This window comes from Dermochelys coriacea, chromosome 2 (assembly GCF_009764565.3).
Source record: "Dermochelys coriacea isolate rDerCor1 chromosome 2, rDerCor1.pri.v4, whole genome shotgun sequence".
Taxonomy (NCBI): domain Eukaryota; kingdom Metazoa; phylum Chordata; order Testudines; family Dermochelyidae; genus Dermochelys; species Dermochelys coriacea.
The window spans coordinates 39,467,069-39,601,158 of NC_050069.1; the positions used below are offsets into that span (position 1 = coordinate 39,467,069).

Below are 134,090 nucleotides of genomic sequence, written 5' to 3' on the forward strand. Positions count from 1 at the left end.
CACCTGTAATATTCAATGACAAGACATGATTTCTGAAAACAGATTAGCATCTGTTTTCACAACATTTTCTAGACAGCATCTAGGACTGAAATACTCAGCCTGCATAACTGGATAGTTGAATTCAGCTGCTAGCAGAAAATACAGAGTGATTGTTCAGAATCCAAAAATATTAGCCTCAAAATGGAACACTTGGTGTAGTCCAAAAAGTCATTAACATGCAGCACAACTATCATAGAGTAGAAAGGAAAACATAATAGAAACATGAGAGAAGAAGAGAGCCTGGGAAGGAAAAATGCTTCTTATCCAAGATGGAGAGAAAAGAGGAGGGAGATGACATTCATAACCTTCTGCTCTTAATTTAGAATATCTTTCAAATAATCTATATTTGCATAGGGTGCTGACTTAGTGTAGCATTAATATTCTACTTATGAAACAGTACAATAAAATTCACAGATTACAGTATAAAGCCAGAAGGGACCATTGTGATCATCTAGTCTGGCTTCCTGTATAACACTGGCCATAAGATTTCCCTGAATTAATTCCTGTTTGAACTAGAGCAAACATCTAATCTTGACTGAAAAATTGTCAGTGATGGAGAATCCACCACAACTGTTCGTAAATTGTTCCAATAATTAATTATCCTCACTGTTAAAAATGTACACATTATTTCCAGTCTGAATTTGTCTAGCTTCAACTTCCAGCCACTGGATTGTGTTGTTCCCTTGATGGCTAGATGTAAGAGTTTATTGTCAATTTTTTGTTCCCCATGTGAGTACTTATAAATTGTGATCAAGTCGTCCCTTAACCTTCATTCAATTAACTAAACTGATTGAGCTCCTTCAGCATGAGTGGAGTATGAACCCCAGCCCCATCCCTGCTGCCTGAAGCCCCGGCCTGCCCCCACCCTGGGTGCTGGGCCCCCCTGGCCAGCCCACCAGAGTGCCCCCAGCCCTGGAGTGCTGGGCAGGCAGCCCCAGCACCCCCAGTCCTGGAGCACCAGTCAGCGCAGCCCCAGCCCCCCAAATCCCAGAGCGTTGGGTGGGTGGCCCCAGTGCCTCAGCCCTGGAGTAGCTGGTGTTGGGGACCCAGCACCCCCAGCCTGGAGTACCAGGCAGGCAGCCCCAGCTCCCCCAGCCCCGAGCAGAGCTCAGCACCCCCAACCCCGGGCAGCACAGCGCCGCATCCAGCACCAGTGCCCCCAGCTCAGAGCATCAGGCTGGAGGCCCCAGCAACCCCAGTCATTGAGCACTAGGCGAGCAGCCCCAGCACCCCCAGTCCCTGAGCACTGGGCGGCCCCTTCGCCAGGCAGCCCAGGCACCAGACTGAGTTGCCCCGAGACTCTTGCCCCAGCTCGCTTCAGGGAAGAGGAGCAGCCTGGGCTGGGGCCATAAGGGAAGAGCGAGAAGCAGGAGGGGGCCTCAGGGCAGAGGATGGGCAGGGTCATGTCTGGATGTTTGGGGAGGCTTAGGCTCCCCTGGCCTGCAATAGCCGCTGCCCATGTCGTTGAGTCTCACTATGATGCGTATTTTGCAATCTTTGAATCGTTCTTGCAGCTTTTTTGTGAACCTTCTGCAGTTTATTAACACCCTTCTTGAATTGTGGGCACCAGAAATGGACGCAATATTCCAGTAGTGGTTGCACCAGTCCCAAATGCAGAGGTAATATAACCACTACTCCTATTCAATATGACTTCCTAGTCTTTTCCAGAGTTAGTGCTTCCCAGGGTAGCGTAGCTCGTCCTGCAAGTATAGCCTGCATTCTTTGTTCCTAGATGTATATCTTTACACTTGGCTATATTAAAATGCATATTGTCTGCTTCTGCCCATTTTACCAGGTGATCCAGAATATTCTGTATCAATGACCTGTTCTCTTCATTGTTTACTAGCCTCCCAACCCCCCACCAATTTTTGTGTCATCTGCAAACTTTGTCAGTGATGATTTTATATTTTCTTCCAGGTCATTTAAAAAACAACAACATTAAATAGCAAAAGGCCAAGAAATAGTCCCTACGGGATCCCATTAAAAACACATTCACTTAATGATGATTCCCTGTTTACAATGACATTTTGAGAACTATCAGTTAGCCATTTTTAAATCTATTTAATGTGTTCTATGTGGATTTTGTATTGTTATAGCTTTTCAATCAAAATGTTTTGTGGTACCAAGTCAAATGCCTTATAGAAGTGTAAGTATATTACATCAACACCTTTATCAACCATGCTTGTAATCTCATAAAAAAAGATATCAAGTTAGTTTGACAGAATCTATTTTCCATAAACCCATGTTGATTGGTGTCACCAGATGTTTGTCTGCGTGTGTGTGTGTTTTTTTCTGTGTGCGGCACTGGTTCTGGTTAGATAGCCCGTATAGCAGACCTCAATCGAACTGTCCAGTAAGACCACGAGACCTGTTTTAGTAGCAAAGAAACTTGGTCAGGTTTATTGCCAACGAAGCATGGTCCTAGCTCCCCGGCTCAATATCTACAGTTACACTAGCACATGTATGCTTGTGACAATGACACAGCTCAGTCTGTGGCGGGACTTGCCATTGTTCCCTAGGCTGGATGAAGGGTTAAGGTGAGGTAGCCCAACATTTATAGACTGAGACAAACAATCTGGGATAAACAACTTACGTGTCACCTTACGTGTTTCATGACATGTTTGTTACCTCCCCTTGTACTTTTCTCATGATGTTTCAGACAAAATATCCCTATTTACCACCTGGCTTTGTACTTTTACTCCTGATATTTTAGACAAAATACCTCTATTCATCACTTTTGTCAAACCATTTTATTGTGTGCCCGGTTGGGGTGTTCTTGTGCTGTCCTGCTGGAATGTGTTTACATATTCAGTGTGTTTTAGCAATGCTAGAAATACTGGTGCTGAGTTCGTGTATCGGACACTGACTTGCAGGCAAGCATCTGATTTTGACAGGGTGTGACTGTTGCTCAGAGCATAACTTTTGCTACCTTTGGTTCAGGCCTCAGGCCTTGCACCAGGCCTATGCTTCAAGCTCACTCTCGCTACTACAACAGGCATTAGTTATACTACCCTCCTTTAATTCTAATTGAATCATTCAGTTATTTTGCCTACGATTGCTGTCAGGCCTATAATTACCCTGGTTTACTCTTTTAAAATATTGGCTCAACAGTAGCTTTCTTCCAGTCTTCTAGAACTTCCCCAGTGTTCGAAGAGTTATTAAAAAATCAACATTAATGATAGAGCAACCTCCTTGGCAAGCTCTTTTAAAACTCTTGGATGCAAATGATCAAGATCTGTTGATTTAAAGATGTCTAACTTTAGTAGCTTCTGTTTAACATCCTCCTGAGTTACTACTGGAATTGTAAGTGGGATAGATATGATTTCATTATATAAAAGTGGAAATGTCAAGTATAGTTGTCCAAGCCAAAAGTTGGTTTTATTTTACATTTTTTTTGCCACCATCATCCTTGTTACTCAGCCCATAATAGAGTCCTCTTCAATCTATTCTCTCTTGGCAAACATACCCAGGCTGCTCCAAATCTTTCCCTTCCTTCCACCATAACATTTCTAAGATTTGTCCTTGCTGCTAAGACAGCCAAAACTCTTGTCAAAAAGTCTCTTGTCTTGACCATCATAACCTCCTTCTCAAGCTGGTCTCCCTAACACTCACACAGAGAGCTTGGAGGAAGGAGGACCCTCCAAACCATTTACATAGTCATGATTAGGAGTGGTCTTGTCCTCATAGCAAAAAAACCACAAACAGAATCAACAACAGCAAAAAACCCAAATCCAAAACACCACTAACAAACAAAACATGCGGAACCATTTATATGTACACAATTTATATTCACCACATTTGACCTTACCATTACTACTGAGATGGCCCAGTGACTGAATGAGATCAGCTCATGGATGAAGAACAGCTGGCTGCACTCCGCCATTCTCTACAGTAGAGTCTACACTGACTTCCCAGATAATTTTGAATCAAGTTCAAGGTCTTGGTCCTTATCTTGAAGTCCTCAATGACCCGGGCCAATATATCTAAAAGACATCCTAAAGCTCAGCAATGAAGACTTTGGTTTACAACTAAGCTCCTCGGATACAATGGAACTCTCAACTATAAGTATAAAGCTCATATGTGCAGGAGACAGAGTTTTCTCAGGGGCCAGTCCAAAACTAAAGAACTCCCCCAGGAACTAAGGGCCATTATAAACCTCACCACTTTCTGTTCCAAGTGCAAGGTGCATTTCTTTGACCTTGCCTTCCCTAACATAAACACATAGCAACATGTATTTTTAAAACAAACAAACAAACCAAACCCCAAAACTATCCCATTCCCCCAACCCAAAACAAATAAACACTAAACCCAATACCCTACAAAAACAAGACAGTCCACTGCATATGCTTCTCTCCCTGGGGAGAAGATGAGAGAACAAACAACATGTGACAGATGTGTAGTCATATTGCTTATGCACTACTGGAAGGTACTCAGATACTATAGGGATGAGTACAGTATAAAAATCTATGCAGAACTGAATATTTCTAACTGCAATATTTAAGGACAGTCATGGAGGAAAGGTCCAATTAAAGAACAATTCTGGAAAGGATGAATATACAGAATAAAGAAGGGCTAGAGAAAGGCAGGATGAGGGTTAAAGCAAAGATAATGTGAATTGTTTCGAAAGTGATTCTTATATCTCTGAATAAGGTAAGAGAAAAGTAGAGGGATATGATAGAATAGGAGTAGAGATCAGTGGTGGCAAACAAAGCAAAATAAGTGGGTTTTGAGGCCAGGTTTGCAGGAACGTGGGCACATTTGATGGAGGTTATAATTCCAGATATAGGGAGTAGCATGAAAGAAGACATGAAGGCAGTGATGAGCTGCCAAAATCTTAACAACTGGTTCCCTCCTCACCCCATGAGGGGGTCGTTGCCCACCCCCGCCCCCGGGACTCCTCCCCCACTCAACCCCCCGTGTTCCTTGATGCGCCCCCCCAGGACCCCTGCCCCATCCACCCCGTCCCCTGACTGCCGCCAGAACTGGGCAGGAGGGTTTCGTGGGCCACCGTAGTGGTGCCACGCCATCCCTAAGAGCCAGAGGGACCTGCTGGGGGGTAAGGTGGGGAGTCCCAGTGGTGCTTATCTGGGGCAGCTCCCCGGAAGCATCCCGCAGGTCCCTCTGGCTCCTAGGGGCGGGGGAGTATAGCTGGGGGGGAGCGGGTGTAGCGGCCATTCCCCCCACTGATCACATCAAAAGTGGCACCTTAGGTGTGGACTCCTTGGGTGCTCCGGGGCTGGAGCACCCACGGGGAAAATTTGGTGGGTGCAGCGCACCCACTGGCAGCTCCCCAACCCACGCCTGGCCCCAGATCACCTCCGCTCCGCCTCTGCCTCCTCCCCTGAATGCACCACCCCGCTCTGCTTCTCCGCCCCCTCCCCGGGCTTCCCGCGAATTAGCTTTTTGGCGGGAAGCCTGGGAGGGCTGAGAAGCAGGCAGCAGCGGCTTCACACTCAGGCCGAGGGTGGCGGAGGCGAGCTGGGGCGTGGAGAGGTTCCCCTGCGTGCCCCCCCCCGGGGTTACCTGCTGCGGCACGGGTGGCCCTCCTCGCGCCCTCTGCCCCAGCTCACCTCCGCCTCCCTGGGCCTGAGTGCGAAGCCGCTGCCTGCTTCTCAGCCCGCCCTGGCTTCCCGTGCGAACAGCTGATTTGCGGGAAGCCGGGGGGTGGGGGGCGGAGAAGCAGAGCTGGGCGACGTGTTCAGGGGAGGAGGCGGAGGTGGAGCGGAGGTGAGCTGGGGCCGGGGGTGGGGTGGGGAGCTGCTGATGGGTGCTCTGCACCCACCAAATTTTCCCCTTGGGTGCTCCAGCCCTGGAGCACCCAAGGAGTCCACGCCTAAGGTGCCACTTTTGGCTGGTTAAATTTGAAAGCCCTTTTAGAACCGGTTCTCCCTCGCGGAACAACAGGTTCTAAAAGGCTTCTAAATTTAACAACCGGTTCTAGCGAACTGGTGGGAACTGGCTCCAACTCACCACTGCAGGAAGGTCAGTATGAGAAGAAGAGATAAATGGAGCAATAAGACAAGGGGAAGGGGCAACATGCAGAATGTAATAGGTGGGCAGGAGATGAGATGTAGGCAGCTGAAGTGCTAACCAGCGTCTTGAAAGTGAGGTAGAAGTGTTTGAACTTTGTCTGAAAAAGGTCTTGCGTTTTGGTTAAGGAACTTGAGTGGTGTGATGTGGTAGGAGAGGCAGATGATGACTTGTGTTACCAAATGTTGGAATCTGGGAGGCCAGAGGAGATTACGGTAAACCAAACAAGAGAGAACAGTGGTTTGAATCAGAGTTTTGGCAACAAATACAGAGAAGTGACAGATTTTAAATTCTGCAGGGATTGATAGGAACATGAAACAAGTGCTGACAGAAAGTTCCACTGATTGTGGAATTGTGTAAGAAGAAACAAGACTTTTTTAGAATTATTTTGAAAGTTTATTTTTGAAGCAACAATATGAAGGACAGAAATGAAGGAAAAATGCTGTATTTTTCAGCATGTAGTTGGTGCTAATCAGCACTCAATAATGTTGCCCTACAGAAACGCTCCAATAGTTCATTCTTCTCACTGCACTTTTACGTTTTAATGGGTATGAAGTCCACAGAATAGTAAATAATTACTTTGTGTTGGTGGTGCTGCTGCCAGCAAAACTGTGAAGTCCCTGCACACTAGTTCAGTAAATCAGTTTCATGCTTGGATAAATTAACATTAATATTGCCCTAAATCCTCTTGCAAATAAATTAAACTGCTCCCTTTCGTCCTTTGTTTTCAGTTACAGCAGGGGTGGCCAAAATGCAGCCTATGGAGTTCTACAAAGCAGCTCCAGGCTGCTTGGCTGGAGATGGAGCATCACATGCTGGGAGCTGTAATCTCCTAAATGGGTTAGCACTTTCTTGTATGGAGTTTGTCTAGTGGGACCAACTGATGTGGTATGGTCTTGGGAAGTAATGCTGTGTCACCCAGGCTGCCTCAAAACAGCAACAAGCTACTACTTGGTGACAAGTCATGACAAGACAGTCTTCTGGTTTCAAAAGCTAGGTGGAGCGCTAAGTGGGGGCGGCCTGGGAGTGATGATGGATGGATGCATGCACAGGCTTTTCCTTCTTTAAGACAGGGAGCACTGCTAACTCTTGTGAGTTTTATCATGGATCTCAGGATATTTGGTGTTTTCCTTTAAAGCCCCAGCTCTTGGAGTCGTGAGCGTTTGTTTTTAAACAAATCCGGGTGGTTTTAGCCCTCTTCATGAGGGGGGGGGGGAGAGACTTAAGAAGATAAAGTAGGGTCCCATGACGCAGCAGGCAAATACAAGGAATCCCAAACTGCTTATTTTCTAGCACCTCCTGATTTGAACCCAACGGTAAGTGTGCTGGGGGGGGAGGGGGGCTCCTGGCTTTTGAATGCCTGGGGTTGGCAAGAGGCCTGCGCCGCGAGGGGTGACAGGCAACAGGTCACCAAGATGGGAAGTCAGGGGAGCTGTTCAGTGGGGGGGGGGCTGGCTCGGCACGAAAAGAGCCAGCCCCAGCAGCTCGTTACCCCGCCCGCAGCCCGGCGGCAGGACGAGGGCCGCGGGGCACAGGGCGCCGCCGCGTGGGAGGTGAGCCCCGCGCGGGGGTGGGGGCTCGGAAACTACGGGGCCCGGCCCGGCCCGGCGCAGCCCAGCTCAGCTCGGCCCGCCCCGGTCCCGGCAGCGCCGCCTCTTGCCCCTCCCGCCTCACACACAGACGCTTCCTGCGCTGGGCCGGGCGCAGCGGGGTCGCGGCGGCGGCGGCGGCGGCCGAGTGGAAGGTCCGGGGGCCGGCCTGGCGCGGCTGCCGGGGCCCCTGCGGGACGCGGCCTCCGCGGCGTGCTCGGCAGGGAGCCGCCCGAAGCGCCGGGGAGGCGCGGGCGGAAGCGCCTCTGGGCAGGGCCCCTCGGGCCGGGGTCGGTAAGTGAGAGGCTGGGCAGCTAGCGCGTCCCCAGGCCCCGGCCGGGATCCCCGCTGCCCCCGGGCGCTGGCAGCGGAGCAGCGTCCCGGCAGCCGGAGGCGGCGGCGGCGGCTCCTCACATTACTGGCGGGTGAAGTCATCGTGTCCATTGTCTCCCGTCAGCTCCCGGCCGGGCCGCCAGCGGGGGGAGCCCGGGCTGCGGCGCCAAGGGGGGCGCGTCCCCCTCCCTCGCCGCACACCGCCGGGAGCTCCGCCAGGGCCGAGCTGGGGGGCGCCGCCGCGCTGTGGCCCCGCACGGGCTGGGTGAGGCTCTGCTAGCGGGGGACGAGGCTCCCCATAGGGCGAGGGGGTCCTGGGAATGGCCACCGGGTGGGGAGACGTTACTAGCCCCTTGTCCAGCTTTGCCATTAATCCCCAGGCGGAGAGAGACTGTGAGGACCCCTCCCCCCCAAGAATCCTTGTGGGGCGCCTGTAGCACCCACACCTGGAAATGGGTCTGGAGCAGCGGCTAACACACGCCTCTTGAATTGAGCCTTAAAAGTAACCTCGGAGGGAGAGAGACTAATGCCCCCACCACAAGAGATTGGATTACAGCTACTTAAGACCCATCATCTATGTAATGGGGCCAGTGCTAGTGTAGACAAGCCTTCAGGGGCTGCTGCTGACACGTTTAATATGTGGACCTGATTGGAGGGTAGTTAAGTGGTTAATGCCCCTTGGTGCCTTGTCTACGCTAGCATTTTTACCAGTGGGTTTGCACTGGTGGTAATGTAGGCGCGGGAGCTTTTCCCCAAAAAAGTCTGGTGTGGACACAGCCATAGAGCCTTAAAATTAGTGGGCGAGGGTGTGGTTGGGGTAGAAAAATAGAGCTGGAAACACAAACAACCTTAAAATGAAATATCCAGGGAGGACCCCCACCCCATCAAACAAATGACTGAGGGACCTGAACTGGTGCAGGTCTGCAGGCAGCATCCTCTGGGGCTCCATCCATAAATAAGGACATAAGGGGCAGCTCTGCTTGAGGGAGTCTCCTATGTCTTTTGGTTATGTTTTAAGAAGCAAGATGTAGAACGCTACTATCTGCATGGAGCAAACAAGCAGGAGAGGAGATTGGCATTGGTATTCTTGAGGATTCTTAATACAATATGACTATTTCCACGTAGGCACAACAGCTTTCATTTCTGTTAATAAAAAGAAAAGGAGTACTTGTGGCACCTTAGAGACTAACAAATTTATTTGAGCATAAGCTTTCGTGAGCTACAGCTCACTTCATTGGATGCGGTAGCTCACAAAAGCTTATGCTCAAATAAATTTGTTAGTCTCTAAGGTGCCACAAGTACTCCTTTTCTTTTTGCGAATACAGACTAACATGGCTGCTACTCTGAAACCTGTCATTTCTGTTAATGTTTTAGCAGGCATTGGTTTTGATTGGTGTTTTACATCAGCTATTAATCAAAATGTGATGCTAATCATCACCAAGGTCAAAACTGTGAAAAGGGCAAAGTGTATTTGAGGAGTGGGGAATTGCAGGGCTGAATGCTGCAGAAAGGTCTAATCAGAACCTTAGATTTTCTTCTTTTATTTCTCTGGATATTTTTCTTTTGTCCCACTCACCTCCAGATAAAACTTCTAAAACGGTATTGCCAGTGGAAAGGCTGGACTTCAGCATATGGTGAGCTACTTTTCACTGTGTCCACTGCAAAGGAAGGTTTTCAGTTTAGTAGTATGATTGAGAATGAAATGTTCTAATTCACTTTTTTCAAGAGATCTGTCAATTGACTTGTGGATCAAATCTGAAATGGGAGTAAAATATAAAATGGAAATTGCACAAACTGGCAAAATTCATTTGCATCTACAAAAATGGTGATGGCCTTATGTGACTGAACTGTTTTGCTAAATTTTACTCATGTTGAACTGTGAAACTGTGTTTGAAGCAGTTTATGTAGCTCAGTGCATGGGTAAATGTACTTAAAAATCAGGAAAACATGTAGGCATTTTGTTTTCTGTATTCCCAGAAAATTAGTGCTGTTTTGCATTTTATTCAGATTGGAAAATGAAAATAAACCAGTTTCACTTCCTCTTGCACAGGCAGTAATGCTGCTACTCTTTGGGTCTACAGTTCTACAGAAAAAGGCTTATGTTTTAAAAAAAAATACATTAGTTTTTTAAATTAGAAAAATCTGGCAAACATTTCTGTTTTATCAACAGCCCCCCTCCCCTTTTTTTTTGTACAAAAGATAAATATTAAGGTTAAAAGTAGTTGTCGCTTTTAAATGATCTGAAGTCCAGGGTCTGGCTCAAGCTCTGTGCATTTCCAGCCATTTTTAGCTTTGCTGAAATGAGGATAGGTTTGATCATTAATTCTAAAATTGGAAACTGAAAAATAACCTTCTTATATATGCAAAATGGCAGAACTTGTATGCAAGAGTCATCAGAATTCTTAAATTTCTGTTTAGTTATGACAGCAGTGGAGCAGGAAGAGGGAAGGTATTTGACAGATGTAAATGTGTATCTTTATAAAGTATGTCTGTCTTATCCCCTGAGTTAACAAAATGTTATGACTGTTTCCTTTCTTATTTGTCCAGTAAATAGGTTGCTCTTCCATACATCTTATGATCTCCTCCCCCCCCTCCCCCCCGGTCATTTACCCTGTTGTGGTACCCTCCACAATGCTTTTGTGGGCAGGACATCTGAATCCTTCCTTAGTACTAAAAATCCTGCGTTGAGGCTAGTGACAAAGGGCTGTGAGCTTTCAAGTGCAGCAACTACTTTTTGCACCCATGTCCTTTTATGCCCAAGTGCATTGTCTTTGGTATGTTGTTAATTTACTCTGGCCCTTGGCCTTGGAGAAATCATTCTCTAACTTGCATCCTGAATTATAATGCAGTATGCTGTTAAATCATCAGATTTTGGAGAAGAATTTTTAATAATTAAAACAGGAGCATAGACACACAAGCACTTAAATTCCAGAGTGTTTGGTCTGACTCCTAATCTGTAAGAGGAGCCAAGACTCAAACTGATTCTTGCTTATGGTTAATAAAAGTTCTTCAAAGGACCAGTTCTAATATTCTATGGTTGTTTACTCATAAAGGAGCTAATTTCTATTTTCCTTTCCCTCTGAATTTATTCCAGCTGTAAATTTCCAGTGTCACTTCTGCATTAGCTGATGGAAGATGCGTAACTATGGATGAACCAATGGACGTACACAACTTCAAGATAAAAATGGTGTTGTATGTTGTATTGCTAAGTACAACTCGCTTGCACATGGAGATAAACTTCCACCAAGAAGGTAACAAGATGCTTTAAGCTTTGTTTTTCAGTGACTTGTGATATTTTTATTTTCTGTAATAAAAGGCTACATAAATACCTAGTAGAATACACATTTTTTAGTACATTTGATTAGTGGCAGAAGGTGACTTTTTTTTTTCTTTGACTCAGACTTGCATGCAGTTTGCCTTCTTGATACTCATTCTTCCATGTTTTGTGTGTGTGGTTTTTTGTTTTAATCTTGAGTGAGGACATTTTCAAGGAAAACACAAGAGATATGGTTATCTCTTGTTTCATTTGTAGATTTCCATTAGTCTCTGCTATACAATAAACTAAAACTACAAAAATGGGGAAAAAAATTTAATAGCCATATAAGTATTAATCACTTATCAAATAAAGATAAATGACCCAAGCTAGGATCTTCCAAACTAAGGACCATTGCTAAAAATAATACAGTTATGATCCCATATAGTACTCTCAGTACTTTCCTTATCAGAAGGGAAGGATTGGCAACATTATTAAAATGTAACTAATTTCTGGTGTTCTTTAAAAGTTTTCAGTGAAAACCAGCTAACTTCTGAACATTTTTTTGAGTAGACTGGGCCATCCTTACCCAGTTTCTAGGGCTCAGGGCATAATATTCTGTGGGCTTGTGGGGCCTTTTACCAGTGAAAGAGCCTTACACAGTAATATCCTTAGCCTCTATTAACAGTTACCAAAACAGAATGCACATGCTAAGCATATAATGATCACCACTCCCAATAAGGCAGATGAACTTTTCCTAGTGGCCAGTCAGGATCAGGTCATCTGGGGACTCCAGCTTCTGTATGATATAGTTGGCAGGGTATTGAGGACTGGCAGCTCTGATCTTGGGTTGTGTCCTGGAGTTGGTTCCAAAGAACTTCCTTTTGGACCCCAGTTTACGTAGTTAAACTTGAGTCCTGCTTAGCTAAACCTTAACCAATCATTTTAAACTAAAATACTACAAAACGGTATTTTTAACCAATCCGAGCCCCTTACGAAACAATATTTTATCCAATCATACCCCACCACCTTAGTTGATTTAAATCTTGCAAAATTAGGCAACAGACAGAAACCATACAGTTAAACAATAGAGAAATAGGGACCATAAAAACAAAACAAAGAACTATAGATTACACATTCACAACTTTGAGAAAAGAAAAGGAGTACTTGTGGCACCTTAGAGACTAACAAATTTATTAGAGCATAAGCTTTCGTGAGCTACAGCTCACTTCATCGGATGCATCCGATGAAGTGAGCTGTAGCTCACGAAAGCTTATGCTCTTATAAATTTGTTAGTCTCTAAGGTGCCACAAGTACTCCTTTTCTTTTTGCGAATACAGACTAACACGGCTGCTACTCTGAAAACTTTGAGAAGTGGTTCCTTGCCAGACAGAATGCTATCAAACAAAGTTTTCTTTAAACATCTTAAGATTTTGTTTCTTTATCTGGTGATGGTGGGTACTATTGGGACAGAGCACCTTCTTAACAGCCCGATATTTCATTATTTTGATGTAATTTAGATGGAATGTGAGGATGGGACTTTCTGCTCTTTGGCTCATGGCTGCCGCTGTCCTAATGCGGATGCAAAAAAAGGCTTCAGACCTCACAAAACATGTCTTCAAAAAGACAATTGAAAGGTGCCCATCAGGAATTATGAGTTTGCTGCAGCTCTGCTCATCATAGCCTAACTGTTCCTTTATGTTTTCTAAGCAGTTCTTCCTGACATACACATCATTTTATCCAAATAATCTAGAAAACACTCTAAAACACCTACTGGCTTATAATGTGGTAATTGTCATAGCTATGGACTTTCTAAAGCTGCCAAACAATGTTATGGCCATCTCATTTGAAGTCCACTGGATTTTCTGGCACATAGGGGATTGAGCTTTTCTTTTAAACTAAAGCTCATTGCCCTTCCTTTCAATAGAACCACATATTTTATGGAGGAACTAGACTATGCCCTCAAAGCTGTTTCTATGGAATTCTCTCATTTTGTCCTTTTCACAAGTTATCAGTGTCACCTCAAATTTTGGGAATTTTTTTTTTAAATGAGTATCAATTTTAGCAGTCTACTACTATAATCAGATGATTTCATTGAGAATAGATTGGCTGTTTTGATGGAATCTGGGCAAAAATTATTTCAAGTCAGTGATGCCTTCTAGTTTTGAAGAAAAGGTACTTTACAGAATGACACTTTTTTCCAAAACAGGAAAAACTTCCTTAACTGCCAAAGTTCCAAGACATCAACACAGCCATGTTCCTGTTTCCATATGAGTAGTTCCTAGGAGCCAGCTTTATCCTATTTAATTTTTAGAGAAACAGCTTTCCAGGTGAATTATAATGGTTGTGAACCTCAGAGATCATTTTATTAAACACTGGAGGTTTGGGCTGGAAACTGTGCCACATGAACATGGGTTACCGAACATGGGGATTTTACAGTGCCTATCAACTTAAGGGAAGCTTACTGTCATGTTTCTATCATTATAGCACCAGTGTTACCTAAAGTGTAATATACCAGTAGTAGTTTTTTTTTTTTATTCCCTCTCTCCCCTTTAAACACTCAGTTTGCAGAACCTTAACCACAATCATGATGATGACGGTTGCAGCCCTTCAAAAAGGGGAGATGTTGATGGGGCCCTACCTAGACACTTTACTCATCCAGTTCCCTTTCTGTGAAGGAACAGAACTTTCAGTATATTCTAGTTAATTAGCTTAGTGGTAAACAGGAATGGGAGTGAGGGAGAATGTTCACTTATACTTCTGCAATAAATCTTTTTCTGGAGTCTCTGATAAGACATCAAAGTAGAAAAATGTTTTTCCCTTGATGAAGAGGGTGGAATACACTGATCCATTCAAACCAGATAGTCTTCAACTACACCTGTCCCCCAGAGCTTCAAGTCACCTTTTCAGGCTTGAGGATTTGGTGCTGTACGCTGTCCAGACTTCAAATGCTGCAACTCTTCCTGTCAGTAAGATCTCTTCTTAAAGTATCACGGAATGACAGGGACTGTATCAGTGAACAGCCAGACATGGTAGAAGTGTCTTTTCGGTTATAATTGGACCGACCGCATGTTATAACAGAAACCAGCAGGCTGTTTGGAAATCCACTTAGGCACCAGGATGACCTAGGCCCTTCGCTTCATCAGCATCGTCTAGGTAAGCATACTAATGCTGGTTGTCCTGTCTTCCAAACATATAGCACCACAGGGACATCTGACTTTGAATGGATGGTATGTCTGTAGTGGCTTTGCCCAATTGGCAAGGGGATTGACGAGTAAAGCCCAACAGGAAACTGATTCTTTTGGTCAGTTGTGCAGAAGTATCCTCGCTTTCCCCCATCTGCTCTTCATGTTTCCAGAGCCAACAATTTTACAATAGACTTGCCGATTTGCAAACAAGTTCAGCTGTGAGATCTGAGTCTGGAAGCTAAATTCTTTTATCTTGACTAATTAACAACACATCTTCAAGGAAGATTTCTTTTCCACAAAGGAATCAATGTCCTGCATCAAATACCTCCTTTAAATCAGTACTCATTCTTTATTCTGTTGCTGTTCAACCTAGGAATATGCTGCTTATTTATTACTTTTCTCCAGGGAGTATTTTGCACTTGTCTCAGCTTCCTACCAAAAGTGGTCTTTTTTTTTTCCCTGCTTCCGCATAAGGGTATAGCTGTTTACTTTTGTTGCCTTTATAAATCAAATAGTAAGATACTTGTATTCTGTTTTAATATTAAAAGAGAGGCCTAAATCATGTCTCCAGAGGAAGTCAGAAGCCCTGTTCATTCAATTTGAAGGTCATAAATGGAGCTGCTACATTTTCAGATTGTCTAACAAATATACCCTGAATGGTATCCACAACCTACAAAGCCAACGTGCTGGTATGCCTGGGAGTGTGTAAGATTCCCCATTCAACCATCCTAGGCTAGGAGAATTGAGAGAGGAACGGTGCAAAGCTACCTCCCTGGTGATTCTTCCCCATTTTCCAAAACTCTGTGGACTTAACTATCTGTACCTGAACTGAGACTGCATTTGGTCACTGGATGCCAAGAATATTTCTGAGAGTTCCTACCTGACTGGTTGTTCTTCTTGCCACCTTTGCTTGTTCTCCCTTTTGTTGCCCAGGTTTACATTTTCTTGTGTGGTGAACTTCTAGTCACAACTCTTATCTGCATTGGTGGCAGCGAGTCACAGAAAAATGAACCTTTCTACCTCTTCTGTGATCTGACACCATTGCAGACACCCAACCAGAATAAGAGTTCAAGAAAGCCTCCTAGTCTTAATGGAGGAATACAGAGTTTTTTCACTATTAACAATTAAGTGACAATTCCAGGATAAAGTAGATCATTAACTAATTTGTTTTCAGCTGTGGAAAACTCAAGAGGAATAAAGAGAAGGATGCACCCTTCCTTGCAAGAATGCAAAATATCTTCACTGGGACAGTCTGCACCTTGCTTGACTAAGGAAAGAAGAACAAAAACTCTTGTTTTCAGCACTTGTTTAGACAGATCATAGAAAACAGCTACACAGATAAGTTTCTCCTATATTGCCGATTCAAGGTATTAGACATTTGATTAAAAAAAATAGTTCAAATAATGGTTTCCTCAATTCTTGTTTTTTGTTTTCACTACCTGCAGTATAACTAGTGTTTTTAAAGCTATATCTTTGTTTTCTAAAAACTTGCAAGGAAGGTCATGTAATAATACTGCAGACCTGATTAGGTTTTTTTTAGTTAGGTGATTAACATTGCCGGGGGCTTACTAGGCTTGAAAGTAGTGCCATTATGATAGAGAAGATGTATGGATAACTAAGCAGTAAACTGCAGCAAGGTATATTCTGAAGGCCATATTTTCTTTTGGCAAAGCTTCTTTGACTGGAGCAGGTACAGAGAAGGGCTACTAGGATGATCCGAGGAATGGAAAACTTGTCTTATGAAAGGAGAGTTAAGGAGCTTGGCTTGTTTAGCCTAACTAAAAGAAGGTTGAGGGGAGATATGATTGCTCTCTGTAAATATATCAGAGGGATAAATACAGGAGAGGGAGAGGAATTATTTCAGCTCAGTACCAATGTGGACACAAGAACAAATGGGTATAAACTGGCCACCAGGAAGTTTAGACTTGAAATTAGACGAAGGTTTCTAACCATCAGAGGAGTGAAGTTTTGGAATAACCTTCCAAGGGAAGCAGTGGGGGCAAAAGATCTATCTGGTTTTAAGATTCTACTCAATAAGTTTATGGAGGAGATGATATGATGGGATAATGGGATTTTGGTAAGTAATTGATCTTTAAATATTCAGGGTAAATAGGCCAAATCCCCTGAGATGGGATATTAGACAGCTGGGATCTGAGTTACTATAGAAAATTCTTTCCTGGGTATCTGGCTGGTGAATCTTGCCCATATGCTCAGGGTTTAGCTGATCGCCATATTTGGGGTTGGGAAGGAATTTTCCTCCAGGGCAGATTGGAGAGGCCCTGGATGTTTTTCGCCTTCCTCTGTAGGATGGGGCATGCGTGACTGGAGGGAGGCTTCTCTGCTCCTTGAAGTCTTTAAGGATTTAAGGACTTCAATAGCTCAGACATAGGTGAGGTTTTTTGTAGGAGTCGGTGGGTGAGATTCTGTGGCTTGCGCTGTGCAGGAGGTCGGACTAGATGATCAGAATGGTCCCTTCTGACCTTAGTATCTATGAATCTATGACTTCATTGCAGTTATGCTTTATTTAGCTCTATTTGGCTATTGATTCATGCCTTTGGTTTGTGCTGCCAACCACCAGAGCAGTGCATCAGTAGTAAAGAAATGCATATCTTTCACATGTTAGTGCTACTGAAGTACATCAAAAATATAGCAGACAGTTTCGATCATTTAATGGTAGTGTGTTTGGGGATTGAAAGGAAAACGATTTCACTATGCTTAAAAAAAATTTCAGAAAAAAAGTTAGAACTCTAAAGGGAGCAGGGCTGGGGGCCTCCAGTTTTCAATACAGTAGATAATATGGCAGTGGAAGTTAAAGGAAGCTTAAGTAGATTGATAGAGAGATTCAATCCTGAAAAGATTGAGACACATGCTGAACTTCACTCATGCGAATAGTCTGTTTCAGGTCAGTGGGATGACTCAGATATGTGAGGTTAAACTTGTTCCTAGGTGTATACTTTTTTCTTTATCAAAATTGTCTTAGACAAGGAAGCTCCGAGAGATGAGTGACTGGAAGATGAACCATGTTTGAGTGACTTCCAGTTATGTGCATTTAATTCATTTATCAGTGATGCAACCAGTGTTGCATTCATTAGTAGTTGGTACATTACTCTCAAATCACCAGAAAGGCCACACTAGCTAATCAGAGTATGGCTTTGAACAATAATTCTTCTTAGAGTAATTTTACATGTCTATGCCATAGTAGGTGTGTGCGTGCCTTTGGTACAATTGTCAGAGAACCTTTTCGCCTCAGCAGTGCCCTCCACCACTGTGCACCACTGCCTGCTGGTATAAGAGGGCAGAGCTACTCCTGAGTCCATTCAGTTCCTACTGACTGCCAGTGATGGTTGTTGAAGTGCTTCCAGACTTGCTAGTGCAAGTTCATTTCCTTCACTCTTTGTCTGTGGTATGTTTCTCACTTAGTAGTTAGAGGGAGGTTTTACCCAATTTTATTTTTGATATTAGAGCTATGTCTCACTCTCTGGGGACCAAGTCCTGCTGGTTATATGCCAGACTGATGCCAGTCAGTGACCTGCACCCCAGTTGCCTGAATTTTCTGTCTGGGGGTGTCCCACATCAGGGACAAGTATCCCCTTTGCAGAGGGTTTAAGGCTCACTCAAAGACAGAGCAGCAAAACTTAAGTGTCTCCTTATGGAGTTGGCACTTCGCCCTCTATCGAAACTGTCATTTTCAGCGCATACTCAGAGTATGGCAATATTGGAGCAGAGTTGCCTCCTGAGATGTCTTCAGCACTAAGCAACAAATAAGTTCTACATCTCCAGTACCAAAGAAGAGACTCAGATCTGACAAGAACCCGGTACCTCGTCCAGCTAAAAGCAAGATCTCTGGGAGGGACTCTGAGGGGAAGCTTTCCCTGGAGTGTTTCTCTGCTACAAAGACGGGTTAGTCAACTCCAGAACCTGTGCCAGGTCCATTGAGGCCAACCCCTGAAGTTTCTATTTGTTAGACCCAAGACCAAGTCCTGGTATTGATGCCAGCACAAGCATATGCTTCTACAAAAGAATTACTGAACCTTTCGGTACCAGTGTTCCCATCTATGCAGGAGGGGTTTTAGATGATATCAGTGACTATAATCCGTACTCTAGCCCCACAAAAGCATTCAATATCAATGCTACTTCTGGTACCTAGGAGGCCAGTATATTCGAAGGGCAAGCCGCAGTTAATATACCCAGTAATGCCACCTCTGGGTTTGGCTTACCTGTCCCCTGTCCACACTGGTTCTGCTCCACCGTGATTGCAGGATTCAGTCATCTTTGTCAGATTCAGAAATGGTGCTCACCACCATGTCTGTGGCCGTTCTGGACACTATGGGGTGTCCCTCCCCTTGCTAGAACCTCTCCTCACCTGTCTGACTTGACTTCCTTGAGGGTGCACCAGGTTCATCAGTACCACAGACCAGGTTCTTAGATAACTGGTACCATGCAACTGGCAGTTGCTTAGACAGCTTCTCCACTGAAAGAGGCAGATCAACCGTTGCCTCAGTGTCCTGGTGTGTGTCCTTCCTCATCGCCAGATGAGTTTGTAGAAACGGTGAGCAATTTCCCCCCCCCCCCCACCAGAGGATTACAGGACTCCCAAAGAACTGCTTAAAAAGGACTCGGGTATTCAAGCAGAAGAGGTTCACCAGAAATCCCCCAAGCCAGTAGACATTTTAGCTTCTGCGGGACCCTTCCAAGTGGTGTTTCTGATTAAGTAATTCTGGAACCAGTTAAAATGCTTTGGTAGACCCCTTCTATTGCCTTCGTTGAAATAGAGAGGAGCTACTATGTCCTTCTAAGGGCTTCAAAGACCTCTTTTCTCACCTGCCCCTTGTCTCTTGGGTGATGGCAGCAGCTGAGTAGCTAGAGAGGCAGGGCCTCCCTGCATTGACTCCAAAGAGTAAAGAATCAGAGGCTGGACCTGTTTGGTCATAAACTTTGACAGAAGGGCAGCAGCAAAGAATTGCTAATCAGCAAGCTCTCCTAAGCTGTAACAACTTCACCCTATGGGAACACATAATGAAGTTTAAAGAGAGGCTACAAGAGAACTCCGGGCAAGAGTTCACTCTTATGGTAGAGAAGAGTAAGTTGGTGTAAAGGACAGCTCATCAAAACAGTTTGGGTGCAGCAGACTCAGCAGCTTGTTCCATGGCATCTTATTTATATGAGGTGGTGTTCATGGCTGTAATTCTCTGGTCTCCCTCCTGTAGTACAGTAGACCATCCAGGATTTGCCATTTGAGGGTCCATCCCACTTTTTGGAAAAGACGGACGATAAGCTGCGTAGCCTAAAAGATTCAAGGGTAGCACTGAAATCCTGTGGAATTTACACATCAGCAACGAAGAGGAAAGGATTCCACTCTTAGTAGGCTCATAAATATAAGAGCTTTATACCTTGGCCCCAAGACCTGCTGAGAAAAAGGTGCAGGAATTACCGAAGGTGACCACTACCCCCATCGTGCAACAGCAGGTTCTTCTCGATCAACAGCACAGCCTAAACATACATTTTGACAGGCTTGTCAAGGGCAGCATACTGGTACTTGCAGACCGATCTGTTCCTGCCAGTTATCTATCCCACTTCCTCCATACTTGGACTCATGTCATATTGGATCATGCAACCTAAGCATAGTGGATCTGGGGTAATCCCTTGAATTTGTATTTGTCCCCAGTCTCTCTTCAGGGATCAGTCTCATGAGACTGTTCTTCAACAGAGGGTCCAATCTCTCCTTCTAGCAGGAGTAATAGAGGAAGTTCCTCTATTCCTCAGGGGGAAGGGTTTTTATTCCTCTACTTCCTTATTCCTAAAGCAAAAGGCAGTCTGACCTCCTTTAGGTCCAAGAAAGTAAAGTTTTTGCATCGTTACAGCTAGCTCCCATCATTCCTTCTGTGGAACAGGGCAACTGGTATGCTGCCCTTGATTTAAAGGGCACTTACTTCCATACAGTGAGCTGTCCAGACTGCTCCAAGTTCCTCAGGTTTGTAGGCCCAATGGAAGCACTGTGAATTGGTAATGTGTTCTATTAGCTATCAGCAGCCCCTCTTGTTTTCACACGCTGTGTGGAGTCAGTAGCTGAATATCTAAGAAGGCTGGGAATCTGTGTATTCCCTTACTTGGGTGACTGGTTGGCGAGGGGCCAGTCTCACTTTCAAGTGCTGTCCAGCATGGCAATCATTCTGGCCACCTTCAGTGCATTGGTCTTACTCAGTTAAGACATATCAATTCTAAAACCCGTGCAAAGAATAAAGTTTATTGGAACACTCCCAGGTGCTATACAAACCAGAGTGTTTCTGCCCCATTCAAGATTCCAAGTGCTCCAAACCCTTTTTATTGAATCTAAAAGTATATCCCATTACTACAGCACACATATGCCTCAGACTTCTGGGGCACATGGCAGCATGTACCTCTCTAACACAACACACCAGACTGCACCTCAGGAGGCTTCAGGGTTGGCTAGCTTCAGTCTATGTCCCCCATTGTCATTGTCGAGACAGATTATTTCTTGTTCTAGAACTAATTTTGTCCTCTCTGAACTGGTGGACAGGTCCTCAGAACATTTTTACAGGAGTCCTTTTCATTTCTGTGCAGCCATCACTCACGTTGATCACAGATGTCTTGTCTCTGGATTGGGGGGAAAAGCACATCAGAACCCTACAAGCACAAGGGATGTGGCCCTCACAGGATCTGAGGACTCGTACAAACATCTAGAAACTACAGTAGAACCTCAGAGTTAAAAGTATCAGAGGGGTAGCCGTGTTAGGCTGTATCCACAAAAACAACGAGGAGTTCGGTGGCACCTTAAAGTCTAGCATTTATTTGGGCATAAGCTTTTTGTTTTTGACCCACAAAAGCTTATGCCCAAATAAATCTGTTAAGTCTTAGAGTTACAAACAGTTCAGAAATGGAGGTTGTTGGTAACTCTGAACAAAAAGTTATGGTTCTTTCAAAAGTTTACAATTGAATATTGACTTAATACAGATTTGAAACTTTACTATGCAGAAGAAAAATGCTGCTTTTAACCATCTTTTTTAAAATAAAACAAGCACAAACCATTTCCTTGCCATGTCAAATTTTCTTAAATTTTCCCTTTTTTTTTTGCCGTTAACACAGTGCTGTACAGTATTTGCTCTCTTTTGTCTCTGCTGCTGGCTGACTGTGCATTTCCATTTCCAAATGAGGTCTGTGGTTGGCCAGTCAGTTTGTAACTCTGAGGTTCTACTGTATGTGCTACCCATCTAGCCTGCTCAGCCTTCTGTCCCCGTGTTCTTGGGGGGAAAATCTGTTAGTGTTTACATAAACATAGTTTCTATATTCTCTGTTAACAAACGGGGAGGGGCGCATTCTTCCCAACTATGCCAGAAGGCAATTCTGCCTTGGGAGTAGTTGGCGGATCGCTTAAGAAGGTCTTCAGTGGTCATTTCATCTGGCTTTGGCCAGGTCCATCTTCCAGTTGTGGGGAGTTCCCCACGTGGACCTGTTTTCAACAAGGGTCGATGGAAAATGCCATTAGTTCTGCTCCCAAGGGGGTGGGGGGTCACAGCACTAGGGCTTTGATAGATGCTTTCCCGCTATCATGGATGAATTCCCTATTGTATGTGGCCTTTCCTCTGATACCGTTACTATCCGGAGTCCTGTTCAAGGGCAAGCAGGATCATGCTTGCTGCATGCATATAGCAGCAGCATGACCTTGACACTGGTTCTTAACTCTGTTAGCATTATTAGTGAAGCTTCCTCTACCTCTCCCATTAGATTCAGATGAGATTTCTCAGGACCATGGCTGTCTGTCCCATCCCAGTTTACCGGCCCTCCACTTGACAATGTGGCTGGTTCCTGGCTAGCACCATTGGGAATGGCTGGTTTGAAGAACATTTCAGAAGGTGCTGCTTTATAGCAGACAGCCTTCAATTAGGCATACTTATCTGGCCAAAGGGAAACATTTTTCTAGCTGGTTTCAGCGGAGAAGTGTGTCTCTCCAGAACATGCTTCCATTAACCACATTTTGGATTATCTATTGCACCTAAAACAGCAAGGCCTAACAGTTCCATTAAAGTATATTTGGGAGCGATTTTGGTATTGCACCCTCCAGTGGGTAAGTAGTAAATAACTTTTTTCCCCAACCCCATAACTATTAGATTTCTAAAAGGGTTGTACAGACTATACCCTCCAATACAAGAACCTGTTTCCCCATGGAATCCTTGTGGCACCTTAGAGACTAACAAATTTATTTGGGGATAAGCTTCCATGGGCTCTAGCCCCTTTGAAACCTGTTTTCCCCATGGGATCTCAACCTTGTGCTAACAAAATAATAGGGCCTCTCTTTGAACCTCTTGTGGCTTGCTCCCTATTCCACCCCTCTAAGAAAGTGGTGTTTTTGGTAGCGATAACCTCAGCAAGGAGAGTGGGTGAACTGGGAGCCTTGCTTTCCAGACCCTCCTTATACAATTTTCCATAAGGCTAAAGTTTACATTTGCCCTTCCCCAGAATTCTTGACAAAGGTGGCTTCCAATTTCCACATTAATCAGGCAATGTATTTACCAGTGTCTTTCCTGGTGAACAGAAACTTCATTCATTGGATGTGAGGAGAGCAGTTATTTTCTACTTGGGCCACACCAGACCCTTTAGGTGTTCAGTGTGGTTATTTGCTGCAGTTGCAGACAGGATGAAAGGCAAACTGGTTTCAACTTGGGATTTCCTCTTGTTGGTGCTACCAATTAGCTAATGACATACCATCCCTTAGAGCATTAGCTCATTTGACTAGAGTGCAAGCAGTTTCAGCAGTGTTCCTAGTGCAAATACCTGTTCAAATCATTTGTAGAGCAACAACCTGGTAGTCAGTACATTCTTGCTACCCATTATGCCGTTTTCTGTCAGTCCAGAACAATGCCAATTTTAGACAAGTTCTACAGTTGCTGTTCAGGTAGAGTCTGAGACTCACATTAATTTGCTTGCGAGTCACAGTGGAATGGATGTGCAATCACTCAAATTAAAATGATTACCTGCCTTTCTGTACTGTTGGACTTCGAGATGACGCGCATGTCCGTTCCACAAACCCGCTGTCCTTCCTCACTCTGTTGGATTCTATCTGGTAAGAAGGAACTGAGGAGGATCAGGGGAGACACTTCCCTCTTATACTGGCATGCAGTGGTGCACATCGGTGGAGAGCACTCAACCGCCCTCATTTGTACTGCTGAGGGAAAAAAATTCTCTTGACAACTGTGCATGAGGTGCACACGTCCAATCCACTGCAGGCATACACGTGCAGCACATCTCAAACAACAAGAGTTACATTAAAGTACATAACCATTTTTGTCTAAAGCCATACTTTAATATGTATTTTGAAAGAACTTTAATTTCTGTAAAATGTATGAACTTTGTTTTTCTTTGGTGTATGACTGTTTTGTTCTCTCTAAAAAAGACTGTTTTTAGTTGAACTATGGATTAGCTGTTCGTAATGCACTGCAATGTGAGAATGCACTCTTGCAGTGTGTGTTAGGACAAGGGCTGGCTTTCAGGCCAATGGTTGGCTTTATCTAGTTGTGTTGTTACCCAAATACCATGATTGAGTGCATTGGAAATATCTAGATGAGTGGATATAGTTTCTGGGGAAATTATCTGTCAGTGCATGTATATGGCAGACTTTTTTGAACATCATCTACTACATGGTTACACAAATAAAATGAGATTAAATATAAAATTATACACAAACTGTATTTGAAAGGATGTTGTTAAGGATGTAAATTGAAGGAGTCAAAAGTTAAATGCTAGAATTAAGGAAGGTTGTGCATCCTTAGTTTATTCACCAGTATGTATCCAGTCTTTAATTACACTTACTGTGTGTTTGTCCCCTCCCCCCCCCCGGTCCCTTGAATCATTCAGTGCACACTTAATGAGCAGCTACACAATATTTTGTTTTCTTCTTGTTCAATGTGTGGCTCCATGCCTTACTCACTGCATACTGTTCAAACACTGCTCTACACAGAATTTTTAATTTCCTCTGTCTTTCTGTGGCTCATCACTATAGTATCTAAGTGCTTTACAAACGTTAATTTATCTTCTTAAAACTTTTTTGATGGAGTGTTTAACATTTTACAGATGAGGAACTGAGGACAGAGATAAAAGTAAAAAGTATCTAATAATTTTGGGTTCCCAGTTTGGGACACCTAGGACCTGATTTTATCCCCCCCCCCAGAGTACTTACATTATATAGCCCTTCATATTCAAGCACAGCTCCCACTGATGTCAGCTTCAGTTGTGAGTGCTCAGCATTTCTGCAAATCAACCCCACAGTATCAAGTTGGGCACCTAAAAATTGAGGAACACACAATTAGTGACCACCTGTGACCCAATTTCCCCCCCTCCCCCCCCAAGCCTGATCTATTCTGACCAGTTCCCTGTCAGAGTCCTGCCTCTTTCAAATCCATGGCACATCATCCCAGTTCCATTCTCTTGCTCAGTGCAGTTTTGCTCCACAGGTTTTTCATTCCAGGCCCACTTTCCTTTCCTTTCCCTATCCAGGCTCCCGGTCCCAATCTTGTTGCCCAATAGTCCCACTTCAACCAGCCCTGTTCCTTGTCTAATCTACCTCTCTCCTTTCCCTCTGGCCCACAGTTGTGGCCTGCCCATGTTCCCCAGTCTCATTGGTTCCCAGTCTCTCTCCCCAGAGTCCTCTTACAATCTGTGCGTTTTCCCTCCCCCCCACACCTCAGCTCTTAGTCCCAGTCTGTGTGCCTAGATAGTCCCCCTCCCCTTGGGTCCTTGTAAGATTTGTCTCCCCTTCACCTCAGCCTCCCCACCCAACTTGTTCCCAGTCTCTCATTCTCTGTTCCTCATCTGATCTCAGCCTTCCCCCCGTCTTCCACTTGAATTTTCAGTCCCAGTTGCCCCCCTCCTCCCGCTTTCCAGTCCTCGTCTGCCCCCCACCAAGCTCCTTATCCCAATCTACTCCCCCAGGCCCTGCAGATCCATCTTGTGACCCCTCTGCATTTGAATCAGGAAGCTTCACACTTCTTGGGCCCGGTAGGGTGGTCACTGAGAGCACAGGAGAGAATCTGCTTTCACTTCCAGGGCCAAGACTGGCCCCCACATGGACCCAAAGAAACAATTTCGGGGAAAGTTCTGCTTATCCCTGGGCTGGAGCATGCTCAGTGCAGATAGAATCTTTGGAGATTTTAGTTGTTTAAACGCTAAGTCTCTGCTAAGCATTTGTGAATTGTGACCCCCCCCCTCCCTCCGATTCTTATGACATGACCAAATTTGATTGGATTTTCAAAGGGATGGCCAAAGGCACATCCTAATTTCAAGTCCCTGCTCCAGAGTATGGGGATACTAGAGCCTTTCAAAGAAAAGAGAGCAAACATTTTTTAACGTAGGCAAAATGTATTTTTCCCCCAGCCTTGTTCTTGGGAATGGCTGACCTTAGTGGCAATTTAAAAAAAAAAAAAAATTGCCTGAGGCAGTTATAATGGGAGGTGTCAGACAACCCTAATAGGCAGCACTTCTAGACCAGCATAGAAGTAAGAAATAGGCTGTTGGTAAGATGTAGAAGTTGGGTGAGTCATAACACATTTGACTGCTTGTTACACTGGCTTCCAGCTTGAACAGTGTAAGGTGTTTTTGTTTTGTTTTGTTTTTTTCCAGCTTAGCGTATAATTATTTGTTTAGCCTCCCCTGAGCCTTAGAGGGAGCTGCTGCTTGACTACAGTACATTACATCCACCCTTCCTGCAATCCTGCTGTTGCCTTTTGGAGTCAGCCCGCTTCTTAAGTGCTGCTTCACTCCATCATGTGTTGCATGTTACAGCCAATTAAATGTACAAAGTAGTGTGCTGTTTTTACACTGCAGCCCTGGATGATACACCATAAAAGGATAGAGTGAAGCATGCCATCTTATGAGCTCAGAAGCTTACTCTTATGTGAGCCATGAACTGCAAAGTGAAACTTACCAAAGACTTTATGAAATCTTAGAATGGACAGGCTAACTGCAGACAGCACAATAAATTGAAACAGAGCAGGACAGGGAATAATCTATTAAAAATAGTTTTAGAACTCAAAAAAATGCTTGTCAAACACCCTTTCCTCTCCTCCACTCCCTATATTTTTGAAAGGTAATATTCTTTCTTTATCTTTAAATACATTTGAACCCCATTTATCCACCATTCAATTATCTGGCTCCCCATATTAACCGAACAACCATCGCACAGGTCCAGAAGCGGGTGACCTCTCATGTGGCCACGAGATGGCGCTGCAGCCTTGCACGTTCCTATTCTTGGGATTATCCGAAGTTTTGAATATCCTGTCTGACCCCAATCCCAGTTATTTTAGATAAATGGGGTTCTGTTGTACTTTTTTTTTTCCCTCCATCATCTATTTTCATCTACTTCTAGCAGGCTTTTGTTACCTTTCTATTTGCATTTTTTTGTTATTCAGTGCCTTACTAAAGAATAAGGTATTATATCAGTACTAATAATAGTTTTCTGTAGACCACCTAATTGTAAAAATTCCTAAAATATTTTAAACGTTCTATTTTTACTTGCAAATATGCTATTATGAAAGGTAAAACAAACATAGCCTAAGCCCTAAAGTGTAGTTGTGTCTAGGGTGTTTATACATCACAAAAATGGCTACACGGGGTCAGACCAATGGTCCGTCTAGGCCAGTATTCTGGCAGTGGCTGGTGCTAGATGCTTCAGAGGGAGTGAACAGAACAGGTCAATTATCAAGTGATCCATCCACTGTCTTCCAATCCTAGCTTCTGGCAGCCAGAGGTTTAGGGACACCCAAAGCATGGGGTTGTGTTCCTGATCATCTTGGCTAATAATCACTGATGGACTTATCTTTCCTGGATTTATCTAATTCTCCTTTGAACCCAATTATATTTTGGCCTTCCCAACATCCCTTGGCAACAAATTTCACAGGTTGACTGTGCATTGTGTGAAGAGGTACTTCCTTATGTTTGTTTTAAATCTGCTGCCTGTTCATTTCATTGGGTAACCCAGGTTCTTCATCTAGCACAACAGGGCTTCTAGTTGCTATTATGGTTCAAATAATAAATTGAAGTGATTTAACTTGAAGGCATTTCCTATTTATAAGACAAATATATCCAGACTAACACGCATTCCTTTGCGCTCAGTTAATGGTTGTGGGTTAGTAACTGTAAAGCACTCCTGTGTTCTGGTTGGCACATTTGACTGATTAAGTTAATTGCAGTGATATTAGGAACTTTCCTTGTATAATGTGACAGTTTCTCCTCTACCTTGGTGGGTCCCACACTTATTGGCGGATTTGCCTGCCTCAGAGATTCATGGCAGCCCTCAGTTTGGCCACTTTCATGGCTCAAATCTGCCATTCACTCAGATAACCTCATCACTGGCCAGCATGGGGAAAAAGAGAAGAACAACCCCCAGTCTCTGCTGATCCACCATGTAGATCAGGGAACAGCCCAGGGAACAGGTCAACTTCTCCTGTGTCTGATCAGGAGTTGGGAGGTTTGGGGGTAACCCAGGCCTGCCCTCTACTCCAAGTTCCAGCCCAAGGACCTGGGGATTTCAGCTGTCTAGAGTGCCTCCTGTAATAGCTGCGTAACCACTACAACTCCCTGGGCTACTTTCCCATGGCCTTCTCCCAACACCTTCTTTATCCTCACCACAGGACCTTCCTCCTAGTGTCTGATAACACTTGTACTCCTCAGTCCTCCAGCAGCATATCCTCTCACTCCAAGCTCCTTACACACCCACCTGATTAACTGGGAGGTTTTTAACTAGTTTCAGTCAGCCCCCGATTGGCTTCAGGTGTCCCAATCAACCTAGCTGCTTTCTGGAAGGAACTTAATTGGCCTTTCCACTGTTTTCTGGAAGGATCTTAATTGGGCCCCAGGTGTCTTGATTAACCTGGAGCAACTGCCATTTGGTTACCATGATAACAAGGATTTTTTTAGCCTGGGGCTAACATACCTGTTTCTCACTACTTTCCTATAGCCATCTGGCCTTGCCTCATCACAATAACTAGAACTTCATATAGTGATCTGTTTAAAGTGCTAAAGAAAACTGATTGTAACACTTCTACTGTTGGTTGTGTAGGAATGGCATAGCTTGTGCTACGTTGTTTTTATGTTTAACTAAAATGGTAAGATACATATTTAAAATACATATACCATAGCAAACTGCTTTAAAAAAAACTTAATTGTGTTTTGAAAGATCCCCTTTCATAGCATAAAATGTCCCTTTTAATAATATGTTAATAATATGTCTTTGAAGTGGAATTGTATAAGTGCTTTCTCTAGTGTATTTGTGTAATTATTTTCTTTGGAACTGTAGGAGGAAATAAATGACTTCAAGTAAACAGTGAGGTTTCTGGCTTCCAGGAGAACTTCCTTCAAAAGCAAAGTAACTATTTTGGTTTTTTAACAAGTAAAACTGAACTTTTTTTTAAATCTTGCTGCGAGCTGTCTAAGTCTTAGATTGTAAACTGAGACACTTTCCTTCTAGGTCCTTTAGGAAAGGAATTACTACAGGAAGAGCCCCACTAGATTTATTCCCATCTATTGCATTATGAGGTTTAAAAGGCCAAACTTGCCGTTGGAGATGAGTTCCCATGCAAGAAAGAGCCATTCACCAAAGTTTTTCTGTAGTGATGTTCATAGAATCATAGAATATCAGGGTTGGAAGGGACCTCAAGGGGTCATCTAGTCCAACCCCCTGCTCAAAGCAGGACCAATCCCCATCTAAATCATCCCAGCCAGGGCTTTGTCAAGCCTGACCTTAAAAACCTCAAAGGAAGGAGATTCCACCATCTCCCTAGGTAACGCATTCCAGTGCTTCACCACCCTCCTAGTGAAATTTTTTTTCCTAATATCCAACCTAAACCTCCCTCATTGGAACTTGAGACCATTACTCATTGTTCTGTCATCTGCTACCACTGAGAACAGTCTAGATCCATCCTCTTTGGAACCCCCTTTCAGGTAGCTGAAAGCTGCTATCAAATCCCCCCTCATTCTTCTCTTCTGCAGGCTAAACAATCCCAGTTCCCTCAGCCTCTGCTCATAAGTCATGTATTCCAGGCCCCTAATCATTTTTGTTGCCCTCCACTAGACGCTTTCCAATTTTTCCACATCCTTCTTGTACTGGACACAGTACTCCAGATGAGGCCTCACCAATGTCAAATAGAGGGGAAAGATCATCTCCCTCAATCTGCTGGTAATGTCCCTACTTATACAGCCCAAAATGCCGTTAGCCTTCTTGGCAACAAGGGCACACTGTAGACTCATATCCAGCTTCTCATCGACTGTAACCCGTAGGTCCTTTTCTGCAGAACTTCTGCCTAGCCATTTGGTCCCTAGTCTGTAGCAGTGCATGGGATTCTTCCGTCCTAAGTGCAGGACTCTGCACTTGTCTTTGTTGAACCTCATCAGATTTGTTTTGGCCCAATCCTCTAATTTGTCGAGGTCCCTCTGTATCCTATCCCTACCCTCCAGCATATCTACCACTCCTCCCAGTTTAGTGTCATCTGCAAACTTGCTGAGGGTGCAGTCCATGCCATCCTCCATATCATTAATGAAGATATTGAACAAAACCGGCCCCAGGACTGAGCCTTGGGGCACTCCGCTTGATACCGACTGCCAACTGGACATGGAGCCATTGATCACTACTCGTTGAGCCCGACGATCTAGCCAGCTTTCTATCAACCTAGAGTCCACTCATCCAGCCCATAATTCTTTAACTTGCTGGCAAGAATACTATGGGAGACTGTATCAAAAGCTTTGCTAAAGTCAAGGAATAACAACTGCTTTCCCCTCATCCACAGAGCCAGTTATCTCGTCATAGAAGGCCATTAGATTAGTCAGGCATGACTTGCCCTTGGTGAATCCATGCTGACTGTTCCTGATAACTCCTCTCCTCTAAGTGCTTCAGAATTGATTCCTTGAGGACCTGTTCCATGATTTTTCCAGGGACTGAGGTGAGGCTGACTGGCCTGTAGTTCCCAGGATCCTCCTTCCCTTTTTTAAAGATGGGCACTACATTAGCCTTTTTTCCAATCATCCAGGACCTCCCCCGATCGCCATGAGTTTTCAAAGATAATGGCCAATGGCTCTGCAATCAATCCGCCAACTCCTTTAGCGCCCTCGGATGCAACGCATCCAGCGGCATGGACTTGTGCTCGTCCAGCTTTTCTAAATAGTCCCGAACCACTTCTTTCTCCACAGAGGGTTGGTCATCTCCTCCCAATGCTGTGCTGCCTAGTGCAGTAGTCTGGTAGCTGATCTTGTTCGTGAAGACAGAGGCAAAAAAAGCATTGAGTACATTAGCTTTTTCCACATCCTCTGTTACTAGGTTGCCTCTCTCATTCAGTAAGGGGCCCACACTTTCCTTGACTTTCTTCTTGTTGCTAACATACCTGGAGAAACCCTTCTTGTTACTCTTAATATCTCTTGCTAGCTGCAACTCCAGTTGTGATTTGGCCTTCCTGATTTCACTCCTGCATGCCTGAGCAATATTTTTATACTCCCCCTGGTCATTTGTCCAATCTTCCGCTTGTAAGCTTCTTTTTTGTTTAAGATCAGCAAGGATTTCACTGTTAAGCCAAGCTGGTTGCCTGCCATATTTCCTATTCTTTTTACACATCGGGATGGTTTGTTCCTGTAACCTCAATAAGGATTCTTTAAAATACAGCCAGCTCTCTTGGACTACTTTCCCCCTCATGTTGTTCTCCCAGGGGATTCTGCCCATCAGTTCCCTGAGGGAATCAGAGTCTGCTTTTCTGAAGTCCAGGCTCCTTATTCTGCTGCTCTCCTTTCTTCCTTGTGTCAGGATCCTGAACTCTACCATCTCATGGTCACTGCCTCCCAGGTTCCCATCCACTTTTACTTCCCCTACTAATCCTTCCCGGTTTGTGAGCAGCAGGTCAAGAAGAGCTCTGCCCCTAGTTGGTTCCTCCATCACTTGCACCAGAAAATTGTCCCCTAGACTTTCCAAAAACTTCCTGGATTGTCTGTGCACCGCTGTATTGCTCTCCCAGGAGGTATCAGGATGACTGAAGTCTCCTATGAGAACCAGGGCCTGCGATTTAGTAACTTCCATTAGTTGCCGGAAGAAAGCTTCGTCCACCTCATCCCCCTGGTCCGGTGGTCTATAGCAGACTCTCACCACAACATCACCCTTGTTGCTCACATTTCTAAACTTAATCCAGAGACTCTCAGGTTTTTCTGTAGTTTCATACCGGAGCTCTGAGCAGTCGTATTGCTCTCTTACATACAATGCAACTCCCACACCTTTATATTCATCCATGACAGTACTCCAGTCATGTGAGTTACCCCACCAAGTCTCTGTTATTCCAGTCACATCATAATTCCTTGACTGTGCCAGGACTTCCAGTTCTCCCTGCTTGTTTCCCAGGCTTCTTGCATTTGTGTATAGGCACTTAAGATAACTCGCTGATAGTCACACTTTCTCAGTATGAGGCAGGAGCTTCCCCTCTTGCGCTCTCCTTCTCGTGATTCCTCCTGTTATCCCTCTTTCCTCAGGGCTTTGGTCTCCTTACCCCGGTGAACCTAGTTTAAAGCCCTCCTCACTAGGTTAGCCAGCCTGCTTGCGAAGAAGCTATTCCCTCTCTTCGTTAGGTGGAGCCATCTCGGCCTAGCACTCCTTCTTGGAACACCATCCCATGGTCAAAGAATCCAAAGCCTTCTCTCCGACACCACCTACATAGCCATTCGTTGACTTCCATGATTCGATGGTCTCTACCTGGACCTTTTCCTTCCACAGGGAGGATGGACAAGAGCACCACTTGTGCCTCAAACTCCTTTATCCTTCTTCCCAGAGCCACGTGGTCTGCAGTGATCTGCTCGAGGTCATTCTTGATAGTATCATTGGTGCCCACATGGAGAAGTAGGAAGGGGTAGCGAGCCGAGGGCTTGATGAGTCTCAGCAGTCTCTCTGTCACATTGTAAATCCTAGCTCCTGGCAAGCAGCAAAATTCTCGGTTTTCCCAGTCAGGGCGGCAGATAGATGACTCAGTCCCCCTCAGGAGGGAATCCCCGACCACCACCACCCACCTCCTTCTCTTGGAAGTGGTGGTCGTGGAACTCCCTTCCCTAAGACAATGCATCTCATGCCTTCCAATCGGCGGAGTCTCCTTCTGATCCCTTCCCTCTAGATGTATCATCATTAGTACCTGTGGAGAGAACATGAAAATGGTTGCTTACGTGTATCTGCATTGGTAGTACACGGACACTCCCCTTTCTTCTTCTGGAGGTCACATGCTGCCAAATTTCCTCACCATCCTTCTGTTCCCGCTGCGCACCCTGCTCTGAATCTTCAGAATGTTGTGCCCGTAGAAGCATATCCTGACATCTGTCCAGGAAATCTTCAGTTTCTCTTATGCAACGCAAGGTTGGTACTTGTTTCTCCAGACCTTGAACCTTCTCTTCCAATATGGAGACCAGCTTGCACTTTGTACAGACAAAGTCGCTTCTGTCCTGTGGAAAAAAGACAAACAATGCACATCCTGTGCAGGTAACGACAGCTGAACGCTCACCATCCATATTACCTTCCTTCTACGAGCTTCCTGAGGTGTTGTAGTAACTACTCAGAGAAGCCTGCAAAATGAAAGCCTCAGTGGGCTCTCCCCAGGCAAACTCCCAGGCTTATTCCCTCTGTTATCCTCTCCGCTGTTTGCATGTTGCACAGTGGGTATGTCTGCATTAGAGAGACTGTACCAGAATAGCTATGCCAGCATAAACCCATAGCGTAAATGCCGCATAACCTGATAGAAGGGACTTTTCTGTCGATTTAGGATCGCTACTTCCCTGAACAATAAAAACAACGAGAAGTCCGTGTGGCACCTTAGAGATTAACAAAGTTATTTAGGCATAAGCTTTCATGGGCTAAAACCCACTTCATCAGATGCATGGAGTGGAAAATAAAGTAGAGAGGTATAAATACACAGCATATGAAAAGATGGGAGTTGTCTTACCAAGTGGGGGGTCAGTGCTAATGAGCCAATTCAATTAAGATGGAAGTGGGCTATTCTCAACAGTTGACAAGAAGGCGTGGAAATCACTTTTGTAGTGCTAATGAGGCCAATGTAATCAAGGTGGCCCATTTCAAACAGTTAACAAGAAGGTGTGAGTATCAGCATGGGGAAACTAGTTTTTGTAGTGACCCATCCACTCCCAGTCTTTATTCAGGCCTAATTTGATGGTATCCAGTTTGCAAATTAATTCCAGTTCTGCAATTTCTTGTTGGAGTCTGTTTTTGAAGATTTGAGCAGGGGGTTGGACTAGATGACCTCCTGAGGTTCCTTCCAACCCTGATATTCTATGATTCTAAGTTTTTGTTCGTTTGTTAAAGAATTACCACTTTTAAGTCTGTTATTGAGTGTCCAGGGAGATTGAAGTGTTCTCCTATTGGTTTAATTCTTGATGTCAGATTTGTGTCCATTTATTCTTCTGCATGGAGACTGTCCAGTTTGGCCAATGTACATGGCAGAGGGGCATTGCTGGCACACGATGGCATATATCACATTGGTAGACGTGCAGGTGAACAAGCCCCTGATGGTGTGGCTGATTTAGTTAGGTCCTATGATGTCCCTTGAATAGATATGTGGACAGAGTTGGCACCGGGGCTTGTGGCAGGGTTTGGTTCCTGGTTAGTGCTTTTGTTTGCTGGTGAGTATTTGCTTCAGGTTGGGGGTTAAAAAACAGTAGGAGATTGGTAGGGACTGTCACTTTGTGTTTTGTAGAATGCTAGCACAGTGGGACCCTGATCTGTGATTGGGTCCTTGAGCATTACTACAGTATAAACAAATAGTGACATTAGGATATGAAGTAAATATTAGCTGTTGTATCATCTTCACGCATTCATGAACTAAACAAAAGTTACTCAAACATTGGAATTTCACAAAGCTTGTTGGCTCTAATCAATTTATAATTACACTAGGCTCTTCTTAGTGTACAGCACTTTTAAAGATTAAAGTATTTAAACATAAAATCCCTTACACTTCAAAAGTACCTTTCAGTTCTTTTTAAAGAAATAAGCCAGTTTCTAGAGAAGAGCACTCTGTCCATGTTAAAAGAAAAGGAGTACTTGTGGCACCTTAGAGACTAACAAATTTATTTGAGCATAAGCTTTCGTGAGCTAAGGTCACTTCATCGGATGCATTCAGTGGAAAATACAGTGGGGAGATTTATATATACACACACACACACACACACAGAACATGAAACAATGGGTTTTATCATACACACTGTAAGGAGAGCAATCACTTAAGATGAGCTATTACCAGCAGGAAGCGGGGGGAGGAAGAAAATCTTTTGTAGAGATAATCAAGGTGGGCCATTTCCAGCAGTTGACAAGAACATCTGAGGAACAGTGGGGGGGGTAGGATTGGGGTGGAATAACATGGGGAAATAGTTTTACTTTGTGTAATGACCCATCCACTCCCAGTGTCTATTCAAGCCTAAGTTAATCGTATCCAGTTTGCAAATTAATTCCAATTCAGCAGTCTCTCGTTGGTGTCTGTTTTTGAAGTTTTTTTGTTGAAGAATAGCCACTCTCAGGTCTGTGATCGAGTGACCAGAGAGATTGAAGTGTTCTCCAACTGGTTTTTGAATGTTATAATTCTTGACGTCTGATTTGTGTCTATTTATTCTTTTGTGTAGAGACTGTCCAGTTTGATCAATGTACATGGCAGAGGGGCATTGCTGGCACATGATGGCATATATCACATTGGTAGATGCGCAGGTGAACGAGTCTCTGATAGTGTGGCTGATGTGGTTAGACCCTATAATGGTGTCCCCTGAATAGATATGTGGACACAGTTGGCAGTGGGCTTTGTTGCAAGGATAGGTTCCTGGGTTAGTGGTTCTGTTGTGTGGTGTGTGGTTGCTGGTGAGTATTTGCTTCAGGTTGGGGGGCTGTCTGTAAGCAAGGACTGGCCTGTCTCCCAAGATCTGTGAGAGTGATGGGTTGTCCTTCAGGATAGGTTGTAGATCCTTGATGATGCGTTGGAGAGGTTTTAGTTGGGGACTGAAGGTGATGGCTAGTGGCGTTCTGTTATTTTCTTTGTTGGGCCTGTCCTGTAGTAGGTGACTTCTGGGTACTCTTCTGGCTCTGTCAATCTGTTCCTTCACTTCAGTAGGTGGGTATTGTAGTTGTAAGAATGCATGATAGAGATCTTGTAGGTGTTTGTCTCTGTCTGAGGGGTTGGAGCAAATGCGGTTGTAATGTTTTAATAGAATGCGCACTGTCAGTGTTATAACAGTTCTTGCACAGCTTTATTGCAAAAAGAGATGATTGTAGGCGTTAAGGGCCTCATCCTGTAAGGTATTGAATGAAGTCAATTTGTGTTTTGAAGGGTTACTCAGTACTTCCTAGGATCAGACCGTAGGTGGCTATGATATAAACTGGTATATCAATTACTAATAAAGTTTATTTGTAGAAATTGTATTTAATTTTCCAAGTGAAATGGTGACATTTTCCCATGAATTTGCAAATGTAAGAAATAATGTTCAGTTACATTTCTTTCAGGGCAGAAATGAAATTTCACATTTCTTTTGTGGGGAGATAAGCTCACTTTAACACTTCCCCGCCTCCATCACCCAGTTGAAGTACTCTGAATTTTAAGAAAGGCTGCTTTTCTTCTGCCTGTTGAGTATGGTACAATTGAATTTACACAGACTTCACGTCTTTTGATTATATGTTTCTTCCTGACACCAATAAAGGAAAGCATAATCTGAAAATAAAAGTTAATATGTCAGGATGACATTGTCCTGACTGCATTAAAAAAAAAAATACAGACACACATGGTTATTCTTAGGGCTTGTCTACGTTATCCGCTGGATCGACGGGCAATGGTCGATGCAGCAGGTGTCGATTTATCGTGTCTAGACGTGATAAATCGACCGCCAAGTGCTCTCCTGTTGACTCCTGTACTCCACCAGGGCGAGAGGCACAGGTGGAGTCGACGGGAGAAAGTCAGCCGTCGACTTAACGCAGTGAAGACACCATGGTGAATAGATCTAAGTACGTTGACTTCAGCTACGTTATTTACGTTATATCCCCTCTCCTCCACCCCCCTTGTAGACCAGGCCTTAAATACTGAAGTAGAGCCTAAGTCTACACAAAACACTTTTCTGCTCCTCCCCCAGTTGCCCATAGAAGTAGCCATAAAAGCCATATTTAAACTGTTTTGTTGCCTTTTCTTTTTTCCAACCCTTCATCCTCTTTGCTGCTTATTTGCAAACGTGTAACAGTAACAATTGACTTTTGTATTTGGCTTTTGTGAGATTGTGGAATGTCTGACTAGCATTGTTCAAACAAATAGCTGAATAGATGAAGACAGTCTCTTAGTTACTCTTCTGGCTCTGTAGGCAAAGGGAAGAGACCTCATGGGATGGTATTTTTCCAAAATAGAACAATCACGTTAAGAAATGCATCATTTGTGTAGGCATTCATCCTTCGTAATCTCCTCAACAATGCAGATCTTTATTTACAAAAACGTGGACTCTTTTTTCCCAGGTTTCACTCTCTCAATAATCTGTTCTTATTTTTTCAGTAATAGTGGAGCTTTAAATAGCTTGATAGCTCTTTTAAAAAATAGCATTACATTTGTGTAAACAAAATGGTGCTTTTTCATATTTGCAGTGTGAGACTGAAGTTTCTTTCAGTAGAAGATATTTTTTTAATTTTGATTTGAGAGAGAGATTAAAATATTAACCGCTTTATTCACTTCCTGAAATAAAACGCATCAGTGTGAGTTTGGAAGACACAATAGATAAATACTCTTATTTTTCAGTAACTAAGAACACATTAACTTCCAAATATTTAAATGTGAACTTCAAGTTCTGTGTAAAAATGCATGAAAAGTTGTCTAGTTTAAATGTAGGTTCTTAAAACTTCTTTACAGCAGTGTGCCGTGAATCACATCAGATTCTACAGAACCTTGCTGAACTGCACACTTCTTAATCTGTGCAAAAAATTGTTTGTCCATTCCTTTTACAGGTTGAATAGTGGATGTTGTAATGAAGTTCTATATTAATAAGAAAAAGAGGACTTGTGGCACCTTAGAGACTAACAAATTTATTTGAGCATAAGCTTTCGTGAGCTACAGCTCACTTCATCGGATGCATTCCGATGAAGTGAGCTGTAGCTCACAAAAGCTTATGCTCAAATAAATTTGTTAGTCTCTAAGGTGCCACAAGTCCTCCTTTTCTTTTTTGCGAATACAGACTAACTTGGCTGCTACTCTGAAACCTATATTAATAAGGTTTCATTATTTTTTAAAAACATATTAAATACACTTAGTAATGTACTATGAAGTATAATAAAGCTAAATTATAGTTGATCAAAATACACTTTGTTATGCATCACATCCAGCTACCATTATTATTAAAAAAATTGTGGTAGCATTCGGGATCCAAGTCAGGTCTTGGGCCCTGTTGTGCTAGGTAGTATATTGATTTTATGAAAATACAATGCCTGAGTCAGAGAATCTACAGTTTAAGAAAAGAACATAAAATGAATACTGGGATGGGTGAGGGAAGGGAAGGGGACAGGATAGGGAAGACAAATATATACAATAAAAAAAATAAATTTATAGGTAGAATAGTTGACTATCCCCCATCTGCCCTTTACTTGCCAGTTTTTAATTGGCTGATTTCTTACAAGTATCATAATAGATTTATGTTTATTCTCTTGCTAATTCACCAAATTGAGATTGTCAGTGGGGCTCCCACTCATTAGGGCAAATTAAAAATGTTCTACTGTATGTCTGTGCCATCTGTAGGCACAAAGCAGCTATGTTGTTTTTCCACTTTTAGCAGTATAGAGGAGATATCACTGTAACTTACTTATGCTTTGTCATGTCTTCTTTCCTCTCTACATGCTACTTTTTACCCTGGTATTTGGGATGAAGGATAGAGCTACATTTCTGTTAGAATGCTAATGCTGATCCAAGCAGCTGTGTGGGAGCAGTAGAGCAACTTTATCCCTCTGTTTCTCTCTACCTAGAAAGAATATTTGTTTCTGCTGGGACGGGAGGAGTGGAGTTTAGTGGGAGAGGCTAAAACATAGCCTTAATTGGGTGTATTCCCTCTTGGAAAGCAAGCAACCCTTTTAAAATGAATTCAAGGTAGAAATATGTTTAGAATAGTGTGAGCATATTTGTACTACTTGTGGTGTACCTGTTCAATCAGTCTGGCACCTCTTACAAGCATGAGAATTAACTTAAATGTTAAATACCTAGCACTTGTATAGTGTATTGTATCTTTAAAGTATTGTGCAAGCATTAAATGAGACAAAAAGCAGATGTAAAATGTAATCTTATGCCAAAAGTAAAAAGCAAGTACTTTAATGTGACATTACAGTTGATTTTACATGTACAAAAGTCATCAAATTAAAATAGGATTCCCACTACAGTTGGAATTTAACTCTCTTGTACGTATGCAATATTTCATGAATTTAGGATGATTCACAAATACAGTATTTTCTAAGAAGGCCGAGTGATAGCTATGGTAGAAACAATCATTTTTTTTGACTTTTTGAAACACAAAATTTGAGCTATACAGTTACATATTTGGTTATTTAACTTTCTCAACCAGCCTTTTTAAATCTCAGAGCACACATTTCTCATTGCAGACTTGTTTTTTATATGCACACTTAACTTCAAATGTAAGAATTAGAATTAATCTGAGCATATAAAGAGATCTAATGCTTCTTAAAGTATAAAATAGTCTTCCTTTTCGCACTCCTGATAACTCTCAAGGCTGAACAGGCTTTTACCAATCTTCTTAAGTTTCTTATAGTACAGTATTTAGAACAAACATAAGACATTTTAATGATTTTTTTCCCCCTCAAAGTTTTAAATGCCCTAAAATGGGATCTTAAAAATAATTCTGCTGAGCAGTAGCTCCAGAGTTGCTATTGATACTACTTTTTTAAACTTCAGTAGCTTTTGTCAGTTTATAGAGGTCACTACATACTTTGTATCCAATCAGACTGGATAGGAGATAAAGACTAAACAGAGTTTCAACAGGGAAAATATCAGTCTTACAAGTTTGCACAGTACATAGTAATTTTCTTAGGAGTGAAAGCTCTGTACTATCAGTAAAAATGTAAGTTGCAACATTAAAATTAGAGGGTGCATTTGCTTTTTTTTGTTTTGTTTTTGTTTTATAGTGGGGGAAAGAAATAGGAAACAGATCACTTTGCTCTTTGAGAAGCAACACATCTCTTCAGCATCTGTGAATATTTACAGATTTTTAACCTGTTAGTGACATTTTAGATGCAAGTCTTTTCTCACCTTTGCTATTGTTTTGCAAGTCAGCCCAGTTGCGTGCCGGTCGTGTGTAATTCTCAGTTACAAAACAAACAAAATCCATTTGAACAACTTGAAACTTCAGAGACCAGATGAAGAGGACCGGTTAGCATCTTGCTGTAAGGAGATGTAACTTGTCTTTTCCTTTCTCTGAAAAAGCTAATATTTAATCTGCTATTGGGCTCATCAGCTTTCTTATGTTAATTTGTTAGCTGTAGCAATTTTCTGTCCTTCCAACCTTTTGGCTATTCCCAGCTAGGGATTTTACTATAGCAGCCAGTACTATTCTTGACCATTCCCAAAGATCATTTTGATGCCCATCAAAATGTATGCTGTCTGAGATGGCAGTTTAGCTATAGAAGCTCCTATCATAAAAACATAAACACACCTCCCTGCCACACCACCCAACCCCACTACTTTCATGGTAGGACCAAACACTTTCATGGTGTGTTTCAACTTTTCAAGTTTTATTATTACAGGCTGATTAATTTCCTGTTTTTCTACTAATGTGATGCCAAAAGTAGAAATATGTTATCTTTCAAATGTTTGTTTTTTAATTAAATCTAGCAAATTTGTAACTTATTAATTTGCAAGGAGTTGTTTAGGACTTTTAATGAAGGAAAAAACACCCTCTTTCCCCCACCGTCTCTCCCCTAAATTCAGTCTCTTTGCCCAGCCAATCCAAGTTCCCGTCTCAATCTCTCACTCCCGCATCTGGCCTCCAGTCTTCCTCCGCCCTCCTATTCTCTGTCCCCACTCGGTTCTGATTTTTTTCTCTCCTTGTCCAATCTGTGCTCCTCCTTCCCTGGTTCCCTGTCCCAGTCTTAATTCATCTCTCTCTCTCTCTCTCTCTCTCTCTCTCTCTCTCTCACAAATAATTAAACAAGTCTCTCCTTTTCTCCCTCACCCCCACCGCACACTTCCTCTCATCCCTCACCTTTCCCCCCACCCCTTGTTTCTCACTCCCAGTCTCCTTGGCCACTCCTGTCTTTAGGTGAATTATCACAACTTTTATCATTTTAAAAAATATTTATACAATGTGCCCTTTAGCCTCAAGATGCCAGAATACAATATAATAAACAACAGTTACAACTCTACATTTCTCAAAAGGTGAGAAGACTGATTACTCCTTTCAAGAAACCCAAATCCCACTCCTTTCAAGCAGGTGTGTGATGGGGAGGAGGGAAAGGGGAAGAGCATGTGTGTCAGGAACTTCTAATGATGTCACAGCTTCTCCTTTAATGCATAATATTGTGGACTAGGAAGAAATAACAGAAAATCACATTTACAGAACATAATCAGAGGTATGTTAGAAGTATAATTTTTTATTTAATATTTAATTATATTATTTAGAATGTTAATGTTTGTAGACTTCAGAATTTCAAATTTAGGTGTGGTGACAGTGCAGCTGACTTGTTAGTCTTCCTAGCAGTTTTTTTTTAACTTGAAAAATTTCTCTAAAGTGAAAACAGCAGAATAAAGCTGCAAATCCATTTTAAATTTCTGATTATTTGTGTGGAGAAAGTGCAGCGGCATTTAAAGAATGTTTCTTGAGACAAGTGCTTACATATAGTTAGTTAGTTCCTTTTTTCCTCCAAGAAGTACTAAAAAGTGTTCTATAAAAATTACTTTACTGTAGGCTAATGAAAAAACAATAGGTACTTCACAAATCCTAAAGGATTGCATATTTTTTTTTATATATTGAGATTTTCTTTCTTCCTAAATATGCATTCCCTTTTGAGGGTGGGGAAAGAGATCTTATGTAGAAGGACATTAAACTTCTAAGCTATCATTTCAGCCCAAATTCCTTGCTCAGATAGAAATCCAGCAGGGTTCTTCTTTCAGTAATAGGGGCGACATTCAAAAGATTAGTGATTTATAAAAAGGAAGACTATGGTATTTTTGTACTTACAAATCCTGGAGGGGTTTAAGAGGAAAATATACTGGTGTGTCAGTGAGTGAGAGAGAGAGAAAGGGTTAAGTTTCATATTCTAAACATATAATTCATGTGTTAAACGGGTGCTTTTGTCTTTTAGGAATAGCCTTGTTAAAACATTCGACTCTAGGACTTGGGAGATCTAGGTTTAATATCGGACTGTGCTACAAACTTCCATTGTAACTTCAGGCAAGTCACACAGTCGCTGACTCAATTCACCATCTCTAAAATGGGAATGATGCTTCCTTTCCCCTGTTTTTAGTGTCTTTTCTATTTAGACAGCTTGGGGCAGGGAATGTCTTATCTGTGTATCTACAGTGCCTAATATAGTGGGTCCTGATTTTGGTTGGGGCCTCTAGGTGTTCTAAATTAGTATGCGTAAGTGTGTGGGATTTTTTATATATAATATATATAGAACCCTCCTCCCATATTTATTTACTTACTTACAGGAGTCACTGGCAGTTCCCATCTATTTCATACATATACATATACAGCCTACAACTTTTTCCTATTACAAAACCTTGTTTTTAGTTGCTCAAAACTTAGCTAAACTTTAACTGGACTGAAGTTTTCCATGGTGGGTGTCTGCCTCAGGCTGAATTTTTTTTAATGTTTTAGAACAAATGGTTCAACTGTTTCTGAGAATATCGAAAGAAAGTTTTATTGCCAGTATTTGGTGGGGGAGAAGAGGGGAAACAACCAAAAAACTTAGTTGTTTCATTGAGAAGCTCTAGTGCAGGGGTTCCCAAACTTGGTTTGTTCGCAGCTCCTCCCGCAATTCCCATTGGCCGGGAACGGCAAACTGCAGCCATTGGGAGCTGCAAGTGACGGTACCTGCGGACGATCTGGTAAACAAAGCGTCTTGAGGCCCACCAGGGGTTTACCCTGAACAAGCCACAAACCAAGTTTGGGAGCCCCTGCTCTAGTGCCTCCATGCTTTGGTGCAGGACTTGAAATTTGACGGAGGTGTTGCCCTAGGGCCAGAAAGCAGCCTTTTGTCATCACTGTGAAGAGCCACACATTTAGCAGATGATTAAACCTTTGAAAAATCATTGTTGATACATGCTCAGAGGCTTGTTAATTGGGCAGCCAAATTCTCCAAAGATTCTATCTATCTGTCTTAAGCATGCTCCCGCCAGGGCTGTTGAAGCTGAGCAGATATTTCCCTGCAGTTGCTCCTTCCATGTGCCAGAGGGCTGCTGTGATTCTGGGCACAGAATTGAGTGCTAGAAGTCTCTCACAAGCTCTGTGTTCCTCTTGCTGGTGTCCGAGGAGGAAGAGGAAGTAGCCTGATTCAGAGGGAGGACATGGAAGGGTTGTGAGATTGATAAGAAGAGAAGGTGATGGGGACTGGGGACATGCCAATGGACAGCCCCAGAAGAGGGCATGCTGGGGGACAGGACAACAACAGAAGGGTCTTTAACCAGTAGAATGCACCCCCCTCCCCCCGAACCTGGAATAGAATAGAATTCCTGAGTTCCAACATTCATGGGTCTAGCAAATAGCTGTGAAACCCACTGATAAGGTGTGTCTCATCATCTTCTAGTGGTTGGTGCACATAGAGGATAATGGCTTACTACTACCAACAGTTATTCCATTAGTTAAATTGCAGAGGTCTGTGTTAAAGTTCTTGAGTTCCCAATCCTGCTAATAATCCATGTGGGGGTAAGGATGGTTCCACATAATGGAATGTGTGTTTGGTCAGGGGAGTGTTTTAAGCTTGAAAAATTACATTAATCTCTCTTCCCCCCCCACCCCATATTAAACAAATGTTAAGGTGATAAAGTCAAGCACTCAATTAAGGATCCATGAAACCATTGTTCTCGCCCCCTTGTGCCATTTGCATTATGGTACATCTTTAACTAGATGATCACATACGATTGTTCCCATAGGATACCTCCCACATTCAGTGCTCAGGATGGTTTTGTAGGGAATAAGGCTGTTGTCTGAAGGACCTGTGCCTCATTTAGTGCAAAAGTTAGAGGGTGTTTAGTGATTGAGATGGGGGATTATAGGATGAGAAAGGAGGGTCTTGTGGTTACGGCAGTGCAGTGCCACACTATGGAATTAAATTCTATGCCAGCTTCCTTTATAGAGTTCATATGTAATGCAGGGCAAGTCACTTAAAACAAGCTTCATCAGGTGGCCACTGACTGCGTGTTACTCATTTATTGGCTGCCCAATTTAAGATAACCAGGGCCTAATTGCACAAGTGCTGAGCACTGTCAGATGCAGCTAAAGTCAGTGGGAGCTGCTTTGAATCTATAGGGTAATATAAAAATGCTAAGTACTCTGAAAAATCAGGCTCAAGGCATCTCTAGTTGGGAATGCAACACTGGTGGTCGCTTAACAATTTTGGCCTTAAGATCACAGTACTTCTGTTCCCTGTCTGCAAAATAGGGATAATATACTTCCTTTACAGGAGTACTGTGGAGATTAATTCATTAATGTTTGTGAAGCACTTAGATACTATTGTGATGAATACTATAGAAAATCAGTATCATCAGAGAAGTAATGATTCTCTTTTCACTGTAGGGTTTGGATGGTGTGTGGTAAAGGTATAAAAGCACACACTGAATGATGAGGAAAAAAGTTACCTATTTGTGAGCTCCATCCTGTGGACTTAATGAGGCCAGGGTCTTCTGAAAAATAGTTTGTGATCCTGTAATTAAACATCATCATAATTCAGCTCCCTTGTGTGCTTGCATTAAGGTTTCACAGGGAACTTTAATTGTGGTATTTGTTAAGTTTACACTGCTTCACTGTGCAACCTTTAACTTTCCTTTAGCAGTTTTTTTCTGTATTTGAATATATCTACTGTACATATAAAATGTGTGTAAATCTGAGATGCAATAGAGTATTTATTTGAGAGACGTTCAATAGAATATATATATACCAAAACAATGAGATGTGTTTATAATTTAACGTATTACGGAAAGTATCTGCTCCCATCATTAAAAATGCCTTTAAATTAAATAAAATAGTACCTGTGCATGAACACCTAGGGAGTGTCTCTCTGAAGCACCTTACCCATTTAGCAGCTGGTGTTTTTTCAGAGAAAAGACCCAGTAAGGCTCATTACCTCCCCCATATGTAAGGGGGATGAAAATTGCTTTCTTGGGAGAAAGGATCTAGGGTGAGAAATCCTGAGGTAGGAAACCTAGCAGTGGACATGGCTGCAGAGAAGGCTTGAGTTGAACTTTGTTATATTATTAATTTATTTGTTAAAGCCAAACCTGAGAAAGGGAAATGAGGTTCTGATGTTGTATATTTTTAGAGTAGGCTGAGGTAGCTACTTATACAATGAAATTAATGGGTTTTGGAACTGGTGTTGGAAGAGGTGCTCCTCTAGCCTCTCACTGCATCAGACCCTCCCACCCCCCTTTTTTCCTCTGCCTGTTCAGATCATTTGCATGCTATGATATCATTGGTGGGGTGAAATGAGTGAACAAATGAGGTTGCATCAAGGGCTGACATGCCAACAATACCATTTATATACAGACTGGTTGATACTGGTAGATTTGTGACTTCGGAGGTAGCTTTACCTTTTACCTGCAGCCCCCACCCCACTTCATCTCTCTTCCCCTTGTTCCTTCCCCTTTTCTCCTCCACCTGTCCTAGTTGTTATGCAGCACTGTGACATCAGAGGTAAGTGGATGTGCAGCTTGTGGTAGGCAGATGTAATATATAGAGCATGTGGGGATTGTATCCACACAGTCAAAGCTATTACATTTTAGGAGCAATCTCACTGGCTAATTCTGATTTAGCATCTGCCTTCTTTTTTGCTGCATTTACTTGAAGAATAGCCACAAATCTAGCTGAAGCTGCTCTTAACTTTAGTGGGGAAGTGGGCTGATCTAAAATATTCTGCTTGTATTCATTTAAATCTAAACTAAGTTATGAGTAGAACAGTGATATTTTTTCAAAAAGAAAAGGAGTACTTGTGGCACCTTAGAGACTAACAAATTTATTAGAGCATAAGCTTTCGTGAGCTACAGCTCACTTCATCGGAGGATCCATGAAACCATTGTTCTCGCCCCCTTGTGCCATTTGCATTATGGTACATCTTTAACTAGATGATCACATACGATTGTTCCCATAGGATACCTCCCACATTCAGTGCTCAGGATGGTTTTGTAGGGAATAAGGCTGTTGTCTGAAGGACCTGTGCCTCATTTAGTGCAAAAGTTAGAGGGTGTTTAGTGATTGAGATGGGGGATTATAGGATGAGAAAGGAGGGTCTTGTGGTTACGGCAGTGCAGTGCCACACTATGGAATTAAATTCTATGCCAGCTTCCTTTATAGAGTTCATATGTAATGCAGGGCAAGTCACTTAAAACAAGCTTCATCAGGTGGCCACTGACTGCGTGTTACTCATTTATTGGCTGCCCAATTTAAGATAACCAGGGCCTAATTGCACAAGTGCTGAGCACTGTCAGATGCAGCTAAAGTCAGTGGGAGCTGCTTTGAATCTATAGGGTAATATAAAAATGCTAAGTACTCTGAAAAATCACGAAAGCTTATGCTCTAATAAATTTGTTAGTCTCTAAGGTGCCACAAGTACTCCTTTTCTTTTTGAAAAAATATCACTGTTCTACTCATAACTTAGTTTAGATTTAAATGAATACAAGCAGAATATTTTAGATCAGCCCACTTCCCCACTAAAGTTAAGAGCAGCTTCAGCTAGATTTGTGGCTATTCTTCAAGTAAATGCAGCAAAAAAGAAGGCAGATGCTAAATCAGAATTAGCCAGTGAGATTGCTCCTAAAATGTAATAGCTTTGACTGTGTGGATACAATCCCCACATGCTCTATATATTACATCTGCCTACCACAAGCTGCACATCCACTTACCTCTGATGTCACAGTGCTGCATAACAACTAGGACAGGTGGAGGAGAAAAGGGGAAGGAACAAGGGGAAGAGAGATGAAGTGGGGTGGGGGCTGCAGGTAAAAGGTAAAGCTACCTCCGAAGTCACAAATCTACCAGTATCAACCAGTCTGTATATAAATGGTATTGTTGGCATGTCAGCCCTTGATGCAACCTCATTTGTTCACTCATTTCACCCCACCAATGATATCATAGCATGCAAATGATCTGAACAGGCAGAGGAAAAAAGGGGGGTGGGAGGGTCTGATGCAGTGAGAGGCTAGAGGAGCACCTCTTCCAACACCAGTTCCAAAACCCATTAATTTCATTGTATAAGTAGCTACCTCAGCCTACTCTAAAAATATACAACATCAGAACCTCATTTCCCTTTCTCAGGTTTGGCTTTAACAAATAAATTAATAATATAACAAAGTTCAACTCAAGCCTTCTCTGCAGCCATGTCCACTGCTAGGTTTCCTACCTCAGGATTTCTCACCCTAGATCCTTTCTCCCAAGAAAGCAATTTTCATCCCCCTTACATATGGGGGAGGTAATGAGCCTTACTGGGTCTTTTCTCTGAAAAAACACCAGCTGCTAAATGGGTAAGGTGCTTCAGAGAGACACTCCCTAGGTGTTCATGCACAGGTACTATTTTATTTAATTTAAAGGCATTTTTAATGATGGGAGCAGATACTTTCCATAATACGTTAAATTATAAACACATCTCATTGTTTTGGTATATATATATTCTATTGAACGTCTCTCAAATAAATACTCTATTGCATCTCAGATTTACACACATTTTATATGTACAGTAGATATATTCAAATACAGAAAAAAACTGCTAAAGGAAAGTTAAAGGTTGCACAGTGAAGCAGTGTAAACTTAACAAATACCACAATTAAAGTTCCCTGTGAAACCTTAATGCAAGCACACAAGGGAGCTGAATTATGATGATGTTTAATTACAGGATCACAAACTATTTTTCAGAAGACCCTGGCCTCATTAAGTCCACAGGATGGAGCTCACAAATAGGTAACTTTTTTCCTCATCATTCAGTGTGTGCTTTTATACCTTTACCACACACCATCCAAACCCTACAGTGAAAAGAGAATCATTACTTCTCTGATGATACTGATTTTCTATAGTATTCATCACAATAGTATCTAAGTGCTTCACAAACATTAATGAATTAATCTCCACAGTACTCCTGTAAAGGAAGTATATTATCCCTATTTTGCAGACAGGGAACAGAAGTACTGTGATCTTAAGGCCAAAATTGTTAAGCGACCACCAGTGTTGCATTCCCAACTAGAGATGCCTTGAGCCTGATTTTTCAGAGTACTTAGCATTTTTATATTACCCTATAGATTCAAAGCAGCTCCCACTGACTTTAGCTGCATCTGACAGTGCTCAGCACTTGTGCAATTAGGCCCTGGTTATCTTAAATTGGGCAGCCAATAAATGAGTAACACGCAGTCAGTGGCCACCTGATGAAGCTTGTTTTAAGTGACTTGCCCTGCATTACATATGAACTCTATAAAGGAAGCTGGCATAGAATTTAATTCCATAGTGTGGCACTGCACTGCCGTAACCACAAGACCCTCCTTTCTCATCCTATAATCCCCCATCTCAATCACTAAACACCCTCTAACTTTTGCACTAAATGAGGCACAGGTCCTTCAGACAACAGCCTTATTCCCTACAAAACCATCCTGAGCACTGAATGTGGGAGGTATCCTATGGGAACAATCGTATGTGATCATCTAGTTAAAGATGTACCATAATGCAAATGGCACAAGGGGGCGAGAACAATGGTTTCATGGATCCTCCGATGAAGTGAGCTGTAGCTCACGAAAGCTTATGCTCTAATAAATTTGTTAGTCTCTAAGGTGCCACAAGTACTCCTTTTCTTTTTGAAAAAATATCACTGTTCTACTCATAACTTAGTTTAGATTTAAATGAATACAAGCAGAATATTTTAGATCAGCCCACTTCCCCACTAAAGTTAAGAGCAGCTTCAGCTAGATTTGTGGCTATTCTTCAAGTAAATGCAGCAAAAAAGAAGGCAGATGCTAAATCAGAATTAGCCAGTGAGATTGCTCCTAAAATGTAATAGCTTTGACTGTGTGGATACAATCCCCACATGCTCTATATATTACATCTGCCTACCACAAGCTGCACATCCACTTACCTCTGATGTCACAGTGCTGCATAACAACTAGGACAGGTGGAGGAGAAAAGGGGAAGGAACAAGGGGAAGAGAGATGAAGTGGGGTGGGGGCTGCAGGTAAAAGGTAAAGCTACCTCCGAAGTCACAAATCTACCAGTATCAACCAGTCTGTATATAAATGGTATTGTTGGCATGTCAGCCCTTGATGCAACCTCATTTGTTCACTCATTTCACCCCACCAATGATATCATAGCATGCAAATGATCTGAACAGGCAGAGGAAAAAAGGGGGGTGGGAGGGTCTGATGCAGTGAGAGGCTAGAGGAGCACCTCTTCCAACACCAGTTCCAAAACCCATTAATTTCATTGTATAAGTAGCTACCTCAGCCTACTCTAAAAATATACAACATCAGAACCTCATTTCCCTTTCTCAGGTTTGGCTTTAACAAATAAATTAATAATATAACAAAGTTCAACTCAAGCCTTCTCTGCAGCCATGTCCACTGCTAGGTTTCCTACCTCAGGATTTCTCACCCTAGATCCTTTCTCCCAAGAAAGCAATTTTCATCCCCCTTACATATGGGGGAGGTAATGAGCCTTACTGGGTCTTTTCTCTGAAAAAACACCAGCTGCTAAATGGGTAAGGTGCTTCAGAGAGACACTCCCTAGGTGTTCATGCACAGGTACTATTTTATTTAATTTAAAGGCATTTTTAATGATGGGAGCAGATACTTTCCGTAATACGTTAAATTATAAACACATCTCATTGTTTTGGTATATATATATTCTATTGAACGTCTCTCAAATAAATACTCTATTGCATCTCAGATTTACACACATTTTATATGTACAGTAGATATATTCAAATACAGAAAAAAACTGCTAAAGGAAAGTTAAAGGTTGCACAGTGAAGCAGTGTAAACTTAACAAATACCACAATTAAAGTTCCCTGTGAAACCTTAATGCAAGCACACAAGGGAGCTGAATTATGATGATGTTTAATTACAGGATCACAAACTATTTTTCAGAAGACCCTGGCCTCATTAAGTCCACAGGATGGAGCTCACAAATAGGTAACTTTTTTCCTCATCATTCAGTGTGTGCTTTTATACCTTTACCACACACCATCCAAACCCTACAGTGAAAAGAGAATCATTACTTCTCTGATGATACTGATTTTCTATAGTATTCATCACAATAGTATCTAAGTGCTTCACAAACATTAATGAATTAATCTCCACAGTACTCCTGTAAAGGAAGTATATTATCCCTATTTTGCAGACAGGGAACAGAAGTACTGTGATCTTAAGGCCAAAATTGTTAAGCGACCACCAGTGTTGCATTCCCAACTAGAGATGCCTTGAGCCTGATTTTTCAGAGTACTTAGCATTTTTATATTACCCTATAGATTCAAAGCAGCTCCCACTGACTTTAGCTGCATCTGACAGTGCTCAGCACTTGTGCAATTAGGCCCTGGTTATCTTAAATTGGGCAGCCAATAAATGAGTAACACGCAGTCAGTGGCCACCTGATGAAGCTTGTTTTAAGTGACTTGCCCTGCATTACATATGAACTCTATAAAGGAAGCTGGCATAGAATTTAATTCCATAGTGTGGCACTGCACTGCCGTAACCACAAGACCCTCCTTTCTCATCCTATAATCCCCCATCTCAATCACTAAACACCCTCTAACTTTTGCACTAAATGAGGCACAGGTCCTTCAGACAAGAGCTGTAGCTCACGAAAGCTTATGCTCTAATAAATTTGTTAGTCTCTAAGGTGCCACAAGTACTCCTTTTCTTTTTGCGAATACAGACTAACACGGCTGCTACTCTGAAACCAGTGATATTTTTTGTTTGTTAAATTTAACTGCTGATTTGTCTACTATGATACAATGTCCGCCTGACCTATGGTTATTTAAAAAGCTTCGCTCAGCATACATTATAGATTGGGCTGAAGTTGTTAGTATTCGCAGACAAAGAAGGTTTTAGGATCCAAGATAGAACAGTTCATTATTGGGTAGTAGAATTGTGACATCAGAATTAACTTGGCAGATCATTATCATGGCAGAGTTAACTTGGCAGATCGTTATTTGTATTAATACACATACTGCACTTGTATTGACTAAAATACTCTAGGTATACCTTTTTTCTTAAACTTAAATCCCATTTCGTGAGTAATGTCACAGTCATGGAACAAAGCTCCCTGATGGCCATGAGATGAATCTCTTTATTGCTCCTTCTATGAAGTAACTTTAGTCATGTTTTCTGTATGTTTGTAACAAACTACTGTTACGTTTTGATCTAATTTGAAAGAATTATTCTGATAAATGACATTTTATATAATGTGCAGCAATTGAATGCTCTTTGATCAATAGAACAGTTCTGTGGTAAAAAACATATTAGGCAATTCAGCTGCAAATTATGAATTAACAAGGTGGTGGGGGGAAGGGGAGGTCAGAGAATTTTTCTATCTCTGTATCACCACCCAGCAATGGCCATTTCATAGGCATAGCAGAACAAAGGGCAGAGAGAAGACTTGAGAAAATAGAGAGGCAGAGCAGCACTAATCAAGCCCATCCTGGGATAGGCTACTAGATATGATATAATGCACTGGTAATTGACAAGGTTATAGAAACATTAAGCAGTTCTGATGGTATCACATTCACAGTACTCAATGAGAACACGTGGAAGCAAAAAAACATTTTATAGTGTGGCTGGTTGAATAATTACAATTTGGTGCATTTTTAGAATATTTTTGAATAAATAAATAAATAACAGTTTTTCCACATTCACGGGTTTATAGAGCTGGGTGAATAATTTTAGAACTTAAAGCTAAATAAAATTTCCAGTGACCATTATGCAAAGTATACTGTTTTAATAAGAACAAACCTGATTTTTGCAGATTATTGTCCAATTCTAAAAACTTAGAATTTCAACAGGAAAGCCACATTACAACTGACAATTTTGAGAATCTTTTGTTTTTTAAATTCTGTAACTTTTCTATGTCATTATCTTACACACTTAATTTCACATGAAATATTAGTTAATTTTAAAATAACCGAAATTAATAAAATAAATCTAATTACCGTGTTCACCATTTTTTCCCTCTGGGTGTAGATGGACCACTGAATTTTAGCAGAAAGTTTCCTTCTGCCAGTGTTGGAGTTATAGGCCTGATATAATTCTATTCTGTTGCATGTAGATTCCTATATAACCCTAATCACTGTAATATTTGAGTGCCGTCTAGTAGTGCGTTAAGCAATGTGACTAACATCTGTCACGTGGTTCATTTTTTCTCTGATCCTCTCCTCAGCAAGGAAATTGTATACAGTCTAAATTTGATTAATTTAAAAAATAAACCAAATAGGCACATACTGTTATGTGTTTATATTGGGGAAGACAAGGTTAAATAAGTATGTCTTGAATTTAGGAGCAGAATGTGAGGTTTGGCGTTGTTCTTGGTTCCCATGGATGTTTCTTGTGCAGTCTGGGAACAGCCACTGAGAAATCTGTCTCCTGTGTAGATTATCATTACCTTTGCAGTAGAAAGTTCTGTAGTGCCTGAAGAACAGAGTTGTTGACCACAGTCTTTCTCTTGCAGCTTTAGAAAATCTTTTAGATATCCTTGGACCAGGCCATTGAGAGCCTGGAAGATAGGGACTGGGACCTTGAACTTGACTCCCTGTTCTTTGGGAAGCCAGGGGTAGAGAGCAGAGGATAATTTTGATGTACTTTCAATAGCCCATGTTGCTGAGGAGATATACTGCTGCATTCTGAATTGGGTGGAATTACCTAAGGGCTGTGCCCAACTATATTTCATTGCTATAGTCCAGCTGGGATGTGACAAAGGTGTATATATAACTAAGGGCATATCATCACCCACCAGGATGGGATAGAGTCTCCTAGTCCAATAGAAAGCATTACTTGAAGACTTTGTGTCAGAGTTTAGTGTCAGCAAGGAGCATACCTAACCTAAAAACAGATTTGACTCATTGCTGATGTATACCTTCAACCAAAGAAGACTGCACAATGGCTTCCAACTCTTCAAAGCTTTCCTCTGCTCACCAGTATCACATCTCTGGTGCTTGTATTGAGTATCAAATACCTGTTCTTTATTCATAAGCTGAACATGTCCAAGCAACAGGCCCGCTTGGTGTTTAGTGGCATGTGGTAAAGGTCAAATAGAGCTGTGTCTCATCTGCATATTGCTGGCACTTTGAGTCCATGTCATCTGGGCAGTTTTTCTAATGGCTACATGTCAGTGATGAATAGGCCCAGAGAGAATTGAGCCATATGGGGATGCCACAAGTGAGGGGGTCTGGTGGGAGAGATGTAATTTCTCTTCGTTTTGTCCTTTGGGTGCATTCCTCCAAGAAGGACTTAAACCATTTTAACTTGTTTCCCTGGACCTCTGCCACCTCTCAAGTGGGGAAAGTAGTATCTCTTGGCTGCCAGTGTCAAATGCTGGAGAGAGGTGTAGTTGCATGAGGGTGGATGTCTGCCCTCTATCCATCAATACCAGGAAGTTATCCATCAGTGCTATTAAAGCTGTTTTCATCCTGTGTTGACTTGAAACCAGATTCTGCCAACTCTAGGACATTGGCTTCACTTAGGTAAGCTTGTAGTTAGGGTCTCTATGAAAAAGCTCAGGAGTGGAAGGTTTGATACTGCACAGTAATTGGCTAGCTCCTATTTATCCAAGGTAGTTTTCTTCAGTGTTGGTCACTATTGTAAGTTTGAATGAGGAAGGGAAGATTCCCTCCCTAAAGGCAGCATTGGTGAACTTCAGTCATGAGTGGCTCGTGACTCTTTCACCAACCAGGAAAGGCAAGGTTTCAGAGTCGCAGGTGTTGAGTCTGTTGGCCAGTATAGGGAGAATGGATCCATGTAGTTTGAGAAGTGTTTACAAATGCTCCTGATCTTTTCAGCAAAGTAAGATGATAGTTTTCACTGCTGGGTTCTGCTGTAGAGTGTGGTAATCAGGATTATGAATTGATTTACCACTCTGGATAGCTCCTTAAGGTGAGATGTGGCACTTCTGTGGAGGCTGAGGAAGCTTGTCTCCGGTGTAGGCTTTGAAAAAATCTTAATTTTAAACCTGTTTCAGCCCTTGTTTTCTACCATCACGCTCAAGTTTCTTTCCCTCTCAATCTGGTATATGTGGATGAAGAGACCCTCTGGGATGGTTGAGACTAGAATATGAAGATAATAGATTCATAGATACTAAGGTCAGAAGGGACCATTCTGATCATCTAGTCTGACCTCCTGCATAGTGCAGGCCACAGAATCTCACCCACCCACTCCTATGAAAAACCTCACCCATGTCTGAGCTATTGAAGTCCTCAAATCATGGTTTAAAGACTTCAAGGAGCAGAGAAGCCTCCCTCAAGTCAACCATGCCCCATGCTACAGAGGAAGGCGAAAAACCTCCAGGGCCTCTCCAATCTGCCCTGGAGGAAAATTCCTTCCCGACTCCAAATATGGCGATCAGCTAAACCCTGAGCGTATGGGCAAGATTCACTGGCCACATACTACAGAAAATTCTTTCCTGGGTAACTCAGATCCCTTCCATCTAATATCCCATTTCAGGGGATTAGTCCTATTTACCCTGAATATTTAAAGATCAATTACTTACCAAAATCCCATTATCCCATCATACCATCTCCTCCATAAACTTATCAAGTAGAATCTTAAAACCAGATAGATCTTTTGCCCCCACTGCTTCTTCACTCCTCTGATGGTTAAAAACCTTCGTCTGATTTCAAGTCTAAACTTCCTGGTGGCCAGTTTATACCCATTTGTTCTTGTGTCCACATTGGTGCTGAGCTGAAATAATTCCTCTCCTAATGATCCATAATCCTAACGATTCACAAGATTCATCAACTCATCCTGTGGGAAGTATGCTATTATCCTTTAGTATATTTTGGAATTTGATGGGGGCCCATGACACTTCCTGCTTGAATCAGGATTGTGTGTCTTTCTTTATGCCTGGGAGCTATAAATGCTCTATTACTTGTATGAGGTGATGGTCTGTTCAAGATAATGCCTGAGTTGTGATGTCCTTACTATTGATATTTAATGTGAGGATCAGGTCCAAAGTGTGACCAGCTATGTGGGTTGGACAAGAGGTGACCTGTGAAAGTCTTAGAGAAGCAAGTGAGGAGATGAGTTTTTGAACTTTAACATCTGAGGCCTTGTTACTAAAAACACTGAAGTTTTCCCAGGATCACCTGTCTGGAACATTTCACCACCATCATTGACAAGGTATCAGTGAGCTCCCTTATAAACTCTTCAGTCTTCGATGTCCATATTGTGCCCACGCTCTCTGTTAGCTCTGACTCTGGTTTGTAATTCAAATGGCCTTGTTTTATTTGTCTCATCTCTTTTGGATTTGAAGTTTGAAGAAAAGATGAATGCAATGCTGCCTGCCTGCCTTATCCTGTCTATATTAGGCTGAGTGGCTTGGAGGAACATGGTGGGCCACCACGGGGCTTGAGCAGTTTTCCAGGCAGGTGTTTGATGCAGGCTATATCGGGGCAATAAGGACTTGAATAGAATAGAATTCTGCCTCCCTATCGCTCCTTTCTAGCCTGGCTCCCTCATCCCTGTATACCTTGCCTCCCTCTCCTTGCTGCTCTGAATGTCTCCGTAGCTCCTCAGCTACCCCGTTGCTAGCCTCTCCATTTAATGGTCTTCTCTTTATGCCTTGCCTCCCTTAGACATACCAGTTTTCTGCAGCAGAAGTCAGACCATTGGAGGTTTGCCACATGGAGAAGCTCTCCCTATACCACAGCAGTAGTCTTCAGCTGTCAGGCATCTTTATCTGTAATTTCGCCCACTTTTTACTCTTTAAATGGCACTTATTGTTAAGGACGCTGACCTCAGATTTTCTTAGGGGGTAATAGCACATCCTAGACTTCAAAAGTGTCTGTTGGCAAAATTAAAGTATCTTGTTGAGGTCACAGTTGAGTTTGCCTTTGAGTGTGATTTGTGTCCGTCCCCCCCCCCGCCCCAGAATTGTGTGGTTGTATGTTGGAATTGAAAAAGGAGTTTTGGCAATGCATGTCAGTGGCAACTGTTGTGTATGTGATAGGAAATATATCTGAATTAACAAATCTTTGAGTTGTAATATATACAGAGTAGGCTAATTTTTCATAGAATATTTACATTTTTCCCATTTGCCCATCTCTTTAACTTGAATAACAGTTCTTTATTTTAGTTTTTAAAGCCAGCCATCTCAAAAGACTGGTTCTGTAGCTTTTTTCCTTTATAGGAGTTTGGAATAATGACTCTTAGAAAGAAAATGATGCATGTCTCCTTTACAAAACAAGAATTTTTGAAAGCATCAAAACTAGGTTATAGTTTATAAACCTTTTTTCCAATATCAGAAACTGTTGAGCCACTAAAAATATGAAATACCTGCTTCCTATTGTTCAAAAGATGGTTCCCTAAAGGTCCTGTGCATCAGTCATTCGGTCCCATTAATAACTTCATTTCGTTTTTTAAGGTGCAGTGCAGAGCTAAAACAAAAAATTAGTTGTCTGAGATTTCCTAGTAGCGTGCCCCCACTAATTAGCTTCTTAAGGGTATTAAACACAGAAATTTTGACTGCTTTTTAAAAATATTGTGTGTTTTTCCATCTGGGCAATCCTTGTGGAATTTCCTAGCTCACTGACAATATCTCAGAAGTTTCATTAGAAACCACACAATCCGTAATAGGCTACTGTATTGGAATCCACTGAAATTTATGGTGTATGATGCCACATTCTGGACTATCACAGTGAATCAGGATGTCTTTTTCCAGTTTTTCTACATTGTTAGGTGATGTGTCTGCCTCCTTTGTACTTTGGCCATTTTTGCAATGGCTTTTCTGTAGGCAATGTTTCCTATCTGGGACTCCTACTCAGAACGTCTCTCGGATGGATTATTTTTATTTCTCTGGACTTCTTGCTGTCTCTTTAGCTTTTGTCTTCATTTAGTTTTTCAGTCTCTATTCCTCCTGTTGTTTGGCCCCTTTTCTTTTTTGCCATCTTCTCTTAGGTTTATCTTGAAATAAAGTTGGACCAGTTTAAATAAAGGTGTGATTTGTTTTGTTAGGCTGATACATTAAACTAGTACAAAATCTACACTTTTAAAAAATTTAATTCAGCATGTCTTAAATTGTTTTTTAGGTTAACTTGATAAGGAATGGAGTTAAGATAAATTGAGATTAGCCAAATGCAATTGAATTAAGGGTGTCCATGCAGGGTTTTGAACTGGCTTAACTACTTGGGTTTACAGCTGCATCTTTAGTTAAACTGGTACAATTTTGAACATAGACCATATAAAAGGAAGGCTGTTCCTGTGATGAGGTACTAGCCTGGTACTTGGGAGACCCAGGTTCAGTTCCTTGCTCCACCATAGGCTTGCTATATGACCTGGCATCAGTCATTTAGGATAAAAATTTCATAAGTCTGTAAGTCACATTTTCAAAGATGTCTTAAACACTTAAGTCACTTATTAGGCATTTCTGAAATTTACCCTTAGTCTTTGTGCCTACATTCCCCATCTGTAAAATGGGAGTAATAACACTTCCCTACCTTAAAGAGGTGTTATGAGCCGTATCCTAGTTTCCATGATTAAAACCCCCCAAATTCTCGATGACGATAAACCATAAAAATCCACATTTTTCTATGATTAAAATAAAACACTGAGCTTTAGTTTCCCTAGCCACAATGTACATAAATATTAGTTGAACACAGTGTTTTACTGATATACAATAGAATCCCATTTATCTGATCTAACTGGGACCGGGACCAGATCAGATAAATTTGATCAAAAATTTGGATAATCCGGATAATGGAGGCTAGGATAAACAGGGTTCTACTGTTCATGGTTTTTATTTTTTCACAAAATGTAAAAACTAAAGATTCTGTGTAAAAATGCAAATTCTGCATTTTTTTCATGGTAAACAGATTTCTAGGATCCCTGGTTATGAGGATAAATACATTAGGGAGTTACACATTTTGTAGCGTCTTTAGTCTGAGCTTATTGCACACACACCAGGGGCTCCTTGCATCTCTCCATTCCCATCCACAATTTCCCTCATCCTCCTCTATTTCAGGAAATCACTGCAACTCCTCCTAATTTCTCCCTTCTAGGGGTTCTGTGTATGCCCTGTTTCTTCCTCCTCCTATACTAGGATGCCCCAAGCCAGGGCCTCTGTGTGCTTGCCCTGTTCCCCCCCCATCATTTGTTGTCTCTGTCTGGAAGATAAGTCATTCAGGGTGTCAGCATGATTAAACTCTATGGGATGATGAAGATAAATGAGGGCATTTGTATCCTAGAAGACATGTGCCATCAATCTTTTGTTTGATGTAAAGAAAACTGAAGAGATATTTGGAGCTATGATTGTGTTAAATTTGTTCTGCTCCATGTGTCCCCTGTGTTCCCCATTTTGGTTTTCCAGTTTCCCCCAAAGATCAAGAGGATTCTGTCTCTTAATGCCTTAGAACATTTCCTGAAATTTTGAAAATGATCAGATGCATTGTTCAAAAGTTACTATGTTACAGAAGTGCCGTTGCGTTGCATGTAAGGCTGTGCAGGCTTGACCAACTAAAAGATTGAGGCGCTCAAATGCTATAGTAATGTGGGCCATCTTATGTAGAGCTCAATATACTTAAACATTTTTCTGTTCTGTAGATCTCGCCTCACATTTTCCTTTCTCCCTGCTGTTGTGCCATATGTTGTGTATAGGCTGCTGTTTTCCCCCCAGAAGTGGCTGTATTGCAGTATTACTGTAAATATATATTTCATGAGGCACTTTACAATCCTTTGGGGTGATAAACTATATAAATGTAATTATTTTTGATAATAGTACATTGTTTTATTTTGCTGTCTTTCTCCCTTCTCCTTACTCACCCAGCCTGCTGAAGAATAGGATCATTAAACCTCCTTGCCCTTGCTTTCCTTACTGGCTGCTGTACCTGATGTTCTGTGGCAATAGAAGATGTGAAGCAACATAAAGGTGTGCTCCATATAAGGCTTGGTGCTTGCTTGCTTGCATGGTGAAGATGCTGGAGAGCAGTGCCCCTGACTTATCTGAGAGCATGACAAAAGGAAAGAAAGTGCTAGTTGGTCACACTGGCTCAAATCAAGCACTGAACAGTACACAACTCCCCACTGGGTAATATGACTATGTAACCATGTAAATAATTGCACAACTTCTTTTTGCAGTTATTGTCCAGTTCTGGTCCAGTACCCAAGCTTTCAGTTTTTTCAAAAAAGTATCTAGCTTTCATGGTTGCAAAGAAAATGTGCAAAATTGAAAGTGAAATCTGACACAGTAAAATACAAAGTGAAATCTGACAAATGTGCAAAATACAAAGTGAAATTCTGACACAGAATAGCTCTGAGATGTGTGAATGATTCCATTGTTTCTCTGCGATGTTAACTCTAAAGCCTCATGGTAATACTTGAAACATGAGCTAATTCTGTGCTAATCATTGAAACAAACACCAAGAGTATTGTATTAATCTATCATTGAATCCCATGAAAGATACTAGGATGTGGTGGTGGGGAAATAAATTGCTGTCTAAGTTTGCTGAGGCAGGGAATCAGAATAAAAGAAATGTAGGGCTGGAAGGGACCTCAAAGTCATCAAGTCCAGCCCTGTGCACAGAGGTTCAGGATCAAGTAAACCTACACATCTCTGATAGGTCTTTGTCCAACATGTTGTTAAAAACCTCCAGAGATGGGGATTCCACAATCTCCTTTGGAGGCCTATTCTGGTGCTTAATTATTATTATAGGTAGAAAGTTTTTCCTAATATCTAACCTAAATCTCCTTTGCTGCAGATTAAGGCTACTATTCTCGTCTTCCCTTCAGTAGACATGAAGAACAACCAATCACTGTCCTTTTTATAATAATTCTTAATGTATTTGAAGACTGTTAGCAGGTCTCCCCTCAGTCGTCTTTTTTTCAAGGCTGAACATGCCAGTTGTTTTAACTTTTATCTTTTTTTTATTTTTTGTTGCTCTCCTCTAGACTCCCAATATATCGCATCTTTCCTAAAGTGTGGTGCCCAGAATTGGATACAGTACACTAGTTGAGGCCTCTTGAGTGCCGAGCAGAGTGGGACAATTACTTCCTATGTCTTTATATATGACACTCCAATTAAAACACCCCATAATTTTTTTTTTTTGCAACTGCATCACATCATGTACTCGTATTAAATTTGTGATCCACAGTAACCCCCCCAGATCCTTTTCAGCAGTACTACTACCAAGCCAGTTATTTCCCATTTTGTAGTTGTGCATTTTTTTCCTTTATAAGTGAAGTACTTTGCACTGTATTGAATTTCATCTTGTTGATTTCAGACCAATTCTCTAATTTGTCAAGGCTGTTTTGAATTCTAATTCTAACCTCCAAAGTGCTTGCCTCCTAATTTGGTGTCATCTGGAGATTTTACAAGCATACTCTCCACTCTATTATCCAAGTCATTAATGAAAATATTGTCTAGTATTGGAAGTATCTATGGGGGCCCCAGTAGATTAGCCCTCCAGTTTGAAGCAAACCATTGATAACTACTCTTTGAGTATGGTCTTTCAAGCAGTTTTGCACCTACCTTATAGTAATTTCATCACCATATTTCCCTTGTTTACTTATGAGAATGTTATGTGGAACTGTCAAAAGCCTTTCTGTAATCAAGGTACTTCACAGCTATTGCTTCCCCCCACTCCACTAGGCCAATAACCCTGTGAGAAAAGAAAATTAGGTTGGTTTGTAGGGCTGTCAATTAATCACAGTTAACTTGTGATTAACTAAAAAAAATTAATTGCCGTTTTAATTGCACTGTTAATAAAATACCAATTGAAATTTATTAAATATTTTGGATGTTTTTCTAAATTTTCAAATGTATTGATTTAAATTACAGCCCAGAATGCAAAGTGTACAGTGTTCACTTTATATTTTTGATTACAAATATTTGCATTGCAAAAATGATAAAAGAAATAGTATTTTTCAATTCACCTCATACAAGTACTGTAGTGAAATCTCTCTCATGAAAAAGCAACTTACAAATGTGGATTTATTTTTTGTTACATAACTGCACTCAAAAACAAAACAATGTAAAATTGTAGAGCCTACAAGTCCACTCAGTCCTACTTCTTGTTCAGCCAGCTGCTCAGACAAACAAGTTTTGTTTACATTTACGGGAGATAATGTTGTCCACATCTTATTTACAGTCTGACTTGAAAGTGAGAACAGGCGTTTGCATGGCACTTTTGTAGCCAGCATTGCAAGGTATTTATGTGCCAGATATGCTAAGCCAGTGGTTCTCAAACTATTGTACTGGTGACCCATTTCACATAGCAAGCCTCTGAGTGCTACTCCCCCCACCCATTTAACACCATTATAAATGCTGGAGGCAAAGTGGGGCTTTGGGTGGAGGCTGACAGCTCGCAACCCCTCTCCCGTAATAACCTCATGACTCCCTGAGGGGTCCCAACCCCCAGTTTGAGAACCCCTGTGCGAAGCATTCATATGCCCCTTCACGCATTTAGGATAATTGGTCTATAATTCCACAGTTTCTCTTTAAATGGGAACAAAGATAGGTACTATGCTTACGCTTCTACAGTCCTCTGGGACTTCACCTGATTTCCAGGAGCTCTCAAAGATAAGTGCTTTAGCTAGTTCCTTAAGTACCCTGGGATGAGTGTCATCGGGCCCTGCTGACTTGAACATGTCTAACTTATCTAAATATTTTTTCAGCTCTTCTCTCCCTGTTTTTGTGCATGTTCCTTCCCCCTTGTTAATATTGTTGTGTTGAGTATCTGGTCACCATTAACCTTTTTAGTGAAGACAGAAGCAAAAGAGGCATAGAACACTACAGCCTTTTTAACGTCATGTGGTGTTAGCTCTCCTTCTCTGATAAGTAGAGGACCTACTTTTTCCTTTTGTCTTTCTCTTGCTCCTAATGTATATACAGAATCGTTTCTTATTGCTTTTTATGTTGCTCACTAGGTGTAATTCATTTTGTACCTTTTGCCTTTCTGGTTTTGTCCCTACATGCTTGTGCATTATTTTTGTACTCCTCAGCAATTGGTCCATGTTTCCTTTTTTGTAAGATTCCTTTTTTTGGTTTTCAGGGCATTAAAGAGCTCCTGATTGAGCCAGATTCTTACTATTCATTTTCTTTTCTTTTTCTCCCCCGCACCCCCTCACACACACACTTTGCATCAGGACAGTTTGCAAAGTGAGACGTCTTAAACCAACCTAGCCCTTTGATGCTGGCAGACCAGGTACCACCTCATGCCAAAGACCCAGGCCTAACTGAACACTTAGGCCTTGTCTATACTACCACTTTACAGTGCTGAAACTTTTTTTCACACCCCTGAGCAATGCAGGTTTCAGCGCTGTAAAGTAGAAGTGTAGACAGTGCACCAGCGCTGGGAGCTAGTCCCCTCATGGGCATAGGTTTTTTTTGTTTGTTTTGTTTTGTTTTGTTTTGTTTTTTTACATTGCTGGGAGAGCTCTCTCTCCCAGCACTGGTGCCGTGACTACACAGCCATGTTAAAGCACTGCGGCAGCAGTGCTTTAACGTTGGTAGTGAAGACATAGCCTTACAAATGCAGAGCTGGAAACCAGTCTTGCTTACCTTTATGTTAGCATTATCAAAAGTAGTATATGTTAAGTTGATAAGAATATGTTTTTAGTGTTTTGTAAAATGCTTGTAGGATACTACCTACATTGTTCTCACTTACCTAAACCTCATATTATAAAGTGATAGAAAGCATTTGCATTGTAAATCTCTGTGACATGTAACTCATCAAACAGGAAAAAAGCTTTGTGTAATGCAAATGATGGTCTCTAACAAGATGTTAAATCCTGCTCATTAAACTCAGATGAGTCATTGTGTGATATCAAAGGATCAGAGTTAAGTGCATTTCTCCTCTCCCCCTTCCATGAAGAAGGGACCTGTCTGGGAACTGTTACTGTTGCCTGGTTGTGGCCCTGCCTGTGTGTGTGTTAGAGGAGGTTTTGCATGCCTGGCTCAGCAAGACAGATTAAATGGGCCCATGCTGGCAGAACAGGTAGACTCAGTGGTATCTCAGCACATCAGGTGGCTTCCAGGTGGTTTTTGTTTTCCATGTTAGGTGAATGAAGTTGTGGGGGACTAAACTTTGATTTATTTGCTAAATTGCAGCCAACCTGTGTATAAACATAGTACTTCATGGTATTTTTTTACTATTAAGAATAAAATGCAGATGAACATAATTCAGAGGAAGAATCTTTAACTCAAAAGCAATTTAAAAAACAAAAAGAATGGAGTGTCAGCTTTAATTTGACTAAAACGAAAAATAAGCTTCATACTGACTGAAAATCTCTGCCAGATCTATCATTTTGTTGTGCTTATTTGGGTCTTTGTCAAGATTGAATTAATGAAGTAGTTAAACTTTTGGTCCTTTTTGTAGGTAACTCTAATTCCTTACATTCAGGATTTCCTAATGCCCTAAGAACCTTCTCAGAAAAGACAGGTTATATTTAAATTCCTTAGCACCATCTGCACTTAGAGTTAATTAGGGTTTTAAATGCTGAATTTTCTGTAAATCCTGCTTTGGTGTTCTAACTTGGCCTACCAACAGGTCAAATAAGAAAGAGATTCTTCATTGGAGTGATTCTTTGATGCAAGCTGGCTTCCTTTTCAACTGAGGGGGAGGAACAGTTTGTGTTTCATTTTAATGAAAGTATTGCTATAGTTGGATTTGTATTCTAGTCATGCAGTTTCATGGAGTAGTTCTCTTTTATAACTCTTAAACCCTTAGGTTGATAGCATTTTCCAGATAGACAGCCAACAAATTAAATGAGTTAGTACACTCCATACGTAGTATTCCTCCACAGAATCCAGAGGTGAGAACACTTGTCCATAGTCACAGAAGGATCAAATATATTTATGTAATCTATGCTTGTGATGTTTTGGAGTTTAATGGAGGAAAAATTCAAATTGCGCATAAGAGCTTAATTTGGAGCTGTGCAGTACTGCACAGATCTATACATTTTGGGTTGTTTGGGTTTCCATGTGCCTACACTAAATGATATCTGGCTGATCTCTTTTTGACTTTGCTATGTGATGGTGTTTACCTGTTTACAGTGGTGCTCAAAATGGGCTACATGCGCTTTCTAAACAGTGGTCCAGATCCCTGGTCTTGCTAAGATCACTTTATTCAGTGGGACTGATGCAACGTGACCTTAGAGCTACCCTGAGGGTGCATCTGAGGATTCCCTCAACGGGAGGGATCCTTGCTTTATGCCAGCTCCTCTGTCACAAGGAATGAGTTGAAGCTGGATGGGGGAAGTGGAAGGTGTAAGAGCTCATATGTAGTTCCCTTTGCCAATTCCCATTTGGTGGAGTGCTCCTTATTAGTTTGTTGCACCAGTCACCTTGCGAGAGGCATAATGTAGCTAACCTTTGCCTCCCTCAGCTGCATTGAAGGTGAGTTTGGTGCATCTGATGTTTGTGACCAGAGAATATATAATCTCTGACCTGAAGCCCTTACTGGTTGAATCCAACAGAAAGGCAGACTCACAGAGAAAGGGAATACAGCATGCCTTTTTCGGTAAAATGTGTAAATCTGCAAGTCTCTCTAGCCTATCTGTAATTATCTAGATTTTTTTTTTAAGTCGTCATATCATATGTGGCTCTCCATGGGGGATTTGAAAGGAGAGCGCATAATCCCTTCACAGATCATCTGTGTGCAGGCATTCTGGAAATAGGGGGTAGGATAGAAGAAGTTGCAAAGATGGCTGAGAAAGGTCTTGAAGAATGGGCTAATGGCGGTGATGGGAGGACAGAAGGTGATACAAAGTGATAAGGATGGCTATATATGAAGGGCACATTTATGTAGAAAACTTGAAAACAAGGGCAAGAAGCTTGAATTTGGTGCCTTAGAAAAAGGGAGCAGTGCAGGGTATGGTTATCAACAGGCTATGAAGGTGATCTTGGCAGCACATTTTGTGTGGATGGGAGTGGGCAATGTGGGAGTTGGGAAGCTCATAGAGTAGGAGATAACAGTAAATAAACAGGAGATGAGGGCCTGAAAAAGAGTTATACCCTTTTCTGTCCATTCCTAAGGCTGAATCTTATAAATGTTATGGAAGAAACAGTGGTAGGATTTGTATATGGCCTATGTTTGGGGGTCAAGAGAAGGAAAATTGCAGCTGCCTTTACCCTCACTGGGCACTTCCCCAACTTCTAGTCTGCCTTCATGTGAAGTCAGACTAAGTCCTTTATTTGAAAAGTGTCCATCAGCAATTACCCCTAGCTAAATCTTGGTATCCAACAGCATCAGGCTAAATCTAAATACATTTTCTTGGCATAGTACAGAAAATAGAGAGCTGAGCAAGGAATAAAGTTTGGTTAGAAAATATAATGTTTGTATGTTAAGAGGTTCTTTACAGACAGATATAAACCATGGTTCCTGCTCCAAAGAACTTATAATTTAAATTCAGAATAACATAGCTTATGAGTGATAAATGTTGATGGACCGGTCAAGAGAGTATTACAGCATTATAAGGTCTTATATTTCTGTTGATTTGTGATGTATGTTTTTGTTTTCTTTTGTGTTTTGTTTAATATTTGTTTAATTTTAGCAGGTCACTATTTAAAAAACTTTAAGATAGCCTCAAATATTAGAGGATTTTGTTTAAGTAAACTGAACCCTTTGCATAACAATAAATCCTCTTCATGGCTTCTAGGTAATATTAGGTGGGGTTAAGTTAGTGGGAGTTAGGTGCTTAACTGTTATATATAGGTATGTGTGCAAGGCTAACCAAATTACTTTCTTCAAACTTCAAATAAGTTGTTAGTTAAAAAATAAAAAAAGGCTTAGTGTGTATGAACTTGTTAAAAGTGGTTAAAATATTATTCTTATTTCCATACAGAAGATTTCAGTTTTTGGTTTTGGGTGGGTTGTTTTTTTTTGTTTGTTTTTGTTTTTTTAATCTTTTAAACTGGCAGATTCTACAAGGCTTTTTCAGTCCTCGTACACAGTAAGGATAGTAACTGAGATGATGGGAGGATTCGGAGGAGAAATGGAGACTGTCAGTGGCAAAGTAAACTTTTAAGTTCCTTGATGGTATTCAAACATGTTATACATAGTATCTTTAATAGGAGCCACTTCTGAAAACTGGGTCATTTATTTAGGAGCCTAAATACAAATAAGAGCTTAACTCTATACTCCTCTTTTGTAAAAGTTTTGGTGCCTGTGTGTAAATAACCAAGAGACTTGTATAAATAAAGACAAAAATTAAACCAAAACAATATTGTCCCTCTTATGCAGACATTAGAATGGTACCAAATACTACAATAAGAATGTCACATCCTGCTGGTGATAGTAGTCGGTTAGGGTTTATCCATAAATTCTTTAGATTACTAAGAGAAATACTGTGAAACTAAATAAAGGAAAATTTAGGGTGAATATCGGATACAAATTTGTGTAACACTGAGGTCCTATTTTAAGCATAACAACCTCAACACCTAGGACATCTTAAATCAAGAGTGGATAGAGCTCCTAATATATTACATGAAAAATTCCTGTATTTGCAGGGTGAATTGAATAGTTAGATTTTAAAAAAGCACTTTTCAATCTCTTTTCTGTAATTAATAAATGTATTTGTGTTTAATTTCAAGTCTGTTTTCCCACTAAAGAATCTTAATAAATTTTAGTTTTATAGTCTCAATAAAATCCAACATTGCTATCTAAATTCTCTATTTTCAAATTCAAGCTAGGGGAGTCAATTATTTTTACCACATTTGTATTAACCTTAGGAACATTAAATGGAAAAATACATCCTGATGATGAGTTACACTTAATTTTAGATCTTATTTAAAAAATTGATTTGAATGGAGACCAAAAACTACCTTAAACTCAAATATGTGTGTAATAGACATGCATTGTCTTTATTGCCTTTGCTGCAGCATCAGCAATGAAAGTACATACTGGTCCCAGAATATTGCTGATACCATTGGTACTGGTGCATGCACACACTTTTCAGCATGACATACTGTTATGTAAGTTGAAGTCTTAACGAAACAAACGTTAGATTAATTTCTGTTCTATTCAAAAGACTGGAAATGATGTCAAGTGGAAAAGGTCAAAAGTGAGTAGGGTAGAAAAGCATGTAAATTGCTTGAAGAGACTGTTACAAAGAAAAAAAAGAGTTAAAAAAAATAAAACAATATTGTGTCCTTTTAAAAACGGAAGAGTAAGAATTGTATTCGATCTTTTCCTCGGTTTAAATAGATTTAATCATATTTAACCAAAATTGCTCTGGCTCTATAGTTTGTTTCCATGAGGAAAAAATTAAACATCACCACTTATGAGGAATGCTTCTTATGCATTTATTTAATTAATCATAGAATATCAGGGTTGGAAGGGACCTCAGGAGATCATCTAGTCCAACCCCCTGCTCAAAGCAGGACCAATCCCCAATTTTTGCCCCAGATCCCTAAATGGCCCCCTCAAGGATTGAACTCTCAACCCTGGGTTTAGCAGGCCAAGGCTCAAACCACTGAGCTGTCCCACCCCCCATAATGATCCCAAATGTTGCAGTAGAAACCTGAGGACTAAACTCTAGTCTTGGCAAATAAATCTTTTTTTAGATAATCTTCAAGGCATTCTTGTAGCTAGAAGAATATACCCATTTTGCGTTATCTTTCCATAGATCGTATAATTTTTCTCATTAATCTGGGAGAAAGCCAGTCGAGGTAGTCAGATAATAACACTCTTTCCATTCCAGTAGAAACTCATGAGAATGTTAAACAGCTACTAATGTTAGACATTTTTAAATCCGCAAGTCCAGGTAACTTGCATCCAAGAGTTTTAAAAGAGCTGGCTAAGGAGCTCACTGGACTAATAATATTGATTCCTCCTCCTCTCCCCAGTAAATCAGGGAGCACTGGGAAAGTTACAGAAAACTGGAAGGAAGATAATGTTGTACCAATATTTAAAAAGGATAAATGGATGATCTCGGTAATTCTGACCTCCATCTGGAGGCATGACAATGGAGCAGCTGATCTGGGACTCGATTAATAAAGAATGAAATGAAGATAACATAATCAATGTCAATATCAATTTATGGAAAACAGATCCTGTCAAACTAACTTGATTTTTTTTTTATTAGATTACAACTTTGATTGTAAAGTTAATAATAGTGCTGATCTTAGACTTGGATTTCTGTAAGGCATTTGACTTGGTAAAGCACAGCAGTTTGATTAAAAACTACGATGATACAAAATCAGCATGTCACATGTTACATTGATTAAAAACTAGCTAACTGTTTGGTCTCATTGAGCAGGTGTGTTTCTATGAGGTCTTGCAGTGATCCATTCTTGGCCTTATGCTATGTATCACTTTTTATATTTTTTGTTTTAATGACCTGAAAGAAAACAAAATCATCATTGATAAAGTTTGGAGTTTGCAGATAACACAAATATTGGGGAGTGGTAAATAATGAAGAGGGCAGATTACTGATATAGTGATCTTTGAATTAGTTGATAGACTGGCTGCAGGCAAACAGTGTGTGTTTTTGTATATATCTAGCAACAAAACAATATATAGAAATGTATACGTCTAGCAACAAAACAGTGTAGGTCATACTTACAGGATGGGGGACTCTATCCTGGGAAGCAGTGTCTCTGAAAAAGATTTGGGAGGCTATGGTTGGAAAATCAGCTGAATGAGTTCCCAGGTGTGACGCTGTAGACAAAAGGCCTAATAAGATCCTTGGATGCATATATAAGGGAATCAGAAGTAGGAGTAGTGAAGTTATTTACCTCTGTACTTGGCACCGATGTGACTGCTGCTGGAATTCTATGTTCAGTTCTGGTGTCAACATTTCAAGGATATTGGAAAAATTGGAGAGGGTCTAGAGGAGAGCCATAAGCATGACTAAAGAATTAGAAAATATGCCTCATATAGCAATTGATTCAAGGTGCTCAGTCTTTCTTATAACAAATAGATAGTTAAGGAGTGACTTGATGATAACATGTTTAAAAGTACCTTTTTGGGGAACAAAATTTTGAAAATGAGCTCTTCTGTCTAGCAGACAATGGTATAATAAGATCCAGTGAACTGAAGCTAGAGAAGTTCACACTGGAAATAAGGCATATGTTTAACAGTGAGGGTAATTAACTGTGTCAGTTTCACTCAGCAACTGCAGAGGGTCCCAGGCAGCCCCACCCTGTGTATTGCTTTGGGCTGAGGACGCAGGTCTTCCAGACTCCCAGGCCAGCTGGCTCCCCAGGCTTAAGCTCGGATTCTTATGGTTTCCAGACTGCCTGCTGCAAAGTCAGGTCTGCCACGCTTTGGCTCTGTGGCAGGGAGCTAGGAAGCCTGGAGAATCCTGGTTCAAGCTGGAGCCTGCAACAGAGCCCTGTTTAAAGCCAGGGTTTCCAGACTTTCGGCTCCACTGCCAGGAGACTGGAAGCCCTGGGGTCCCTGGGATAATCTGCATGGCAGGGCTGCCCCAAGGCCACAGACTGTGGAAGCTCAGGATATCCAGCAAGCCCACCAGGTGTGGTGTCCAGCCACCAGACAGTTTTCTGATGGTTACCTGTGGTTTGGCAACAGTTCTTGTATGAAACATTTTGGATTTTATGAATCTGCACTTTCTCCAACAAAACTGTTTTGTCAGAAAAATTCCTGACCAGCTCTGTGGTGGTTGACATTGTTAGCATGCTGCAGTGTTTCTTGGCAAAGGAGCTAATGAATCGAAATGTCAAGACCCACAAAATGGGAAGAAGAGGACACTATATGCTTTTAATCAATTATGTTCGTGTCTATTTTTTTTGTTATTAGCACAAATATTTTCTGTACAACCTATCACCATAGTAGGTAATAGTTAAATAGAAAAAAATTAAAAAGCTAAAACTACATGTGCCACTCATAACACACAAACTAGAATCACAGCTATTCTGCCACCAGTGATCTATTAAGTAAAAACAAAACAAGTCTTGGCAGTTATAGACCTATTATTTCCTATTAGTTATTTAGTTAGTTAATAGTTATTTCCTATTTAAAGGAAAAACCACACATCAGAACAAACAGCTGAATGCTAAATAAAATAAGTTAACGTTATGCTGACCTCTCACTCCATCAAAAGCATCCCATCTTTCTTACTTGAGAGTAAAGAATTTTGGAGTTCCCTTCCACCTTCAGTTGGTTTGGAGATCATAGGTAACATTCTTAGCAGGAAAAACTGCTGAGAATACATGACACCAGTGCTCTTCTCTCTCTTGTTGGCTCCCAGTTTGCTTCCTTAATCTTGTTCTTCCAAAACCTTGTTCTTGACCTTTAAGGTGCTCAATATGTTGGGACAAGCTATCTCACAAATGCCCTCTATCCATGACCTAGCAAAACTGTTACGCTTTTTGGAAACAGTGAGTGCCCAGGATGATGCTCTCAAGAACTGTGGTCAGATATTCTCTGAATGTTCATCTTTGAAATGACCTACTGGAAGAGATGAGACAAAACCCAATCCTGGTTGCACTATGCAGTGAAAATAAACTTCAGACTATTGCATAGACATTTTAGAAAGTAGTTGTAATAAGAAACAATCCATCCACACAAAGCAAAGTTAGGAGAGGTAAGATCACAGCTTGAATCTACTATGCAAATTTGTTGAATCTACTATAGACATTTGTGTGCAATTGTTAATTATTTCATATGATGCTCCAGATCCTGGGGTGATGGGCACCCTGTCTGGTTTTGGGTTCTAGGCAGTCAGGCTTGGTGGTTGGAGTGGCAGTTGAAGCTGGATGTAGAGTTGGGACTGGGCCAAGGACAGTCCATGGGTCAGAATCAGAGTCAGGAAGCAGGCTGAAGGTCAAAGCCAGATAGGAGTGAGCCTCAGGTTCTGGCCAACAAGAGATGAATACAGGGCTCAAGTGAGTCAGGAACAGGGATGGAGCAGGGTCAGAAAGGAGCAAGGACAGAGCTGAAGCAGGCTGAAACAGGAGGCAGGGACAGGATTGAGAGCAGTCTGGAAGCCTAGGGAATCTAAGCTCTCGTCTTCACTGGTGGGTGTGTGTGTGTGGGGGGGGGGGGTGTTTGACCTAAGATACGCAACTTCAGCTACGCGAATAGCGTAGCTGAAGTCAGTGTATCTTAGGTCAACTTACCTGGCCGTGGGAATGGCGGCGAGTCAACCGCTGCCGCTCCCCTGTCGACTCCGCTTCCACCTCTCGTGAGCTGAAGTTCCGGAGTCAATAGGGAGCGCATTTGGGGATCGATGTATCGCGTTTAGATGAGACGCGATAGATCGATCTCCGATGGATCGATTACTACCCGCCTATCTGGCGGGTAGTGAAGACCTGCCCTTACACTGTGAGGCACCAGGAGAGTTTCTTGGCCAGTTAATCTGTGCAACAACATCAGCTTGCACCTCTGGCAATGAGGGTGAAATATCTGTCTTGGGGTGATCTTCCTTCCTTTCTCCCTCTCCTCCCCCTTTGCCTGCAGGGCTGGCAACAGTGTTTAAAGCTCACAGTAACTTAGAAAAAGTTAGCAAGAATGTTATTAACTTAGACCCAGTCCACACTAGGAAATTAGGTCAGAATAACTATAATGCTCAGGGGTGGGAAAAATCCCCATCCCCATGGGACAGGACCTGCCACTGCAAGCTGAGCTTTTAGTTTTTTGTTTTTCATTGTATTTCACATTTGCAAAAAACACAGGGCTCTGCTAAGTCTTGTGCTATTTTGTGTGGATCTGACCATGATTAGTTAAGTTATCACAGTGCAGCTACTCTTTATACCCTCTCTTCTGTAATGGCTATTCATGTGTTGTCTATTCTTCTTAAAATTTTGTCACTAATAATAAAAGCCACATCAACTACAAAAGAGAGAATGGCTAACTGTGTCTTTCAGAATTTGAATCTGGTATAGGATAATTTTAGGTTGCCCTTAAATAAGTGGCAACTTCTGTATTCCAAAAATGAGGCAAAGTCTCTTAGGAATTGGTCTTGCTTGAGAGTGAATGTTTGATATATCCCATGCAAAGAGAACACCAGATTGAAAGAGAACATTTATTAGAATATGGGAAAAACTTTGCTTATAAAAAGTGCAGTTGATGAATCACCATAGCTGCTATTTCTTGATTGGCACATCTGTTGAAATTGGCAAAAAATCTTGTAATGCACGTTCTTTCCTCCCTAGAGAAAGGGAGGGAGGCTTATATTCTTCTTCTTGGTTACTGTACTTTTAAGAGTTTATTTCCAACAAGTTTATCACCATAAATTAATGTTTGTTTTTTGACTATAACTGATGTTTCATACTTGTGCCTGAAGATAACACTTCTGTATATATTACTGTTGCTTTCAACACCAAAGATGTCTATAAGGGAAACATTAGCAAAAAAGAGTTTGGTTTTGTCAGGTTGTTTTGTGCATTCGATAGTATTTGGTCAGTTGCACTGTCATTAGTTTCCCCTGTCTTCTGTGTGGGTCTTAAATTCGTTAACAGGAGAGAGAGAAAGTATGGTAATAAAACCATAAAAATCGGCAGGGGAACTCAAGCAAGCGTAGTATGTGAAAATTATTTTCACCAGATGTCACATTGTCAGTGTTCCTGTAACAGAAACAAGAATAAATGTTGCTTCTTTGAGAGATGGTCCCTATTGTATTCCACTGAGAGATGTGCGCATGTGCCAGGTTCCCAGAGCCAGAGCTTTTCAAAGTAATAATGTCTGCACATGCACCATGGCATTGCCTTGTGGTTTCACCCGAGACCATAAAGGGTGGAACAGATCAACCGTGTCTTCAGTTCCTTCACACCACCCAAGATCTGCGTCAGAACTTCTTCCTTTATCTCTCGTCCTTCGTGACGTACTTTCCAGAAAAACTGCTTTTTTTATTCTTGTATATAGTTCAGATTTGACTGATTTTAGTAGTTTTAGTGCTCATAATAATTTTTCTAGGATCAAGGATTTTGGGACACTGCTTCGGTGGTTTCCCACCAACCCTGCCCCCTCACCCCCACCCCCCACACCTGTGTCTGGGCACTGGATTATGCCGAAGACACCAGGATTCAAGGTCGGCACCTCTTTCCTTTGCTTCTTTTTATTCAACGACAATCCTGTACTGCTTGGAGGAAGCCCACATCGCGTCCAGGTGCAGTATCTGCCTCGCCTTCCTGGGTGCAGGCAGGGAAGGACAGGCTCTATGGCTTAAGACACACCTCATATGGGGCCGTAGTCTGATCCTGAGCAGTACATCATGTACACTGAACAGTCCAGGAGCCTTCTATCGCAGAGTCCCAGTCTAGATCTGTCTGTACTAGCGCTATGGATAAGGCTGCAATTTAATCACGGAGGTCATGGAAATCATGGAATCGAAAGACCTCCGTGACTTCAGCCAGCACTGGCTGGGAGCTGCGGGGTCCCATGCCACCTATGGAGGCAGGGAGCTGCAGGATACCCTTGCAGCTCCCGGCCACTGTGGGTGGCAGGGGGAGACTTGCAGCTCCCCGCTGCCGCTCCAGGCCACCACAGGTGGCAGGGGGGAATCCCCACTGCTCCCAGCAGAAAGGGGCGGCGGGGGGAATCCCAGCCACCTTGGGCAGCAGGGGAATACCTGCCATTCCCAGCCGCCACAGGTGGCAAGAGGGACCCTTTCCGCTCCCAGCCGCAACGGGAGGGCGGGGGACCCCCGAAGCTTGGAGCTGCCAGCGGACGGTGACCCTGGAGCTCCCAGCCCTGCTCTCCCCCTTCCTGCCCAGGCTACCCATTTTGTCATGGATGTTTTTAGGAAAAGTAAAGGACAGGTCACGGGCTTCTGTTTAATTTTTCATTATTGTCCGTGACCTGTTTGTGAGTTTTACTAAAAATATCCATGACAAAAACTTCGCCTTAGCTATGGATACCATGCTGGGGCCTAGCCATGAAACCCAGAAGAATGTGCATAAGCATGGTAGTAAGTGTTCCTCCAGATCCAAGAAAGAGGCTGCATTGTCCATGAATTCTGGCCATGGAGGAGGGATGCATTCCAAGGCTCAAAGAGTGAGAAGTCGTCTCATCATTCACTGGATCCACTGGTCCAGGTTCCCGAACTGCACACCCCCCTGCATCGGCTCTGCCAGCGCAGCATTAATCATTGGTATGGAACCATTATACATCCTTGCATGCTTGTATTTTTAGCAAATCCATTTCCTCACTTTAATGGTTGGAATTTTTTTTAACCAAAAAAAAACTAAAGTAAATAAAATAATTTTCTGAAAGTGTTGTTTTGGCTTCATATTTATTGATTTGCCAAATCCAGATGAGTAACCCTAGAATTTTGCTCTTTAGGTCAAAGAGCTGCCTTTTAAAATTTGGCTCTCTAATTACATTTATTAACACAATGCATATTTTATTCCATGCGGCTTTGCTAGAATTTGTCCAATTTAGAAATATACGTGTATTATTTAACGCTGGATTACTTCCTACAGACTTATGTGTTTGTAGTCAGGATTAGTCCTCCACCTAGAACTATTGTCATTTTGTTTTGATACTGTTTGACAAATTAACAGCAATACCATTATTTTTTAATTTATCACCAGTTTTACAGACATTCATCAAATTACTTGGCACTGACTTTTTTGGCGCTGGTGATGGAATTCCATTTCTGAGGAATTTCAGTGAACTGAAATTAGTACTCTACTTTTCATTTATTTTTTGGCATGCAGAATTTGATAAAAATGAGTAGCAAAGAATTGGTTGGTGTATAATACAATAATTATGTTCCATGTACCATAAAACAGGAATGATACAGCATGTTGACATGAAGTCTCATTTTCCTTTATAAAGTGGAAAAATATTAGTTATTGAAGCTCTGTAAACTTGTTTTATAAGTAGAAGAATTCTACAAGCATTTTGTTTTCACTTAGTTTATGGATTTAGTACACAATTATGTAAGAGCAGTGTCTCTGACAAATGAACCTTCATTTGCTTCAGGAGATGCAGTATTTTGGATCCTAACAGATTTTTTTTTTTACCCTCAGTCATGTTAAATCATACATGTCAATATATGTAATATGCAGTGTTGTAGCCGTGTTGTTCCCAGGATATTAGAGAAATTAGGTTAGTGAGGTAACAAGTTATTATAGATGTAATAGTGATTTTAACCACTGTGAAGTGAGGCACAATACAAGAGAACAGTCATAATTCAACCAGCAACAATATAGCTTTTTAGAATTCAGCTATGAATTTAGTACTATTATGCATGATGCTCTGAAATAGAAGCTTGTTTTTAATTTACTTATGATAGCATTTTAAATATTTTAATTCAGGTACAGTCTACAGTATAATGCATCCCTAGGGTTACGACCTTTCTAATTGCTGGTAACCAGGCCCCTGAGGCCCCGCCCCTGTCCCTCGCTCCTCTCTCCCCTCCCTTGTCGTTCACTGGATCATCTCCACTCTCCCTCTTCTCCCCCTCCCCCAGGGGCTGGGATGGGAGCTGCTGCTGTCTGACAAAGAGCCTTCCAGCAGGTAAGAGGTGGCCCTGCCTGAGCAGGAGCTGGCGCAGGTTAATGACCCGTCGCCTCTACCCACCCCATGGTAACCAGCCTTTTGGTGTCCAGTCAGTACATCTGACCGGACACTGCCAGGTCCCCTTTTCGACCAGACTTTCTGGTTAAAAACCAGGCACCTAGAAACTCTAAGCATCCCATCGGTGAAAAAGAGAAAAAACGTGTTTTAACAATACTGAATGAATTTTGCTTGCAAAAGTCCTCATTCCCAAGGTCTTGCAGCCTTCTCCAATTTTCAAGAGAGGACATCAGTTTGAGCGTGAATGGACTGTTAACTGGAAATGCAAATAATAGTATGAAGCTGCAGGTTTTTAAAAGTAGGCCTTCCTTTACACATACTGGCAGCAAAGCTGCTATGGAGATGACTCCTAGATTTTCTAGACTTGCATCCTACATGTAAATGCTAATGCTGTTGCAGCAGAGATGATGAAGTTACTGTAAAATCTCAGTAATCTGTTCTTGGTGAATCAGTTTGTCAGAGAATAATACAGTAGTTTAAATACTTTGATCCATTAGTATATATTGTTTATGTATATTGTCACTGCAGAATTTGTTTGCATGAATTATGCATGATGAATATGAACATTTTATTTCACAGTCCCATAAATGTAGGACTTGAAATATACCAACTTTGAAAGAAATACACTTAAAAGCGCCTAACCATGGTTCTCGGTGTTAGTGAAACCAGCTGTCATTTCATGACTCTTCATTATTTTCACAGCATAGCAGTCACATGATGAAATCATCCGGTATTGGCTTACAAAATTGAAATGTCAATAAAATGGAAAAGAAAATGCATATAAATACTAAAAATGTAAAATGTGGTGGGAAGTGAGACATTAGATTTTCCTTACAGTAATTGCTGTGTGCTGTGTTAGTGGCTGTGTTTTAATTGTCCTCTTGGCTGCATGTTTACAGCTGTTTGAGAGGTTGTTTCTAGGGTGTGGATTTTTGATTTTCTTTGTTTTTGTTTTGTTTTGTTTTTAAACAAAGATGAGAATGACCTCCCCAAATATGTGCACTAACCTATCCATGATATGACCATATTTATATTTTGATTTACTGTTTCTTGTTGCACATACATGGGATCAGATCTTCCTCTCAGAGAGATCAGTGGGTTGACGTTTCCACTGCTAGTCAATCTTCCTTTGAAACCGCCCCTGCTTGACTTTGTGTTCTAGGTGTTGCTGATTCGGCTGTTGTGGGAAGGGTCTCTAGACATGCACTTAGTCGCTGTTCAATCAGTGGCTGGTCCTATATCTAGGATACAAATTTTGTTTTATGCCATTGGCTCAAGGTCTCAATATGCTCAATATGCCAACACTTAACAGATTCCTAAGTCTCTCATCTACCAACATGTATAAAAAAATAGAATTTATAATATATCACATTATGTAAACCCTATAAATCCCTCCTCCTTCTTCCTATTTGTTTCTAGCAGTTAACTTCAGTATGACACATTGAAAACTAGCTGCAGTCCTCCTTTTCCATATTGAGGTAAAGTTTGAAACATGGAGAAACAAAATATAAAGGCCAGCAATGTGGTAGTCCACAGTACACCGGAGCAAGCCAGTACATCCAATTATATGACAATGACATCTTCCAGGAAACACCTCTCATTTTCCCCTTATTATCAAAAGTTGTATTATCAGGTCTCATGTTTTCTGAGAGCCAGATAGCCCCCTGTATGGAAAAACCTGTGGGAAGGATGGCTAATGGAGGTGCCCTTACTGCGTTTTTCTGTAACTGGCTCCTTTGCTAGAAGACAGTGGAAAATGGAGGTTGTGGATTTTGGAGGTCATGCTCCCAGTCTCATGGATCCATGAGGAAGGGAGACCCATGCTGTTTTGCAGGGGTGGCTACTATTCTGCTGGTTCCCCTTTTCCCTGGAAGCAAGATCCAGTAAAAGAACCATGCTGCCATTGTCTGGGTCTCCTGGCAGCTGCTTAGTAACAGCCACAGAAGGAAACCTGAAGGAAGTACAGCTCCAATCTCTATTACCTCCTGCCTGGATTTCAGCATGGAAATCCCATGTTTGTTTTTTCCCCTCCTGCCCTGTTTCTAGAAGTACAGACCTTGAGTGGAAGGATATTCATATAGAGCAATTTTTTTTTTAAATTTTTGTTTTGTTTTGTTTAGCTATAGTGGTTCCATATGTGTCTCTCTCTTCCTCCTCTCCCCCACCCCTCCCGCTCCAACTACAAAGTATTGTAGCCTTAATAGGTTAAACACTATAAATCCACTGATTACCCTATACTTCTGATTGGAAGAGCTGCTTATATTTTATTTTCCACTGTTGTTTTATCATTACTTATATTACAGTAGTTCCTACAGGAGCTGTTTCCCTATTGTTTTATTCTCAGCACAGTGTAGTAAAAAGACAAGAACTTACAATCTTGGTAAATGACAAAGGTGCAATAGATTAATGAATCAAACAGATAGGTAAGGCTGTTGGTGGGAGAGGAGGAAGAGTTAGCAGTAATATGTATAATATGAGTAATAGGGTGCTCAGGTACTAGGCTGCTTTTTTTTTTTTAAAGAATTAGCAAAGGGACTGAATGAATATGATTCTAACCTGTCCTTTTTCCCCCCCGCCCCTTCCCTTGCTCCTCTTTTCTCCCCCCCATTCAGATAATTTCTATGAAGAGTTGGCAGAAAATAAATGCGTGTGAAGAAGTTTCTGCATGAAGTCTGTCTGTCCAGTAGCGATTACCCGACAACATGACTTAGCATATATCCTCTCATATTGAATTGAGCCTTAAAAATGATTAGGGTTACATGTTAACTTTAATACACTTCTGATGAATGTTCTAGAAATGAGTTTGCATCGGCAAATGGGTTCTGATCGGGACCTGCAGTCTTCTGCCTCCTCGGTGAGTTTGCCTTCAGTTAAAAAGGCACCAAAGAAAAGAAGAATTTCATTGGCCTCTATCTTTCGGAGGAAAAAGGACACAAAACGCAAATCCAGGGATTTAAATGGAGGTGTGGATGGAATTGCAAGTATTGAAAGTATACATTCGGAAATGTGTACAGACAAGAACTCCATTTTCTCCACGTATACCTCTTCAGACAGTGGAGCCACCTCTAGCAGCAAACCGAGTGGCGACTTCATGGAGTGTCCCTTGTGCCTTTTGCGGTACTCTAAGGACAGGTTCCCAGAAATAATGACTTGTCACCATAGGTCTTGTGTGGATTGCTTACGTCAGTATCTCCGGATAGAAATCTCTGAGAGCAGAGTTAATATCAGCTGCCCAGAATGCTCTGAACGATTTAATCCCCATGATATTCGTTTGATATTAAATGATGACATCTTGATGGAAAAATATGAAGAATTTATGCTTAGACGGTGGCTAGTTGCAGACCCGGATTGTAGATGGTGCCCAGCTCCAGACTGTGGGTAAGAGTGCTTCCCCCCCACCCCACCCCATCCTTTCTTTTCCCATCTGATCCAGTGGGGCATATTGAACTTCTCTAACTATTAAAATCACTGTCCCCAAATCTCCCCCATCTTCTCTCTACATTATTATTTGAATTTGTAATAAGTAAATTAGAGTAATTCTAATGTTGTAATCATTTCCACATTATTGTTGACAAACTGTTTTATCCTCTAACCAAGAAAATTGTGAAAACAGATTGTTCTAGTTTGTGAATAAGGTATATAAAGCAAATCAGGTGACAAAACAGGTAAGATAGATGCATGGAGCCCTAAGTACTAAGTGTAAGGCTATTTAAAAGGAAGGATGAAATGTTGTGCCTTAAAGCACTGGCACGTCAAGTGCCAGTAGCTGGGGGGAAGCAGAATTCCTTTTAAAAAAACAAAATAAAACAAAACAAACAAAACTTCCAAAAAACCCTACTCCAGCCAGAGTTCTGACCCCAGAAAGGGAGAAGTGCTAGAGACTCTATCAGGTACACTAGGGACATTGCTATTGTTTTTGATTGTATGTGTAAGACACTCAGATATTGTGGTGAAGGGTGACTTTAAAACTGTGATAATTCATTTGTTGTGGTAATGAGATCAAATGGTTATAGTGTTTTTTTTTTTACAAGTTATGGTAGGTACTTCCAACAAATTAATTTACTGAGTTAAATATAAGCTAAAAAGCATTACTGATATCTAATATAAAAGAAAAACACCCTGAGAAATCTGCTTGAAAAGTCTTTTTAATTCTAGTTCTCTTCACCTGCAGACTAACAGTCTACTTGCTGTTTGTTGTGAGATATACCTGCTGTTGTTCGGGTTGCCAGGCATCCAGTTTTTGACCGGAACACCTGCTCAAACAGGGACCTTCACTGCTCTGGTCAGCACCGCTGACTGGGCTCTTAAAAGTTTGGTCAGCGGTGCATCAGGGCTAAGGGAAGCTCCCTGCCTCTGCAGCTCTCTGAAGCAGGCCAGATGTGCCTGCGGCCCCTAGGCACAGCACTGGCCAGGGAGGCTCTGTGTGTTGCCCCCACACCAAGCGCCAGCTCTGCAGCGGGCGAGGGTAGTGCGTGGAGCCTTCTGGACACCCCTGCGCCTAGCGGTCGCAGGGATATACCAGCCACTTCCAGGAGCCGCCTTTAGATAAGCACAACCCAGAGCCTGTATCCCTCACCCCCTCCCGTGCCCCAACCCCCTGCCCCAGCTGGGAACCCCCTTGCAGAACCCACACTCCCTCCTGCACCCCAAACCCCTCATCCCTGGCATCACCCCAGAGCTGGCATCTCCAGTCAGAGCCCTCACCCCCAATCCCAGACTTGAGCCCCCTCCTACACCCCAAACCCTTCATCCCTGGCCCCACCCCAGAACTCGCACCACAGCCAGGGCCCTCACTCCCTCCAGTTTGACCCTGTTTAGTACCAGAAGAAGTTTGCTTAAATTTTAAATCTATTGTTTAAATTAGAGGTGGCGAACTATGGCCTACAGGTCACATCCGGCCCACGGGACCGTCCTACCCGGTCCCTGAGCTCCTGGCCCGGGAGGCTATCCCCCGGCCCCTCTCCCACTGTTCCGTCTCCTCCACAGCCTCAGCTCTTGTGCCACCAGCGCAATGCTCTGGGTGGCGGGGCGGTGAGCTCCTGGGGCAGCACAGCTGCAGAGCCGTAGCCTGACCCTGCGGTAAGGGGGCAGGGAGCAGGAGGGGTTGGATAGAGGGCCGGGGAGTTCGGGGGATGGTCAGGGGCCGCATTGTGGATAGTGGTAGGGTGGTCAGAGGGCGGGGAACAGGGGGGTTGAATGGGGGCAGGGGTCCCAGTGGGGCACTCAAGGGGGGGGTTGATGGGGCAGCGGGGGGCAGTTGGGGTGGGGGTCCCGGGGCGGTCAGGGAGAAGGGGTGCTTGGATGGAGCAGGGGTCCCGGGGGGGGCAGTCAGGAAGGAGGGCGGGGTGGATGGGGCGGTGGGGGTCAGTTAGGGGCGGGGAGTCTGGAGGCGGTCAGGGGATAGAGAGAAGGGGTGTGGATGGGGCCGGGGTCCCCAGGGAACAGGGTGGGTTGGATGGGGCAGGAGTCCTGGTGGGGACCAGGGGGTGAGAAACGGGGGGGGGGCCAGAAAGGGGGCAGGGACCGGGCCATACCTGGCTGTTTTGGGGAGGCACAGCCTTCCCTAACCGGCCCTCCATACAATTTCAGAAACCCAGTGCAGCCCTCAGGCCAAAATGTTTGCCCGCCCCGGTTTAAATATTAAACAAGTTCTGAAGATGACCTTGAAATTGGTATTCCACCCTTTTACCTTCTGTACAACTGGTGTCTCCGATAATTTAATTAGTCAGCAAGATGGTTGCTTCAGAGGCTCAGAATTGCTACTAGAATTAGTATTACTTGCTTCAGAGTAGCAGCCGTGTTAGTCTGTATTCGCAAAAAGAAAAGGAGGACTTGTGGCACCTTAGAGACTAACAAATTTATTTGAGCATAAGCTTTCGTGAGCTACAGCTCACTTCATCGGATGCATTACTTGCATTACAGTAGTGTGTGGAAGTTCCAACCATGATTGTGGTCCGAAGTGTACTGGGCATACTAAAAACACACCGTAGGAGACAGTCTCAGTCTCAGAGTTTATTATCTAATATGCGTCAGAACACAAGAGTGATGAGAAGAAAGAAAGGGAGGAAGGCTGGCAGAGGGTAATAAAAATAGGATCATGCAGTTATGTGTTCATATGGTTCCAAATAGTGTCATTTTAAAAATAAAACAAAACAAAAAGGCTGTCCTCAACTGATGCTCAGCGGCTTCCTGATAAAAGTGAACATCGAAAAGGGATTAGAAGGAGAAGAGGTAAAGGCTTTACAGGTCATTCTAGAGAGGACAGATTCCGTGCATGGAAGAAGCTAACAAATGGGTGGACAAGACATGGTATAGTTGATAAAGTAGAGGAAGTGTGGGTGACGATGAATTGAATAGAAGAAGGTAGGCGCAGATTTGTACAGAGCCTTGAGGCCAAAGACAGGAAGTCTGCTTTTAATACAGTGGTATAGGGACAGAAAGTATTTAATAGTTTATGTATGGAGAAGTACTTCTTGCTATCAATTTTCAGATTGCTGTTTCCTCAGTAGAATGAAGTATTGTAGAACTTTGCTAATTTGCATTTGCACTAATCCATACCAATAATTTGCACACAGTTTTGCCTGGCTTTTAAACAAAGATTTAAAAGCAGAAACAGAACTGCAGTGAGAGTGTTGGACTAATAGTACTTCAGCATATGTGCTCGTGTACTGTGGAGCATTATCATAAATAATTAAAGTTCAGCAGGGCTTTTCTTATCAAATGATCTCATTTTGTGATCACACGTTTCAGAGTAGCAGCCGTGTTAGTCTGTATTCGCAAAAAGAAAAGGAGTAAGCTTATGCTCTAATAAATTTGTTAGTCTCTAAGGTGCCACAAGTACTCCTTTTCATTTTGTGATGTATCCTTGATTGATTTGCTAATTCACAAAATTTATTTATTGAGCACTTCTTGTAAAATGCTGTAGGTACCTCACAGAGCAAAGACATTTTCATTGACCCAAAGAGTTATAATTTAAAGTCTAAATGGCACAACATTCTGGGCTTATAAACAGGAGGGGAAGAAGGGTGCAGGGAGGAGCAAGGAAGGATAAGGATAACAAATAGTAAGATAGGACATACCATGGGTGAATATAAAATGTTGCCAAAGAATTCCTCTGGTAGGAATTCTAGGCCCTGATCCTGCAAATATTTATGTGGATGCTTAAATTTAAATGTGTGGGTAGTGCCATTGACTTGAATAGGAATTCTTATGTGCTTAAAGCTAAGCACATGTATAAATGTTTGTAAAATCAGAATCCTAGGGTAGGCAAGTCTTCATCAACTCTTATCATCCATTGTTGGTTTAAATCTGTTGAAAAGTAGGTTTTATAGACACAGTGGTAAATGGATCTAGCTATAGGAGCCTTATTTATACTAGAGCTCTCAGTAGTTGGAAGTTTTACAAACAAATTCTTAGGGTAGGCAAGTTTCTTTTAAAAGATCTTGCTTTTTTGTTTTGTCCCCTTCATTTCTTCCCCTTTTGATTGTCCAGTTTTTTGATAGTTTCTCAGTCACTACTGCAAGTTAGGGAGTTTCTTCTGTGCTTGTATCTTAACTTATTTTTTTCAATTAAGTACAATCATTGATTTAATATTTGTTTGCATGATAAAAACGTAGCAACTTAAAACAAAACATTGTTAAATCTGATACGTATTACTTTATATTCTGTACTTCACTCAGTATGAAGAAAGAATAGAGTAGCTTCACATTTTTGTTATCCTGCAGTACCATGGTGTTATGGTTGTCGGGGAATGTGTACATCCAAACAAACCATTTTCATTTTTTAGTGTTACGAAAACTTTTGTTACATTCTCTATAAACTCTCTAATTTTGGAATTTAAGTATATTTTAGAAAAACATAGTTGGTTTGCAAATTTAATTGGGGTATTTTCCATTTGGAGTTTCTAATTAATTCTGTCACTTTAAATTTGTATCAACAGTGGGTTTATTTTTAAAAAAAAAAAGCATAAATTTTTACTAAGAAGTGCCATTTGAAAATACAAACATTAAGGGTGTTCACACTGTCTCTTAGGAACACATCAGTATAAATAAAATTAGGATGAAACATAACTAGTCAGACAAATTTACAGTACTTTGGCACATACACCTTTTGTAGTGCTGAATGTTTTCATATGTTTTTCTAATAGTTTTTTAATAAGAATACAGTACCTTTTGAGCCTACCTAAGTTTGTGTGTTTTATAGGTTGTGCTAGTAGCCCTACCTGTTAGGTTTGCCTGACAATTTTCATTATAAGATCTTGTTTTCAGTGGTTTATAACTTTATCAAACTTCCACCATTTGGGAAAGAACTTTCCATGCTGGGTGTCTGCCTCTGGTAGAATATTTGTAGAAAATATCAGCCAAAACAGTTCAGCCATTTCTGAGAAAAAATCTGGTGACCTTTTCTTTCAAAATCTCTTAATATCCCCCATGCTTTGGAGCAGGAACTTGATATTTGACAGAAGGCGGACAGGGTAACCTTTTGTGTTAGAGATGTGCCTTTTGCTATCCAAGTAAAAATCTCCCAAATTTTGGCCAAGTCATCCTTTTAAAAATTGCATTTTACACATGCTCTGTAGAGATGTTCTAGAGTTTAACTGCTAAAATCTCCAAAGATTGCATTTTTACATGGTCCAGCATCGCTCATCTTGTGCTAACCAGATGGTACTTGTGCTATCCCCACACAGCAACTGAACATGCTACAGTCCAGGGCAACAGACTTCCTTGAAATGGTTGCTCCCAGCTGCTCTGGGCAGGGATAGGGTCCAGGCACTGGACCTGTCTTTCCTGTTGTCTCGGTGCTGGACCTCCTCCACTTTGGTGGCCCCCAGGCAGCAGGAGGAGTAAGCAGTCCCAGTGAAACTCAGAGGAGAAACAAGGTGGACCAGTGTAGCGGTAAAGACTAGATTTGGAAAAGGAGTCTGAGACTGGGACTGGAGATAGGGAGAGAAACTGGGATTGACTGGGTAGGGAGGCTGGGACTGTGAGCCGGCAGGTGAGAGGAGGGTGGAACTGATTGGGCAAGGAGACTGGGAATCAGGAAAACTGGAATTGGGGAGCCAATGAGGAAAATTGGGTGGGAGCTTGGGGAGCAGCACAGATTGGGTGAAGAGCTGGGGGAAGGGGCAAGACTGGGACTGGCTGGAGAAGGAGACTGATAGTAGGAATGAGCGTGTGAGAGGGAACAGAAGGCAGACAATGAGATGGGGTTCAGGGAGAGAATGGGATAGTCTGAGCAGGGACTGGGACAAGAAGGCAGGAAGTGGGGGGGGATTGGGACAAGGAACTGATCAAGAAAGTCCTATGGCCTGTGTTATCCAGGAGGTCGGACTAGATGATCAGAGAGGTCCCTTCTGGCCTTGGAATCTGTGAACCAAGGAGAGGGTGTGGGTAGAAGACCGAGATTGGATGAGGGAACTAAAAGGGAGACTAGGCCTGGGGGCCAATTGCAGGGGAGTGAGGACAAGAGAGACGGATCCACAAAGACTTGAGAAGGGGTGGGGGGAAGCTGGGGCCGGATGTAGGGAAGGGGAGAAACTAGGCATGAGGGGGACACTGGGACTTATACAGCAAATCCAGAATGGAAGAGTGGGACTGATTGGACAAAGGGATTGGGATGAGAAGCCTGAGGAGTGGAGATTGAGATTGACTAGAGATGGAAAACAGGACTGAGATGAACCGTGGTGGGCGGGAGCTGTAAGAGAGGGTTGGGGCAGGGCAAAGGGGTCAAGCTTGGGGGGAAGAAGCAGAGAAGAGGTCTGCCCACTAGAAGAGTACATTCCCATACAGAGCCTGAAATGGGACCAAAGATTTCTGAGTCTCGGCCTTTTTCTGATGTCAGCAAATATCTGCAAAACCAATTGTGTGTCCTTGCCCTCTAGTGCTGGTCCACTTGCAGAATGACAACCTATTATTGCTCTGTTACTCAGCTCAAGTGACAGAGATCTAGGCAGTGGATCCAATCTTGCTGATGGATCATGTGGGTGGCAATATAATGCTAGATGATGGAATTTGTTTTTTCAGTTTGCTTTTTTTTAAAAATTGAGAAATTTTGCACAATAAGCAGTTAAAAGAACATTATTAAGGTTGCATTGTAAAGTACTCAAAAGTTCGGAAATGCCAGATGGGTTGCGGTAGTAAGTGATCATATAGTAGTATAGTAGTAATGGGTTGTGATAGTAAGTGATCATATAATTAAAGACTCTTTTTTTCCACGTTCAGTGTGCTGTAATCAGTGCAAGATGGACCTGCTCTGGGGATGAATCAGAGTTGTGTAATAAAGTGTGTCTGTTGGACTCCTGCCTCATTTGTTGAAAAAGTTGGAAGATGTGTAGTGAATGAAGTGAGGGGTTTTAGCTGAATCCCTGCCACTGCTAGACTTTCTATCAGATGCTGGGCAAATCACTTAAACCATCCTTTTTTACAGGTGGTCACTAATGATATGTTCCTCATTTTTTGGTGCCCAACTTCATACCCCAGGGCCTGATTTGCAGAAGTGCTGAGCACTCAAAGCTAAAGCTAAAATCAGTGGGAGCTGTGCTTTGAGTGTATTAAATACTATTTAATGCTAAATACTCTGAAAATTCAGGCCCTGGGAGTCTCAAATTGGGCATCCAAATTCAGTGGATGTCTTGACCTTAATCTCTTTGCCTCCATTCCCCATCTGTAAAATGTGGATAATACCACCCCTTCACGTCTTGTGTGTTGTGAAGATAAATTGATTGGTGTTTGTGAAGCACTCATACTATAGTAATAGGCACCACAGAAAAGCCCATGAGGGACTTAATTCTGTCTTTCATAGCAGGGTTTGAACAGTGTGCAATAAATTAGGGCCAGGGTCCACACATTGAACTATGAGGGTAACACAGAATATTGAATAGCTGTACATTAAGTGAGCACCATCCATTCTGTGCACTGAGTAAGATGGGTCTTGTGGAAAAATAGTATGCGATCGTGTAATTAAAGACTGTATCATAATACCTACCTATGCACAGAGGACTCAAATTAAGGTTTAATGGGCAATCTTAATTCTATCACTTCCTAACTTTTGAGTACACTTTGCAACCTTAATGTTCATTTAATATGTTTTGTGTCTGTGTGTATATATATAAATACTTTACAGATACTTGTGTGCTGTTTTCATGTACAGTAAGAACATATTTATTGAATGCTTGTAAATTAAAAATTAAGTGGAATGACTGCTAGGTGCTCCACAGCTATTTTGGTATTGGATAAAATAATTTCAAGAATAAATTCTTAAAGAAATACACAATCTCCAGATGAACAAACATATGCTTTAACTGTTACATGGTGCAGCACTAGGCATTCTCTTCTAGATCTGTGCTTTGACAAACTGCAAAGTATTAACATGCAAAGTACATAGATAAAATTGAAGGTTTATTTTTCTCAAATTAGTTATTGCTGTGAGATGTGCCACAATTCAGGGCAACTGTACGTGTGTTCCTCCTCCATGGTCCCTCAAGGGCACCCACTCTAGGCTCCTGCCTCCTCAGCTGTCATCTCTGTTGGTTAGAGAGCTGCATCTCTCTTTCCCTTCTGACAGGAATTTTTCCAGGCTGCATAGTTCCCTGCCTGCACTGTGATATCCCCATCAAGCCAGACTGCCTGAAAATTGGTGTATACAGTGTTGTAGCAATGCTGGTCCCGGAACATTAGAGACACAAGTAGGTGAGGGTGAGGTAATATCTTTTATTGACCAACTTCTGTTGATGAGACACACAAACTTTTGAGCTTACCCAGCTCACCCACTGTGTCTCTCTAAAAATTGCTGTGTTAAACTCCACTGTCCTGGCTGAATTCCACTGTGGGGAGTCAGTATTGCCAAACCCAAGCACACAAAAATCATGCGTGTCTTTTTAAAGTGCATTTTGGGTTCTTTTATATTTGGCTTCTGGTTTTTGAACTTAAAGTTCACTTGGTTCACATTTTCAAGCTTTGCTCATGACTATTTGAGTTAGAAACTTTATTATTAAATTAAAGCAGAATTTCCCATGTAATTATATGATTCCAGAAGTGAGGGCTTCAAGAAAAACACCAAATATTCCAGGACTCATGATAAAATTGCAAGAGTCTGCAGTAGTGGGGAGTTACTATCCGCTTCTCCAAATTTACCCTGTAGAGTCATAGACTTCAAGGGCATAAGAGGCCATTGTGATCGTCTAGTCTGCCCTCCTGCACATCCCAGACCACAGAACCTCACCCATTCACTCCTGTAATACATACCTAACATCTAGCTGAATGTAAATTTTTCAGGTTGCAGAGAATCCGCCATTTACTCTAGTTTTAAACCTGCAAGTGTCCTGTGCTGCAGAGGAAAGTGAAAAAGCCCCAGGGTCTCTGCCAATCTGACCTGGGTAAAATTTCTTCCTGACCCCAAAAATAGTGATCAGTTAGACCCTGAGCATGTCAGCAAGACCCACCACCCAGACACTTGGGAAGGAATGCTCTGAGTAACTCAGAGCATGTCTACACAGCAAATTAAAACCCACGGTTAACCTGTGCCAGCCGGCTTGGGCTCACAGGGCTCAGGCTGCGGAGTGGTTTCATTGCTGTGTAGAATTCTTGGCTCGGGCTGGAGCCCAAGCTCTAGGACTCTGTGGCGTGGGAGGGTTGCAGAGCTCCAGAATTCTACACATCCATGAAACAGCCCTGCAGCCAGAGCCCTCCAGGTCCAATTTGGCTGGCACAGGTCAACCATGATTTTTCTTTTCTGGGTAGATGTCCCTTCAGAGCCATCCCCATCTACTGTCCTGTCTCTGGTCATTGGGAATATTTGCTACAAGCAGTTGCAGTTAGCCACATGCCATTGTAGGCAATCTCATCATAGCATCTTCTCTGTAAACTTCACAAATTTCAGTTAGGTACAATATTATTCACTTTGGGTAACATTTTCAAAAGACTCTTGATCATATAGGTGCCTAAGTGACTCAGGCACTTTCGAAAATGGGACCTAGGTTCCTAAGTCACTTAAGCGCTATTAAAAATTTTACCCCTCCTGTCTTATATTATTGTTGTTTTTGTAATGTTAATCACCTGCCATCATATTCAGCCTCAAATGTTACTACTTTTCAGTACTATGTGAACTAATTTCTGAATTAAACATCTGTCTCTGGCGCTCCTTGTTTTTTCTGTGGTGCCCATTGCCACAGTATCTAAGTGTTGACAGTGCTCTATAAATGTAAAATCATTGACTAAGATTTTCAGTAAAGACTATTGACTTTGGGTGCCCAATTTAAGGTATTGGATTTACAGAAAGTGTTGGTACCAGTCCTCTGAAAACCCAGGCTCCTTTAAGGTGTCTCAGGATAGCCCTTAAAAATGAAGAGAACTAAAATCACTAGTTATATTTGAAAACCTTGAATGTTAACATTTCCATGCCAGCATGAAGATTTTTTTTCCCCCTTAACGGTTTAATGTATACTTTTTTTTTCCTTCCTCAGAGCCACTTGAGGAGCCCAAGGGCTTCACTTTCCTTTCCCCTATCCTTCTAATCTTATGCATGCTGTGTCACAGTGATCCCCTTTGCAGCACCCTAGTATCAGAGGAGACGTACTCTCTGTGAAACCTGAAACACAACACAATAAGCTCTTTTGAGTGGATTAGCAAAACAGCAATTTGCTGTGCATCTTTCTTTTTTTCTGAATGTGCTGTTTCTCCTGTACTCTTTATCTTCCATCAACCTAGGAGTAAGGGACTGGGCCAGACATCTAAACTTGGATGTCCTTTGTGTCAGCACATGTTGTGCTTCCATTAGACCTCTCTAGGCTGTTCTTTATTTGGTTTTATGGTAGTATGAAGGTAATTTTGCTGTAAACAAATGCTGTATAATATGCTGTATGTATAACATGCTGAAAAGACTAATCCACTCAGATGCTGTGCTAATCTTTAGTTTTTAAAATGATCAAATAACTATTTATGGTAATTACACTCATGTAAATGTTTTGTTTTTCACAAGAAACTATAGGCAAATGGACAGTAAGTAAAGTTTCCCAGTAACTTAATCTTTACTTGATGTAACTGCAATTTATGGAAATTCTTAGAGGCAAACCCAGATCCCATGTCTCCTGGATGCAAAAGGCCCTGAATATAGCAGAAATTATGTGATTTGGTGTGCACAGAGGGGTGGGAATGAGGTCACATGGGATTTGCTGTTTTAAAATTCTCTTGTAACATTTGGGTATGCTTTTAAGCCTGGATTTTTAAAGATATTTAGACTGATTTAGGAGCCAGTCTCATTTTCAGAAGGGGTTTAGGCACTTAGTCTTAAGTCCCATTTTGGCTCCTACATCAATTAAGGGTTATAATGCTGAGTGCAGCAATGCCTAGATACCTTTAAAAATCTGGGCTTTGTCCTCTAATTCCTAACCCCAGCACATATTTGCCCCTAAAAGAAAACCTGTTTTTAGACATTTAACTTGTGTTCTTAAGACACTTAATAGATATCCAAAAAGGCAGTTTATCATTTCATGTTTGTAGGTGTTGCATCAGTGTGTCAGACATGCTGGAGTATTGACTTTACTTTTTCCCCAAGAAGTGATTGCTGCAGGGGATTATGCCATACTGAATCACTGTATTATAAATCATATTTGTTTATTTTAGTGCTTAGGGACCAACTGAGATTGGGGACCAGTTCTGATAGGCACTGTACAAATAGAGTCCCTGCCCCAAAGAGCTTACACTGTCAATAGATAATACAAAGGGTAGAGGAAGGAGCGTTCTGCCAGCTTTAGTTTCTGGCTAGCTCCTCCCTGCAGTTTTTCCCCAAACTTGCATGGCAGGGGGAGAAGTCATTCTGCATCTGTCTTAGTGCCCCTGGAGGTGTATGCTCTGCACAATTTTGGATCTGAGTAGGTGGGTGGGGTGGCCTTGGCTAGAGGCCCCATTCTTCCCCAGTACAACAGTACATGCTTAAGCTGCTTTTGCTGTTGCCCTACTAGCTGGTCTATAGATATTGTTTTTGTATTAACAAAAATCTTTCTTCTACCCCTTTTGATCATTTAAGATATGCTGTGATTGCTTTTGGCTGTGCCAGCTGTCCCAAACTTACCTGTGGGCGTGAAGGCTGTGGTACTGAGTTCTGCTACCACTGTAAACAGATTTGGCATCCAAACCAGACCTGTGATGCTGCTCGCCACGAAAGAGCCCATAGTCTACGCCTGAGAACAATTCGTTCTTCATCTATTAGTTACAGCCAGGAGTCCGGAGCAGCAGGTATTTATGATCATGTGTCTCTGTAGAATGTCTTACTAGTACAGTTACATGATTAATATTACCAAAGAAAGAAATATGTGATGACTTCATTAGCTCCAACACTCATTCTTTCTTTTTTTTGGTACCAGTTTCAGAACAATAAAACATTAATACAACTTTAGATTAACTTAAAAAAAAAAGTGCTGGTTTTTTTCCCTAATATGGGAAATTTTGGGTTTTCAGTAATGGTAAAAACATGAGGGTATAGCGCTGATGGCTTCAATTGTTACAAGCCTTTTTAGGATTTTTAAATCTTGAATTGTTTTATAGTTTAAAAGTGTAATCTTCAGTGAACTTGCAGCAAAGTATTCTTGAAGTACTGCTGGCTGACTGGAACCACTCTCTTCCCAATTGTATAGCTTCCACAGCTGAAACACAATTTTTTTTCCAGTGGGTGGAATTTTGACAAAGTTTATAATACTGGTATAAATAGACTTGAAAAAGCAAAATGATGATTGATTTACCAATACCCACACCCGTATAAGAATGCACAAACCGTTACTCCACGTGAGGGATATATCAAGGTAATTTCTGCTTGTCAATAAAGTGCTTCTGCATTGGCCAGCCAGAAATCAAATAACTCAGACATGTGAAAATTTAGTCTATTGCAACTGTTACTGAGTAAAAGGAAGGTTTGACTAATCAGTGGAGCAATGATTTGGTATCGCCAAGAGTTGCCTGTTTTGTCTGACACAAACTTTGTCAAATTAAACTCTCTTGCTCGTTTATTTCTTCCCCAACTGACTCTTCTCTCTTACTGGACTAATTAGACATATGGAGGAAAAGATTCTCTACTGTGTTCTGTGTCCAGTTGTGTCTCCCTGATTTTCTGACCTAACCCTAGCCTAGGGGCAGCTCTAACTTGTACAGTATGCATCTGGTCCCCTAGAGATTACATGCTAGTTGGGAATCGATAGCATGCACCATACTTTCGTCACTGCCTCTTCCTGTGCCCCATGGTCTGTGGGGAGGATGGTGTAGGACGGGGTGGGAAAACTTTTTGGCCTGAGGACCACATCGGGGTTCCGAAACAGTATGGAGGGCAAGGTAAGGAAGGCTGTGCGTCCCCAAACAGCCTGGCCTCCGCCCCCTGACTGCCTCCCTCAGAACCCCCCACCCATCCAAACCCGCCCCCTCCCGGGACCGTCTGCCCCTAACTGCCCCCCCGGGACCCCACCCCCTATCCAACCCTCCCTGTCCCCTTACTGCCCTGACTCCTATCCACCCCCTCATCCTCGCAGGCCCCCCAGGACTCCCACGCCTATCCAACTGCTCCCTCTCCCCTGACTTGCCCTGAGGATCCCCTGCCCCTTATCCAACTCCCCTGCTCACCGCCCCCTTACCATGTTGCTCAGAGCACCAGGACTGGCAGCTGCGCCGCCCAGTGGAAGCCAGCCACACTGCCGCTAGTGGCACAGCGAGCTGAGGCTGTGGGGGAGGGGGGACAGCGGGGAGGGGTCAGGGGCTAGTCTCCCCGGCCGGCAGGACGGTCCGTCCCCAGGCCATAGTTTGCCCACCTCCTGGTGTAGGAGCTGGTTCTGCTGACTCTACACTTGCTGCAGACTCTCCCATGCTAAGCATGGTCTCCAGCAGAGGGAATCTGCAGGAGTTTTCCACTGCCCCATTTTCTCCATCAAAAGCCTACTGGACTGCACCTTTCTTCTGCACCAGCAAGTTATTTCTGACCAGCTAACCAGTGGGGCGTGCTTTACATAACTAATGTTGCTACACGGGGTGATTTATGTTGCTATGGTGAATTGCTTGTCCTGTAATTCTGAATCAGAGTAGCAGTCTGGGAAATAGTCCAGAAATTGCAACAGAAAGAGTCTCGTCAGTATGCCATATCTTGTCTTTCCTATCATTAAGGTTACCTTTTGGGAAACTTTCATTTTTCAACTTGTCAGTGACAGAAATAAACCCTTAGCAATATTTTCAGTATTAAGCTCAGTTAATAGTATTAGAAAGATTCTGATTTGTCTGTTTCTGTAACAAATATAAATTTATCTGGTTTGGGGAGAAAGAGCATTAAGGGGAGGCCATGGAATGGAGTTAAGAGCAGAAGAGTGAAAAAGAAAACAAAAAATATGGAATATTGAAGGTGAAATGCATATTAAGTGTGAGGAAGAAATAAGGGTTAGGACTCAGGAGTGAAGATTACAGAAGTATGAAATGTGGAGGGGATCATATGCAAAGACTGCCTGTCATCATTCATGTTTATTATTTTGTCTGTTTAATATCTAACTTACGTTTTATTGACTTCAAAAATCTGTGTGTGTGTGTGAAGCTATTGATCTATCTAAATGTGATGTATTTGAATTTGTTGTGATTAGTTCTAGTTTATTGATAGTTTGAAAGGGTCATGACTAAAAACCACCTGCAATTAAGGATTTAGTAAAGCATGTTTATAAATAAGATTTAGATATGTCTGCGTCAGAACTACTGTGATCAGTCAAATCTCATAAGTATTTCTTGTCTGTATTTAGATAAATTTCACTTTTTCATAGAAATAGTATGATCTTCATATTTCATTTTAAACAGCTGATGATATAAAGCCATGCCCGCGTTGTGCTGCTTACATAATAAAAATGAATGATGGAAGCTGCAACCACATGACTTGTGCTGTGTGTGGTTGTGAATTCTGTTGGCTATGCATGAAAGAGATCTCGGATTTGCATTATTTAAGGTATGTTTAGGAAAAATCGTTATAGCTATAGATTATCTGAGACAAATATTTTCTCATTTTATACATTCAGCAATTTACCTACATCCTGTTTCCTGATTTTTCATTACTTTGCTTTTCCCTGTTTTGACTTCTTGTTTAACTTCAGGAGTGACTGGAGTGATTATACTAGTGCAGACTGATTTAAAGTTCTGCTTGGATGAATAAACGTTCTGTGCTAAAATATCTAGGGCCAGGTTGTCCAGTCAACCAAAGGCCGTCTTGTATCTCAGCAGAGTAGAGAATTATCCTCTAGTGTTTATGTATGAGAAATTTGAATAATTTTTTTTTTCATTTAGGTCCTTAAAATAGTCACTTCATCTTATTTCAGAAAATAAAAATCAAATGTTTTCTCACTTTGTTTCAAGCTCAGAAAGATGGATGCAGCACATACTTAGTGTAACCAAATGAAATGATGTAGATGTTCACAATAGCTACTTTTACTGCAGTTCTAGTGCTGATCATTTATTTCGAGTGTTAACTTGATATAACTGGAAGTTATAGTTTCTATGTGAAAGTGATAACTTGTGTTAGCACTGAGCAGCACAAGACATTATGTGATATGATTCATAGTGACTTTCAAAGGACATTGGAGCATCTGAAAGGTCTGAAGAAATAGGTTTTTAAACACTCAGTCACCATAGGTGTAACATGAATTTTATTAGATACTGTCATGTCTTAAAGTAACTTATCATGGCTCATTTCTAAGCAGTTGTTTGTGTTTGTTTACAATTCGTTTCTATTAGCCCATCAGGTTGTACATTTTGGGGAAAGAAACCATGGAGCCGTAAGAAGAAAATACTGTGGCAACTGGGAACACTTGTTGGAGCTCCAGTAGGAATTGCTTTAATAGCCGGCATTGCTATTCCTGCTATGATTATTGGAATCCCTGTGTATGTGGGGCGTAAGGTAAAGTGCACTTTGCTGCTTACCTTGCTTCTGTTTTAAAATGCAACACTCTTGAACATGTACAGTAGTGTACTGTCAGTTGGCTCTGTTCACCATTCCTTCCCAAATAGGTTCAGACATAACTTGAAAAATGGTTAGCATCCTCATTTTATTTGTGAGGGGCCATGTTTTTCAAAATGTGGCTCTTCCGTTTGCACAGACAAAGCCCAAAATATTTAAAAATTGATTCCTATAATTAGGCCTATAAATCCTTACTTAGGTACCTAAATAAGTGGCCTGATTTTTAAAAGTCCTGAGTTTCCAACCTCCCTAATTCTACTCAAAGCTGGAAAATAGAAGAGGAAAAGGTGGTTAAAAAAAAAATCTTAGTTTTTTTTCTCTGGATCCTGAGCAAGAAAGAAGCCATTGACATATTAGTTGAAAATCCTGCTATATACATATGCGTATGCCCACACATTTCAGTGTTTTTACTTAATGGTTTCCAAATTCATTAAGTTACCTGGGTATATACATTTACTGATCACCAAGTGCAACTATCCACAGCTAAATTCATTGTTTTTGTTGATGTGGGAATAGATAAGGAATTAACACATTAACCAATAAGTAGTTGGTATCTTTCCTCCAGCAATAAGGACTACTCCTAGGAGTACTAGTGCAAAGCAAATAACAAATAGCAGATAAAATTATTCTTGTGTGTTTGTTCTATCTTTTCCAAGTTTTGTAATTCAGGGTCAAAAAGTAAGTTATCCAAAGACCTTTGAAATGCTGTTTTTGGAAGTGTTAAGATGCCAGATCTTTCACTTGAGTTACGCTATCCTGAACTTCTTAAATCCTAAGGTTATTTTATGTTGTTTTATCAACTTGAATTCGTGGTGCCATTGACTAGTCCACGCTTGCATCTGCCAGTCTGCCTCTTGGTGCTCCAAGAAATTGTCATTCCTTTCCTTTGCCTCTGCCCAGGTTCTGATGGTGGTCTGGAGTTGTGGAGATTCATCTCTGCCAGGCCCCTCCTTTTTCAGTCCGTTCTCTCCAGTAAATTATCTCACTTTCTGCTACAGTTGCTTTAAAAATAATCCATACTATTCCCTCATGTTTTAGCACACTTTCTGGGCCCTGGCATAAGAGAAGAACAATAGCTATAGTTGAATTTCCATACAAATTACTAATAGCGTCTCCCTCTCTCTCTTTGTTCTTATAAGACCCAGATCACCTAAGCACCACATATATAAATGAATTGACCTTCACTACAGCCCTTTGAGGTAGAGAAGTATTTTTGATGTAAAGTCCCTTTACATCACAGCCTAACCTGAAGAGTAACATCAAAAAAGGGATGGCTCATTTCCAAGAGCAATAGGGAAGTGTTAGTACCATTATACAAGGCACTAGTGAGCCCTCATCTGGAATACTGTCTCTCCCATGTTTCAGAGTAGCAGCCGTGTTAGTCTGTATTCGCAAAAAGAAAAGGAGTACTTGTGGCACCTTAGAGACTAACAAATTTATTAGAGCATAAGCTTTTGTGCATCCGATGAAGTGAGCTGTAGCTCATGAAAGCTTATGCTCTAATAAATTTATTAGTCTCTAAGGTGCCACAAGTACTCCTTTTCTTTTTGTCTCTCCCATGTTTAAGAAAGATGAATTCAAATTGGAATAGGTGCAGAGAGAGGCTACTAGGATGATCTGAGGAATGGAAAGCCTACCTTATGAGAAAAAACTCCAAGAGCTTGGCTTGTTTAGCCTAACCAAAAGAAGGCTTTGGGGAGATATGATTGCTCTCTAAAGATATGTCAGAGGGATAAATACCTGAGAGGGAAGAGGAGTTATTTAAGTTAAGCATCAGTGTGGGCACAAGAACAAATGGATATAAACTGGTGATCAACACATTTAGGCTTCAAATTAGATGAAGATTTCTAACTATCAGAGGAGTGAAGTTCTGGAACAGCCTTCTATGGGGAGCAGTGGAGGCAAAATACCTAACTGGCTTCAAGACTGAGCTCGATAAGTTTACTAAGGGGATGGTATGGTGGGACTCCCTACAATGGCATGTAGCTGATCTGTGACTTCTAGCAGCAAATATTTCCAACAGTCAGTGATGGGACACTAGATGGGGAAAGCTCTGAGTTACTACAGAGAATTCTTTTCCAGGTATCTGGCTGCTGGGTCTTACCCACATGCACAGGGTCTAACTGATCGCCCTATTTGGGATCGTAAAGAAATCTTCTCCTGAGTCAGATTGGCAGAGACTCTGGGAGGGGGTAGAGTCACTTGCAGGTTTAAACTCGTGTAAATAGTGGATTCTCTGTAACTTGAAGTCTTCAGATCATGATTTGAGGGCTTAAGTAACTTGGCCAAAGGTTATGGGTCTATCACAGGAGTGGGTGGGTGGGGTTCTGTGGCCTGTAATGTGCAGGAGGTCAGACTGGATGATCGTGATGGTCTGGTCCTTTCTGACCTTAGTCTACGACTGTGTGTATACTTCAGTATAACTTACGTTGCTCAGGGATGTGACTAATCCACACTCCTGAGCAACGGAAGTTATACCAATCTAAGCACTGGTGTGGACAGCGCTATGTCAGTGAAAGAGCTTCTCCCACTGACACAGCTACTGTCTCTAGTGGAGGCAGGAGTTATTGAGCCAAAGGGAGAGCTCTCTCCTATCGTCTTTGGGCATCTCCGCCATAAGTGCTACAGCGGAGCAGCTGCACCAAAGTGCTGTAGTGTACACGTAGCCTATGAGTCCACGTCTAATTCCTGACCCTAAGAGCTATGGAGAGGGCTTGCTAGCCAAGTTTTGTGGAACAGTGGTCACCAAGATTTGGTAAATTCATGTAAGATTTGCTGCAGACAAGCAATTTGGCCTGGCATATTTCAGAAGTCCTATAGAGCAGACCATAAATAAGGGGTTTGGCCCTGCAAACCCCACATAGGTAAGAGAGCAGTAAGACCCATAGGGCTGAACTACCTCCGCCTTCAAACTCATCTCAAGTGGGGACAAGGGCACTGGAACAATTCCTGCCCTCCTCCTTCTCAGTTGAACCTTGGTAAAAGTTCAATTACTGCTGAAACCCCTTCTCATGTCCCACTTTATTAAAACTATATGGAAAAATAAGTTATTAATTTAACAAGATTTTGCCATTGCTTAATATTTAATAAAGGTGATTGAAAGGAAGAAACAGTGATTTATCCCTCCTTTTTTAAGTTGATTGCAGCTACAAAAATAATATATGTAAAAGGCAAAGAATACATGGTGTGACAGTCTGTTCACCCCTCTTGCAAGACTATGATAATTTTATACAAAGTATTCCTTGTGAGATATCATTTGAAAACTCATCATTTGCTGACCACTACTGTCCTGGTAAAATATGTGTGGCAGCATTGTATGTAAAGTTATAAGATTCTACTGTATGACATTACTGAGGCATATTCCCAGTTTGTGCCTATTTCTGGTAACTTGTTCCTCAAATGCAAACTGATGCCTCAGCCAGGTATCAACAACATCAAATGGAATATCCCCTGATCGTTCTTTGTCAGGAAAAAGGGTGTAAGCAAGGATTTTACATGTTGGCCAAAAAAAAAAGCTGGAAGTTTCCGTCCCATGGACTTTCTGTCTCATGAACCTCAGCTGGAGATGATTTTCTACGAAAAGTACAAAGAATGGGGAACAGAAGCCCCAAATAGTCTCTCCTTTCATCTCTACTCATGGTATCAACAACACTTGAAGGACAAAGAAAGCTTCATTGGACTGGGGAGGGATCCCGGCTGAAAGATTCAGCCAGTAAGACTCCTGTAACATGTGGTAAGGAGACCTTTTGCTTTGAATTCATTTAGCTTGTTAAGTTAGGTATTAGTTGTGTTTTACTTTTTATTTCATTGTAACCAATTCTGACTTTTATGCCTCACTAGTTGTAATCACTTAAAATCTACCTTTCTGTAGTTGTTAAATTTGGTTTATTGTTTTATCTAAACCAGTGTGTGTTGAAGTGTTTGGGAAACTTCATTTGGGATAACAAGATTTTTGTGCATAAATTTTAGGACTGTTAATTAATTGCAGTTAACTCGCATGGTTAACTCAAAACATTAATCATGATTAAAAAAATTAATCACAGTTTTAGTTGCACTGTTAAACAATAGAATACCAGTTGAAATTTTATTAAACATTTGTGGATGGTTTTCTAATTTTTCAAATATATTGATTTTAATTACAACACAGAATACAAAGTGTACATTGCTCACTTTATATTATTTTTTGTTACAAATATTTGCATGTAAAAACGATAAAAATATTTTTCAGTTCAGCTCATACAAATACTGTAGTGCAATCTCTATCATGAAAATACAACTTACAAATGTAGATTTTTGTTGTTGTTGCAAAGTATTTACATACCGGATATGCTAAACATTCATATGCCCCTTCATGCTTCGGCCACCATTCCAGAGGACATGCTTCTATGCTGATGATACTTGTTTAAAAAAAATGCATTAATTAAATTTGTAACTAAACTCCTCGAGGGGAGAATTGTCTCCTGCTCTGTTTTACCCTCATTCTGCCATTTACTTAATGTTTTAGCAGTCTCAGATGATGACTCAGTGCATGTTGTTGTTTTTAAGAATGCTTTCACTGCAGATTTGACAAAATCCAAAGAAAGTACCCATGTGATATTTCTAAAGATAGCTACAGTACTTGACCCAAGGTTTAAAAATCTGAAGTGCCTTCCAAAATCTGAAAGGGATCAGATGTGGAGCACGCTTTCAGAAGTCTTAAAAGAGCAACACTCTGATGCAGAAACTACAGAACCTGAATCACCAAAAAAGAAAATCAGTCTTCTGTTTGTGGCATCTGACTTAGATGATGAAAATTAACATCTGTCGGTCTTCACTGCTTTAGATCGTTATCAAGCAGAACCTGTCATCTGGAATGGTGGTCGAAGCGTGAAGGGACATGTGAATCTTTACGGCATCTGACATGTAAATATCTTGCAGTAACAGCTACAACAGTGCCATGCGAACACCTGTTCTCACTTTCAGGTGACGTAAACAAGAAGCCTGCAACATTATCTCCTGCAAGTGTAAAAGACTTGTTTGTCTGAGTGACTGGCAGAATAAGAAGTAGGACTGAATGGACTTGTAGGCTCTAAAGGTTTACATTGTTTTGTTTTTGAATGCAGGTATTTTTTTGTGCATAATTTTACATTTGTAAGTGCAACTTTCACAATAAAGAGATTGCATGACAGTACTTGTATTAGGTGAATTGAAAAACACTACATCTTTTGTTTTTTTACAGTGCAAATATTTGTATAAAGATAAATATAAAGTGAGTGCTGTACACTTTGTATTCTGTGTTGTGTTCTGTAATTAAAATCAATATATTTGAAAATGTAGAAAACACCCAAAAATGTTTAAATAAATGGTATTCTCTTATTTTCTATTGTATTTATTCTCTTTATTTTCTATGGTATTCTCTAATCGCAATTAATTTTTTTAATCACTTGACAGCCCTAATTATTTTCTATTAATGAAACCATGGACTTTATATGAGCTTTTATTGTCCAGAAGGGTGCTGGGCTGTAGAAGACGCACATTTCTAGGGGGAAGTCTGGGACAAGAGTTTGCTGGTGTTGCCCTGCAGTATAATTGATGAGTGGCTGGTTATAACACTCATACTGTGTAGCTGGAAGTGATTTATATGCTAGTGGCTATGTGTGGGCAAACCAGGAGTAGTTGCTCTCACAGCAAAGCAGTGTAAAAGGCACCCCAGGTTTGAGAATTGAGGGGACACAGCGGACTCAGTCCAGATTGTACCCTGGAGATGCCTGAGTGGCGCAGCAAGGAGCAAGGTATATGCACAGCTTGTTGTTTTGAGTGAAGTTTACATTTTAAGCACTTGTACAGCAATTTTAAGTTGGTCTCGTGTGGTGGCTAGAAACAGTCCAAGGAGGCATAGTTTGTTGTTTTCTGTTTGCTTATTTCAGGTAAGGGAAATGGAAATAGTGAAGTATAAAAATGAGCAAAAGTGAAACAATTACAAAGTTGGAGCTGGCTAGAGTGGAGGCAGCAGAAGAAGAGAGAACGGCCATACCGAATGTGGAAAGCAGAGATGAGACTGAAAGAAGCAGCTGCTGCATAGGAAGCTGAAGAAGCCACCCATAGAAGAGCCATGGAGCTGAAGGAACAGGAAACTGAACCCCTTAAGCGAGCCATGGAACTGAGACAACAAGAAGCTGAGGAGAAGGAGAGGAAATATAATCTAGAGCTGATAGAAAAGCTTGGGAAGATCCCAGAGTCACCAACATCTCCCATCACTCAAGGAATCCATGGCTGGGACCAACTGTGTCCTACATACAGAAAGACAGACTGCACTGAGGAATACTTCACCACTTTTGAAAATCTATGTGAAATTCATAAGATTCCTGAGGACAAGAAAATCACCACATTGGTTGCATAACTGTATGGTAAATTTTTGAATGTATTTAATCAACTGCCAGTTCAGGAAGCTGTGATGTATTCTTAATTTAAGGAATCTGTTTTACAAAGATTTCAAATCACCCCTGAAGTGTATAGGGTGAAATTTAGAAATCTTAACAGCAGTATTGGCATGAGTCATAGTGAATATCCCTTTGAATGAGGATGCACAGAAAAAATTTGCTTTTATCCCTGATATAGACTCTGAATTCTCAATGTTACTGTTTGGTCTAATTAATGCTGGGGCCATGTTCCGGAGTCTGGTCAACGAAGTGTTTACATGATTTACAGAACTTTGCAAGCGCATATGTGGATGACATTGCAAGAGGGGAGATATGACTGTCTGTACCCGTATGTTCACCCCTTTCTACAAAATTTATCATAGTTTTGTGAAAGTACGCCTTGTGAGATATCATTTGAAAACTCATAATTCGCTGATCATTAATGTCCTGGTAAAATGTGTGGCAACATTGTATGTAAACTTAAAAGATTCTACTGTATGATGTTACTCCGACATATTCTAAGTTTAGAGAAACCAGCACAAACTGGTTCCTCAAAAACAAAAGGCAAACTGATGCCTCAGCCATGTATCAACAAAATCAAATAGACTATCACCTGGATAAGCAGCCGTTCTTTGGCAGGAAAAAGGGTTTGGGCAAGGAATTTGCATCTTGGCAAAAAAAAAAAATCCGAAAGAGCTGGAAGTTTCCATCCCATGGACTTTCTGTCTCCTGAACCTAAGCTGGAGATGATTTTCTAAGAAAAGTATAAAGAATGGGGAACAGAAGCCCCAGATCATTTCTCCCTTCATCTCTACTCATGGCCTCAACAACACTTGAAGGACAAAGGAAGCATCATTGGGGGAGGGGGGGCGTGGAATCCTGGCTGAAAGATTCAGCCAGTAAGACTGCTAGAATATGGTGAGAGAGACCTTTTGCTTTGAATTCTCTTAGCTTGTTAAGTAGGATTCTGACTTTTATGCCTCATTACTTGTAATCACTTAAAATCTTTCTGTAGTTAATAAACTTTTTTAGTTGTTTTATCTAAACCAGTGTTTGTTTGAACTGAAGACTTTGGGAAACTTCAGTTTGGATGACAAGATTTGTGCATATAATTTTCTATTAATGAAATGATGGGTTTTATATGAGCTTGTATTGTCCAGGAGGGTGTTGCGCAGTACAAAACACACATGTGGGAGGGAAAGTGTGGGACTGGGAGTTTTGCTGGTGTTGCCCTGCAGTGTAATTCATTGGTGGCTGGCTATAGCACTCATACAGTATAGCTGGGAGTGATATACAGGCTAGAAGCTGTGTGTGGGCAGACCACGAGTGGTTGCTTTCGTAGCGAAGTAGTGTAAAAGGAACCCCAGGTTGGAGAATTAAAGGGACACAGCTGTTCATCTATCTGGATTGTACCCTGTGGAATGTCACACATGGGAATTATAGGGACTTCTTATACTTATGCTTTCTTTTTTAAATTGTATAAATTAATGTAAAATCACTAAGAAAGATGTATTATTTAATGTCCTTTGAGAGGCTAACTTTTAAGAAGGAGTATATAAGGATTTAAATTAATAGTGTATAGTCTCTAGCTGAGAGCACACAACAGACTGCTCTATAGCAGAACAGAGCCAAAACTATTTACATTATGTTATGTGCAATGTATCCTGAAATCGTCCTCTTTCTTCTTCCCTCAAGATCCACAATCGATATGAAGGCAAAGACATTTCGAAACACAAACGGAACTTGGCTATTGCAGGTGGTGTAACCTTGTCTGTAATAGTTTCTCCAGTTGTAGCTGCAGTAACTGTAGGTAAGCAAATACCACCACTTCATGAGAGTAGTACCTTGCAACCAAGCATTTGAGAAGACTTGTACAGACTCTCATTAATAAATGACCCTCGGTGAATTAGGAGGTATTAGCATCATTTTATAGATATGGAAATGGAGGGATAAAAAAGTTGAGGTTTTCCCCAGATTACACTGTAAATTGTACTGGAGCAGAGACCAGTGTCAAGACTTTAGAGAGGCTGCATCTAAATGAAAAATTATAAAACACTTCTTTAATCTTGTAATTTTCATGTTGAACCTGTTTTCAGATTTTTATAATCTAACTTTTTTTCTTTAAAAAGAAAATATAATTTAAAACTGCTTTTAAAAGGTACTCTAAAAATGGCACCATGGGGTCCTTATATGTGTGCCAGTGATTCCAGAGCAAATTTGCTAAATTTGGAATTTTAAATTTTTTTAACAATTCTTTAATATCTGACACTGCAAGCTCAAATTTGGCCTTCAAGAGACAAACTGGGTTCTTTCCTTCTCTCACTGCAGTTTGCATTGAAGAAAAGTAGGGTTGCAGCTGGTGTCACTCTCAGCATATTCCTGAACCAGAGCTGTGTAGGAGAGACGCTCCTAATTATGTGGGTACTGGGACAGGGCTACAGCCTTATTCCCCTCTCATCCCACAGCTATTCCTCCATGAGGGGAGGGGAAACTGCAGAGAGGAACCAGCCGGAAACTCCAGCCAGTAGGAGCAGAAGCAGCCAAAGCAGGAACCTCTGGACAGAACTGTCTCTGTCTACAGTTCTGTATGGACTTCCTCTGCCTTTTGCTTATTGGTTTTCTGCTCCAACCCTCCCCCTACCTTTGCCACAGTCTCTTCATCCCAGCCTCACTCCATATTTGCCCTCTTACTGTCTTCTCCCCCACTCTGTCCATCTCACTTCCCTTCCCTTTTCTCTCCGTCTAGCTTCCTCCCACCCCTCTCCCCCAGTAAATCCACTCAACGAACAAAACAAAACAATATCATGGAACGTTGTTTGCTGCCATCACATTGTTCACTCTGCTTGTGTGTTCTACTCCTTCCACCCATCCTGTGCCTGTCTTATTTGTTTAGATTGTAAACTCTTCAGGGCAGGGACTATCTACTCTGTGTTTGTATAGTGCCTAGCATAATGGGGCCCCAGTCTTGATTGGCCCTTAGGCACTACTGTAATAAACATTAATAATAATAATAATTAATACAATCAATGGTACCTTTGGCTGTATAGGGGAAAAAAGAACCCAGTTTGTGTCTCAGATCCCAATACAGGTTTGCAGGGCTAGCAGTTAGGAGAGAAAAAAATCTTTCTTCTACATAGGCATCCATTGGCCTGGACTTCACTCATGGGTTACAGCTCTTCATTACTCCTTCACAGAGGTAACAGCAGGGTTTTTTTCCCCACTCCTTTTACTTTTGGTTGCCTCTTCGGCCTGCTGCGCCATCACACTCTTACCCTAGTTTACTTTGCCTTTGAGAGAGTAGCTTGAGGCACACTGATCTCCACAGTAGAGATCTTGAGTGTGAATTTCCAGTGAATTGGATTTTCAGTAATTGGAACCTATTGACCTTCCTTTTAGGGCCGACTGAAGAGCTCTGTACTGAATCTGTATTGCAGCTGCTTTGCTCCATTTGGGTCAGTTTGGCCTGGCACAGCCTGCCATTTTACTGCACCTTTCACAGGCTTCCATCAGCAAAGCAGCAGAATAGTCTAGTGCATAGTGTTAGATCTTGGGCCAAATGATTAGCCCCTACGGTGTGTGGGAAGTGATGCTCTGTTTGTGTGAGTGCAGCCGAACCTTTTTACCACACGTTTCACTGGCTTTGCTCATCAGTTTTCTCTCTTCATTTGTAAGCTGAGATAAATAAACCCCATAATGACACTTCTTAAGGGGTGATCTTACCTCCGTTGAAGTCCATAGTAAAGCTTTCTCTGGCTTCAGTAGGAGCAGGATCAAGCCCTTAATTACACTGGCAGTAGTAGGCATTTCTGGTTTTAAAGATATTTGAAATAGTTCCATTCTCTCACATCAGAAAAGTTTTTAATACCTTTTGACAAAGCTTATTAAATCTGATAAGTGTAAATGTATATATTTGTAGTGGACATAGTGTACGTCTGCTCATCCAGTACTATACTCCTCTTTGTCTCCCATTGTTGGTAAGAGAACCTTCTTTGCATGATGATGCCAAAAGGGCAGTGTGCATGCGCGCCATGCGCTGGAGTTGGAAAGTTTTCATAGCAGTGCCTATTGATCCACTTGCACGCAATGTGTCCCCCTTGTGCTTTCAGTTGAGGCTATAATAGGGTATATGTGTCAATGCCGCTCCGGTTCCCTCCTCTTTTGCTATCTGGAACAGCTTTCATTTTTCACTTCACCTTAGTGATTTGCCATCTGTTCTCAAATCTCACTTGAAAACCATATATTTTTTTAATTCTTGTCTCCTCTTCTGTAGATTTATTTTAACTGTGCATTATTAAATAGTATAGTTACAAAACCTGGGATAGTTCAATAAAAGGTGCTGAAGCAAATAATGATATTGAATGAAAAGCTTAATATTTTCCCTTGTAGGTATTGGTGTTCCTATCATGTTGGCTTATGTGTATGGAGTTGTTCCAATCTCCCTCTGTCGCAGTGGAGGCTGTGGGGTGTCTGCAGGCAATGGAAAGGGTGTCAGGATAGAATTTGATGATGAAAATGATATAAATGTTGGTGGAACAAATGCAGCAGTAGGTAAGAGAATTCAGTATTTTTTTTTCTGTTAATTTAGTGTTTTGTAATAGTTGCCACATTTGAAAGCTTAGGACACTGAAGATCTTTCTTTGCAGAAGAGCTACAGTGCAGGTAACAACACTGCAAGTTGCCTCATGCTGCCTTACCTATGTGCCTAAACTGCATGTTAAAGGACCCATCTCCAGCAACGATGGTAGTTGTTTTTGTGCCATGATGTTTTTTGTACTACAGGTGCCTGGGACATGGACTGAGCCCACTACCCTTCTGTCTTATGTTCTGTATAGGTTGTTAATCAACCCTCATCACTGTAATACCAGAGTGCCTTCCAATAGTGCATTAAGTGAAAAAGATCACCAAAGAGCCATCAGAGGGTAACCGCTTTCTCACTCTCGATCTAAGCTGAATGCAAACGGGTGACTTAGAGGTGAAAAGCATTCTATTGCATTACCATTCCCTTTGTACCATCCACACCCTCAGAAATAACAATTTAGGAGTGAGCGTTTTAGTCAAAACAAGCACATTTTAATTTCTTAGGCCCTGATCATTGATCTGTGAGAGTGGACACTTGAATGGAGCCTCTTTGTAATCACTGGGGCACTTGGTAATCACTGGACACAGTGTTAGACCCAGATGAGAGAGAACAAAGGCTTGTGTCCCTTCTCGAATAGTTAGTTCCCATAGTGCAAATTCAAAGAAGTGATGCAAACATCTCCTCTCATTTGTTCTAATCAAGTGCCGACTTCTGGGTATGTCATCCCCGAGGCTGAAAGGAGCGAGATAAGATGATGCTGTCGTTTTTCATCTCTTTGTCTCTAAGGCTTTGTCTACACTACCCCTTTTATCGGTAAAACTTTTGTCGTTCAGGGATGTGAAAAAACACACCCCAACCAACATAAGTTTTGCTGACAAAAGTGCTGGTGTGCACAGCGCTCTGTCAGCAGGAGAGGCTCTCCTGCCAACAGAGCTAGTGCTGCTCGCTGGGGGTAGTTTAATTATGCCAGCAAAGAGCAGCTACACGGAAACCCTTACAGTTCTAGTGGTACAGCTATGCCGCTGTAAGGTCTGTAGTGTAGACATAGCCTAATATGGAAAAACATCCTCTCAGATATCGTTCTTCTGCTGCTTTCTTGAATTTTATACATCTGTTTTTTAATCGAACTGTAAGACTCCCTGTGGAGAGTTCCTATATGTAAGGTGGCTTCAGGTTACCATTCCTATGTAACATCAGGTATTTTTGAGCCTTTCAACAACTTATCAAACAAATGTATGGTTTCAGCCACAGCCGCTCTGGCAGTCCCAACTGAGAGCCTGTTTTACTTTGTATTGTAATCTTCACATGGTGAATAGAGTGTGTTTTCACACATTGTCTAGATTCTTTCTGGCTCCTTCTGGTGTTGTCCAGAAGCAGTTTTCTTATCCACATTTAAGACAGAGTTAAAACTTTCTGTTTCCTTTTGTATTTCAAGCCTGTTACATTTTTATCTAGATACCACTTCAGTAGCAGAGGCCCGTCATAACCCTAGTATAGGAGAAGGAAGTGTTGGAGGATTAACTGGAAGCCTGAGTGCAAGTGGCAGCCACATGGATAGAATAGGAGCCATTCGGGACAACCTGAGTGAAACTGCCAGCACCATGGCACTAGCTGGAGCTAGTATAACAGGGAGTCTGTCAGGAAGTGCAATGGTCAGCTGTTTTAACAGGTAAGACACACACTTTCTGCTGTTCTGGTATTTAGCTTTAAATGTGAGGAGAGTGTAAGTATGTGTGTGTGGGGGGTGTCACTATTATTGATATTCAGATCATTTCATGTTTAAAATAAGATGGAGTAAAGTTAATTGTACTTTCCCATAATTCACCTGTATCCATTGATGTCACAATTTTTAATATCCTAAATATGTCTGTTCCTTGACAGGTGAGTCCACTAGCTATAATTGTTTACTCTAACCCACATTTAAAATACCCAATGAAAAACTTACCAACATCTGTCTCATTTTAAGATGAGTATTTTAAGTATCCATTCAAAGCTTTCACATTGTAATTTTAAAAATAAGAATAATGTGCACATGCCTAAACTGAGTAACTGCAGAGTTGTATTTGTCCTCACCTCATTATGTCTCACCTAAAATGTAGATTGTAATGCTCTGGGGCCCAGGGACTGCTTCTGTTTCCTGTGAAGTACCGAGTACACTGTGGGGCACTATACACTAATAAATAATGAGTGCTGTGATGCAATTTATTTTGCCAGTATTTTATATACTAAGAATGTTTTGCATTAACACTTTGTTCACTTAATCAGTTAAATGTTAGTATGCAAAGTCACACTGAAATCAGAGGGATTTGCATAATATCCATGCTGCAGACAATCTATAGTCAGAGCCATCACTTCTTAACAGACCATTAATGAACACAGATACTGAACATGAGTGCCAGCTACTCTTCAGAATTTAAACTTTTTTTTTTTTTAAAAAGGCAGAAAAAACTGAACACTGGTCTTCAGTAAGGAGTAAATGACACCAACATCTTGTTTTAAGTCAGACTAGTTTTAGTGTGTGAATAAAAGGGTGAGGTTGAGAGGATTTTTCTGACAGCACTGAACGTGAAAATGGCAACTATAGTGTGCTGCTGTGTTATATAGCTTATCCTCTTGGGTTCTGAAATCACAAGTGGATTGTGAAACGCTTGTCTCACAGAGGAGGATAAATTCCATATGCTGAAGCAATCCAAGATGCAGAATTATCTTCCGGCAATCTAGTTGTTTGTAACCCAGGTTATAAAACAAATTCTTAACATTTTAATCTAATTGTTTTTCATTATGGGCCATACTTACGCACAGCAAAGTCGATAGAAAGATTCCCAGACTCCAAATGTGTAGGGTCAGGACTTTGCCATTTATAAGTAATATAATCATCCCAAATATGTAGCAGTAATGAAAATATAGCATCCACTCTACCTTTACATAATCTCTAGATGTCTATTTAATAAAACAAAAACTTTTCTTTTACTGATAACATGATGCTATTATATAATCATTGGCTGCTTCACCTTCGTACTAGATGCCCCTACCATTATGGCCTCACATCACAGTTATCTATCTTTTGCCAAGAAGGACTCTGGAGACCTCATTGGGGACACAAAATGTCACTAATTAACTCCCGAGGAATCACTTCTGAGTAATCTGAAGCACGTAGCTGCTTTGTTGGCCATGCTCCATTCTCCACCCCAGAGAAGGCAGAACATCTCTTGGGAGAAGTGTCAAAATCTAGCAGTGAGGGTGGAGCTCACCTTGTTTCTTTAGTACCATTTTTTGGTTTAAACAATTCAGATATCCAGGGTAAGGACAGGATAGAAACCTCTGTTTTGACACTGTATACGTTCTAGAGAGAAAACGTTTCAAGCAGAGATACTTTGCCTTGTACAACTGTCTTCTCCTTTACAGGGAAGAGATGTACTTTTTAAAAAGAAAAAATAACAAATCTCTGCTTCCAGTTCATTGTCAGAATGTATGGATAGACAATAGGTAAAATCTCAACGGTATTTTAAACTGATTTTTTCTTTACATACTTGCTCACACCTGTATTTGGGTGGTCTGGTTTCTATAATTCTCCTCCGATGGTTCATACGTAACATCATTATCACAGAAAGCAGAATAAGGAATGCAGCTCCCTGTCCTGCATTCCTTTGATTAGCAATATCTTCTATTATTGCAGGAGGAACATGGGAAATTAAATGGCCTGAACTTAGATTTTGGCTGGCAGAAACAGTCTTTGCACTTTTTAAATTGTGGTAGTCATCTCTTGGTTATTAGATGAAGTGTCTACAAAAGGATCATACCTTAGTCTGGAAGTGTCTCATAATGCTCAATTTTCCTGGTTGACCTGCAACATTTTCTTTTGGTAGGAGGTTCATTTTTAGTTTACGATGAGTAAGAGACAGCATTTGTGACTGATGGAGCAAAAGAGAAGTGACCATTTCAGTAAATAGATACCTTTCAGTGTTGGGGAGACACTTGTCAAAAGTTTCTGATATCACATGGTGGATAACTTTACAAGATGAGATACTGACTCTTAACCCAGGTATTTCAATTATGGTAATAATATTATGAAGGTAACTTTTGACATTTTTTTTATTTGTTTAAATCTCTCCAAGGCTGGAAGTTCAAGCAGATGTGCAGAAAGAACGGTACAGTCTGAGTGGAGAATCTGGCACAGTTAGCTTGGGAACAGTTAGTGACAATGCCAGTACCAAAGCAATGGCAGGGTCCATTCTGAATTCCTACATCCCATTAGACAGGTAAGAACAATATGATGAAAACAGAGAAGACTTATGAGTCTAGTTGATAAAGGATATTGCCAGTGTATTAGGCCAAATGACTTGTCTTGATAAGGGATTCCATCTACAAGATTTACGTTCAGGATTATGCATATATATGTACCTTACACACCACAATTTACAACAGGGGTCAGGAACCTGCAGCACCCGTGCCAAAGGCGGCACACAAGCTGCTTTTTACTGGCACGCTGCTGCCAGCCAGGGTCCCAGCCGCCAACCCCACTCAGCCTGTTGATGGTCTGGGGTTCCGGCCGCCGGCCCCTTGCCAGCTGGGGTCCCAGCCATTGGCCCTGCTCAGCCTGCTGCCGTCCTGGGATACCAGCTGCCAGCCCCGCTCACCTTGCTGCTGGTCTGGGGTTCCAGCCGCTTGGCTCCCTACCAGCCAGGGTCCAGGCCTCCGGCCCTGCTCAGCCCTCCTGTCAGCTTGGGGTACCGGCAGCCAGCCCAGGGCTCTGCTCCTGGCCTGGGCCCAGTGCTCTGCAGCCCTTATCAAAAATTACACTGCAATTAGTTTAAAAACTTGAAAACTTAAAATATTACAGTAATCGTTAAAAAATGTATAATGTTAATAAATACATAGGTTTGATGAAACAAAGTAGTTGTACTTATGTGCCTATGCTTAATTTGTGTTTTCGATGATTTACCTTCTAAAAAAATCTGGCATGTCTCACACCCCTAGAAAGGGCATCTCGCACCCCCATGGTATGCGTGCACCCCAGGTTAAGAACCACCGCACTAAACTGATGAGATCTGCATTTTAATTTAATTTTAAATGAAGCTTCTTAAACATTTTAAAAACCTTGTTTACTTTACATACAACAATAGTTTAGTTACATAATATAGACTTAGAGAGAGAGAGACCTTCTAAAAACGTTAAAATGTAGTACCAGCACACGAAACCTTAAATTAGAGTGAATAAATGAAGACTTGGCACACCCCTTCTGAAAGGTTGCCAGCCCCTGATTTACAATATCCAAGTGTTAGTTGCTGCCAGGCTAATGATAAACATTTGGGTGACTATATGTTCCCAATGGGAATACTGTCATGGTAGCACAGTAAATAGTTGGATCCCAGATTTTGTTTCCTTTTTAATTAATTTTGATTTAAAAAACTCTTTTAAAATGTATAAAAGGATTTGTTTAGAAAAAACCTTGAATATTGCAATTTAACATTCTTGTCATGTCATGCACATAGAAAAGAGACAAGGGCATGTTTTGCTTTGATGATGAAACTTTTTGTATGTTAAAGATGGATGCTTTGACCATTTATTTCATGTTCTAGGGAAGGCAACAGTATGGAGGTGCAAGTTGATATTGAATCGAAGCCAGCTAAATTCAGACACAATAGTGGAAGCAGTAGTGTTGATGATGGCAGTGCTCCAGGTCGCAGTAATGCTGGTTGTTCATCGGCCTGCTTGCCAGAAAGTAAATCTAGTGCCACCAAGTGGTCCAAAGAAACGACAGCAGGAAAAAAATGTAAAGGTAAACTGAGAAAAAAGAGTAGCATGAAGATAAATGAGACCAGAGAGGACATGGATGCTCAGTTGTTGGAGCAACAAAGCACAAACTCCAGTGAATTTGACTCTCCATCTCTAAGTGACAGTATCCCATCTGTAGCAGATTCCCACTCAAGTCATTTTTCTGAGTTTAGTTGCTCTGATATGGAAAGTATGAAAACCTCATGTAGCCATGGTTCGAGTGATTATCATTCTCGCTTTACTACCGTTAGCGTTCTCCCTGAGGTAGAAAATGACCGTTTGGAAAACTCTCCACATCAGAGTGCAATTCCTGTGCTTGCTCCACCTGCCCCGAGCACTGAAGTTCCACAGCTGAGTTATATTGCTGAAGAATGTGTTAATAATGGAACTTCAACTGATGTAGGTGTAGATCTTGGTGAAACACTGAAAGAAACAAATAACAACCATTCACAGTATGCTGTGGAATTAAACACTGCAATTCAGACTGAAATTTAGACCTGCAAGTGCTGCAAAAATAGATTTACCACTAAAGAACCATGTCTGAAAGCTGGTTGAACTACATGTGACTACTGTAAGTTTCAAGTGGCCAGCAGAAGCAAGGTTTTGATGCAATTACATTTTATATATGCCTGTCTAGTAAGGCAGAATGCTTCATGTGGATCTTGTTACAGACCTGTATGAAGTATATGAAGGCTTTAACAAGTGCATTACAACAGGACAATATGTTCATGTTTTGTATTGTTGCCACAACTTTGCTTGAAAGTATATACTTGTGTAGTGAGATAAACAATTGGCTCATTCATAATATGTTAAATGCTAAATTGAATAATCTGTACTATACTGTTCACTTGCAAAATGTGGGGCTTAGGATAAGTGGGTGTTAGGTCAGCAGTAGTAACTTAATGAAACCGTTTTAGGGTGAACACTAGGGGAAATGAGAGGGGTCGCAGAGACCTTAAAAGTAATAAATCTTTGTCAGTAATAAATACTTGTACTGACCATTTTGCCTCCTAACTGGACACAAATTTCAAATGTTTGCATTTAGAATGAATCACATATTCAGAGCTGGATGCAGCCTGTTTCAGAAGTGCTTGTATACTTGTACACCTTGAGCAAGGTTATGGCATTTTGCATAATTCCGAAATAAAGAAAATTGGAACTTAATATGTGGTACAAAGGTGACATTTCCTTATGAAGAACAACAGTCCAGGTAATTCAATTATATACGCATCAGATGGCAACAGATACGGCTACATGTACTGTATAAAAACTGTAAAATAAGAATCCATTGACTTGTAAACATTGCAGAGAAGCGGATACAGTCACCTTTCATTAGTGGAAAAACAGTGCCCCTTTGATTCTTGGTGCCTTTGGAATAGACTGGGTTTTAAGTGCCTGGTCGTTTGAGGATTTTACTGTAACGTTTTCCAGAATGTCCTCTTTGACCACCTTGGACTATAAAGGAAAACTTTATAGAAAATAAAATGACTGTGGTAGATAATGTGTATAATAATAATAATGAAGTATTAGCCTACCAAAGACTCACTCAGGCTTAGTGGATAACTTTTACATGACATCTGTCTGCAAAACACATGAACATCTTCAGTCACAGAATTAAAGCACAGTGCAGAGCTTGCACAAGTACAAAAGATGGGTTCCAAATCTGACTGGCTTTTCTTTTTTCTTTTGTTTATGGAAGATATACAACTAAACACAAGCTGAAGTTGGCAAAAGCGCCTGCACTATTACAATTTTTGCTGCATAATTCATTAAACTGAAAAAAATGGTGGCTATCAGAATAACAGTTAACAATGTTCTGTCTTGTGTTCCTTGTAAGTATTGCCATTATGGTGCTACCAAAAGTTTGGTATGGTAAAAAGAAAAATGTCATGGGCTGCAGTCCTCTTCTATGACTTATCCCCACCAATTTCATTAATATGCTTATAACACTAGTGCCAGTTATGTTATTTGATAATGCTTGTTATGGTATTTGTATATTTGCATTCAATTTTGCTCAATAATATGCGTGTAAACTGCATACCTGAAATAAATGTCTACATAATAACTTTTTAGTTGTCCTTTGTTTAGTGCACAAGTGGCCTTATAAGAATGTGACTGTTCATTGATGACTCTTTTCTACAAGGAGTGGTGCACTTTCCTTTCCCATTGCCTTTGTTCATATTTATTTTGCTTCAATGGGAGGTGAAGGTTTCTGGCACCCAAAGTATTTTTTCATACTATTGCAAGGTGACCTTGCTTTTTTCTTCTTCTCTCCTGCCAGAGTAGTGACCCGCATTGCCACTTCAGTAGGCAGGAAAGTAAATTGTTGACTCAGAGGACAGAAATGTCATAATTGTTTGACATGAACAAATGTTATTTTTCCAACATATAGCAAGTGGGCTGACAGCTAGTCACTCAGTTTGCTGATGACTTACCATTTTTCCCTTAGAAAATTAAACAAAAACATGTGCCCCTTCTTCCTTCACCTGAAACAAAGTCCTATGAGCCATTCAGAAAGTAGTTTATCATAAGTACAGCAAACTTGAACAATGTTTATGGATAACCAGGTTTCTGATTGGCTGAAGAGCACATTCATTAGGTCTTTTCCCTTAGTCTGTCGGAGTATGTTCAATGATGGTCAATGATATAGTGAGAAACTGTCATCCAACAAAAGGAATAAATGTGTCCATCCCATTCCCAAACTGTACGTGAGCAGTAATTTTCTTCAAGGGATTCTGGTAATAATAACAAATCACAAGAGTTAGCGTTATAGCGATGATGTTCTCACTAGAGTAACTGGAAGTAAATTGTCTTTTATATTTGTAGATTATACTAAATAAAATGGTTAACTTTATTTTTCTATATCTGTTCTATATTATTGGCATTGTCCCTCTTCTGTTTCTTTCAATACTGCTTTTATTTCCCTCATTTTGACTTTTAAAACTAAGTACGTTGGTACTGAATAATATTAACTTCTTATTTTGGTGAACATCAGGATTTACTGAACTACGATAGATTGACTGCAGTAAAGCTGTCGATGTTCATCTAAATGTGAAGTTAATATGCATATCTTGGATGTTATTTTCAGAACTATTATGAAATCTCTCCATCAAGATCATGAATTCAAGTGCAAGAACCACATGGCTGTCTTATAAGTCCATCTTTTTGAGGGAGGAGTTTCTTGTTGCATTTAACAAAGAATGTAAATATATTATTGGCTTTCATTTATTCTAAGATTAACTTTGCATCCATCATTTCATGTAATAGCAACAAAATAACTGCAATCTAAGATTGCTGCTGAAACTCAACCACTGATGTTAAATTCCATATTTTTAAATTCAGGTATGTTCTCTGAGCTATTTTACAATTGGAGTTTAGCTGTGTATTGGAAGAAAACTGAATTCCTAGTAGCATCCACTATATCAGAGAATTGTTGATAATTGTATTGCAAGGACATATAGGATCGATCAGCATTTTATTATTTGATGCTTAAAGTAAAAAATAATTCAGTATGGTACCTTTAGGAAACTTTAGACATTACTTGAACTCTTGTCCCAGTGATTCTCTCTGAAATTTTTCCATTTTTGGAAATTGTTTCAGTGTCTCCTACAAGTAGATAAAGGTTAAGCCATTAAAATACCTGTTCTATGCACATTTGGATATTTCTGAATTGGAACGTTTGAAATGTTTCACAAACATTAACACCACCTCTAATTAGATCAGCTGCAAAATTTATGCTCACCTGAGAAGACTAGTTTTTTGTGACAGGTAAACATTTTTTCATTATAATTATTGATTTTGTTCCACCCTGCAGTAGCAAATTTTTCCTACATTTATGCAAAGCTGAAGTAGTTAGCTGTTTAAGCATATAATCTTTCTTGTGAGTACTAAATAAATTAAACTAGAGTATGGATTCACTCAATGAGAGGGGGAAGTATTTGGAGGCAGAAAGACGCTACTTTGTACCAGCTAAGGATTCAGAGTTCTTATTCTCTCACCCAATGCCCAACTTCTTGGTGGTTCAAGATGCTTTGGAAAGGTCCAGGCAACATCATCACGGGTCAACCCCTGTGGACAAGGATGTAAATGCTTAGACTTGCTGGGGGAAATGGATTTCTCATCCTCCAGTCTTTAGGAGAGCTAATTATCAAGTGGTACTGGCTAAAAATGATTTCCTGAACTATTCTAAGTTTGAGGAATTTACCAACAGTCTCCCACAGAAGGATCATTCTCATTTCCAAGCTCTGATAGAGGAAGGAAAACTAATAACCAGGACCACTCCACTCTGCATTCGATGTGGCTGATACTTCCTCTTGAGCCATGGCTACTCCCTTTGTTATGCGAAAGGACTCCTGGCTCCATGCCTCCGGGTTTTCCAAGGAAGTTCAGAATACTATCAAGGACATCCCCTTTGATGAATCTCATCATCAGAAGACGGATGAGTCCTACACACCCTGAAAGACTCTAGGGCTACCCTTCGATCCTTGGGTATATACACACCTGCCCCTAAGAGGAAGGCCCACAGACAATGGACCTCTTCATGGTAGAAGGCCCCTATGCATCTACCATCAGAGACCCTAAAAACTGCATAAAAAGCAAAGGATTCAAAAATCCCACTTCCCTATGCCCTCCACATCAACATTGACAGCTCAATCCCAGCCTCCAGACTGATGGTATTTTTGATGCAAGCTTGAATCTCATTCTTTTGGTTTTGAAATGCCCCCACTTTGAACTCTTAGCAACTTGCTCCATGTCCCTCATCTCCATGAAGGTTGCCTGACAGCCATCACGTTGGCACAGTGATGGCAGACCCTCCATACACTGTATTTCACAAAGATAAAGATTCTTTACACCTAAACCCCAAATTTATCCCTAAAGGGATTTTGGAATTTCACCTTCACCAATCCATTCATTTGCTTGTATTCTTCCTGAAACTGCACGTCTACAGAAGTGCATAGGCTCCACTCCCTAGCTGTTCAAGCTTTGGTCTTTTACCTGCAGAAAACCATTCAGAAAGGCTCTGAGGCTGTTTGTTGCTACAGCGGAGTTGGTCAGATGGCACACCATCTCCACCCAGAGAAGTTCCAGATGGATATCTGGCTGTATTCTACGCTATCAGATCTTGAACCTCCTCCCCTTCGGTGGTACAAGTACACTGCACAAGAGTCTAAGCCATGACTGTAAAATCCCTTCAGGACATACCCCTCCTAGACAACTGTAAAGCAGCCACATGGAGCTCTGTCCACACATTTGCAAGACACTATATTCTGGTACAAGACTTGGTGGCTGCTGCTGCCTCATTTGAGATGGTAGTTCTCTACTCAACCCTACTATTCCTATCCTCTCACCCTCCTCCTACTTAGATACTGCTTGTCAATCACCCACCAAGGAATACAATAGGGACCATCTTTCAAAGAAGAGGAGGTTACTTACCTGTAACTGGAGACTTTCAGATGTGTGGTCCCTATCAGTATTCCACTAATTACCCTTCTTCCCCTCTACTTTGGATCTTATCTGATTCACAATGGAGAAGGAACAGAAGCGGTGTTCAGTCCACACTGCCCTTTATCACCTCAGTCGGGAGCACAAGGCAAACCAGAGCATATGTGGGGAGTAACATGCTAGTTTTGAATTCTCCAACTCCAGGCGCATGGTGCACATGCATAACCCACAGTGAAATACATATAGGGACCACACATCTCTAAGAACCTCCAGTTACAGGTAAGAAACCGCCTCTTCTAGATTTTCTCCTAAAGCCTACGCTGCCTCTTGTGCTAGTTTTGTTTTGTAACTGTCAGTGTAACAAATTATAAATAAACTACTTAAAATTGTACCATGTTTAATTAGCAAAGTTGTAATTAGCTTCTGCTGCCACTAGAGGTCAGTTTGCAAAGTATTTTTATTATACAATGGAGACTTTCTATGGAAACGCAAAGAACAGCAGAATCTATGAAACTTGATATCTACGACATAACTGAGGAAGTGATGAAATGCAACATTCAAAATGTCTGAATTCTATTCATGGCTGTGCCAAGCGTCCTGTGTGACCTTGTTCAGTTTCATGTATAATACACAAGATTTATTTCAGTCTTCATGAAGCACTCAATTCCAGTAGTGGCTTGTGGACAAGGAAGGAATCATAGAAATATAGGGCTAGAAGGGACTTTAAGAGATTATCTAGTCCAGGCCCCTGCAGTGAGGCAGGACCAAGTAAACCTAGACCATCCCTGACAGTTTTCTCTGAAGTTATTCTTAAGGACTTCCCATAATTGGAAGTTTTTAACTTCTCTTGGAAGCCTGTTCCAGTACTTAACTACCCTTGTAATTAGAATTTTTTTCTAATATCTAACGTAAATCTCCCTTGCTGCAGATAAAGCCCATGACTTCTTGTCCTACCTTCCATGGTTATCAGAATGTCATGTGAACTGTGTCAAAAGCTTTGCTAAAATCAAGATCTATCATGTCCACTGCTTCCCTGCAGCCACTAGGCCAATCAAATAAAGAAATTAATTTGATTTTGCATGATTTGCTCTTGACAAATCCATACAGGCTATTACTTACTACCTTATTAGCTGTTAGATGCTTACAAATTGATTAAGTTGTTTCAGTAGCTTTCCACGTATCGAAGTTAGGCTGACTGGTCTATATTTCCCCAAGTCCTCTTTAAAGATAGGTACTATGTTTGCCCTTCTCCAGTCAGGACCTTATCCATGAGTTTTAAAGTTCCAAGATTGCTTCAGCTAGTTCCTTAAGTACCCTAGATTGAAATTTTTCAGGTCTTACCAACTTGAACACATTTGATGTATCTAAATATGCTTTAACCTGGTCTTCCTCTATTCTGGCTTGTGTTCCTTCCCCTTCGTTAATATTAATTGGGTTAAGCATCTGGTCACAATTAACTTTTTTAGTGAAGACCAGCAAAATAGGTATTAAATATCTCAACCTCCTTGCTCTCATCTGTTGTTAGCTCTGCTTTCCCGCTAAGGGGTGAACCTACACATTCCTCAGTCTTTCTCTCGCTCCTAATGTATTTCTGGAACCTCTTTTTATTGCCGTTTATGTCCCTTCCCAGGTGTAACTCATTTTATGCCATTCCCTTTCTGATTTTGTCCCCCACATGCTTGTGCTATTCTTTTGTACTCCTCCTTAGCAATTTATCCAGGATTCTACTTTTAGTAGGATTCCTTTTTGATTTTCAGGTCATTAAACAGTTGAATCGACAAAGCACTCTTATCTTGTTGATCATTGTGTCTATTTAGGTTAGCTATTTTGGCATTTCCAGGGTGCTACTCGCTGTGGTATTCAGGTACTAGCACTGTAGATGTGGTTCTGATTTTCAGCGTCAGTGTAGTAGTTTACTCTCTTTCAGCTCAGTATGTTGTGATGCACTTCTGCTATGCCATGGTCTAGGGCAGTGGTTTTCAATCTATAGTGTAACAACATGCTAAAGCAGATGCTAGTTTTGGTTCCTCCCCCTCAAGAAGTCGTAAAGAAGTGGAGAGTGATCATGCCTTTCTTGGATCCGCTTCTGATCTGGGGTACTTGGAACCATTCATGTGTGATGTTGGGTGATAACCTAGGCCCCATCTGGTATAAGTGAGGGTATTTTAACATGCATCATTGCCAGGAGCTAGCACTTCAGCCATGTCCATGTACCATGCTTGCACTTTCTATGAGACGCTGACTAGACCCAATGTCTACCCCTATTTTAAGTACAGGGAATGTCACTCGGATGAGTAAAATCCACTAATGTAGAATGAACTGAGTGTATTCATCAGGTATTTCTGGAGCAAATGGAGCATTGAGGAGAGAAGGGGAGGCTTGCAAACTAAACAGCCTTCCAAATAGACCAGTATCACATCCAGCTGATGAGTCAGGCTCTTGGGCATTAATGACTGACTTGAGTCCTGGTATGGTTCCTGTGCCAAACTGGAATGAACCCACTGTGCAAAAGCTGTAGCAGTGCTCCCAGCTGCCCATACACTAGTATTACTGAAAATGTCTCACTAACTTGTAAAATGCTGTATCAATGATTAATAATTTGTATTTCTCTGTGACTGCAGGGAATAAAATCAAGCTAGGGAAGGGGAAGAAACACCAGCTAAAGCAGAAGCCTAAATGCAGAACCAGCAGTAATGCCACTTGCGACTTCTTATCCTTGCCTGTGGAATCAGACCCTGTGAAACGTCAGTGAATGTGGAATTGCCTTGGGAGCTGCATAAGTACTGAATGGCACCATTCCTGGCTCAAGTTCTCTTTCAGTCCTATTGGGCGATCGGCCAGCCAGGCCTCTAGTCTTATTTAATCCTGCCACAAGCCTGTGCTTGCAACATAAAATTGCTATTAATGCTGAAGTTTTCCTTCTTGGAAGTGCTATGAGTTTAAGAGGAGCAGAGAGATCACCCACTTAGCCGGGAGCCAGTGCCCTCTATGAACACAGCAAGAGAAGCTATGCCACACACATAAAACAAGGGCTCCATAGGCCTTGAATCTCCCCTGCTTTATCACTGCTGGACTGGAGGAAGTCTCCAGTTACCCCCTCCTGCAACTAGATTTTTATTTTGGGGGCAGAGGGGGAGTTCATTTCTGTCCTAAATTAAAGTACCTGAGGCTGAGGCTGTCCAAAACCTGAAACTGAAATGATGGCTTCTGTGTTCCACATCACAGTAATGATGCTGTCCAGTCTTGTTAAACTCACTCTGCTGCTTTATATGCCAGAACAATAGTGATACTAGGGATGTGCAGACCTAGCAGGAAAGCATAGCAGCATGTACACTTGGAAGATTGTCTCTACAATCAAAAGGTCTGCAAACTTTGATTATGAAAACATGGCTTGCAGTCTACATCCACTAATACATTAGGCTTCCACACACACTGGAGAACACTTCACATCCAACCTTGAGGAAAAGATTTTTTTTAAGTGTGTTACTGCTTATTTTAAGAAAAAAGGAAAGGCCACATAGCCATTTGTCTAAATTAGAACCAGGTTAACTTTTGGCACTATTTACATACTAAGGTTGTGGTTGTAGTCATGAAACGCTGTGACCTAGTCTAGACTAGCAAGCTTACAGTGACACAGCTGTAAGATCACTGGCGTAGCCACTCCATGTGGACAGGCAAGAGTTCTCCTGTTGGCATAAAGAAAACACCCCCCACAAGCTGTGGTAGCTATGGTAGTGGGAGAAGTACTGCCACCAACATCGTGCTGTCCACACTGGCATGTCTGGTGATGTAACTATGTCACTTGGGTGTGGTTTTTTTTCATACCCCTAAGTTATACCTACAAAAGTGATATGTAGACAAGCCCCAAGTCTTAGCAGCCAGATGTTTATTTAAAGGCGTTTTAAATATGTTTTTACATGCTCCATTTGATTGTCCAGAATCACTCCTCATTAGCAAAACGCATCAAATGCTGCTTAAGTTACTCCTGGGGGAATTCTGCACTACTGTGCACCTGCATAATCAATGAGCCCTGCATTTTTAATTTTTTGTGCAGAAAAAAACTGCTGCTGAAATGTTGCTGCAGTTCTGCTTTTAGCCCGCCAGAGAACGTCTCCAGTTCTGCCTTTTGTCCACAAGCTGTGATATAACAATGCAGCAGCTCCCGGTCAGTGAGGGAAGAGAAAGAGCCTGCCATCTTCGCAGCACCTGGCAGGCGAGGTCAGGAGACAGACAGCATGGGGTGCTGTGGGAGGGGTCATTAGGGTTAGTGGGTGAGGACAGACTGGGGCAGGGCCATGGGGGGGGAGAGAGGTGTAGGGCCACATGGTGATAGGGGAGGGGTTACAGTGCTACATAGGGATGGGGTGGTAGAGTGGAGACATGGGGAGGATGTACAGAGCCACATGGTGGTGGGTGTCTGAGTGGGGGGAGGAACAAATGGCCAGGGGGTGCAGGGACACATGGAGACGGGGGGGCTGATGTGCCTGACTGAATGGGAGTGGCCAGGGCTCAGCCAGGGTCTGCATGGGGGAAGCTCCCTAACAATCCCTCCCTGCCCCCACCCCCCCAAAAAAATCCATCTGTTCCATACTTTTCCTATCCATCTCCAACAATCCTCCAAGTTCACACCCAGATTCCTTCCCAGCAATTTACTTCCCTCTCCCTCAGTTTCACCATCACCTCAGCTTCTGACAAGTGTGGGAAATGCAGTTTAAATTAATTACTCAGAATGCTGTATTAATATGCCTAGTAAGGAATCTATCAAAAAAGATTTCCTGAATCTTTTTTGTTGTCTGTATTGTTACAGACATACTTGTTGACAGGTATTTTGAAATAAATTACCAAAAGTAATTGAAACTGTGTTCGTTTCGTTGGTTGTGTTCGTTTGCCGAATTATATTTGCAGATTCGTGCAGAAGTTTTAATTTTTTGGCACAGAATTCCCCCAAGAGTATTAAGTGATTTAAAGGGAGGAGGATTTAGAGTAGCAGCCGTGTTAGTCTATTCGCAAAAAGAAAAGGAGTACTTGTGGCACCTTAGAGACTAACAAATTTATTAGAGCATAAGCTTTCGTGAGCTACAGCTCACTTCATCGGACGCAAGGGAGGAGGAGTAACTGCTTGGCACACAGCAGGTCAGATGCCACTGATGAACACTGATGCCAGTGAATTTTGTATTAGTGCAGTGAAGTGCTGCTATAATGTGGCCTTTGCAGTTGGGTCATGTTCCTGACAACAAACTGTATATGAATGATCACTTTGCATACAGGCATCAAGTCTGGTACAGTGACTCAAATTTTGTAAGTTATTCACCATAGACTCATGCATCATGCCATTTGGTTTCAGGATAAAGGAACTTGCACACTTTGGGTATGTCTGCACTGGAGCAATAATACCCAACTCAGACATTAGTGCACTAGCTGAGTGATCTAGTGTACTAAAGCTAGACGTGTAGCCATCGCAACTAGAAATCCCATCTTAAACCTTGTACACCCAAAACCTCAACTCCTCAATGAAGGCTTTTGTTTGGGAATCTAGTCAAGTGATAATTTTAAAACAAGCTCTTAGTAAACAAGGCTGAGGCTAGAAGGTCAGGCAAGATTCCATTGCCTTCATTAGTGGGGAATGACTGCAGCATCTTTAACTATGTCACATATAGTACTGCTGGAATCATTTTATACATGGCAGTCTTTTTGTCCACTGTCCTTTATTTTAATGTGTCCTCTGGGGCATGTGCAAGAATTTATATTTGACCTAATCTGAAGGGGCACGTACTGCACCCCCACTGAGGCCTGGGGCCAGGAAGTGTTCACTCCCCCTGTCCTCCACCATAGAGCTGAAGGAGTTCTGTGCCCTCAACAATTGGGATGGGGGGGGGCTATGCCCCTACTTGTCCCCCCTTGTGCATGACCCTGCTTTTCGTCCGGACAGACCTGGCAGGGGGTCTCTGTTCTGTCCCTACATGACCACCGCCTTCCCTCCACCTTGTGCCTACAAGAATCCAATGTCCCTGGTCCGGCAGCTAAGGTGGGAGCCCTCTGCAGCTCCCCTGTCATGACCCCACTTGCCGTCTACCTAACGCCCAATCACTGCAGTCACAAACTGGGGGACGAGAAGACAACCACATTTAGCAATAGATTTTTCTCATCGATTTCAGTTTGTCAGTTGAAAGCCATGTTTACCGCCATCAATTTAAATTGAATTCTGACAAACCTAAGAATAATAGTACTGCCCAAAAACTGAGGTGGGTTACCGTGCATGATACCATTATCATTTGCCCATTATTACAGTGAGCTTGTGGTACTCAGCATTATGTGGAGTGGAGGAGGAGCTACAATGAACACCTAGTGCCTCTTCTTTTCCCTCCCTGGACATGGAACTGTTCCCCACAGAGCCACCCTCTTAAAATGACAACCATGAATGATAATAGCAGGGGAGGAGAATGGAAAGAGATCATTTTGGGTGAGGGTAGAAAAGAAATTGATAATGTGGCCCCGGGAGGAAAGAGACCACAAAGGCTTATGAGAAACACAACAAGAATTCAGAATAAGAATAAAGCCAACAAGGACATTGCTTATATTAGGAAAGTTGGGACTCAGTTCTCCACGGGTGATACAATGATGGAAACTGCAGTGTAAATAGGAGTCAGGCATTTTTAACTTTGTCATGGTGTTAAAAACTGAACCTTATCTATACAAACAACTTCCATTGGTACTACAGCCAAAGGAGCTGACTGTTGATGAATACACAGCCAAGAGAAACCATTTCTGATGGATAGATTACAGTCAGCAACAGACAAGAATGCTGAATCAGGATGGGGCTGGAGCAAAAGGAAATCCTGACTTGGGTAACATCATCTGGTTATCACATAATGCTACATCAAAAGTTACAGTGATGTCTTAACTTTTTCTTTTAAACAAATCACATGGGTATTGCGAGATGATTAAAACAACTCCTGTCATACAAAACAAGGAAAAGAAAGAGGAAAAAAAAAGGATAGTTCCCTCTAAAATCGGGTGAAATAAAGGCTACAATTCCTGCTCTATTAAGATTTTCTCCTCTACTGAAGGGTTTTCAAATTTATCCTTGGAAATAAGCACCTCAATCTACAGTAACATATAAAATGCTTGGCTTTCAATAACAGCCTAATAAAGAAGAAATTACTATTCCTTGTACAGGTTGTCATTTAAAAACTGCTTAAAGCATAAAAACCTTGCTCGCTGCCTTTGGCATATTTCTTTAATGTCTGAAGAAGCTTAATATGCTATTGCAGATAGTGTTACTTTCATTTACAACAGGTAAAATCAACACTTTCAATGCCAATGTCAACTTTGACTTGAACAGAATAGGGGCCAATACACCAACATATAATTTTTTGCTTAAAAAGAGTTTTGCTCACCATGAAATGGATTTTTTGCTGCTACCATTAGGATCCACACAGACCTCCCCCACAGCCAGTCCCAGCCCCCCACAACTGAGCCCCAACCACCTTAACCTGGACCCCCTGGAGTCCCATTCCCCCTGCACCCAGAACCACCCCTCACCCCCCATGAGCCCCTGTGCATCCAAATCAAGGCACCCACACCCAGATTACCACACACAGAACCCACTCACCCCACACCTGAATTCCCCCACATTAAGCCTCTGCACACTTGTATCCTGCTGGGCTGAGCCTGCCTGCCCCAAACCTAGATTAGGGGCCAATGCTGGGAACGTGTGCAAGAATGTCCCTCTCACTTGCTATCTTGATGCACTTGGCATGGAGGGGCAGGGCCCTGTGGTGTTTCTGGGGCAGGCCCAGCCCTTGCGCTGTGTCAGGGTTGGGTGCATCTTCTCTGCCAAGTCAGTGTCCCGGAGGGGAGAAGTTCCCGGGTGATCTCCCACCTCCATGCAGCCAGTGGCCTGTGCTCCTCATTGCCATGCTGGAGGCTCCACATTTATTTATTGAATATTATTATTTATTAAAATATGCAGAATTTTAAAATATTGTGCACAGAATTTTTTAGTTTTTTGGCACATGTTCTCCCTGTTGTGGGGGAGCCGAAGCGCACAGAGCCAGCCATGGAGAAGCTGGTCCATGCTATTAGCAGCAGCATCCAGGGGCTGGCTGTGTTGAAATTGTGGCAGCTCTAAAAAGTTGCAATGTCTGCTAAAAACTGCGGTTCAAGCAACAAAATCATGGTCCTTGATTTTCTTACAGCCTTTGTCATTTACCAGACTACCAGAGTGGACTGAACGAGAGAAGCTGCTAACAGAAAGAAAATAATCAGGTAATTTCTCATTCTGTTGCACAGCTTCTCTCCATTCATTACTCATAGGAAATAGCGAGCAGCAAGTCACAACACTGGGGGCGGAGGGCCGTGGGCAGAATGAGCAGAGTTGAATACTTATTGTAGAATAATAGGCAGGAATGGAAGTTTGTCCCATTTAAAACAAGAGCTTTATAAAGAAAGAAGTTATGTGGGAATCAACCTAGTAGCACCTTGCTACCAAAGGATACCTCTGTAAAGGAATGGAATCTTACTTGGCAAATCTTCCTCTGATGAGGCTCATACATTCTCCCTCCACTGCCTCTAGGGCAGAGGTCAGCAACCTGTGGCACATGCAGGGCCATCCTTAGGATTTACGGTGCCCTAGGCGGGATTATTAAACTGGAGCCCCTCTGCCTGACTTGCTCTTAGCAACACAAACAAACTTACAGTACTGGAAAACTTGCCATATGCACCTTATTAAAAACAGTTTAACTTAATTAAGCACACTGTAATGCTGATGGACTAGCACTAAAGAAGTAGCACTATAGAAAAAATTCTTATTTATTGATAGAAAGATGCAAATATAATTTTTTAAATTTGTCAACATTTTATTGGAAATTTCTATGAAGAGGTATTGAAACAAGGATTTGTTTTTAATTAAAAGTGATCTTTCTGGCTTTTTTGGCTGCAAAATCAGTAATAATGACATCGTATGACAAAGACAAAGTGATGTCTTGTTAGACTGCAAGAATAGCAAGACCAGTCAAGCATTCCTGACTCATTGTAGAATGGAGATAGTTTTGAGAAACTCTGTTTTCCTGATGCTACTGTTACAGGAATTGTCAGTAGAATACGAGTGGCAATGTACACATTAGGATATATGTCAACAAGTTTGCTGGTATGAATAAACTGTACAATGTCCATCACCGATTTTGCATGTGGCAACATTGATGACAATGTACTCAATTCTTCGTACAGTTCAAGTCCATTTAAATCAAAACTATCATCCTGCTTCAGGAAGCTCTCTAGGTTCTTTCACTTTGTCATTTGCTGCTCGTTTTCCTATTTCGTTGAATTTAGTTATGTTATACAAAAATCCAAACTATTCATGGTGTGCTATTCATGGTGTGACCTTTCATCAATGGCAGATATTGCTTTATCCATCACAACATTAAAAAATTCAACCTCAAATTTATTTTCTGGATCATCTATGGGCTCATCTGAGCCTTCATATTCTGCTTGCCGTTTTTTCCTTGAAACTCGTGTCACGTTTGGACATGGAAATTTTGGTTCTACACCGAGTGCCTGTGCAAGCTCCCTTGCTGTAACCTGTGCTTCTTTGAATCCATTTTCTCTGTATTTCACTTAGAAGTCTCCTGTGTTGTTTAGTAAGGTAAGTGTTGAATCAAGCTGCATCACTGGACTCTGCATTATTTTGCTTACACTTGAGATTTTAGCAAGAATGTCATACCGGATTACGACAGATGTTAAAAACTTGAAGCTGGATATTTCGGAGGCCAATGACTGTATTTCACTTTTAGCTTTTGAATCTCTGGCTTCTTTCGAAATAGCAACCAGTGCTTCGTAAACTTCCTCAGATTGATGTCTCAACGTTTTTACACTTTCTACTCTGCTTTTCCAGCGTGTCTCAGATAGAGGCCTAATGGTAATACCATTGACATGAGCTTTGAATATTTGCCATCGTTGAGTGGAAGCTGAAAAGAGCACGGTAAATGTGTTGCAGCAAACCAAAAAAAGAAATAGCTTCTACAGAAAACTTGGCCATATCACACAAAATCAAATTAAGGCTATGGCATGTACATGGAACAAAAAAGGCTCGTGGATTTTCTGCCAGCAATCTAGCTTGCACGCCAGAAATGCATCCTCTCATATTGGCACCATTACCATAGCCTTGTCCTCTAATGTTCATTACAGACGATCCCATTCATTTTAGTCCATCAAGGAGAGCTTGAAGAAGTCCAAAACCTGTAGTGTCCTCTACTTCTAAAAATGTGTTAAATGATTCCTTAACTGTAATCTGTGCTGAATCACTAATGTCAACAAATCTCACTACTAACGACACCTGTTCCTGATAACTTATGTCCGGAATGCAATCTAGAATTATGGCAAAATATTTTGCCAAAGTAACCAATGAAACAATTTTGTCTCTCGCTTTATCACTCATTAGCATGATCAGTTCATTTTGAATTCTTGGTCCCAAATAGTGGTCATGTATTTCATTTTCAATTACTCTTCGGAGATGTTCACTCATCACTGTGTCAAATTTTCCCAGCAGTTGTACAAGGCCCCAAAAAATTGCCATTTTTGGGCTGGAATAATTTCTCAACGCTTCCTCTAAAAGTAAGATTGTTTGTTGATAGATATTCAACAATAGATAATAGTCGTTCAAGAACACAACGCCAATGCTGCTTCTCTGACTCCAGCAATCTTTGATTTTGGGCATCAAGAGTTGTCTGATTTTTTAACCTTACACTCGGCTCACTTCATTTGTGCATACTTTCAATGCGGTGTTGTGCCTTTTCATTTTGTGGTAATATGTAACTAAGATTTTTCCAATTATTAATACCCATGGTTGCTATTTTAAAATTGCAACTATTGAAAAGCTTGCATGGGAAACAAAATACAGCATCTTTGCATTTAGAGTACACAAGCCACCGTCTGTTGACAATTTCACCATCAGAAAGTCTTTTGCAGTAATTGCTTTCTGTGAATTTCCTACCTCTAATGTCTTTAGGATATTCAAGACCTTTTATTCTCCCAGGGCCTTTCTCAAGTATAATGGCACGGAATTCGTTGTTTAAAGATTGCAGCCATGTGTCAATGTCATCTATATCCCATGCTAGTACAGTTTCAGCTGTTGTAATTTGTTGTTTTGTGTCTGCATCTGTTTCAAATGATTGTTCTGTGTGTTGTTGCGTTTCTTGAGCTTCGTCTGCATAAAAATTTTCTTGGGCAGTTACTTGATGATCTTGATCAACTTCATTGTTTTCATGATGTACAAACTTAAGTAGAGAACCCTTCTGTGCTTGTACAGCTAATCCTATTTCATCTTTCCATTTTCTTTTTGTGACCCGGAAAGTTTTTTCAATACGACATAACTTATAAGGGTGTTTTTTAAAGAAATAACTGTTTAAATGATCAGATCATCAGAAATATTATTTAAAATAACTAATATAGGATAGTCATGAGTCTGTGATCTTGAGCTAGTGTAAAGACACCTCATAAGGCTCTCCACCTTGACTGAGACACAGTAGAGCTGGACACCCATGTCATTTTTACAAAGCCACTTTTTAGTTTTAAATGTACAGTGGGCATCAGTCTTAATCTTAGTTACAACTCTATATCAACCTTATACTGTAAACAGATCAATGGCATTATCCAGTTTAATAAGCTGGGTTTCCAAGCAGTAGCAAAATATAACCCTAGTTTTACTCCTAGGTAAAGCACAAAGTGACCAAAATGAAGTCAGCACAGAATCATCTCATCTAGATTAAGGTAGCGCAGAAGTCCTATTGTGCCTTATTTTTGTTTGGAAAGACATTAGCAATAGCAGCACATTTTGGGCACTGCCAGAAATACATGATAAATCAGTGCCTCTAAAGTTCCATCAAAACTGACATTTTCACAGCTCTAATATGATCTGCACAGATTGTTCACAAGGAAGCGTCCCTGGCCTTTTTAACTCCTATTAACCGTATATTTACTTTATGAAAGTTGGACAAAACATTGTGAAAACGTAAGACATTGGCTGCCTAACCTCTGGGCTGGCAAAAGCTATACTGACTCACTGGGAAAAAAAGCAAGAGACTCTTAGTACAACATAGGGTCATTCTATACAGTAGTAAGGAGATGAGCATATTACAGTTGTTGGAGGGCTCTATTTAGCAGTAACAGGGCTGTAGGAAAGCCAGTCAACATTTTTTGTTTCTCTGATGAAAACTGGCCCACTCCCTGCCCCAAACAAACTTGTCACAAATAACTGTCAACAACTTGATTTTCTGGTTTTGGCTAAGATATTTTTAAAAAAAAAATATTGAAATTGGATTCAAGATTGTTAGCAAGCATTTTTAGCAAACAAAGTTGTTAAATGACAAGCTAAATGGCAACACAGTACTGCTTTCATGCTTGGCTCACCCCACCCCCCCAGCCTGCTGGTCCAACAGCTGCAGTAGAGGAGGAGATAGGCAGAAAACTGCAGGACTCCAAAATCCACCTTTTGGGGTGGAGAGTGGCAACATCAGCGGCAAACCCTCAGGTCCGATCACATGCTCCGTGGGGGGGGGGGGAGGAGGAGGAAAGGGGGGTGCTCCGTGGGGGGAGAGGGGGAGAGAAGAATGAACGTTATGGGGGCAACAAAGGATACTTCCAGAGCCACCCAGCCTGCCTCACCTCACGCGGGGGGAAAGAGTCACTCACAGGTGAGTTCCTTCCTCCACACCTATCCCCGCCCCTTCCCAGAGACCCCAGCAACCAATCCCTTCCCTCACTCAGACTGTGCTGCATCCAGCTCTCTCTAGGACCCAGCAGCCCTGCTCTTACATGCTTCACTGCTTCCCATCTGTCCAGGCTCCCGGCAGAGTGGTGCCCTCAGCAGATTGGTGCCCTAGGCGGCTGCCTATTCTGCCTATGGCTAAGGATGGCCCTGCGCATGGCAAAGGCGGCACACGAGCCTATTTTTACTGGCACGTTGCTGCCAGCCTGGGATACCAGCCACTGGCCCTGCTCACCTCGCTGCTGGTCTGGGGTTCCAGCCACCAGGCCCCCTGCCAGCTGGGGTCCAGGTCTCCAGCCCTGCTCAGCCCTCCTGCTGGCTTGGGGTACCGGCAGCCAGCCCAGGGCTCTGCTCCTGTCCTGGGCCCAGTGCTCTGCAGCCCTTATCAAAAATTACACTGCAATTAGCTTAAAAACTTGAAAACTTAAAATATTACAGTAATTGTTACAAATGTATAATGTTAATAAATACATAGGTTTGATGAAACAAAGTAGCTTTACTTAGGTGCCTGTACTTCATTTGTGTTTTCAATTATTTACCTTCTAAAAAAATCTCGCATGTCTCGCACCCCCACGGTGTGCGTGCACCCCAGGTTAAGAACCACGACACTAAACTGATAAGATCTGCATTTTAATTTAATTTAAAATGAAGCTTCTTAAACATTTTTAAAACCTTGTTTACTTTACATACAATAGTTTAGTTACATAGACTTAGAGAGACCTTCTAAAAACATTAAAATGTAGTACCAACAGGCGAAACCTTAAATTAGAGTGAATAAATGAAGACTTGGCACACCACTTCTGAAAGGTTGCCGACCCTTGCTCTAGGGACTTCTATGAATAGTTTTCAAGGTGCCTAGCATGTCAGCTGGTGCAGGATTTTTACATCTTGTCTGCAGCATCTTTGAAGCCCTAAGGCATTAGCATTTTGGATAGAATGAAAAGAACAGGGTACAATAAACATATCTCAAGCACATAGAGTGCATATCTTTAGAGCTCTAGGAATAACCATTTATGCCACACACTTCCAAGAGTTAGAATAAAAAATAATGGGGGAGCTGTTTTCCAGGATTTGTGGAAAGACGACTAAGTTACTCATCTTGTGCAGAAACATTGGTTCTTTGAGATGTGTGTCCCTATGGCTGCTCCATTATAGTGTGTCTGCACCCCTGCACTGCTGATCAGAGAACTTTGGTAGCAGTATCCATTCAGCCTGCATATGCGCTGCTCCTCACCTGCTATGAAGCTAGCCAGCGTGTGTGTAGGTAAACCCTCCGGAGTTGCTTTTGTACTGCAGTCAATAACAAGAACTCCGGAGGGTGGGGAGGGTGTGTCATGGAGAACCCACAGAGGGACACATCTTGAAGAACCATTGTTACTGCACAAGGTAATTTCGTCGTCTTCTTCGAGTAGTGTCTCTATGGGTGCTCCATTGTAGGTGACTCCTGAGCAGTGCCCAGCACTGCACTGTGACATCAAAACTGGTGTCTGCAGCCGAGTGTACATACTGAGGACCTGGCATACAACTGAGGACAAACAGGCCTGTAGTTTCCTGGATCACTATTCTCCCCCCCCCCCCATCTTTCTTAAAAATAGGAACTATATTAGCAATTCCACACAACATTCCACACAAAGATGGACTGTCACGGCTAACCTGGTGGCAGAACTTTGTGACTTTGTCCTGACCCATAACTATTTCACATTTGGTGACAATGTATACCTTCAAATCAGCGGCACTGCGATGGGTACCCGCATGGCCCCACAGTATGCCAACATTTTTATGGCTGACTTAGAACAACGCTTCCTCAGCTCTCATCCCCTAATGCCCCTACTCTACTTGCGCTACATTGATGACATCTTCATCATCTGGACCCATGGAAAAGCAGCTCTTGAGGAATTCCACCATGATTTCAACAATTTCCATCCCACCATCAACCTCAGCCTGGACCAGTCCACACAAGAGATCCACTTCCTGGACACTACGGTGCTAATAAGCGATGGTCACATAAACACCACCCTATATCGGAAACCTACTGACCGCTATTCCTACCTACATGCCTCTAGCTTTCATCCAGATCATACCACTCGATCCATTGTCTACAGCCAAGCGCTACGATATAACCGCATTTGCTCCAACCCCTCAGACAGAGACAAACACCTACAAGATCTCTATCATGCATTCCTACAACTACAATACCCACCTGCTGAAGTGAAGAAACAGATTGACAGAGCCAGAAGAGTACCCAGAAGTCACCTACTAGAGGACAGGCCCAACAAAGAAAACAACAGAACGCCACTAGCCATCACCTTCAGCCCCCAACTAAAACCTCTCCAACGCATCATCAAGGATCTACAACCTATCCTGAAGGACGAGCCATCACTCTCTCAGATCTTGGGAGACAGACCAGTCCTTGCTTACAGACAGCCCCCCACTCTGAAGCAAATACTCACCAGCAACCACACACCACACAACAGAACCACTAACCCAGGAACCTATCCTTGCAACAAAGCCCGTTGCCAACTCTGTCCACATATCTATTCAGGGGATACCATCATAGAGCCTAATCACATCAGCCACACTATCAGAGGCTCGTTCACCTGCGCATCTACCAATGTGATATATGCCATCATGTGCCAGCAATGCCCCTCTGCCATGTACATTGGCCAAACTGGACAGTCTCTACGTAAAAGAATGAATGGACACAAATCAGACGTCAAGAATTATAACATTCAAAAACCAGTTGGAGAACACTTCAATCTCTCTGGTTACTCGATCACAGACCTAAGAGTGGCTATACTTCAACAAAAAAGCTTCAAAAACAGACTCCAACGAGAGACTGCTGAATTGGAATTAATTTGCAAACTGGATACAATTAACTTAGGCTTGAATAGAGACTGGGAATGGATGAGTCATTACACAAAGTAAAACTATTTCCCCATGGTATTTCTCCCTCCCACCCCACCCCCCACTGTTCCTCTGATATTCTTGTTAACTGCTGGAATTAGCCTACCTGCTTGTCACCATGAAAGGTTTTCCTCCTTCCCCCCCCTGCTGTTGGTGATGGCTTATCTTAAGTGATCACTCTCCTTACAGTGTGTATGATAAACCCATTGTTTCATGTTCTCTGTGTGTGTGTATATAAATCTCTCCTCTGTTTTTTCCACCAAATGCATCCGATGAAGTGAGCTGTAGCTCACGAAAGCTTATGCTCTAATAAATTTGTTAGTCTCTAAGGTGCCACAAGTACTCCTTTTCTTTTTGCGAATACAGACTAACACGGCTGCTACTCTGAAACCTATTAGCAATTCTCTAATCAGAGGGTACGACCCCCAAGGTTTACAGATTCATTAAAAATCCTTGCTATTGGGCTTGCAATTTCATGTGCCAGTTCCTTTAATATTCTTAGATGGAGATTATCCAAATCCCCAAATTTAGTCCCATTAAACTGTTTGAGTTTGACTTCCACCTTGGGTGTGGTAATTTCTACTTCCATATCCTCATTCTCATTAGCCATCCTGCCACTACCCCTAAACCCTCTATTAGCCTTATTAAAAACTGAGGCAAAATATTTGTTTATGTGTTGAGCCATGCCTAGATTATCTTTAATCTCCACCCCATCCTCATTGCTTAGTGGTCCCACTTCTTTCATTGTTTTCTTTATATGGCTAAAAACCTTTTACTATTGCTTTTAATTTCCTTTGCAAGGTCCGACTCTGCTTGGCTTCTGGCAGTTCTCACTTTAACCCTACACTTTGACCTCCAAGAGGTATCTTTCCTTGCTGATCCATCCCACCTTCCTTTTCTTGTAGGCTTTCCGCTTTCTCTTAAATCACTTGTTTGAGATGCTCTCTCATCCAGCTTGGTCTGCAACCCTTCCCTATGAATTTTTTCCCCTTGGTTGGGATGCAGGCTTCAGATACTTTCTGTGACTTTGACATAAAAGTAATTCCAAGCCTCCTCCACATTCAGATCCTTGAGTTCTTCAATCCAGTCCACTTCCCTAAATAATTCCCTTAATTTTTTAAAGTTTGCCTCTGAAATCAAAAACCCTACTTGCAAATCTATAATATTGTTGTTTATCCTTCCATTTAGTTTAAACTGAATTAACTTACAATCACTCGAACAAAGGTTATCCCCTAAAACCAGTTCTTCTACAAGGTCCTCACCACTCACCAATAGAAAATCTAAAATGGCATCACCTCTTATTGGTTCAGCAACTATTTGGTGAAGAAATTTGTCAGATACCACATCCAGGAAAATCTGGGCCCTACTGTTATTAGTAGCACTTGTCTTCCAATCTATATCTGGGAAGTTAAAGTCTCCCATAATCACACAAGTCCCAGAAGTATTTATTTCATTAAAAATATTAAAGAGGTCTCTATCCATATGCATATCGGATTGGGTGGTCTATAAACACACCCCAAGCAATATATTAGGGGAACCTCTAGTAGTTTTCTTCCCCAAAGTGATTTTGGCCCTAACAGACACTGTCTTATCCACTTCTAATTTCTTTACAGCCTACCTCATCATTAATATACAATGCTGCTCTACCTTTACCTTTATTTTTCTTTCCTGAACAGCACAAACCTTCAATACCTGTACTCACTCATGACTACTATTCCACCATGTTTCTGTTATCCCTATAATATCGGATTTCACTTCCTGCACCAGTAATTCTAGCTCATCCATTTTGTTACCCCAGCTCCTTGCACTGGTGTACAAACATCTTAGTTATTTCTGTTGGGCTTCACCCTCATTCCTCACCAAACCGGGTAAAGGAATTCTACTGCCAGTTTCACCTACCTGACTGTTAGCTTCATTGTTATCAGCACTATTTTTCCTCTGAACATCCTTTCTCCTACCCCTTACTGTTCCTTTCTCCATTGCTGTATCCTTTCTT

The 134,090-nt window shown here is 41.5% G+C and overlaps 1 protein-coding gene and 1 long non-coding RNA gene across 11 annotated transcripts; one reads left to right on the forward strand and one right to left on the reverse strand.

Moving 5' to 3' along the window:
- The first annotated feature begins 6,805 nt into the window (after window positions 1–6,805).
- Window positions 6,806–113,050, forward strand: RNF19A (ring finger protein 19A, RBR E3 ubiquitin protein ligase). Of its 10 annotated transcripts, XM_043507526.1 has the most exons (13): window positions 7,678–7,952; window positions 11,086–11,242; window positions 12,765–12,881; window positions 77,889–78,654; window positions 90,298–90,506; window positions 93,084–93,228; window positions 94,011–94,173; window positions 102,327–102,441; window positions 105,018–105,179; window positions 106,666–106,879; window positions 109,326–109,469; window positions 110,790–110,988; window positions 111,232–113,050. In XM_043507526.1, the coding sequence occupies exons 4-13, from the start codon at window positions 78,059–78,061 to the stop codon at window positions 111,478–111,480; spliced, it is 2,196 nt and encodes a 731-aa protein (XP_043363461.1). In that variant the 5' UTR covers window positions 7,678–7,952; window positions 11,086–11,242; window positions 12,765–12,881; window positions 77,889–78,058; the 3' UTR covers window positions 111,481–113,050. The 10 variants fall into 10 exon arrangements, with proteins under 10 accessions (XP_038246946.1, XP_038246944.1, XP_043363459.1 ...); XM_043507524.1 differs by lacking the exon at window positions 7,678–7,952 and adding an exon at window positions 7,090–7,385 and having other exon boundaries at window positions 110,790–113,050; XM_043507522.1 differs by lacking the exon at window positions 7,678–7,952 and adding an exon at window positions 7,501–7,622 and having other exon boundaries at window positions 110,790–113,050.
- LOC119851331 lies at window positions 16,934–28,152 on the reverse strand. Its single transcript, XR_006278696.1, has 3 exons — window positions 28,068–28,152; window positions 23,423–23,610; window positions 16,934–19,839 (listed from the first exon to the last, which is right to left on the reverse strand). It is a non-coding gene; the product is annotated as an uncharacterized LOC119851331 (long non-coding RNA).
- Window positions 113,051–134,090: the final 21,040 nt, after the last annotated feature.

What these genes read in the sequence shown, in the direction of transcription:
- RNF19A (XM_038391018.2), top strand. Translation starts at nt 78,059, where the DNA reads ATGAATGTTCTAGAAATGAGTTTGCATCGGCAAATGGGTTCTGATCGG. An exon ending in TCGGATTTGCATTATTTAAG is followed by an intron (nt 93,229 to 94,010) that starts GTATGTTTAGGA and finishes CGTTTCTATTAG; the next exon opens with CCCATCAGGTTGTACATTTT. An exon ending in TGGAACAAATGCAGCAGTAG is followed by an intron (nt 105,180 to 106,665) that starts GTAAGAGAATTC and finishes ATTTTTATCTAG; the next exon opens with ATACCACTTCAGTAGCAGAG.